Source organism: Lotus japonicus, chromosome 3, assembly GCF_012489685.1.
Source record: "Lotus japonicus ecotype B-129 chromosome 3, LjGifu_v1.2".
NCBI lineage: Eukaryota > Viridiplantae > Streptophyta > Magnoliopsida > Fabales > Fabaceae > Lotus > Lotus japonicus.
In genome coordinates, this window is record NC_080043.1 from 63,999,333 (window position 1) to 64,143,511 (window position 144,179).

At 40.1% G+C, this 144,179-nt stretch overlaps 3 protein-coding genes, 4 long non-coding RNA genes and 3 pseudogenes across 12 annotated transcripts; 4 read left to right on the forward strand and 6 right to left on the reverse strand.

The window, feature by feature from the left end:
• Positions 1-56,263: 56,263 nt before the first annotated feature.
• Positions 56,264-56,845, reverse strand: LOC130749018 (uncharacterized; the record flags this gene model as incomplete). Its single annotated transcript, XM_057602280.1, has 1 exon — positions 56,264-56,845. A coding segment is annotated over one exon (582 nt), but the record flags the coding sequence as incomplete, so codon positions are not given.
• A 1,838-nt stretch (positions 56,846-58,683) lies between these two features.
• On the forward strand, positions 58,684-59,739 carry LOC130745259 (uncharacterized). Its single transcript, XM_057597438.1, has one exon. It carries the CDS (start codon positions 58,808-58,810, stop codon positions 59,561-59,563), a length of 756 nt encoding a protein of 251 aa, XP_057453421.1. The 5' UTR covers positions 58,684-58,807; the 3' UTR covers positions 59,564-59,739.
• An 11,519-nt stretch (positions 59,740-71,258) lies between these two features.
• On the reverse strand, positions 71,259-71,933 carry LOC130744503 (secreted RxLR effector protein 161-like). The gene has a single exon (XM_057596682.1). The coding sequence runs from the start codon at positions 71,931-71,933 to the stop codon at positions 71,259-71,261; it is 675 nt and encodes a 224-aa protein (XP_057452665.1).
• Positions 71,934-87,000: 15,067 nt separating this feature from the next.
• Positions 87,001-91,223, forward strand: LOC130744504 (ABC transporter I family member 1-like; annotated as a pseudogene).
• A 900-nt stretch (positions 91,224-92,123) lies between these two features.
• On the reverse strand, positions 92,124-95,919 carry LOC130745260 (uncharacterized). 5 transcript variants are annotated; one of them, XR_009021624.1, is made up of 4 exons: positions 95,505-95,919; positions 94,557-94,684; positions 93,039-94,158; positions 92,124-92,506 (listed from the first exon to the last, which is right to left on the reverse strand). It is a non-coding gene; the product is annotated as an uncharacterized LOC130745260 (long non-coding RNA). The 5 variants fall into 5 exon arrangements; XR_009021626.1 differs by adding an exon at positions 94,389-94,445 and having other exon boundaries at positions 92,124-94,158; XR_009021625.1 differs by having other exon boundaries at positions 92,124-93,128; positions 93,304-94,158; positions 95,505-95,918.
• Positions 95,920-106,878: 10,959 nt separating this feature from the next.
• Positions 106,879-109,028, forward strand: LOC130745261 (uncharacterized). Of its 2 annotated transcripts, none has more exons than XR_009021627.1 (4): positions 106,879-107,239; positions 107,378-107,514; positions 107,606-108,417; positions 108,519-109,028. It is a non-coding gene; the product is annotated as an uncharacterized LOC130745261 (long non-coding RNA). The 2 variants fall into 2 exon arrangements; XR_009021628.1 differs by having other exon boundaries at positions 108,343-108,417.
• Positions 109,029-109,712: 684 nt separating this feature from the next.
• Positions 109,713-112,551, reverse strand: LOC130745262 (uncharacterized). The gene is made up of 2 exons (XR_009021629.1): positions 111,851-112,551; positions 109,713-110,221 (listed from the first exon to the last, which is right to left on the reverse strand). It is a non-coding gene; the product is annotated as an uncharacterized LOC130745262 (long non-coding RNA).
• A 3,053-nt stretch (positions 112,552-115,604) lies between these two features.
• LOC130749839 (uncharacterized) lies at positions 115,605-116,475 on the reverse strand. Its single transcript, XR_009023114.1, has 2 exons — positions 116,380-116,475; positions 115,605-115,877 (listed from the first exon to the last, which is right to left on the reverse strand). It is a non-coding gene; the product is annotated as an uncharacterized LOC130749839 (long non-coding RNA).
• A 2,263-nt stretch (positions 116,476-118,738) lies between these two features.
• LOC130745263 (ABC transporter F family member 4-like) lies at positions 118,739-124,839 on the reverse strand (annotated as a pseudogene).
• A 16,679-nt stretch (positions 124,840-141,518) lies between these two features.
• LOC130745264 (phosphoinositide phospholipase C 6-like) overlaps positions 141,519-144,179 on the forward strand; it is an 18,858-nt pseudogene continuing 16,197 nt past the window's right edge.

Here is a 144,179-nt window from a genome sequence, read left to right on the forward strand (position 1 = left end):
TTCATATGACGCCTTGGACGATTCCGAGCGAAGGATGACTTGAATGAGGCGTCGAAATCCGCGCTCACTGCCAGTAATCTCTGGTCATGACTTGATTGAGGCGTCGAAATCCGGCACCTTAGATCAATTTTTTAGTAAGTTTATAATCTTCGCACATAACTTGCTTTTCTTTTTATTCATGTGTCCTGTCTAACTGATACTTTCCCGTGTAGCTATAATGGGAAAAAGCAAGGTCGACGCTAGCCCGTTAAAGATGAAGGAATACCTCGCCCAATCTGCTGCGGCGGCCAGGAAAAGGGTTGTCGAGGCTGAACAGAAGAAGAAGAACTGAAAAGGGACATGACAATGACCCGCCACCCCACCAGGACACAAACATGATGATCAATCACCCGCCAACTCCATTTAGCCATGCTGGCACTAGCTCAGCCATTGGTGGCGAGGCTCCTCCCCCTTTGCTAAACTTGTCCGATCCCCACTTCAACGGGTTGGACTTCATGAATCGAACTTTTGACAACCGGATTCACAAGGATGTTTCCGGTCAAGGCCCCCCCAACATTGCTTCCCTGGCCATTTACCATGCGCTTTCTGCCGCCAGCACCGTGGCGGGTATGGCTCACTGTGTAAAGGAGTTGCAGGCGGCCAAGAATCGCTTTGAGAAGAAGGCGACTGACTATAAGGCTGCATATGAGCGAGCCAAAGTCGACGCTGAAACAACCAATAAACATATGAAGTATGCTGAGGAGAAATGCGCTAAGTTAACTGACGACTTGGCGTCTTCTCACATGCTCCTTCAGAAGACTAAGTCTCTGAAAGAAGCCATCAATGTCAAACACACTGTCGTTCAGGCTAAGTGCCAAAAGCTGGAGAAGAAGTATGAACGCCTGAATGCTTCCATTTTAGGGCGCGCATCCCTCCAATTTGCTCAAGGCTTTCTGGCGGCCAAAGAGCAAATAAGTGTTGTTGAACTGGGCTTTGATCTTTCCCATATCGGGTATCTGAAGGAGATCAAGGATGGTCAGGTGATTGGCGATGATGATGTTGACCTCGACCTTCTTCCTCAATTCGATTCTAAAAGTGAGTCTGAGGAAGGAAATGGCGAAGATGGGAATGACCAGAACAAGAATGAGGACCAAGGGAAGGAGGACCCTCAAACTGTCGCAAGCCAGGACAACAAAGCCAACAATGAGAACCTGGCTTGAATTTATTTTCTGTTTTTATTTTGTTTAAGTCAAGATTTGCTTTGGGCTTTGCCCTTTTGTTTGTTGTCGTTTTAAGTCATGTATGGGCTTTGTAACACCACGATTTCCGGGTGTCACTTTAGTAACACAAAAATAAACTTTACGCGGAAAACAGTAATTTTTTTTTCATTTGATTCCTTTTGAATAAAGCGATAGAAAGTAAAGAAATAACCCAACAACTAAACTAACTGATATACAAATATATACACACGTACAGCCTCAACTGCACTCCCATGTCACGCGCACTCGCAGTGACTCCAAAGTAGTGTGCCCGTAGGCAAATATATACAGATCCAGAAGTGTGGGTGAGAAAATTATAAGTACAATCCACTAGGAGAAAGTCGGCCTCAAAATGGCGTAAACAAAAACCCCTATGGTCCGACTGACTCACTGTGATCCCTCAGTAAGAGAACCACACAAAAATTCATGCGTCGGGAACCTACCCTGTCCCAAAAGCAAAACGAATCAGAGCTCTACACAAAATATGACGCCTGCCTAAACCTACCCTCCCAGAACCGAGTCCACAGCGAACTGAAGTTGGCAAGTTGAAGCTCAGCTCCATGCGTCGTAAAACTCCTTTCGTCAGACGTCCACGCTCGTCAGTCCGGTCCTCCATGACCCTTCCCCGGTACGTCGCTCGACATCTGGCAGCAGGCCGACCGCCCAAACAAAAACATGAAACCAAAGCCAAGGCGCTAGGGTCAACTCACGGAATAGAGTAGATATACAAACAACATGTGATAAGGGGGTATATATATATGTTTATAGAATTATATATATACATTCCTAGCATGTTATCGGCTCTAACAATAATTCAGTAATGCAAACAGCACACAATTCCAGTCAGGATGAATGTATGCGTGAAATGCAATCAATATGATCCGGATAATTGTGACGCGTTCCCGTTCGCCACTAGTGAAGCATTCCCGTTCTTCACTATGGATGAAGCATTCCCGTTCTTCATCCTTGACAAAGCATTCCCGTTCTTTGTCAAATGATGCACTGGTGACGCATTCCCGTTCCTCACCATCGATGAAGCATTCCCGTTCCTCATCGAATATGCATCGGTGAAGCATTCCCGTTCTTCACCAAATGATCCATGATGCAATATGGTTAGCCAAACATCGAATCGTCCTCACAACACAAGTGTTTAGCTCAAAACCCAATCTCAAAAACCCAAGAGTTAGTGTCGGTCAATACAACACAACTCGGAGTTAGTGTCGGTCAATACAACCCAACTCCAATAACAAAACCCAAAATCAAAGCCCAGAGTCAGTGTCGGTCAATACAACACGACTCGGAGTTAGTGTCGGTCAATACAATACAACTCTAATAACAAAACCCAAAATCAAAGCCCAGAGTCAGTGTCGGTCAATACAACACGACTCGGAGTTAGTGTCGGTCAATACAACACAACTCCAATAACAAAACCCAAAATCAAAGCCCAGAGTCAGTGTCGGTCAATACAACACGACTCGCACGACAAGAGTACTAAAGTACTCGGTGACTTTCAATCATCGTCGTGGCTCACCTCCCCCCTTTGGTGTCCAGCAATTCCCCAAAACCCACAACAAAAGTCGACTTTTCCCCGTCTTTCGCAATTATTTTCCCCTTTAGTTCTCCTATGATTATTCGTTAATAAAAATATTTCGAATTGAATTAGTCAAGTTATGAGTTTATTCCTCAAAGTCTAAGTGCCCCAAAGTCTCTAGTTTTCGAAATTCTATTCATTCTAAATTTTCCAAAAACCCACCAAAAGCAATTTCCCGGGGAAAGTCTAAGTATACAAACAAATGGCTAAGTCTCAAACCCCAAGGTTGAACTTGCCTAGGGTTGTTCATCCAACCCGAAATACCAAACAACACAAGTTCAATGAATCCCCACTCCGAAGTTGCGTCAAAACGCACCATCCAATAACATCTCAACATCATTAGTTATGGAAAATATCATAACATCAGTTCATCATCATAATCAATATCAAAGTAAAGCATAAGTCGAATTTATCGACGCCTATCATGCAGTCATAGCTAGTAGTAAGTTGCCCTAACCTCGAGCTGCTCCAGTCTCGTGGTTAAAATCCTCTTCACACAATTGCTCTGCAAAACCCAAAGTTCCTTCAACTGAACCTCGAAGAAGACAAAGCAGAAATCCAAACAAAATCAATTAGCTCGATCACAAATTTGACAGCAATGATCCTCACGACATTTGTAACAACTAATCCTAAAGGCACGAAGTCAAATTACGACTTTTCGACATTAAAGTTTCGAAATGTGCGACAAAACGGTTTTGAATCAGTTTTTCAGATCTTGGACAACTCGATCCATATCGGCGAATACCGACGAAGGTTCTAGGCGCTTGGGCATGTAGAGAAGATACCCCAACAGAGAAATCAGGAAAAACGGACAGTTTTACAAAAAGCTCAAAACTTTGAGCACAGAAATGGCTAAAGAAACGCAGTAGAAACAGTGATCAAAGGTAAGAATCAAGCTAGTTACCTCGATACCTTGAAGTAGGAACGAACTGCGCGAAGATCGGTCAAGTTTCGGCGAAAAATTTCCTCTCCTCTCCTCTCCTTGAACCGCGGCCCCAAATGGAAGAAAATGAAGATATTTTGGATTTTTTTTCTATTTATAGGAAGGTGAAATCGCGGAAAAATGAAAATTTCGCGATTCCGATTTTTGCAGCACGTTCACTGATGAATTCTAAGAGAGATTATGGCGACAGAATTCCAGAACTCAAAACAAATCTCTGACATTTGGGAAAAACGATATCTAAAATCTCAAAAGCGGTGTAAGTTAATCTGTCCCGAAAAACTACTTTTTGCTGTGAATGTCAGACGACAAAACTTCCTTTTGAAGAAAGATTGGAAACGTTGAAACAAATCTGGCTATGCGGACGGAAACTTCGTTAGAAGTCCCAAAAAGAAAAAGTCTTTATCCAGCGCTTCAATTTAGGGTTTCGAAGCAGAGAAATTAGCGTTGTCGGACTTCCGAAAAGTGAATACTATCGTGCGTACAGTCCAGGGTTCCGAAATGAAACGCTGGTCGAAGGAAAAATAAAGAGAACTTCTTATTTTCCCAAGGATTTGAAATCTCACTTCAAACGTTGTTTAAAAGCGAAATTAGTCTATTATGGACACTCTCGCCATAAGGCAGGTGTGCAGACGAATCGCACTAATTCCTAAAACGACTACGCAACATTCCTCAAGCAATTCCTGAACTTTCTTCTTCATTGATCTTTTTCAAATAGCAAACTCCTGTCACGCTTACACTGATTCTACGCGTGAGTCAGAAATTAACTTGCTCTGTAAATCCAGGTCTTACAATACTCCCCTCCAAAAAGAAAGTTTCGTCCTCGAAACTCAGAGTTATGTGAAAAGTCCGGGATACAGTTCCTTGATCTCGTCTTCCAATTCCCATGTAGTATTGCCCGTATCATTGTTCCTCATAACCTTTACTTAAGCAATCTGTTTTCCCCTTAACTGTTTCACTCTTCTATCCCCACTGCTAACTGTCGGCGTCTCAAAAGACAAACCATCATTCAACTTCATGTCGTCTGGCTCGATCACTTGCGTCGGATCTCTGCTTGAAATGATACCGGTTGGCACTCCGTGCAGTCGCACAATCTTAGCCACTTGCTTCTTTACTTTCGGTCGTCCGAAATTCTTTTTAAACTCGGTGCCTCTCTGTCATTTCAAAGTAAATACTCAACTTGTCCTCGTGATCTTCATCTACAGTACAAAAGTGCACTTGTCCGTTCGATAACTCCTAGACGAATCATCCCCTTGGAAACCGCTAGTCCATCAAAACACCTCCAACTTCGTAACTATCTTTACACACACCAAGAAATCAAACTTCTATTAGTCACTATTCGAATTAAAACTCGACTTATGTCCTTATTTCTTGTCCTTCACTAATCTTATCCCCTTCAAGATCAATTTATCAACAACTTATAAGATAATCCTCCTCTTAATATCTAACAATCCATTATTATCATCTTCTTCCCCAAAACTTCCCTCACTCAAACCTATTTACACTTACTTAAATCCCTAACACTTCGCACAAATCGAGGCTTATCCTCTAGAAGATTAAATCATAACTATACCTCAAGGGACTTAACTAGCCATTTTATCATCCGATCCTTCAACATTCTGAGATTTAACTGTATAAGAGTGTATAAGTAACAATAGATATAAACATATCGCATAGCTTATGTGTAGTTTCTGTTATGATCTGTGCCAGCTGGAATGCCAGCTGGATACAGTTGTTAGGTTGTTAGATACAGTTGTTAGGTTGTTAGAATTCAGTTAGAATTCAGTTAGGATGTAACTGCCTAGATAGCTTCCAATGCAAGTTGGTTAATCTCCTATATAAGGAGTCTTCACTCTCTGTAATCAGTAGCAATTATCAATGAAATGATTTCAGTTTCTTCATTTTCCCTTTCTTCAGATTCTCTTAACATGGTATCAAGAGCCTAAGATCCATGGCTATGGATTCTTCTTCTTCTCCCCTGTCTTCTTCTTCTGCGAATTCTGTTCAAACCTTCTCTCACAAATTGAGCATCAAACTTGATGCTTCCAATTTCTATTCATGGAAACAGCAAGTTGAAGGTGTCATCAGATCACACAAGCTTCAAAGATTCGTACAAGATCCACAAATTCCAGACAAATTTCTCACTGATGAAGATCGAGTAGCAGAGAATGTGAATCCTGCATATACAGCATGGGAACAACAGGATTCGAGTTTGTTTACGTGGCTTCTTTCTACTCTATCTGCTTCAATTCTTCTTAATGTCATTCAATGTGTTCATTCTTGGCAAGTTTGGGAAGAAATTCACAGCTTCTTCAATGCTCAATCTCGTGCTCAGTCTGCACAATTGAGGAGTGAGTTGAAGAACATCACCAAGGGTTCGAAAACTGCATCAGAATATCTTCAAAGGATCAAGACTATTGTCAACACACTTGCTTCGATTGGAGAACCAGTTCTTTTTCGTGATCATCTAGAAGCAATCTTTGATGGTCGCACAGATGAATACAGTGCTCTCATGACTGTGATTTACAGTCGCGATTCCTTCTTCACTATCTCAGAGGTGGAGGCAATGGTTATCGCACATGAAGCTCGATTTGAGCGCATGAAGAAGAAAAATCTTGCAGAAACCACTGCATCGGCATTCTTAGCTCATGCGACTCCTCAATCTGTCAATCCAACTCCCATCTCGCCGGCGATTCCAGTCACTGCTCCGGTTGCTGCAGTTGTTGTTGCTCCGCCACCACCAGCAGCAGTGTGGGCTCCTCCATCAGGTTCTTTATCGGAATCTGCTTCTGGAGATCAAGGTGGAGATCGCGACCATCACTCTGGAGATCGCAACTCCAGCGGCTATGGGAGAGGACGTGGTCGTGGCAGAGGAAGGAATGTTCAGTGTTCCTACTGTAGCAAGTGGGGACATGATGCTGCCTCATGCTGGTCTCGTCCTACAGGAGTCAATTCTGTGCCCAATTCTGGTAATTCTGCATCTAACAATGGTTTTGGTGCTCAATTTCAAGCTTCTGGAACAAATTTAGGGTTTTCCCCAAATCAATTTGGGGGTTTTCCCTCTTTTGCAAATCTAGGGTTTTCTCCCTATGGACAGATGTTCCCACCTTATGGACATGGTGTCTCTGCACCTGCTGGTTTTCCACAGTGGCCTCCTTGGTGTGTTCCATCACCATCACCATCATCATATGGTTCCTCTTCTAATCTCATGCAACCACCACAAGGATTTTGGAATTCACCTGTTCCAGCTTACAATCAGAACCCTATGCAGCTTACACCTGCAATTCAAAGGCCTCTACAACAACAATCTCAACAAGCTGCACGACCACAGGCATTGCTAGCTGCTGTTCCAGCACAGGCTCCATTTCATTCTACCTCTCCAGTGACCTGGTATCCAGATTCAGGAGCTACTCATCATGTCACAAATAGTCCAACAGTGTTCGTGGATAACTCACCAATGGCCACACAAGAGCAGATACACATGGGGAATGGTCAAGGTCTTCCAATTCAGTCCATAGGTACAGCCACTCTCTCTTCTATCTTTAATCCTCAAGCTGTTTTACTTCTTAAGAAACTTCTTCACGTTCCCTCCATAACCAAAAATCTTGTTAGTGTTAGTAGGTTTGCAAAAGATAATAATGTTTTCTTCTCTTTTCAAGCAAACTACTGTTGTGTTCGCCATCAGGACACCTCTGAGCTTCTTCTCACAGGGAGTGTAGGAGCTGATGGTTTGTACTACTTTGATGGTCCACTCTCCCAGGTCTCTTTGTCTTCACATCCAGCAGTTCAAGTCTCTCAGTTCCAGGCTTCTTCTTCACCTGGTTTATCTTCTCAGTCTAGCATAAATAAGGCAGTTTTAGCCACTACTTTGACCTCAGGATCTGCACCTGAAACTTGCAGTAGTAGTAGTTCTTTGTCTTCAGCTTCTGTACAATCTAGTAGTAATGGACAGGAATCATGTAATAGTAGTAGTACATCCATTTATGATTTGTGGCCTTATAGGATGGGTCATCCCCATCATGATGTTCTTAAGAACACTCTATCATTGTGTAATATTCCAATTCCAAGAAATAAAAGTGTCTTCTCTTTTTGCAAAGCTTGTTGTTTGGGAAAGTCTCATAGATTACCATCTTTTTCTTCTACTACCATATATACTCAACCTCTCGAGTTAATTTTTGCTGATTTGTGGGGACCAGCCTCCATAGAATCCTCATGTGGTTTTTCCTACTTTCTAACATGTGTAGATGCTTATTCCAAATTCACCTGGATTTTCCCCTTAAAGAAAAAATCAGAAACCTATGCTACCTTTGTAAATTTTCAGTCTATGGTGGAGTTGCAATTTCATCATAAAGTCAAGAGTGTGCAAACTGATGGGGGTGGGGAATTCAAACCTTTGATCTCACATTTTCAGTCTCTTGGAGTTGTGCATAGAGTCACTTGTCCTCACACACATCATCAAAATGGGAGTGTGGAGAGAAAGCATCGTCACATAGTGGAAACTGGTCTTACATTGTTAGCTCATGCCAATATGCCACTTCATTTTTGGGATCATGCTTTTCTAACTGCTACATATCTCATAAACAGGATGACCACTACTACTCTAGATGGTGAAAGTCCTTATTTTAGATTGTATAGAAAAATTCCTGATTTCAAGAGTCTTAAAATTTTTGGTTCAGCTTGCTTCCCTTTTCTTAGGCCTTATAATTCTACAAAGCTATCCTTGCACTCTAAAGAATGTGTTTTTCTTGGCTATTCTTCCAATCACAAGGGCTACAAGTGTCTAGATCAGTCAGGTAGGATCTTTGTTTCTAAAGATGTTCTATTTCATGAACATCGATTTCCATACTCTGAGTTGTTTTCCACACAATCTGCATCACCTATTTTCTCCTCAGATCTTCTATGTCCAACATCTCATATCCCTTTAGTCTCTTCACCACTATCTCAGTCACCTCCACAACATTCTGTCTCTTCTGGAAGTCTTGATCATGGCTCCACTGCATCTGCCATTGCACAACCTACTACTCAAGCAGTGTCACCTGCTGCTGCTGTTCCAGATTCTTCACCTACAGCTGCTGTCTCAGATCCTGCACCAGTACTCAGCTTACCTTCACAGCTTGCATCCTCATCAGATTCTGGTGTAGCTTCTCGTGGAGAGTCAGCTGCAACCACAATTCCAGTGGTTCATAACAGTCACCCTATGCAAACAAGGGCAAAGTCAGGGATAGTGAAGCCAAGGCTTCATCCAACATTGTTGCTCACACACATGGAGCCAACAACAGTCAAGCAAGCTATGAAAGATGAGAAATGGCTACAGGCCATGAAAGAGTAATATGATGCTCTTATGAGCAATGGAACTTGGTCACTAGTTCCACTGCCAGCTCACAGAAATGCAGTATGTAAGGCCCAAGTTTTTAAGCTTATGCTAAGTGAATAAACTTCCTATTCACGATTAGGGTTGATGTAATGTGAAGGGAAACCTGAACGAAAGTTTATTAAATGAAATATATTTATGAAGGAGAAAGTTCAGGAAAAGTTCAAGGATTGCATTATGATCGATAAAAGTTATAGCACGATCGTTTTACGCTTAAACCTAGGTCAGAAACCCTAGTATATAGCTAATTTTCACTTTTAGGCACGACGGAAGTTAATTCCAAAAATCTTCAGAGAAATGTTAGAACTTCTCTTTTTCCATATATCACAATCGTTTCGAGGCGAAACTCTATAATCTACGAACGTCCGATTCCAATCATCGGAAGTTTGCCGAAACCGAATCCCTGGTATTTCAAAACCCTAGAATTTCTCGACAATGAAGACTTTTTCTATTCAGAGCTTCAAATGAATATTCTACACGCGTACACCCATTTCTCTTGATGATTTCAATCTTTCTTCAGAAGGAAGTTTTCTATTCCGACATTCGATGCAAAAAGCAACTTATCGGGTAAAATAGTTTTATACCGACTATGCTTTAGTTGCCAAAAATACAAGGAGACCTCTTTATAGTTTTGGAATTATTTTGCCAAAACATATCTATTAATTCATGGAGAATGAAGCCGGAAAAATCAGATTCGCGAAACTTTCATTTTCCCGCGAATTTCCAACCTTTATATATAGCAAAGAAAGGAAGAAAAACACAAATTCTCCTCCATTTTCTCTCCCAAAACCGCGGCCAAGAACAAGGAAGAAGGAAGAAGAGTTTTTCTTCATCGTTTGCTTGATCGTTGATCCGTTAGTTGCTACTTCAAGGCTTCGAGGTATAGTCGCTAATCCTTACCTCTGATCGCTTTTTCCATAGCTTTTCTGTAGAGTTTTCTGAGCGGATAGTTTATGGGTTTTTGCAAAACTATCCTGAATCTTTAATTTATGATTCTAAACCTCTTCCTTATGTGCCCAAGATCACTTCTGTCGGGTTAGATTTTCCGTTATGTCGCCGGAATTCCGCCGGAATCAATTTGAACCTAAAATACCCATTTTTGGAGTTTTTGGTGTAAAGCTTCAACCTTTAGGCTGAAAACTATCGCCTTAGCTTAGTGCTAGTAGGATTAGTTGTCATAAACGTCGTTGGTGACGTCCCTGCAAAATTTTATTTTTGGGATTTCAGTTTTGAAAATTCTAAGTTAAAAATCATGACCAAAATACCCCTGCGACAGTTTTTGATCCGATAATTTTTCTGAGTTCAGAATACCCTTAGTTACGGCTTATAATAGCATAGGAACCAAGTTTGATCGAAGAAAAATCGAGCCCCATAATTGTGAAAAGTGGCCGAGCCCTATTAGGGGGGGAGGAGGAAATTTCCTTTTTCCGAAAACTTGTCTTTCGCGCTAGATTATCGTACCTTAGAGTATAGATTACTTCGAGTAACCTTAGTAAGTATCGATAACTTAGTTTTCGATAGATTCTGATAGTATTTCTGTGATTTTGTTTTAAAGGAACTTTTGAGGAATTTCCTGAGGAGCAACACTTTGAGTGTGAGGAAGCGTTTGACGCTCATACTGGAGAACTTTCAGGTGAGGGCTTCTCACTGAATCTCTAGTTAATGCTTAGGGTCGATGTTTCGACATTGTTTACTGTTTATGCACTGGAATTGTGTGTGATTGGAAAATGTTTTCTGAGGCTTCGGCTGACAATGTAGATGATTCATCTACTGAATGTTTTTGAGATTGACTTACATGCTATGTGTTATGTGGGTAATCTAGGATGTGTGGTGCATGCTTTATATGCTAAGTGCTAAGTGTTTATGATGCGATTTATCGATATATGACATGTTGTTGATTGTGATGAATTGAATATGCTCTGTACTGGAATCTGAGTTTCTGAACGGTGAGAAAAGTGGGCAGGTCATGCCGATTTTATTTTGAGAGTTTTGAGGAAGCTTGAAAGGACGAATGAGATTCGGGCCTTGTTATGATGTTTATGGATCGAGACATTCTCTGGAGTCATTTGGGGATTAGGAGATCCCGAGAACTTATAGGATTTGCGATAAGACTAAAAGGATAATTATTTTGTAAAGAAAACTCATAAGACATTAAACAACCTCTAAATCTTTAAGTAATGGTAATAATCTCGGAAGGAAGCTTTGGATGCAAATCATAGTTTTGGAAAACGAGAAGTGTCGTCGGATCCCAGCATTGAGAAAGTTGAGAGGCTTCGAGTATGTAGATGTTGTGGTGCTGTTGGAGCAGCGTTTGTTGTTGTGCTGTTGGAGAAGCTATTGTTGTTGTGCTGTTGGAGTAGCTATGTTGTTGGGTGTATCTTCGACTTTGCGGCGCGAATCCGTATGTCCAAACCCGACGGGTTGGGCCGATTCGGCAATAATTGTTGACACGCGCGAATCCGTATATTCAATCCGATGGATTGGATCGATTCGGCGGTAGTCACTCAGGCACGCGTGAGTCCGTATGTTCAATCAGAGGGATTGGATCGATTCAGCGATTGCCATTTTACCTCGCGTGAATCCGTATGTTCAATCCGAGGGATTGGATCGATTGAGCGACAACTTTTCTACACGCGCGGATCCGTATGTTCAATCCGATGGATTGGATCGATTCGGCGATAGTCATTGGACACGCGCAACGTCCGTATGTTCGACTCCTTTGAGTGAATCGACTTGGCGTTGTCATTTGTTGCGTGTGCGAGTCCGTATGTCCATCCCGATGGGTTGGATCGACTCGACATGCCTAATTGTGGGAGTTGCGTGTGCGAGTCCGTATGTTCAACCCAAGGGGTTGGATCGACTTGACATGCCTAATTGTTGGGCTATCCTGGGGATAAGCTCGGGAAACCGGTAGTTTCCGAGTATGTGATACTCTTTGCTTGTTGAGCAGTTGTGACCATCGGATTGAGATGAGTCGGATGATCCGGAGATCATCATGAGTTACTATGTTGATGTGAAGAAGTGACTTTTGTCGCAGAATCGACTTTACCTTAGGGTAAGCTTTTAGAGACTTTAATTTACCTAGAACACGTGGCGACGTGTCGAGTGAGAGTCGGAGACGTTGTTTGACTAATCATCCTGCATTCATGCATACTGATTTAGTTGTCGAGTGTGATTGTTATTTGTTAATCCTATTTGGAACATGTTAATTGTTATTATTGCTGTTAAGTTCATTATGGAATATGCAACCCTAGGATGTTATCCCTAGCTATAAGCCTAAGTGGCTATTCTCTTATCTATATCTATTGGTGCTATTATTTATGTAATTCTTTGGAGTTGACCCTCGCGTCTTCTGTGTGTGCTTTGGCGGACAAACGCCCTTTGTCAGATGTCTTTGGCGGACTGGTTCACGACGGTTCACCCTTCGGGGGAAACTAGAGTTGGGATGCTGGAACAGGAGCGCATCGCGATAGCGAGCGGAGGACGGATGGTGTACATAGACTAGGTCGTTCTGGATTTCGAATTCGGACGACGATCATGCTAGCATGTAGGTTTTAGTGTTGGTGTGAGCTCTTCGAGATGGGATTAGTGTAGGAGTAGAGTCTTAGCTCTGAACATTATTTGTTTTCTTTGGGGACAGGGTAGTTTCCCACCTATAGCTTTTTGTGTGGTTCCTTTACGGGAATCACAGAGAGTTGGTTGGACTTAAGAGGTCTTGTTTTAGGCCATCTGGGCTGACTTATTCTTATTTTGAGGGACAGTGTTGCAGACACCTGACCTTTCTTTTGGATTATACCTTTTGCCTACGGGCGTTCTTTTCTACTACTTTCCGAGAACTGAAGTTGGCAAGTTGAAGCTCAGCTCCATGCGTCGTAAAAATCCTTTCGTCAGATGTCCACGCTCGTCAGTACGGTCCTCCAACTCAAACCTGATCCCCCCCGAGGGAGAGACCGTCGAAACACAATCCACCGTCGACGTCTGGCAGCAGGCCGACCGCCCAAACACAATCATGAAACCAAAGACAAGGCGCTAGGTTCAACTCACGGAATAGAGTAGATATACAAACAACATGTGATATGGGGTATAGATATATATGTTGTTATATAAACATATAGATAATCCTAGCATGTTATGGCTCTAACAATGCCTCAATAAATCAAACAGCACACAATCTCAGTCAGAATGAATGTATGCGTGAAATGCAATCATGATCCGGATTTGTGACGCGTTCCCGTTCGGCACAAGTGAAGCATTCCCGTTCTTCACTATGGATGAACCATTCTCGTTATTCATCCTGGGTGAACCATTCCCGTTATTCACCCTTGGTGAACCATTCCCGTTATTCACCGAATGATGAACCATTCCCGTTATTCATCATTAATGCATTGGTGAACCATTCCCATTATTCACCATGAGATGCACAGGTGAACCATTCCCGTTATTCACCCGATTGAATGCAATATGGTTAGCCAAACATCGAATCGTCCTCACCACACAAGTGTTTAGCTCAAACCCAAACTCAAAACAAGCCCAAGAGTTAGTGTCGGTCAATACAACACAACTCGGAGTAGGTGTCGGTCATTACAACACAACTCCACCAACAAGGGTACACAAGGGTTTAGTGTCGGTCAATACAACACAGCTCCAACAACAAGAGAACCCAAGGGATTAGTGTCGGTCAATACAACACAACCCCAACAACAAGAGTACGTAAAGTACTCGGTGACTTTCAATCATCACCGTAGCTCACCTCAGTGGCTTTCCCCAATTCCAAAACCCACAACAAAGGTTGACTTTTCCCCGTCTTTCGTAAATATTTTCCCCTTCAGTTTTCCTATGCTTAAACGTTAATAAAAATGATTTCAATTCAGATTAGTCAAGTTATGAGTTTATTCCTCAAAGTCTAAGTTTCCCAAGTCTTTATTTTTCGAAAGTCTAATCATTCTAAGTTTTCAAAGATCAACCACCCAAAAGATGTTTCTCGGGGAAAGTCTAAGAATTCCAACGAATACCAAAAAGAGCTAAGTCTCAAACCCCACATTTGGACTTGCCTAGGGTTGTTCATCCAACCCGAAATATCAGAGATCACCAGATCAATGAATCTCCACTCCGAAGTCGCGTCAAAACGCACGATCCAACAATATCACAATGTCACAAGCTATGGAAATTTCATCATAACATCAGTACATCATCACAATCAACACCAAATAAAGCATAAGTCGAATTTATCGACGCCTATCATGCAATCATAGCTAATATGTAAGTTGCCCTAACCTCGAGCTGTTCCAGCCTCGCAATCAAAGTTTCCTTCAAACAAATGCTCTGAATATTCCAAAGTTCCGTCAACTGAACCTCGGAGAAAAACAAAGCAGAATCCAAACAAAATCGATTAGTTTGATCACAATACAACTCATAAACGATAGACAAAGTGTTAAAGCTTCAGAATACAACATTCGGATGCGAAAAGACAAGTTTTCGAAAACGAAACCCCCCCTTAGGAATAGCTCTCGGCCATAAAGGAATAAGGGCTCCGGCTCTTTTTCTTCGATCAAATCTGTTTACAAGGTAGTTTTAGGGTAAAACTAAGGCAAAGAAACCGTCGTAACAATTTTCGGACAATCCGATCAAAATACGGCCGTTCAGGGGCATTTTGGTCCAAAATAAAAGCTCAAACCTCAAAGTTATCAGTTCGAAAAACAAATTTGACAGCAATGTTCCTAACGACATCTGTGACAACAAATCCTAAAGGCACGAAGTCAGATTACGACTTTTCGACAATAAAGTTTCGAAATGTGCGACAAAAAGGGTTTTGAACTAGTTTTTCAGATCTTTGACAACTCGATCACAATCGGCGATTACTGACAAAGGTTTTAGACTCTTGGGCACGTAAGGAAGATAACCCAAGAGAGAAATCAGGAAAAACAGGAAGTTTTACAAAAAGCTCAAAACTACGAGCACAGAAACGACTACAGAAACGCAGTAGAAACAGTAATCAGAGGTAAGAATCATGTTAGTTACCTCGGTATCTCGAAGTAGGGACGAACTGTGCGAAGATCGGTCGAGTTTTGGCGAAAAATTCTTCTCCTCCTCTCCCCCTAGAACTCGCGGTCTTGAGTGATGAAAATGAATAGATATTTTGCTTTTTCGACTATTTATAGGCAGGTGAAATCGCGGGAAAATGAAAATTTCGCGATTCCGATTTTTCAGCATGTTCACTAATGAATTCTAAGAGAGATTCTGGCGTCAGAATTCCAGAACTCAAAACAAATCTCAGACATTTGGGAAAAACGATATCTAAAATCCCAAAAGCGGTGTAAGTTAATCTGTCCCGAAAAACTACTTTTTGCTGTGATGGTCAGACGACAAAATTTCCTTCTGAAGAAAGATTGGAAACGTCGAAACATATCTGATAACACAGATGGAAACTTCGTTAGATGTCCGGAATAGAAAAAGTCTTCATCCAGCGCTTTCGAAGCAAAGAAATTAGCGTCGTCGGACTTCCGAGAAGTGAATACTATCGTGCGTACAGTCCAGAGTTCCGAAATGAAACGCTGGTCGAAGGAAAAATAAAGAGAATCTTTAAATTTTCCAAGGATTCGAAATCTCACTAAAAACGTTGCTCTAAAGAGAAATTAGCCTATTCTGGACACGCTTGCCATAAGGCAGATGTGCAGACGACTCGCACTAATTCCTACAGCGACTACGCAACCTTCCTCAAGCAATTCCTGAACTTTCTTCTTCATTAATCTTTCTCAAACATCAAACTCCTGTCACGCTTACACTGATTCTACGCGTGAGTCGGAAATTAACTTGCTCTGAAAATCCAGGTCTTACAATACTCCCCTCCAAAAAGAAAGTTTCGTCCTCGAAACTCAGAGTTCTGCAAAAAGTTCGGGATACAGTTCCTTGATCTTATCTTCCAATTCCCATGTAGTATTGCCCGTGTCATTGTTCCTCATAACCTCTACTTAAGCAATCTGTTCTCCCCTTAACTGTTTCACTCTTCTATCCCCACTGCTAATTGTCGGCGTCTCAAAAGACAAACCATCATTCAACTTCATGTCGTCTGGCTCGATCACTTCCGTCGGATCTCTGCTTGAAATGATACTAGTTGGCACTCCGTGCAGTCGCACAATCTTAACCACTTGCTTCTTTACCTTCGGTCATCCGAAATTCTTCTTAAATCGGTACATCTCTGCCATTTCAAAGTAAATACTCAACTTGTCCTCGTGATCTTCATCTACAGTCCACAACTCCACTTGTCCGTTCGATAACTCCTCGACGAATCATCCCCTTGGAAACCGCTAGTCCGTTAAAACACCTCCAACTTCGTAACTATCTTTACACACACCAAGAAATCAAACTTCTACTTAGTCACTATTCGAATTAAAACTCGACTTATGTCCATATTTCTTGTCCTTCACTAATCTTATCCCCCTTCAACATCAATTTATCAACAAGTTATAAGATAATCCTCCTCTCAATACCTAACAATCCATTATTATCGTCTTCTTCCTCAAAACTTCCCTCACTCAAACCTATTTACACTTACTGAAATCCCTAACACTTCGCACAAATCGAGACTTATCCTCTAGAAGATTAAATCATAACTATACCTCAAGGGTCTTAACTAGTCATGTTATCATTCGCTCCTTCAACCTTCTGAGATTTAACTACTATCGTAACCTGCCAACAGCACTAAATCTCTTATGTGTACATGAATCTCAACTCACTAGGTCAACCTTAGCCCAAGGATTCTCATTCAACTTTAGTAAAATTCACTTGTTAACCGTAATATGCATCATCAAAATCCATAACAAAATTCCATCGACTCTTAAGCTCTACTAAACTCGTCCAAATATAACAACCTCAGGTATTCATCTTAATACTAACATTTTCCTTTCTGCAACTTAATCATCCTCCAATCAATCCAACACTTAGCCTCTCGATCAGAACCTGACAAGACTTCATGTCTCACGTGTTTGGGATAAAATCAATTGGCTTAAAATCTAAACCTTCACTAAGTTTGGACCACCAATATCCTTTAACTCTCCAACACTTCTTAAATGAATATTCATTTCTTAAAGCTACAACTCCTTCCCAAAGAAAATCAATTACTTAACACGAACTTTCCTCCCAAACCCGAGACTAATCCTCGATCGATTCAAATTCATCTTACACATCCTTCTATCAAAGTCCATGACCAGCTGTGATTCCGAATATCACCCCCTCAATATTAGGTTGATCAGGCCTAATACATCGAAGGTGGAAATTTAGAAAAACCCACTGGAACAGACAATGAGTTCCTATCCTCCAGTAGTCACAAATATCCTGATATTACATCCCAAGCCTTGATACGAAGCATCACAATAAACTTCATAAGGTTCCTCCGGTTGTGGCAAAATAAGCACAGGTGACGTCGTCAAACGTTCCTTCAGTGTCTGAAAACTTGATTCACACGCCTCAGTCCATGCAAAAGGTTGATCCTTCGTCGTAAGTTGAGTCAAAGGTCCAACAATCTTGGCAAATCCCTCAATGAAGCGTCTATAATATCCGGCTAAACCCACAAAACTTCTGATTTCAGTCACTGTCTTCGGTTGCTCCCAAGCCAAAACAGTCTCTACTTTCGCTGGATCCATGTTGGTAAATCCGCAAGTGTACGAATCCACCCGGTTTTAATTATCGAACCACAGGGATTGTGAGTGACTAAATTCAGTTCAAGTCTTGAGTATGAAGATTTGTTTTATTGAATCAAAGATATGTCGAAGTAGCAAAGATAAAATAAACAAAAACTCAGAAAAGAACATGCTTTGGGTTCTTGCTCAACTAGTCAATTCAAGCACATCATTCTAAGCACATGTTCTCATGGATCTCTCTTTGATGCTATAGCCTAATTACTCACTTATTGATTCCTCACATAAGCAATTCTCTCATACTAAAAGCTAAGCCCAATTCCTTGTGTACTTAGTCATTTATATGAGGTTTTAGATCATGCAATTTCAGGCCAACAAACCCCAACCCTTCCTCTATTCCTAGTAGCAAGCAAAGAAGGGGTAATCCCACAACAAGTCCCTAATCTATAACAAACTTCTGTTCTATTATAGAGAAGCATAAAGCTAGCACATGTTCTAACTTGAAACATAAAGCATGGATATAGGATTCAAGGAAAGAAGAAGAACATGTGGGAAAGAACTTAAGATTATAACTTAAAAGGAAAAGTCTTACAAGAAAACCAAAGTAAAAGAAGAGAGATTAGCCAAGCATGACAAGAGCCATGCTTGGCTAAGAACCTTGAACACAAGCTTGGAAGCCTTCTCTCACTCTCCTAGATGATCCTCTACCTCTGAATTTTACAAAGTATATAAAGATATCAAAGATTGCAAAAGAAAATGACTAAAATCCTATTTATAGGCAAAAATCACGAGTTTGGGCTATTCCGGGCGCTCAGGCGCCAATTCAGAGCGCCTGAGCGCCAATTCCATGCTGAAAAAGTGCCTCTGGAAGGTAATTGGCGCCTAGGCGCCAATACAGAGCGCCTGAGCGCAATTCAGAGCGCCTAGGCGCCAATTCCAATTTCTGGAACAGGGCAATTGGCGCCTAGGCGCCAATGGAGCATGCCTAGGCGCTCAAACTCGCTGGAAAGTCCCTTGATCTTCATTTTAACTCCTCTTTATGCCTCTTTAAGCCTTCCTTCAATTCACCAAGCTTCTTGACCTTCCTTCTTCTTCAGTTTCAGACCTGATTACTCTCATCAAAGCTCAAGGAAAAATATCAAGAATACCAACCATTTAATTGCACAAGAGACTCAAAACTAATGAGAATTAACAAAAGACTCAAAACTATACTAAAATGCAACTAAAGTCCTTATAAAACTACATAATTACTAAACTAATGCAAATGCACAAATAAAAGTAAAAATGCATGAGAATGCATGAAACACTACATGAGACACAAGAAAAAGGCTCAAAACCTACAAGGAAAAACCATAAAAACATCATATAAACCCGGGTCATCACACCACTATACTCAACGACAGCTCGCCCTCGAGCGTCACTAAGATTAGCTTGCCCTCAAGCACAAAGAATTGCTCCCAACACACATGCCAAAAGAGGGATACTGTTTTAGAAAACCGGGGGATCAAGTGAATGTAGTTAGTTCCAAGAGAAAGATTCAACAATCAACTTCATGCAACTCTTAGATAAAGAAGAATTAGAGTCCACTTTGAGAAGCATTTGGAACTAACATCCTAGCATGAGACAATAATTTAGTGCACTGAGCACACAAGCAAGTTCATAGGTTCTGAGAATCATTCACTTAAGAGCAACTAAAGTTGACAATGCATTATTCAATGAGACTTCAAAAGGGTTGAAATGTTGGCTAGGTAAAGCACAAGGTAGGTGGTCCCTAAGGAAGACTAAGGCTGCACAATATTTGAGTGTGGTCTTTCATGAAAACTGGAGCTTAAAGCAATTGATACTTAGCACACAAGTCTCTCAACCCCCTTTTGTTTCAGAATTTTTTTCTTTTTTTGGAACTCCACCCATTCCCTGGAGTTCATTTTTTTTCTTTTTCTCTTTTTTTAGAACTCCATCCGGCCATGGAGTTCATTTTCACTTTTGACTTTTTTCAATTTTTTCTTTGGGGCAAGAGACAATTGCACTTTTTATAAACTAGCTCCATCAAGAGTTAAGAACCACAACTCCCCATTGAATCCTCCAAACAACCAGCCCATTAAACATAGATACCAAGGAAATCTCCATAAGGCTCAAAAGGGTCAACTAGGGACAAATATGTTATAAAACAATTTCTGAAGTACAAGAAAACCTACCAGTCTCAAGAATGCAAGTCTCCTAAAGCTACACTCAAGGACGTATGAAATGAAACACAGAACCAAGAAGTGCAAGTGAGTCAGGATCCTCCAGGGAAATTATATACTGAAGGGTCAAAGATGGACCCTTGTGGACTCACATCAACTCTATCCTCAAGATAACACTTAGAAGACCGAAGTCTCTCCCTCTCTTTCCCAAACATACAATCACTCCCCAACAGAAAGCACAAAGTATCCACTTAAAAACATTTTCAAAACCAGCATCATGTGAGTGAGCAAGACTTGGGAACATGTCATTTGAGTATAAGGAATAAAGACCAAGGTATAAAAGACTCTATATAACAATGCATGATAAAATTGGATAAACAAAATCTATAAAAGAAAAATATGAAAAAATGCATGGACTAAAACTCAGGGTAAGAAAAGAACCTCCTTCCAAGTGATTGAGTGCTCCAAGTGTTCTTCACTTTAGCTTTTATTTCCTGAAAAACTAGAAGAAGAAACGTAAAACAGAAAAAGAAGATCCTATGTATCAACTTATCAAATCATGACCAATGAATCTAATTAAAATTAAATTCACTAGCTGATTCACTCTAGGTCAGGTTCATGGAATTCCAAACCTCAAATCATGTTATAATTGATCAGGTCACAACAAGCACTAGGAACAAGAACGAATCAGTTAAATTGATACATAGGAACAAAACAGAAAAAGAGCATGGGTTGTCTCCCATTCAGCCCTAAGTTAGAGTCTTAGGTAGACTATACTTCAAACTCGTAACATAAACCAAAAATCACAAACAATCCCCGGCAACGGCGCGAAAAACTTGTTGGTAAATCCGCAAGCGTACGAATCCACCCGGTTTTAATTATCGAACCACAGGGATTGTGAGTGACTAAATTCAGTTCAAGTCTTGAGTATGAAGGTTTGTTTTATTGAATCAAAGATATGTCAAAGTAGCAAAGATAAAATATACAAAAACTCAGAAAAGAACATGCTTTGGGTTCTTGCTCAACTAGTCAATTCAAGCACATCATTCTAAGCACATGTTCTCATGGATCTCTCTTTGATGCTATAGCCTAATTACTCACTTATTGATTCCTCACATAAGCAATTCTCTCATACTAAAAGCTAAGCTCAATTCCTTGTGTACTTAGTCATTTATATGAGGTTTTAGATCATGCAATTTCAGGCCAACAAACCCCAACCCTTCCTCTATTCCTAGTAGCAAGCAAAGAAGGGGTAATCCCACAACAAGTCCCTAATCTATAACAAACTTCCGTTCTATTATAGAGAAGCATAAAAGTAGCACATGTTCTAACTTGAAACATAAAGCATGGATATGGGATTCAAGGAAAGAAGAAGAACATGTGGGAAAGAACTTAAGATTATAACTTAAAAGGAAAAGTCTTACAAGAAAACCAAAGTAAAAGAAGAGAGATTAGTCAAGCTTGACAAGAGCCATGCTTGGCTAAGAACCTTGAACACAAGCTTGGAAGCCTTCTCTCACTCTCCTAGATGATCCTCTACCTCTGAATTTTAGAAAGTATATAAAGATATCAAATATTACAAAAGAAAATGACTAAAATCCTATTTATAGGACAAAATCACGAGTTTGGGCTGTTCCGGGCGCTCAGGCGCCAATTCAGAGCGCCTGAGCGCCAATTCCATGCTGAAAAAGTGCCTCTGGAAGGTAATTGGCGCCTAGGCGCCAATTCAGAGCGCCTGAGCGCCAATTCAGAGCTCCTATGCGCCAATTCCAATTTCTGGAATAGGGTAATTGGCGCCTAGGCGCCAATGGAGCATGCCTAGGCGCTCAAACTCGCTGGAAAGTCCCTTGATCTTCATTATAACTCCTCTTTATGCCTCTTTAAGCCTTCCTTCAATTCACCAAGCTTCTTGACCTTCCTTCATCTTCAGTTTCAAACCTGATTACTCTCACCAAAGCTCAAGGAAAAATATCAAGAATATCAACCATTTAATTGCACAAGGGACTCAAAACTAATGACAATTAACAAAAGACTCAAAACTATACTAAAATGCAACTAAAGTCCTTATAAAACTACATAATTACTAAACTAATGCAAATGCACAAATAAAAGTAAAAATGCATGAGAATGCATGAAACACTACATGAGACACAAGAAAAAGACTCAAAACCTACAAGGATAAACCATAAAAACATCATCTAAACCCGGGTCATCAATCCACAGCTATGCCTTCCTTTGAAATAACATGGCCTAAGAAATTGACTTCCTCCAACCAGAATTCACACTTGGAAGGGTTCGCATACAGTTTCTTCTCTCTCAACAATTGTAAAACTTGGCACAAATGTCCTTCATGTTCCTTCGCGTCCTTCGAATAGATCAGTATGTCATCAATAAACACCACCACAAACCGATCTAAGAATTCATGAAAGATGCGGTTCATGTAATCCATGAAAACAGCAGGTACATTCGTCACTCCAAACGGCATCACTAGGTACTCGTAGTGTCCTTAACGTGTTCTGAAAGCAGTCTTCGGTATCTCCTCAGTCTTCACTCTGATCTGATGATAGCTTGACTTCAAGTCTATCTTGGTAAATACAGCAGCCCCTCGTAATTGATCCATCAAATCATCTATCCTCGGCAACGGGTATCGGTTCTTGATCGTCGCCTTGTTCAGTTGTCGATAATCCATACATAATCTCGACCTTCCGTCTTTCTTCTTAACTAAAAGCACTGGCGCTCCCCATGGTGAAACACTTGGTCGAATGAATCCTTTTGCTGAAAGATCCTCCAACTGAGATTTCAACTTTACTAACTCTGCAGGTGCCATACCGTACGGTGCAATCGAAATCGATCCGGTTCCGGGTACAATGTCTATCACAAACTCTACATCGCGCACTGGCGGTAGTCCAGGTACGTCTTCAGAACAACATCAGCAAAAATCTCGAATCTTTGGAATACCATGCACATCTGAGCCTCTCCTACCCTCTAGATCCTTGACGACTCCGCTTCAGAACTAAACGCCCTAAAATCCTACGTTTCGTACCCATAAGGAATTTCCTTGAAATCCTAGCTTCCTTATCGACGCATCGGTAAAACAACTTCCTAGCTCAGCGTGCTATTCTAGACCTCGTGCAACCTCTATAGTTAAATCACGAGCATCTTCGAATAAGGTCCTACTAGGGATAATAATCATAAGATCATAGTCTAAATAGTAAATACAAGTTAGGCGCGTCACGCTCGTTTCGAAGATAAAGGAGTAAGTTATTCTAGAATAAGAGAACAATTAAAATATTCCCATCGTTCCCACGTCTTCCTCGTTCCTCTCCTCAGCTCTTGCACCCTCCTTGGTGTGAACCTCTTCCTCTGCAGCAAGGTGTTTCCCTTTCCCAGCATGCCCTGATGATTCGCCCTTGGGTGCCTTACAATCTATGAAGAAATGTCCCGGTTGGTTGCAATTGAAGCATAGACTTTCCTTGATCTTGCACCTACTGGTATAGTGCCCCACTTTCCTGCACCTGTAACACGTCACTGTTTTCCCCGAAGTCTTGTTTCCTGTCCCTCTGGTAGCATCATTCCCTTTCATCTTACCGTCAGACGTTCCCTCCTGAAGTGTCTTGCAGTTCACAGCTAGATGCCCCTCTCGGTCACACTTGAAGCATCTCCGTCCCATCAGTGAGCACTTGTTAATAAAATGCCCAAACTTTCCGCAACGAAAACAAGTCACACCTTTGTCACCAACTGGCTTCCCTCCAGTATCAACAGTTGTTGGTTTGTACACTCTTGAGATAAGATTTCTTCCCTCGGAACGCTGATATGGTCCCCACTGATGGTAGCTCTCCCTTTCGTTGTAGCCTTGGGAACCTGACCTCATTGGTCCCCCCAGCTCCAGTTCGGTTCATTCCTCTTTGTTGACACATTGCCGTCGCCATCAGTCGTTGGTGATGCTCACGTGCAGCCTCTTCATTGCGCATGTAAGCGTCTTCCGCAGCCTGATTCATCATTGCCTCGATCAGTGTAGCTATTGCCTCCGCCATCCGGTTAAGGTCCACCATCCTCTGTCTCATCAAACGTCCAATTAGTACTAACCCTACGGTAGCACTAAACAAACCATCCAATATGGTTAAGTAGTAACGCAAACAATTAGAGCGAAAGTCGCTCTGCAGACAATCAATTTTCACTCTTTGCAGAGTCACACAACCTAGCACAGAAGACATATTCCCCAAAGACTCCCAAAAGACTCGACTAAGCTCTGATACCACAATGTAACACCCTGATTTCCGAGTGTCACTTTAGTAACCAAAAATAAACTTTACGCGGAAAACAGGTAAATTTTTTTTTTCGTTTAATTCCTTTAAATAAAAGCGATAAAGAAATAAAAACAAAACCCAACAACTAAACTAACCGATATACAATATATACACCTGTACAGCCTCAGCTGCACTCCACGTCACGCGAACCCGCAGTGACTCAAAAGTAGTATGCCCGTAGGCAAGTATGTACAGTCCCAGAAGTTTGAGTAAGAAAGTTATAAGTACAATCCACTAGGAGAAAGTCGGCCTCAAAATGGCCTAAGCAAAGACCCCAACAGTCCGATTGACTCACTGTGATCCCTCAATAAGAGAACCACACCAAAAGCCATGCATCGGAAACCTACCCTGTCCCAAAAGTAAGACGAATCAGAGCTCTACACAAAATATGATGCCTGCCTAAACCTACCCTTCCAGTACCGAGTCCACAGCGAACTGAAGTTGGCAAGTTGAAGCTCAGCTCCATGCGTCGTAAAACTCCTTTCGTCAGACGTCCACGCTCGTCAGTACGGTCCTCCAACTCAAACCTGATCCCCCCCGAGGGAGAGACCGTCGAAATCCAATCCACCGTCGACGTCTGGCAGCAGGCCGACCGCCCAAACACAATCATGAAACCAAAGCCAAGGCGCTAGGGTCAAATCACGGAATAGAGTAGATATACAAACAACATGTGATATGGGGTATAGATATATATATGTTTTTATATAAACATATAGATAATCCTAGCATGTTATGGCTCTAACAATGCCTCAATAAATCAAACAGCACACAATCCCAGTCAGAATGAATGTATGCGTGAAATGCAATCATGATTCGGATTTGTGACGCGTTCCCGTTCGCCACAAGTGAAGCATTCCCATTCTTCACTATAGATGAACCATTCCTGTTATTCATCCTGGGTGAACCATTCCCGTTATTCACCCTTGGTGAACCATTCCCGTTATTCACCGATTGATGAACCATTCCCGTTATTCATCATTAATGCATTGGTGAACCATTCCCGTTATTCACCATGAGATGCACAGGTGAACCATTCCCGTTATTCACCCGATTGAATGCAATATGGTTAGCCAAACATCGAATCGTCCTCACCACACAAGTGTTTAGCTCAAACCCAAACTCAAAACAAGCCCAAGAGTTAGTGTCGGTCAATACAACACAACTCGGAGTAGGTGTCGGTCATTACAACACAACTCCACCAACAAGGGTACACAAGGGTTTAGTGTCGGTCAATACAACACAGCTCCAACAACAAGAGAACCCAAGGGATTAGTGTCGGTCAATACAACACAACCCCAACAACAAGAGTACGTAAAGTACTCGGTGACTTTCAATCATCACCGTAGCTCACCTCAGTGGCTTTCCCCAATTCCAAAACCCACAACAAAGGTCGACTTTTCCTCGTCTTTCATAAATATTTTCCCCTTCAGTTTTCCTATGCTTAAACGTTAATAAAAATGATTTCAATTCAGATTAGTCAAGTTATGAGTTTATTCCTCAAAGTCTAAGTTTCCCAAGTCTTTATTTTTCGAAAGTCTAATCATTCTAAGTTTTCAAAGATCAACCACCCAAAAGATGTTTCCCGAGGAAAGTCTAAGAATTCCAACGAATACCAAAAAGAGCTAAGTCTCAAACCCCACATTTGGACTTGCCTAGGGTTGTTCATCCAACCCGAAATATCAGAGATCACCAGATCAATGAATCTCCACTCCGAAGTCGCGTCAAAACGCACGATCCAACAATATCACAATGTCACAAGCTATGGAAAATCATCATAACATCAGTACATCATCATAATCAACATCAAATAAAGCATAAGTCGAATTTATCGACGCCTATCATGCAATCATAGCTAATATGTAAGTTTCCCTAACCTCGAGCTGTTCCAGCCTCGCAATCAAAGTTTCCTTCAAAAAAATGCTCTGAATATTCCAAAGTTCCGTCAACTAAACCTCGGAGAAAAACAAAGCAGAATCCAAACAAAATCGATTAGTTCGATCACAATACAACTCATAAACGATAGACAAAGCGTTAAAGCTTCAGAATACAACATTCGGATGCGAAAAGACAAGTTTTCGAAAACGAAAAACTCCCCCCCTAGGAATAGCTCTCGGCCATAAAGGAAAAAGGGCTTCGGCTCTTTTTCTTCGATCAAATCTGTTAACAAGGTAGTTTTAGGGTAAAACTAAGGCAAAGAAACTGTCGGAACAATTTTCGGACGATCGGATCAAAATACGGCTGTTCAGGGGCGTTTTGGTCCAAAATAAAAGCTCAAAACCTCAAAGTTATCAGTTCGGAAAACAAATTTGACAGCAATGATCCTAACGACATCCGTGACAACAAATCCTAAAGGCACGAAGTCAGATTACGACTTTTCGACAATAAAGTTTCGAAATGTGCGACAAAAAGGGTTTTGAACTAGTTTTTCAGATCTTTGACAACTTGATCACAATCGGCGATTACTGACAAAGGTTTTAGACTCTTGGGCACGTAAGGAAGATAACCCAAGCGAGAAATCAGGAAAAACAGACAGTTTTACAAAAAGCTCAAAACTGTGAGCACAGAAACGACTACAGAAACGCAGTAGAAACAGTAATCAGAGGTAAGAATCATGTTAGTTACCTCGGTATCTCGAAGTAGGGACGAACTGTGCGGAGATCGGTCGAGTTTTGGCGAAAAATTCTTCTCCTCCTCTCCCCCTAGAACTCGCGGCCTTGAGTGATGAAAATGAAGAGATATTTTGCTTTTTCGACTATTTATAGGCAGGTGAAATCGCAGGAAAATGAAAATTTCGCGATTCCGATTTTTGCAGCATGTTCACCGATGAATTCTAAGAGAGATTCTGGCGTCAGAATTCCAGAACTCAAAACAAATCTCAGACATTTGGGCAAAACGATATCTAAAATCCCAAAAGCGGTGTAAGTTAATTTGTCCCGAAAAACTACTTTTTGCTGTGATGGTCAGACGACAAAACTTCCTTCTGAAGAAAGATTGGAAACGTCGAAACAAATCTGATATCACGGACGGAAACTTCGTTAGATGTCTGGAATAGAAAAAGTCTTCATCCAGCGCTTGAATCTAGGGTTTCGAAGCAAAGAAATTAGCGTCGTCGGACTTCCGAGAAGTGAATACTATCGTGCGTACAGTCCAGAGTTCCGAAATGAAACGCTGGTCGATGGAAAAATAAAGAGAATCTTTAAATTTTCCAAGGATTCGAAATCTCACTAAAAACGTTGCTCTAAAGCGAAATTAGCCTATTCTGGACACGCTTGCCATAAGGCAGATGTGCAGACGACTCGCACTAATTCCTACAGCGACTACGCAACCTTCCTCAAGCAATTCCTGAACTTTCTTCTTCATTAATCTTTCTCAAACATCAAACTCCTGTCACGCTTACACCGATTCTACGCGTGAGTCGGAAATTAACTTGCTCTGAAAATCCAGGTCTTACAAATAGATTCTTCAATATTTTTAGCATCAGTATTATAAATTCTAAAACCTTTAGATCGTTCAGAGTAACCAAGTAATAGACATTTAGAAGATTTAGAATCAAACTTATGTAATCTATCCTTAGTATTCAGAGCATAGCAAACACAACCAAAAGGATGAAAATAAGAAATGTTGGGTTTTACTTTCTTCCACAATTCATAAGGAGTCTTATTTAGAATTGGTCTCACAGAGATTCTGTTCTGAATGTAACATGTTGTGTTTACTGCCTCTGCCCAAAAGTGCTTTGCCATGTCAGTTTCTTGAAGCATGGTTCTAGCATCTCTTGAAGAGTTCTGTTCTTCCTCTCAACTACCCCATTTTGTTGAGGAGTTCTAGGACAAGAGAAATCATGTGCATTTCCATAGGAATCAAACAGACTCTCAAACTTGTCATTTTCAAACTCTCCACCATGATCACTTCTGGCACGCACAATCCTACAAGCCTTCTCGTTTTGCACTTGGGCTATGAAGGTAGAGAACACAGAATGAGACTCATCCTTGCGGGATAGAAACTTTACCCATGTCCAGCGGCTATAGTCATCAACGATAACCATCCCATATCGTTTGCCACCTATAGACTCAGTTTTCACTAGTCCAAAAAGGTCGGCATGCAGAAGTTCCAACGGCCTTGAGGTGGAAACAACATTCTTAGCCTTAAACGGGACTTTGGTAAATTTGCCCTTCTGACATGCTTCACAAAGAGCGTCTGAAGCGAACTTCAGAGTGGGTAAGCCCCTGACAAGGTCAAGCTTACTCAGCTCCGAAATCTTTCTCATACTAGCATGCCCTAACCGTCTATGCCATACCCATTGCTCTTCGTTAACAGAAAGAAGACACTTCACCTTCTGAGTTTCCAACTCAGACAATATGATCTTATAAGTGTTGTTCCTCCTCTTGCTGTTAAACAGAACAGAGTCATCGATTTGACTTACAGCCCTGCAGGACTTTTGATTGAAGATAATATCATAACCCTTGTCAGATAATTGACTTATAGACAATAAGTTATGATTTAAGTCATCTACCAACAGAACATTATCAATGCATGGACTATCATCTGCACCAATAGTACCAGAACCAACAATTTTACCCTTCTCATTTCCCCCAAAGCCAACTTCGCCTCCAGGCTTAAGTTTTAGCTCTTGGAACATGCGCCTTTCTCCCGTCATGTGACGTGAGCATCCACTGTCCAGATACCATGATTGGTGTTTCAGTGGAGCGATCAAGGATATCAGCAACATAGATAATCTTACCCTTAAGTACCCATTTTCTGGGTCCTTTCTTGTTAGTTACCCCAGAGGTTCTGATGACCTTGGGTTTCTCGACATGATAGCGTGAAGGAATTTTAGCATGATATTTGTGCATGGAGAAGGTTCCCTTTTTCAGAGGGGGGTCAGCAAATTTAGCATGCAATGGTTCAGGCAATATAGTACCAGTGGGTACAAAATGTTCATACAGAGGTTTGGCCTTGGGCATAGGAGACTCATTTCTACTGGGTTTAGAATAGCCAATGTCACACATTCCATTTCTGCTTACGCCATAGATCATTGAAGCCATCAAGCTTCTATCTACGCTTTTAGCTAGGAATCATTGAAAGGATTTTTCATATTTGGATTCATTCTTCATATCAGAGGCATCACAAGCAATAACTTCTTCTAACTTAGTAATTTGGTTCTTAAGCACAGAGTTAGAGTTTACTAAAGCATGATTGTTTTCTTTAAGCTCAGAAATATTTTTATCATGTTCAGTAGAAGTTTTGGTGATAGTAGAGAATTCCTTTTTCAACCTTTTATGCTTAGTCAATAGAGAGTTATATCTATCCATGATATCAGACAAAGCACATTTAAGTTCAGAAGTTGAGCAGGAAGCAAATACCTCATTTTCATCATCAGAGTTTATGTCTTCCTCTGATACAGATTCAGAGTTAGTTGTTTCTTTTGACTCTTCTTGCTTGTGCTTGACAATGGCCATGAGTCCTTCCATAACTTCTCCATCAGAGTCAACATCTTCTGACTCTGATTCATCAAAGGTCACCATCAGACCTTACTTAGCCTTGAAATGCTTCTTTGGCTTCTTGTCCTTTTTCAGCTTTGGACAATCATTTTTGTTGTGCTCTGGTTCCTTGCATTCAAAGCATGTGACTTCCTTTGATGAAGACTTCTTCTGACCAGGTGAAGATTCATACTTACCTTGAGCCTTTCCAGAGCCTTTGAACTTGCTCTGCCTGTGCTTCCAGAGGCGGTTGAGCCTTCTGGAGATCAGAGTCAACTCATCCTCATCAGAATCTTCAGAAGCTTCTTCAGATTCTTCTGTTTCTGCTTGAAGAGCCTTAGCCTTTTCAGATTTGGATTTCAAGGCGATAGACTTCTTCTTCTGATCTTGATGTTCAGCACGCTTCAGTTCATGGCACTTTAGTATACTTATGAGTTCTTCCAGACTCATCTGATTAACATCTCTTGTAAGCTCCAAGGAAGTTATCAAAGGCATCCAGCTTTCAGGAAGACCTCTAAGAATCCTTATGACATGATCAGTAGTTGTGTAGCTCTTGTTGAGGGGTCTAATTCCAGCAATGAGTAACTGAAATCTAGAGAACATGTCCTCAATGGACTCACTGGCTTCCATTTGGTAGGATTCATACTTTCTGATTAAGGACAATGCCTTTGACTCCTTCACCTGCTTGTTTCCTTCATGGGTCATCTTCAAGGAATCAAAGATACCCTTTGCATACTCACGATCTGTAATCTTTTGATATTCTTCATAAGAAATGGCACTTAGAAGAATAGTTCTAGCTTTATGATGTAGTGAGTAAAGTCTTTTCTGCTCGGCGGACATCTCAGATCTGGAGATTTTCTTGCCATCAATATCAACAGGACGCTCGTAGCCATCCACAATGATATCCCAGAGATCTCCATCAAAGCCCAGAAAAAAAGCTTTCAATTCTGTCTTTCCAGTACTCAAATCTTTGACCATCAAACACAAGAGGCTTTGCACTGTAAACATCTTTTTGCAATTCGCTGGTGGTAGTCATCTCAGTTTTTCACAGCGGCCCGGATCACTGAACATTGTTAGGTGTGGCAATCAGAACTTGCGCCCTGATACCAATTGAAGGTATGAAAAACGATAGAAAGGGGGGGTTTGAATAGCGTTTTAAAACTTAAACTTAACCCGCTTGAGATTTAAACAGATCTCTTCGATCGCCAAGATAAATGTGCAGAGATAAGAGATAAGAAAAGCACACAAATGATTTTATCCTGGTTCACTTGATAAATCCCTCAAGCTAATCCAGTGCACCCGTTAAGGTGATTTCTTCCTTCTTAGAATGAAGGCAATCCACTAATCAGAGTTTGTTACAACTGCACTTGCTACCTGCAAAGTGACTAACAATACACTTGAAGGTATGAAAAACGGTAGAAAGGGGGGGGGTTTGAATAACGTTTTCAGTATAAAACTTCCACCTTAAAGATTTTGACAAATCTTTCGAGAACTTAAGTGCTAGAAATAAGAGATAGAAAAGCACACAAGGATTTTATCCTGGTTCACTTGATAAATCACTCAAGCTACTCCAGTCCACCCGTTAAGGTGATTTCTTCCTTCTTAGAATGAAGGCAATCCACTAATCAGGTAAGAGTTACAACTGCACTTGAAACCTACAAGTGACTAACAATTACACTGACTTAGCTCACACTAAGATTCACTCTCTTAGTCTTCTCTAGGATCCGATCAGCCTTGATCTCCTAAAGGAACTAAACAAACTGTTTATCAAAGAATTGTTTACAAGAGATTTGCTTCTAAAAAGCTAATAGTAAACTCAATGAATTTCAGATGAAAGAAAGCTTAGAAGAATTTAAGTTTGTCTTGCGCGTATGTGAATGCTTCTAGCCGTTTCTTTCAGTCTTCAGCCTCTTTATATACTCCAAGGATTAGGGTTGAGCGTTGCATGGGAAATGCTACCGTTGGAGTGCAGTTCTGGAAAATCCAGCTTCTGCTGTGTCTGAGACTGTTAGGTAGGTCGTCAGGAAGGTACAGTTGCTTTTGTACTTGGATAGCGACTTGACCTTTAAACCTAGGAGACTTCTGATCAGGGGATGCTTCATATTGGAACTTGTGAAGCCGGTTGATCAGAGTCAGAGGGAAAGCCCAGATCCTCTGACCATTGTTTCTTCTGATTCTGAACTCAGAGGGAAGAACATGGTCTTCAGAGTATCTTGCTTCTGGACAACAGAATTTCACTAATCAGCTTCTGGATCTTCAGAGTCTTCTACACCATCAGAATATCTGAGCCTTCAGTGTTTCTTGGTTATCAGACTTTCTGGATCTTCAGAGCTTTTAGTGACTGAGTCCACATCAGAGTTTGTATAACTTCAGAACTTCTGAAGCTTTTCCACTGTTCATACTGAACATGGTGAATGCGAAAGCATTGCTTGGGTTGCTCTTTATACACAGTGCTTCTGATTTGTGTGAGATTGAGTTGAGGTCAGAGCCTGTAAATAGCACACTCAGAAAAACACGTTAGAGTACCACAATTGTTCATATCAAAAGGTTAACTTGTAATCATCAAAACATAGAGTTGTACTACTAGATCAAAACTTGATCTTACAATCTCCCCCTTTTTGATGATGACAAAACTAAGATTTTTGATGAACAATTCTTAAACATTAAACTGAATTCACTCAGAGTTTAGAGATATAGAATAAGACTTATCCTGATGTGAATAGTTTATCTTGCTCATTCTGAATTCAAGTCACTGCTTGATTCTGAGCTTAGCTCCCCCTGAATCTAATACTTGATGAAAACGTTAGTAAAGTCTAGATTCTGAGCTAAATGATATAAGAGTTCAGAGTGAAAAACTTATGACATAGATGAAAATCGAGTAATCAGAGCGCATAAGTAATCAGAGTCACGGACAAGGTATCAGAGTCTTGGGTATCAGAGTCAACTAGAATCACTTCAGAAGAAGTGAAATGTATTCCTTGTATTTGCCCAGTGACACATCTATGGTCATGAAGGTGGAACTCTTAAATTCTCCAAAAGAAAAAATAAATCACACTAACACATCTTACACATCAAAAACTGGGTTTACTCCCCCTTTTTGTCATAAGCAAAAAGCTTGGGGTGTGAAAAACTTAGCTTGAAGTACAAGGTACTCCCCCTTAGAGAAGGTCTAAGTTTAAAGAAAATGAAAATGATGCAAGAATCAGAGTTAGGCGAAATAAAGAGAAGAGTTAATGCAAGAGAAGAACGTTTACCACCGGTCAAGGGAGTAAAGAGAAGGGTCAGTTACCAAGAACTTAACCTCGAGAAACTGTAGGAGCATTAACTTTCAGAGAGAAAGTGAAGCCTATATAAAGCGTTGGAGAGAAAGGTAAGCTTCACACCTCGAACAATTTTCAGTAAGGAAAAAATGGCATCATACATCGTAGCACTAGAAGAGCTGAGGAAGAAGGCCTTCGAGGAGGACTTGTTCCTGAACATCAGGCATCCAGAGGGTACAACGACCATCTCGGAGCTAACACGGACACTGCTGGAGGAGGACCTGCGTCCAGAGTTGAAGAGAGACCTGAGGGAATTTCTTGCCTTCGTGGAGGAGGTGCAAGAACTCAGCCGGCTTGAACTCAAGCTGCTGGAAGAAAAAGAGAGTTTGGAAGAGAAGCTCAAGACTGCATAAGAGATTCTGGAGAGGGATGAGCTAAAGGACAGGCTCAACAACATCCAGCATGCACTGGAGCGTCTGGAGAAGAATAGGTCAGAGCAGCGCCAGGAGTGCAGAAGAATGAGGAGGGATCCTCCATTCTAGACTTTAGGGAAAGAATGTATGATGTAAACATAAAGAGATTATGAATAAAAAGATTTTTGCAAACACATGTGACAAAAATATATATAGATATGCATAGATAATCACAAACGAACAAAGTAGAATAATTAAATGAAAAGAAACAGAAGTTAACAAAAATAAAACAACGTTAAAGAAAAAGAAAAACGAAGAGATCCTAAAACTAGGGTTTATCAGTTCGACGCAGAAGTTCCATCATCATGTGCTTCATTTCAATTAGCATGGATTCATGAGTGTCAAGACGTTGTTCCATGATGTCGAGTCTGGATGAGCTTGACTGAGTAGAACCGGAAGGAACATTCTGAGCAGCTTGAGGATCTGGAATGGAAGCAGAAGCAGCAGGAGTAAACACTACTGGTGCAAGTGCTTGGCATCTAAGAGCTTCAGCCTCAGCCTCAAGGCGTTCTGCCTCTAATCTGGCTTGTTCAGCTTGAGCTGCTGCTTGACGTGCAGCTTCTTCTGCCTGAGCTTTCTTTCTCTTAGCTTCTTCAATAGCTTCAAGAAGCTTATGTCTTTGTTCTTGTTCATGAAGAGCCACCCTTCGAGCAAACCTTTGCTTTGCAGCCTCAATCCTCTGACTTCCCTCTGCATGCAGGAGCTGCATCATAATTGGAACTTGAGCCACCAGCCAAGTGCCCAGATTGTTCCACTCATCAGCCATACGTTCAGCATTCTCACTTAGGTCAGTCTGACCGTGCACATTGCGTAGCATCAAGAAGGCTTCATGATAGAAAATATTGATGCACTCAGAGAGAGATGTGGGTCGGAGGTGAGTGTAAGGAATTATGGAGAGGTTGGTTTCAGGAGAGGCTGGGTGATTGCTGCTGTGAGCTTCAGAGGCACCTTGTGGAGAGCCAATGTTAAACATTGGAGCATTGGGTTCAGAGGTTCCAAGGTGAGGTTCTGAAGTTTCAACCAGAGGATGAGGTGATCTAACCGAGGATTGGTTAGACACAGATTGTTCTGGTTCAGGTTCTGGTTGAATAGGCTCTTGTTGGTCAGGGACAGGGTGAGCTTGTTGAGCCAAAGGGTCTGCCTCTTGTAAAGGATTGGCCAAGATAGGTTCATCTGGGTCAACTAGACGTTCAGGTCTAGGGCCAGGATATCTCCTAGGGCTTGGACAAGTGAGATAATACTCTTCTAAGGTAGACACCTTTTCTTTTCTGACCTCCATGAATTTTCTAATGGATTCAGAGTTATTGGAGGGAGAAGAGTCAGCAACATTGGTTGGGAAGGATACAGGGGTAAAGGCTGTGGAAGAGTCTGTATCCGTGGGTCTGAGAGCCAGTCGTTCTGATGCTCTTGGGACAGAGTGATCAGAGGTTCTGGGTCCAGGTTCTGTTTGGGTAGGCTCTGGTTGTTCATGAATGATGGGTTCAGAAGTTAATGGGTTGTATGGAATGGTGATGGGAGAGGTTGGTTCTTCTGACCTAGAGGGTTGGTTCTGGAGCAAATTCCAGAGAGGTGCTTCAGTAGGGGAAGGTTGAAAGAACGAAGACCTTGAAAGAACGAAGACTTCTCTGTGATGATGATCTTTCTTCCAAGAATGTGAGATACCACCTGAGTATCATCGCAGTCGGCGTGCTTCCAGAATTCCTTGATCAGTTTATCATACACCGGTCCTCGAAGTCTGTTGAAGTAATTTCCCCAACCTTGAACTTGGACTTCAGGACGAAGATCATACCCATTTGTAGCCAGGTTGTCGAGGTCGAATCTCCATTCTGCCAGGACTTGAAGTTCCTCAGGAGCATATACGCAGTGAACGGCACAGTCCCGTTCTGCAATTGGAATAATCTGCTCTTGAGCCTGACCTTGATCTTGTGTCGGATTCTCAGGGCCCCTTTGACCCGTTGCTAGACCAACTACCATGTGAGGGAACTGGGTTGCATCTGCAGTAGCTCTTCTGGTTTGACTCACCATTTTTGAAGCGGTTGAAGGTTTGAGGTAGAAGATGAAGGTTGAAAGATGAAGAGAGATCGAGAGAGAAATCGAGGATAAGCGGTTTTGAAAAGCAGAGAGAGAGAGTAAAAACCGGAAGTGAAAGAGATCGTGTGTGTATAGTGGGTTTTGACAAATAACCGTTGTTGATTCAAAAAGCACTTTAAGATCAACGGTTGAAAATTAAAGATAGATAGTAACAGTAAATACACAAATCACACACAGGAGAGAAGCACATCTACACGCAATCATAACAGACTGTCACACGGGCACAAGGAACTATGCATCAGAAATACTGACACACGTGTTGCTGTCTCAGCTTCAGAGTCAGTACCAGTGGGTACACACACTCTGATTGAGTTACCTTCTGGACTAGACATCTTCTGATCAAGAAGTATCATAGTCAGAGGTTCTGATCCATCTTCACTCTGGACAAAAGTCCATGTTCAGATTTTTCAAAATAAAATTAAATCTATCCTCTGCTAAGGGCTTTGTAAAGATATCTGCCCATTGATGGTCAGTATCAACAAACTTCAGAAGAAGTACGCCCTTTTGTACATAATCTCTAATAAAGTGATACTTTACCTCAATGTGCTTTGCCCTTGAATGCAAGATAGGATTCTTACTCAATGAGATTGCAGCAGTGTTATCACAATAGATTGGGATATTGCTCTCAAGGATCTGATAATCCTCCAGCTGATGTTTCATCCAAAGCATCTGAGTGCTGCATATTGCTGCTGAGATATATTCTGCGTCTGCAGTTGATAGTGCAATGGTTGATTGCCTCTTGCTTGCCCATGAGACTAGATTGCTTCCCAGAAATTGACAATTTCCAGAAGTACTTTTTCTCTCTGTTCTATCTCCAGCATAATCAGCATCACAGTAACCTGAAAGCTTATACTCTGATGTTTTCTTATACATCAAGCCAAGGTTAGTGGTGCCTTTCAGATACCTTAGGATCCTCTTAACAGCAGTTAAGTGGGTTTCCCTTGGATCTGATTGGAAACGAGCACATAAATGAACACTAAATAGTATGTCTGGCCTAGATGCAGTTAAGTATAGAAGTGAACCTATCATGCCACGATAGAGCTTCTGACATACTTTACCACTTTTATCTTCTTTCTCCAGAATGCATGTAGGATGCATTGGAGTCTTGGCCACTGTAGATTCCAGCATATTGAACTTCTTCAGAAGTTCTTTAGTGTACTTGCTCTGATGGATATATGTTCCTTCTGGTGTTTGATCAACTTGTATTCCCAGAAAGTACTTTAATTCTCCCATCATACTCATCTCAAATTCAGCCTGCATCATCTCAGAAAATTCTTTGCATAGAGATTGATTAGCAGAACCAAATATAATATCATCAACATAAATTTGCACAATTAAGATATCATCTTTATAAGTCTTGCAAAAAAGAGTTGTATCTACTTTACCCCTTACAAACTCATTCTCCAGAAGGAATGAGCTAAGTCTCTCATACCATGCTCTGGGAGCTTGCTTCAGACCGTAGAGTGATTTCTTCAATTTGAACACATGGTCTGGTTTCTTCTCATCTTCAAAACCTGGGGGTTGATGAACATAGACTTCCTCTGAGATATAACCATTTAGGAAGGCACTCTTCACGTCCATCTGATGTAGAACTATGTTGTGATTTACTGAGAAAGAGATCAACAGTCTGATTGCCTCCAGTCTTGCTACTGGAGCAAATGTTTCAGTGTAGTCTATTCCTTCCTGCTGGCTGTAGCCTTGAGCAACTAGCCTTGCCTTGTTTCTGACTACATCTCCTTTCTCATTCAGCTTGTTTCTGAATACCCATTTCGTTCCAATAACATGGACACTCTCAGGCTTCTTCACTAAGCTCCAAACATCGTTCTTGGAGAATTGATTCAATTCTTCTTCCATGGCCAGAATCCAACCCTTGTCCTGAAGAGCTTCATCTATGGACTTGGGTTCAATTAAGGACACCAATCCTTTCAGACTGAGCAAGGTCTCTTCAGAGGGTCTGAAGGCAGATCTGGTTCTGACTGGTTCGTCTTTGTTGCCCAAAATCAATTCCTTAGGGTGAGCTGCAGTTATTCTGCTCTTCTTCAGAGTTTGTGAGTTAGAGGGACCAGCTTCTTCCTCTGGTTCATCTTCCTCTGGCTCAACTTCCTCTGGAGCTTTGCCTTTGTCAGAAACATTAATGCTTAAATCTGCAAACTTTTCAACTAGCTTTGACTGGTCAGAGTCAAGCTTATCGTCAAATTTAACATGAATAGATTCTTCAATAGTCTTAGCATCAGTATTATAAAATCTAAAACCTTTAGATCTCTCAGAGTAACCGAGTAATAGACACTTAGAAGACTTAGCATCAAATTTATGCAATCTATCCTTAGTATTGAGAACATAACAAACACAGCCAAAAGGATGAAAATAAGAAATGTTGGGTTTTATGTTCTTCCACAATTCATAAGGAGTCTTATTCAGAATTGGTCTCACAGAGATTCTGTTCTGAATGTAACATGCTGTATTTACAGCCTCTGCCCAAAAGTGCTTAGCCATGCCAGTTTCTTGGAGCATGGTTCTAGCCATCTCCTGAAGAGTTCTGTTCTTCCTCTCAACAACACCATTTTGTTGAGGAGTTCTGGGACAAGAGAAATCATGTGCAATTCCATAGGAATCAAACAGACTCTCAAATTTGTCATTCTCAAACTCTCCACCATGGTCACTTCTGACACGCACAATCCTACAAGCCTTCTCGTTTTGCACTTGAGCAATGAAGGTAGAGAACACAGCATGAGACTCATCCTTGCGGGTTAGAAACTTTACCCATGTCCAGCGGCTATAGTCATCAACGATAACCATCCCATATCTCTTGCCACCTATAGACTCAGTTTTCACTGGTCCAAAAAGGTCGATATGCAGAAGTTCTAATGTCCTTGAGGTTGAGACAACATTCTTTGCCTTGAAAGGGACTTTTGTGAATTTGCCTTTCTGACATGCTTCACAAAGAGCGTCTGAAGCGAACTTCAGATTGGGTAAGCCCCTGACAAGGTTTAGCTTGCTCAGCTGAGAAATCTTTCTCATACTGGCATGCCCTAACCGTCTATGCCATACCCACTGCTCTTCATTAACAGACAGAAGGCACTTCACATTCTGAGCCTCCAACTCAGATAATCTGATCTTATAAATGTTGTTCTTCCTCTTGCTGATAAACAGAACAGAGCCATCGATTTGACTTACAGCCCGGCAGGACTTTTGATTGAATATAACATCATAACCCTTGTCAGCTAATTGACTTATAGACAATAAGTTATGTGTTAAGCCGTCTACCAATAACACATTATCAATGCATGGACTACTATCTACACAAATAGTACCAGTACCAACAATTTTACCCTTTTCATTTCCTCCAAAGCCAACTTCGCCTCCAGGCTTAAGTTTCAGCTCTCGGAACATACGCCTTTCTCCCGTCATGTGACGCGAGCATCCACTGTCCAGATACCATGATTGGTGTTTCAGTGGAGCTATCAAGGATATCTGCAACATAGATAATCTTGTCCTTAGGTACCCACTTTCTGGGTCCTCTCTTGTTAGTTACCCCAAAGGTTCTGATCAACTTGGGTGTCTCAACATGATATTTTAAAGGAATATTTGCATGATATTTAGTCATAGAGAAAGATCCCTTTTTAAGAGGGTTTTTAGCAACTTTAGCAGGTACAGGATCAGGCAACATGGTACCAAAGGGAACAAAGCATTCATACAAGGATTTAGCTTTAGACACAGAGGGCTCATTTCTAATTGGTTTAGAATAGCCAATGCCATGCATTCCATTTCTGCTTACGCCATAGATCATTGAAGCCATTAAGCTTCTATCCACGCTTTTAGCTAGGAATCTTTGAAAAGACTTTTCATACTTAGATTCATTTCTACAATCAGAGGCATCACAGGCAACAATTTCTTCTAACTTAGCAATCTGGTTCTTAAGCACAGAGTTAGAATTGATCAAGGCATGATTATCATTTTTCAAATCAGAAATAATTTTCTCATGTTCAGAAGGAGTCTTGGAAACAGCAGATAAGTTCTTTTTCAGCTTCTTATGCTTAGATAATAAGGAGTTATACTTATCCATAATATCAGACAATGCATGTTTCAGTTCAGAGGTAGAGAAAGAAGCGAATACCTCATTTTCATCGTCTGAGTTAGGATCTCCTTCTGATTCTGAGTCAGAGTCAACAACTCCCTTTGACTCTGCTTCCTTGTCTTTGACAATGGCCATGAGTCCTTGGACTTCACCATCAGAGTCAACATCCTCTGACTCTGATTCATCAAATGTCACCATCAGACTCTTCTTTGTCTTGAAGTGCTTCTTTGGCTTCTTGTCCTTCTTCAATTTTGGACAGTCACTTTTGTAGTGCCCTGATTCTTTGCACTCAAAGCATGTGACTTCCTTAAGTGAGGACTTCTTCTGACCTGAGGATTCAGACTTTCCTTTTGCCTTTCCAGAGCCTTTGTATTTGCTCTGCCTGTGCTTCCAGATGCGATTGAGTCTCTTGGAGATCAGAGTCAGCTCATCTTCATCAGAATCTTCTGACGCTTCTTCAGATTCCTCTTCTTCAGCTTGAAGAGCTTTTGACTTCTCAACCTTAGCCTTTTCAGATTTAGATTTCAAGGCTATGGACTTTTTCCTCAGATCTTGCATCTCTGAGCGCTTCAGCTCATGGCATTTCAAAATGCTGATGAGTTCTTCTAAACTCATATTCTCAACGTCTCTCGTGAGCTCTATTGAAGTCACTAAAGGCATCCAACTTATAGGAAGACACCTGATGACCCTTATGACATGATCTTTTGTTGTGTAGCTCTTGTTGAGAGGTCGTATGCCAGCTACAAGCAACTGAAATCTGGAGAACATTTCTTCAATGGACTCATTTGGCTCCATGATGAAGGATTCATACTTTTGGATCAAAGACAATGCCTTTGATTCTTTGACTTTCTTGTTTCCTTCATGAGACATCTTCAGAGATTCGAAAATGCCTTTCGCAAATTCACGATCTGTAATCTTCTGGTACTCTTCATAGGAAATAGCACTTAGAAGAATTGCTCTTGCTTTGTGATGTTGTGAGTACAGCTTCTTTTGATCTGCAGTCATCTCTGACCTTGGGATCTTCTTGCCATCTGCATCAACTGGACGCTCGTAGCCATCCACAATAATATCCCAGAGATCTGCATCGAAACCCAGAAAGAAACTTTCCAGTCTATCTTTCCAATATTCGAACCTTTGACCGTCGAACATAGGAGGCTTTGCATTGTAACCATCTCTTTGAGTTTCACTGGTGGTGGCAGCCATTGTTTTTCACACCGGCCCGGATCACTGAACACTGTTAGGTGTGGTAATCAGAACTTGCGCTTTGATACCAATTGAAGGTATGAAAAACGGTAGAAAGGGGGGGTTTGAATAACGTTTTCAGTATAAAACTTCCACCTTAAAGATTTTGACAAATCTTTCGAGAACTTAAGTGCTAGAAATAAGAGATAGAAAAGCACACAAGGATTTTATCCTGGTTCACTTGATAAATCACTCAAGCTACTCCAGTCCACCCGTTAAGGTGATTTCTTCCTTCTTAGAATGAAGGCAATCCACTAATCAGGTAAGAGTTACAACTGCACTTGAAACCTACAAGTGACTAACAATTACACTGACTTAGCTCACACTAAGATTCACTCTCTTAGTCTTCTCTAGGATCCGATCAGCCTTGATCTCCTAAAGGAACTAAACAAACTGTTTATCAAAGAATTGTTTACAAGAGATTTGCTTCTAAAAAGCTAATAGTAAACTCAATGAATTTCAGATGAAAGAAAGCTTAGAAGAATTTAAGTTTGTCTTGCGCGTATGTGAATGCTTCTAGCCGTTTCTTTCAGTCTTCAGCCTCTTTATATACTCCAAGGATTAGGGTTGAGCGTTGCATGGGAAATGCTACCGTTGGAGGGCAGTTCTGGAAAATCCAGCTTCTGCTGTGTCTGAGACTGTTAGGTAGGTCGTCAGGAAGGTACAGTTGCTTTTGTACTTGGATAGCGACTTGACCTTTAAACCTAGGAGACTTCTGATCAGGGGATGCTTCATATTGGAACTTGTGAAGCCGGTTGATCAGAGTCAGAGGGAAAGCCCAGATCCTCTGACCATTGTTTCTTCTGATTCTGAACTCAGAGGGAAGAACATGGTCTTCAGAGTATCTTGCTTCTGGACAACAGAATTTCACTAATCAGCTTCTGGATCTTCAGAGTCTTCTACACCATCAGAATATCTGAGCCTTCAGTGTTTCTTGGTTATCAGACTTTCTGGATCTTCAGAGCTTCTAGTGACTGAGTCCACATCAGAGTTTGTATAACTTTAGAACTTCTGAAGCTTTTCCACTGTTCATACTGAACATGGTGAATGCGAAAGCATTGCTTGGGTTGCTCTTTATACACAGTGCTTCTGATTTGTGTGAGATTGAGTTGAGGTCAGAGCCTGTAAATAGCACACTCAGAAAAACACGTTAGAGTACCACAATTGTTCATATCAAAAGGTTAACTTGTAATCATCAAAACATAGAGTTGTACTACTAGATCAAAACTTGATCTTACAACACTGACTTAGCTAACACTAAGATTCACTCTCTTAGTCTTCTCTAGGATCCGATCAACCTTGATCTCCTAAAGGTAAAACAAACAACAGTTTGAGAATATTTGGTTTACAAATGAATGCTTCTTGAAAAGCTAATGGTAAGAAGATTTGAATATTGCTTGTGCGTATATGTTTTTTTTTAGGCGAAATCTTTTAATCTTCAGCCTCTTTATATACTCCAAGGATTAGGGTTTGAACGTTGCATGGGAATGCTACCGTTGGACGGCAGATCTGGGTTTTCCAGCTTCTGCTGTGGCTGAGAACGTTAGGTTAGGTCGTCAGGATAGTACACTGCTTTTGTACTTTGGATAGTGACATGACCTTTAACCTTGTTGACTTCTGATCAGAGGGACGCTTGTTGATCAGAGTTAGAGGGAAGCATAGATCCTCTGACCGTTGTAACTTCTGATTCTGAACCCAGAGGAGAAGCACTTGGTCTTCAGAGCCAGCTTGCTTCTGGACTTCAGAGTCTTCACTTTTCAGCTTCTGGATCTTCAGAGCATCGAGACCATCAGAGCTTCTGGACCATCAGAGCTTCTGAACCTTCAGAGCTTCTGGACCATCAAAGCGTCTGGGTTTTTAGATGGTCTGGATCTTCATAACTTCAAGTGAGCTGAGTCCACATCAGAGCTTAACTATCTTCAGATTTTCTGAAGCTTTTCTACTGTTCAGATTGAACATAGAGATTGTGAAAGCGTTGCTAGGGTTACTCTTTAAGCAAAGTGCTTCTGATTTGTGTGAGATTATATCAAGGTCAGAGCCTGTCATGGACACACTCAGAAAACACGTTAGAGTACCATAATTGTTCATACTAAAACGCTAACTTGTAATCATCAAAACATAGAGTTGTACTACATGATCAAAACTTGATCTTACATTTATATGACAGGCTCTGACTCTGGTCTAACTACACACAAATCAGAAGCACAATGCTCAAAGAGTAACCTACGCAACGCTTTCGCACTTACTATGTTCAATCTGAACAATAGAATATGCTTCAGAAGATCTGAAGATAGTTAAGCTCTGATATGGATTCAGATCACTTGATGTTCTGAAGACCAGAAGTTCTGAAGGTCCAGAAGCTGAGAAGTGAAGACTCTGATGTCCAAGAGTAAGCTGGCTCTGAAGACCAAGCTATCCCTACTCTGAGGTCCAGATGCAGAGGATACGAAGGTCAGAGGATTCAAGCTTCCCTCTTACTCTGATCACCAAGCTTCACAAGTACCAACATGAAGCGTCACTCTGATCAGAAGTCTTCTAGGTTAAAGGTCAAGTCGCTATCCAAGTACAAAAGCAATTGTACTATTCCTGACAACCTTACCTACCAAGTTCAGCCACAGCAGAACCTGGAATTCCCAGATCTGCCCTCCAACGGTAGCATCCCATGCAAACCCTAATCCTTGGAGTATATAAAGAGGCTGAAGATGAAAGATGCCGCTAAGAAACTTTGTTGAAGCTCAAGCAATATTCAAACATTCTCTTAGCAATCTTTCTTCAACGAATTACATTGTGTTTACTTTAGCTTTCTGAGAAGCATTTCCTTGTAAACTCAAAACTCTAAAACAGTTATTTGTTTTCCTTAAGGAGACCAAGGTTGGTTAGATCCTTGAGAAGACTAAGAGAGTGAATCTTAGTGATAGCTAAGTCATTGTATTGTTAGTCACTTTCCAGGTTGCAAGTGCAGTTGTAACAAACTTTGATTAGTGGATTGCCTTCATTCTAAGAAGGAAGAAATCACCTTAACGGGTGGACTGGACTAGCTTGAGGGATTAATCAAGTGAACCAGGATAAAATCACTGTATGCTTTCCTCTTCTCTTATCTTGCACTTTACATTACAAGTTCGAGAGATTTGTCAAAATCTCAAGTGGGAAAGTTTTAATCTGAAAACGCTATTCAAACCCCCATTTCTATCGTTTTTCATACCTTCAAAGTGCCCCTAGGCGAGGGCCCCTGGGGTCTCGCCCAGTCCATTGTTGATTATATAATTATGTTATGATTCATTTTAAGTATGAGTGTTAATTTTTTCTCCATGAATCCCTTTCTCATCATTTTTTCTCCATGAATCTCTTTCTCATGCTTGTTTGCAGCCAAATACATGTGGGGCTACCTTTCTAGTTAATTTTCAATTTGAAAATTGGTTTGGATCAAGATTTTGGAAGATCACAGATCGTTAGTATGCTAAGGGTATCTTTGAGTCCTTGAAGATGACCCATGAAGGAAACAAGAAGGTGAAAGAATCAAAGGCCTTGTCTTTGATCAAGAAGTATGAATCCTTCCTAATGGAATCCAACGAGTCCATTGAGGATATGTTTTCCAGATTTCAGTTGATTATTGTTGGAATAAGACATCTCAACAAAAGCTACACAACTGCTGATCATATCATAAGGATCCTTAGAGGTCTTCCTGAAAGCTGGATGCCTTTGACAACTTCCTTGGAGCTCACAAGAGATGTTGAGCAAATGAATTTAGAAGAACTCATGAGCATACTGAAGTGTCATGAACTGAAGCGTGTAGAACATCTGGATTTGAGGAAGAAGTCTATAGCCTTGAAGTCCAAATCTGAAAAGTCAAAAGCTCTCTAAGCTGAAGCTGAAGAATCTAAAGAAACCTTTGAAGATTCTGATGAAGATGAGCTGACTCTGATCTCCAGATAGCTCAACCGCATCTGGAAGCACAGGCAGAGCAAGTACAGAGGCCCTGGAAAGGCCAAAGGAAAGCATGAATCTTCATCTAGTCAGAAGAATCCTTCATCAAAGGAAGTCACATGCTTTGAATGCAAAGAATCAGGGCACTACAAGAGTGACTGTCCAAAGCTGAAAAAGGACAAGAAGCCAAAGAAGCATTTCAAAGCTAAAAAGGGTCTGATGGTGACTTTTGATGAATCAGAGTCAGAGGATGTTGACTCTGATGGAGAAGTTGTTGAAGGACTCATGGCTATTGTCAAGGACAAAGGAGCAGTGTCAAAAGATGCAACTAACTCTGAATCTGCATCAGAGGAAGATCCTAACTCAGACGATGAAAATGAGGTATTCGCTTCTTTCTCACCCTCTGAACTTAAATGTGCTTTGTCTGAAATTATGGATAAGTATAACTCTCTATTGACTAAGCATAAAAAGTTGAAAAAGGATTTCTCTGCTGCTTCTAAGACTTCAATTGAATTTGAGAAAAGTATTTCTGAATTAAAAGAGAATAATCATGCTTTGGTGAACTCCAACTCTGTGCTTAAAAATCATATTGCTAAGTTAGAAGAAGTTGTTGCTTGTGATGCCTCTGATGTTAAGAATGAATCCAAATATGAAAAATCCTTTCAAAGATTCCTAGCTAAAAGTGTAGACAGAAGCTTAATGGCTTCAATGATCTATAGCGTAAGCAGAAATGGAATGTATGGCATTGGCTATTATAGACCTAGTAGAAATGAGCCTCCTATGCCTAAAGCTAAACCTCTGTATGGACATTTTGTACCCTCTGGTACTATATTGCTTGAACCTTTGCCTGATAAAGTTACTAACCCTCCTCTCAAAAAGGGAACTTTCTCTATGTCTAAATATCATGCTCAAATTCCTTTACACTATCATGTTGAGAAACCCAAGGTTGTCAGAACCTCTGAGGTAACTAACAAAAGAGGACCTAAAAAATGGGTACCTAAGGATAAGATTATCTATGTTGCAGATATCCTTGATCGCTCCAATGAAACACCAATCATGGTATCTGGATAGTGGATGCTCGCGTCACATGACGGGAGAAAGGCGTATGTTCAGGGAGCTAAAACTTAAGCATGGAGGCGAAGTTGACTTTGGTAGCAACGAGAAGGGTAAAATTGTTGGTTCTGGTACCATTGGTGTAGATAATAGTCCATGCTTTGATAATGTTCTGTTGGTAGATGGTTTAACTCACAACTTATTGTCAATAAGTCAATTAGCTGACAAAGGTTATGATGTTATTTTCAATCAAAAGTCTTGCAGGGCTGTAAGTCAGATCGATGGCTCTGTTCTGTTTAACAGCAAGAGGAGGAACAACACTTATAAGATCAGATTATCTGAGTTGGAAGCTCTGAGTGTAAAGTGCCTTCTTTCTGTTAATGAGGAGCAATGGGTATGGCATAGACGGTTAGGGCATGCCAGTATGAGAAAGATTTCTCAGCTGAGTATGTTTGACCTTGTCAGGGGCTTACCCTCTCTCAAGTTCTCTTCAGACGCTCTTTGTGAAGCATGTCAGAAAGGCAAATTTACAAAAGTCCCGTTTAAGGCAGACATGTTGTTTCCACCTAAAGGCCGTTGGAACTTCTGCATATCGACCTATTTGGACCAGTGAAAACTGAGTTTATAGGTGGCAAGAGATATGGGATGGTCATTGTTGACGACTATAGCCGCTGGACATGGGTAAAATTTCTATCCCGCAAGGATGAGGTGTTCTCTACCTTTATTGCCCAAGTGCAAAACGAGAAGGCTTGCAGGATTGTGCGTGTCAGAAGTGATCATGGTGGAGAGTTTGAGAATGACAAGTTTGAGAGTCTGTTTGATTCCTATGGAATTGCACATGATTTCTCTTGTCCTAGAACTCCTCAACAAAATGGTGTTGTTGAGAGGAAGAATAGAACTCTTCAGGAGATGGCTAGAACCATGCTTCAAGAAACTGACATGGCAAAGCACTTTTGGGCTGAGGCAGTAAACACAGCATGTCACATTCAGAACAGGATCTCTATCAGACCAATTCTGAATAAGACTCCTTATGAATTGTGGACGAATATAAAGCCCAACATTTCTTACTTTCATCCTTTTAGTTGTGTTAGCTATCTTCTGAATACTAAAGAAAAATTGCATAAGTTTGATTCTAAATCTTCTAAATGTCTATTACTTGGTTACTCTGATCGTTCTAAAGATTTTAGAATTTATAATACTGATGCTAAAACTATTGAGGAATCTATTCATGTTAGATTTGATGATAAGCTTGACTCTAATCAGTCAAAGCTAGTTGAAAAGTTTGCAGATATGAGTTTAAATGTTTCTGATAAAGGCAAAGCTCCAGAGGAAGCTGACCTAGAGGCAGACTCTCCAGAGGAAGCCGGTCCCTCTGATTCACAGCTTCAGAAGAAGAGTAGAATTATGGCCTCTCATCCTAAAGAGTTGATTCTGGGTAACAAAGATGAACCAGTCAGAACCAGATCAGCATTCAGACCCTCTGAAGAGACTCTGCTTAGTCTGAAAGGATTGGTATCCTTAATTGAACCAAAGTCAATTGATGAAGCTCTTCAAGACAAAGACTGGGTTCTGACAATGGAAGAAGAACTGAATCAATTCTCCAAGAATGATGTTTGGAATCTTGTCAAGAAACCACAAGATACTCACATCATTGGAACCAAATGGGTTTTCAGAAACAAGCTGAATGAAAAAAGAGATGTAGTCAGAAACAAAGCAAGGCTAGTTGCTCAAGGATACAGTCAGCAAAAAGGAATAGATTATACTGAAACTTTTGCTCCAGTAGCAAGATTGGAAGCTATCAGACAGCTGATCTCTTTCTCAGTGAATCACAACATAATTATTCACCAGATGGATGTTAAAAGTGTCATCCTGAAAGGATACATCTCAGAGGAAGTATATGTGCACCAACCTCCTGGTTTTGAAGATGAGAAAAACCCTGACCATGTTTTCAAATTGAAGAAATCTCTCTATGGTCTGAAGCAAGCTCCCAGAGCATGGTATGAGAGACTAAGCTCATTCCTTCTGGAAAATGAGTTTGTAAGGGGTAAAGTAGATACAACTCTCTTTTGCAAAACTTACAAAGATGATATCTTAATTGTGCAAATTTATGTTGATGATATTATATTTGGATCTGTTAATCCATCTCTTTGCAAGGAATTTTCTGAGATGATGTAGGCTGAATTTGAAATGAGTATGATGGGAGAACTTAGGTACTTTCTGGGCATACAAGTTGATCAAAAACCAGAAGCAACCTACATCCATCAGAGCAAGTACACAAAGGAACTTCTGAAAAAGTTCAATATGACAGAATCTACGATTGCTAAAACTCCTATGCATCCCACATGCATTCTGGAGAAAGAAGATGCCAGTAGCAAAGTATGTCAGAAGCTCTATCGTGGTATGATAGGTTCACTTCTATACTTAACTGCATCTAGGCCAGGTATTCTGTTCAGTATACATTTATGTGCTAGGTTCCAATCAGATCCGAGAGAAACTAACTTAACTGTTGTTAAGAGAATTCTCAGATATCTGAAAGGTACCACTAACCTTGGCTTGATGTATAAGAAAACATCAGAGTATAAGCTTTCAGGTTACTATGATGCTGATTATGCTGGAGATAGAACAGAAAGGAAAAGTACATCTGGAAATTGTCAATTTCTGGGAAGTAACTTAGTCTCATGGGCAAGCAAGAGGCAATCTACTATTGCATTATCCACTGCAGAGGCAGAATACATCTCAGCAGCTATTTGTAGTACTCAGATGCTCTGGATGAAACATCAATTAGAAGATTATCAAATCCTTGAGAGCAATATCCCAATCTACTGTGATAATACTGCTGCAACCTCACCCAGTAAGAATCCAATCTTACATTCAAGGGAAAAACACATTGAGGTAAAGTATCACTTTATTAGAGACTATGTTCAGAAGGGCGTACTTCTTCTGAAGTTTGTTGATACTGACCATCAATGGGCAGATATCTTTACAAAGCCCTTAGCAGAGGATAGATTTAATTTTATACTGAAAAATCTGAATATGGATTTTTGTCCAGTATGAAGATGGATCAGAACCTCTGACTATGATGCTTCCTTATCAGAAGGTGTCTAGTTCAGAAGGTAACTTTGTCAGATGCTGAGTACCCATTGGTACTTACTCTGAGACAAGACAGCAAACGTGTGTCAGTTTATTCTGATGCATAGTTCCTTGTGCCCCTCCAGACAATCTGTTGTAATGATTGTAGATGTGCTTATTCTCCACCGTGTGTTTTGTGTATTAACTGTTCATAATCATGTCTTTAATTTCTAGCCATTGATTTTACTTTTGCCTTTACAACCAACAACGGTTACTTTCTAAAACCACTACGCACACACGTTCTCCACCACTCTTGTTTTTCGCTTCTCTCCCCTGTTTACAAAACCCTCATCTTCTCTGTAAACTCTCTCTCTCTCTCTCCTGTTCATCCCTCTTCTACCCAAAACCTTCAACCTTCAACCTTCAATATGGTTAGATCTGGAAGTTCTGATTCTGCTGATGGAAGAGTGTTTCCACAGTTGGTAGTGGGTCTTCCAACAAGACAAGTTGGTCCAGTTCTCCGTTCCAGATCCACCGAGGCGACTCAAGCAGAAAATCAAGAAACTGGGAAAACGATTCCAATTACTCAACGAGACTGTGCAGTTACTTGTGTTTTTCCTCCAAAAGAACTTCAAGTTCTTGCTGAATGGCGTTTTGACCTCGACAACATTGCTGACAATGGAGTTGATCTTCGTCCTGAAGTTCAAGCTCAAGGCTGGGAAGGATACTTCCATAGACTACCTAATCATGTCTATGTCTAGTTGGTCAAAGAATTCTGGAAGCATGCTGATTGTGATGAGCATCATGTGGTTTCCTTTGTTCTGGGCAGGAAGATCATCATCATAGAGCAGTCTTTTGCTAAGCTTCTAGGTTTAGAAACCAGTAATGGTTCCAGGTTTCAGTTACAAGAATCAAAGATCAAGACAAAAACCAAAGAAACCGTCAACAAGGCCCTTTACTCTACATGGAAACCAGGTAAAACTGATTGCAAAACAAAGGAGCTTCGTCCTGATCTAAGGATTTGGCACAAGATTATGTTGAACTGCATTAATCAAAGGCCAAAGGGAAGTTCTCCTTATTATATCAACTTTACTCAGAAGGTGTTGCTTTTCTTCATCAAGGAACACACCAAAGTCTGTCTTCCTTACTTTCTGTTCTCCTATCTCAAGGATTGCATCAGGAAGTCAAGAACCACTGCTTCACCTAAGTCTACCATCAAATACATTCCTTTTGGCAGATTGTTATCTGATTTCTTCATTGAGAGAAAATTGATCAAGGATCTTACCACTGTTGGATGCACTGAAGATCTTTCAATCATTGTTGGAGATATCTTCACTCCTACATCAATGAAGAGGATGAGCCTGATTGATACAAAAGCTGAAGCTGTCATTGCTACCACAAAGGGTGATGTGAGTAAAAGAAGAGTCCCTCTGAAGGACTATCCTCTCTGGTCAAAGGCTGATGATCCAGAGGCCATCATGTACTATCTTGATGATCTGAAGAGGCAAGGCTATGAAATTGATGTGGATGAATTCTTCAAAGCTCAGACCCCCCGAATTTTGAATCTCCTAAGAAGAAGAAGACCAAGAGAAAGAAAGAAGACACCACTGAGACAAAGGATCCCTCTGATGGTGATGATGATGATGATGAACCACCACCTCCGAAGAAGAAGAAGACCGTCAGAATTGCAACCAGAGTCATTCATCTGGAACCAACTCCGGAGCCTACTAGGGCTGCAATTTCAACCAGAGTCACCAGATCTGCAGCAACTGCTTCAAGTAAGTTTGTTTCTCTTTCAGATGATGATGATTTAAGTTTGATTGATGCAATTCCTACTGAATCCAACCCTGATGCTACCACAGCCATACCTTATCCTCTTCATGAACCTACACCAAATGTTCAACCTTCATCCTCTCACATCCCACCACCAAGACCTTCATTCTTTCAACCTTCCATTCAAGAAGAACCCCTTTGGCAAATGCTTCAGAGTTCCAAACCCTCTGAAATATCTTCACCTATTATACTTCCATACCCTCCAACAGCCTCTGAAACACAAGCCCTTGAAACACAAACCTCTTAAAAGCCAGACTCTGAACCTCGACCCTCTGAAAAGTTTGACTCTGAGCCAACACCCTCTAATCACTCTCATCAAGAACACTCTGATAGAGAACATCTCTCTCCTGCTCCTTCTGTCTCTTTTCCTACCAATGTTTCTTTTTCCTCACCTTCAAATAAATCTGAGGCTACTAGGCAATTCTTTCAAATTGCTAGTCAAAGGATCTTTGAAATTCCTGAATATTACCTGAACGTTCCTAGCCCAAGGCAATATCTTGGACCCAGACCAGAACCTCTGGTTGCTCCTGATTTTCCTATCAGAACGGTCCCTCTGACTTCAGTGTCACCACCTCGTCCTCTTTCTCCTCCGCCTGAGCAAGAAAAATCTGTCTCAAACCACTCTTCAATCAAATCTCCAAATCCTGAGATTGAAACTGCTAATCCAAACCCTGAGACCAATGTCTCTGCAGCTCAGACTCTGGATATTGGCTCTCCTCATGGTGCCTCTGAAGCTGCTAGTAGTAATCACCCTCACTCACCTGAAACCAATCTCTCAATCATTCCCTATACCTATCTAGGACCAAACACCCTGCTTGATTGCATCAACTTATTTAATCAAGAAGCATCTATCAAGATTCGCAATGTGCATGGTCGCACTGATCTCAGTGAGAATCAAGTCATGGTTGTTGAAGACTGGGATCGTCTAAGCACTTGGATACATGACCAAGTTGAAGCAATGATGGGTTTCCTTACTGCTGAGAAGGGTAAAAGAGTTGAAGCTGCTGGGAAGAGCTTCAGAAGAAGAGAAGCACTAGCTGAATTGAAGTTAAGAGACCAACTCTTGGCCCCAATTGAAGAAGCTAAGAAGAAGAAAGAGCAAGAAGAAGAAGCAGCAAGGTTGGAAGCTGCCAGGTTGGAAGCTCTGGAACAAGCTGCTAGACTACAGGCTGAAGCTGATGCTCTTAGAAATCAAGCGCTTGTGATTATTCCAAATCCTGATATTGCCTCAACCTCTGCTCAAGTTCCTCACTCTGAACAAGGCTTTGCTATTCCATCCTCTGATCAAGCCACTTCGTCTACTTCTAATCAGCCAAGACTGTCCAGACTTGATAATATTGAACGACGTCTTGAATCTCAAGAAGCTCTGGTCAAGGGTATGGCAGAATCGCTTGCTGAGCTTCCCCGCAGGATACCCAAGCCTTAGTTTAGGAACTCTCCTCGTGTTTAATTTTCTTTACTCTGATTTTACTATCTTAGTAATTTATCTTTCTTTATTTGTGCTTATTTTATGACATTTTGCATTTTGTGTTATATGCTTACCTTTTCTATCTATGATATTTGCTTTATAACAACAACATATAACTGAAAATATTTTTATTCAAATTCAAACAAGCATAATCATTACATCATTTAGAAAGGAGGATCTCTCCTCAATCTCCTACTTTTCCTACGTATCTCTGTCCTATCTAGCTCCAGACGATACTGCCTATACTCTAAATGGACCATTCTTCGGCGCAGCTCCTGCCTCTCAGGACCCTCCGCCATAGTCTCCAGAGTCGCCTCCACTGCTCTGATTTCTTCATAAAGGTCCAGCTCCTTCTGGCAGTGCTCTTGGATCTCCTCCACGAAGCTGAGGAAATCTCTCAGGATGATGTCCATCGCTGGACTCAGCTCCATCCCCAACAGTTGATTGGTCAGCTGATATATGTTAGGATCCTCTGGATGCCTAACATTGATGAACAAGTCTTCATCAAATGCTTTCTTCCTGAGCTCCTCTAAGCGTGCTATGTATGATGCCATTGCTATTTGAATTCTGAAGCAGATGTGTTGTGAAGACTGATTATGGATTTAACCGCTATTTATAAGCTGAGTTACAACTCCAGAAGTTAATGCTGAAGCAGTTTCTCGAGATATCTTAATTGGAAACCGATGCAAGCATTTATCCGTTTGGCCGGTAGTAAACGTTCTTCTCTTTTTGCCGATGTTTCTGTCTTCATTTATTCTTTTCTACATCTGCATTAATTAACTATTTTCTTAATTAATTATATTATTATCCTTTTCTCCATTTTTTTAACTTAGACATTCTCTAAGGGGAAGTACCTTGTACTTCAAGCTAAGTTTTTCACATCTCATACTTTTTTCCTATGACAAAAAGGGGGGAGTACAACCAGTATTTGATTTGTAAGCTGTGTTAGTGTGATTTCTTTTTCTTTTGGAGAATTTAAGAGTTCCATTCTTTATGACCATAGATCTGTCGGTGGGCATTTCCAAGGAATACATTTTCACTTCTTCTGAAGTGATCGTATGCTAAATCGGTTAACTTTGTTGTTTTTATCTTGCCCTTGACTCTGAATAGTTATGCGCTCTGATATTCATATATTATCTATGTCATAAACTCTCACTATGAACTCTTTCATTATTTAGCTCAGAATCTAGACTTTACTAATGCTTTCATTAAGTCTTAGATTCAGGGGGAGCTAAGCTCAGAATCAAGCTGTGACTTGGATTCAGAATGAGCAACATAAACCATTCACCTCAGGATAAGTTTATCTCTATTCTCTAAACTCAGAGTGAATTCAGTTTATTGTTTAAGAATTGTTCATCAAAATACTTGGTTTTGTCATCATCAAAAAGGGGGAGATTGTAAGATCAAGTTTTGATCATGTAGTACAACTCTATATTTTGATGATTACAAGTTAACTATTGTGTATGGACAATTATGGTACTCTAGCGTTGTTTTCTGAGTGTTTATATGACAGACTCTGACTCTGGTCTAACTACACACAAATCAGAAGCACTATGCTCAAAGAGTAACCTACGCAACGCTTTCGCACTTACTATGTTCAATCTGAACAATAGAATATGCTTCAGAAGATCTGAAGATAGTTAAGCTCTGATATGGATTCAGATCACTTGAAGTTCTGAAGACCAGAAGTTCTGAAGGTCCAGACGTTCTGAAGGTCCAGACGCTCTGATAGTCCAGAAGTTCTGAAGGTCCAGAAGCTGAGAAGTGAAGACTCTGATGTCCAAGAGTAAGCTGGCTTTGAAGACCAAGCTATCCCTACTCTGAGGTCCCGATGCAAAGGATACGAAGGTCAAAGGATTCAAGCTTCCCTCTTACTCTGATCACCAAGCTTCACAAGTTCCAACATTAAGTGTCACTCTGATCAGAAGTCTTCTACGTTAAAGGTCAAGTCGCTATCCAAGTACAAAAGCAATTGTACTATTCCTAACGACCTTACCTACCAAGTTCAGCCATAGCAGAACCTGGAATTCCCAGATCTGCCCTCCAACGGTAGCATCCCATGCAAACCCTAATCCGTGGAGTATATTAAGAGGCTGAAGATGAAAGATGCCGCTAAGAAACTTTGTTGTAGCTCAAGCAATATTCAAACGTTCTCTTAGCAATCTTTCTTCAACGAACTACATTGTGTATACTTTAGCTTTCTGAGAAGCATTTCCTTGTAAACTCAAAACTCTTAAAAAGTTGTTTGTTTTCCTTAAGGAGACCAAGGTTGGTTAGATCCTTGAGAAGACTAAGAGAGTGAATCTTAGTGATAGCTAAGTCATTGTATTGTTAGTCACTTTGCAGGTTGCAAGTGCAGTTGTAACAAACTTTGATTAGTGGATTGCCTTCATTCTAAGAAGGAAGAAATCACCTTAACGGATGGACTGGACTAGCTTGAGGGATTAATCAAGTGAACCAGGATAAAATCACTGTGTGCTTTCCTCTTCTCTTATCTTGCACTTTACATTACAAGTTCGAGAGATTTGTCAAAATCTCAAGTGGGAAAGTTTTAATCTGAAAATGTTATTCAACCCCCCTTTCTATCGTTTTTCATACCTTCAAAGTGCCCCTAGGCGAGGGCCCCTGAGGTCTCGCCTAGTCCATTGTTGATTATATAATTATGTTATGATTCATTTTAAGTATGAGTGTTAATGTTTTCTCCATGAATCGCTTTCTCATCATTTTTTCTCCATGAATCTCTTTCTCATGCTTGTTTGCAGCCAAATACATGTGGGGCTACCTATCTAGTTCATTTTCAATTTGAAAATTGGTTTGGATCAAGATTTTGGAATAAGTCGATTCAAATTTTACTATAGTAATTTAATTTGTAGTTTCACATAGCTAAGGGATGGGTGGGGTGGGTAGCTCATGTTACATCCCGATTTGACGATTGGCCTCACAGTAACAACACGAGTCTTTTCAGCGCGCTTTGTCCTCACTTACACGCTTCCCGAGAAAACTTCCTAGGAAGTCACCTATCCCAATATTGCTCCAAGGCAAGCAACTTAACCATGGAGTTTTTATGAGTTGGGCTCCCGAAAAGAAGATGCATCTTGTTGTTATGAGTAGTACCAATCAAATCTTTTATATGCCCTCCTCAACTGTATAGTCTCATACATATACAGTCTCGGAATACCTCTCTGAATACCTCTTATAAGAACATATCTCATGGGCTTATAGAACAAAGGAGAGCACAGGAGAGAACAAATCCGATTATGGAATTCTCCCAACACACCAAAGCAATATATCAATGAGAATTTCCTTCACACTCTTACACTTACTTTAATTTTAACCAATGACAAAGTATTGAAAATATTATTGAAAAAGAGTGTTGGTAGTATTTTTCTTGTCTAATGACTTCGGGTCATGATTAATTATGTGATTTGAGGCTTGGGCTCAAATGGCTCAACCTTAACCCATAATAAAATCTAAATATAAACGAGCTTATGCCATACTCGGGCAATCTAATTATGTGGATTTTATCATTTTTCTCTCTAGTTTAGCTTTGGGCCCAGGCCCCTTGTACTCTCCCACTTTGGAGAACTTGTTTGGGATTTTAAGCCCATGATATCAATTAACAAACAACCTTCGACAAAAAACAAAAACATTCTTTTTGTAGAGCTATGTCGATTGGTTGTAAATCATTGTACGTGGGCCAAGATGGTTTCGCACACCATCACCATTAATGAAATTATTAACCTTCCCCAAAATTAATATATCATATCAATTCGAATTGATTCTTTATTCTTAGTAACCAAAAAAAAATAATCACCATTAGATGATAAGAGCTGATCCTCTTATGATGACTAGTGCTAAATATTACTATCGAAAACTCTCTAATAAGGTGTTGTTGATAAAATATGCTTTACAAAAAGAAAAAAAAGGTGTTGTTGATAAATAATAAACTCATGCATGTTAATACAAAACTGAAGATAGTCTAAACTGAATAACCAAATTCATATTACAGCGGGCCCAACTTGCAACCAAGTTCAATCACAAAAGTCCAGAGTCATTCAAGCCATTTGAAATGGTATACATGAACATGTTGCTGCCGTAAGTGTCTCTTTCATCTTCTTTGGTTCCTTTGACAAATATTGTGGAAGATGATGAATTCAAGGTACTAGGGCTAGAAGATGAAGACCTGGAAGATAAAAGTGAGCTTAAATTGAAGTTCAGAATTCCCTCGCTGTTACTGAAAAGCGAAGAGAAAGATTGTGTAGCTGATGATGGTTCAAGCTGTTTTCGATTCGATGTGAAACCTCCATTGTACCGCAACAAATTTTGCATTGGGTTTTGATAGTTAAAAGGACTAGCAATTGGAGAGATTTGATGCTCTAAGTTTATTTTCATGAGATGGGGTGGTTCCAATATATGCAATGGATTAGATGTAGTACAATGGTTTTCTTCATTGACCTGGTTTGGTTGGAAGGCATGGATAGAATTATCAAGCTGAATTGGTTGGGAGCATTGTGTTTGATGCTGCCATTGTGTGCTCCCACCAAGTTGATTTTGCTGGTAATTATTAGTATTCCAAACATCATGATTTCTATTTTGACATGATAGAAGAGTGGTGAGTAAATTTTAGTAGCTGAAGCTGGCTTGGTAAAAATTAATTTTACAAAGTATCCCACCATTTAGATATAGTAAAAATTTCAACCATTAAGAAAAATTGGATTCACAAATTTAAAAGTATTCATTTAGAAATTAATTTTAATACTTATAAAACATATTATTAATAATATGCACCAAATATCAGTAGCAAAAATATGATTTGTGGAGAAATCAATTTTCAACTTGAGCCATTAATGGTTATAGGAATTATCTGGTTTTCCAGAATAGGAGATTTATCCACCGTCAGAATCCTTGCCTTGCCACATTAAACCGTGAATTGTTCTAGTTTCCTCGTCCATGCATACGTAAGTACCCAAGCTACAAATCAACTTAGCAAAGAATTTCTCACCCTAGTAACCAATTGAGACTTTCCAGAGCTTTACCCAGATCAGGTACTCCTCTGGGAATGACATTGGATTTGCAGGGCATATTGAATCAAAAATAACATTTAAATCTGCATTTCCATCGGCCCTAAAATCCTTGCATTTCTCTTAAGAATTAAACTCCAGGACCTTCTCCTTAGCCCCGAATGGTTTAATCTTAATATCACTATACCCCTTGCTTTGAAGCCACCGAAGAATGTCTTCAAAGCTTAACACTTCTCTCATTTTAACCACCGCTAATCTGGATAGGCACGGATTTAAACCCACCTTTACCATATGAATTCAACTTTCTGTTTCTGATTGCGATTCATGATTCTGGCTGCCTCGTATCTTCTTGAGTCTCCATACCTTCTTGACCTTAGGGTGTCTCTTGACATTAGTCCTAGGCTGGACTTGTTGATCTTTTCTCTTCCATGCTTGCTTCCCTCTTCGTCTCCTGGTCTCTTGCACTTTCATCTGGGAGCCTTAAGCCTTTGTCACGGATTCTAGATCCCCTCGGGTATCTTGCTGGATTGATCAAAAGAAATGACCTATACCATCTCTTTCGATCTAATGCTATCATTGCCTCCAACCCTTCCTTCTTTCTACAGAAGTGAAAAAAACTGAACTTGGATGGTCTTCCCATTCTTCTAGTTCTCGATACGAAAACACTTCTCAGTTCACCATACCTCTCGAACAACCTGTTAAAAATCTTTATTCTCATAATGTGTAAGACCTCATCAATATTGAGACATATTATCATTTTATTATTGTAAAAAAAATTGCCAAATTTTAATTCTGAATGCTAAAATTTTCAGGCTTATCATCACCGATGAAGCACGAACTTGGACACGGACATGAGCTGGAACGACGACACGGTTATAATCCAAAAAGTAGGATACGAGGACACGACTTATATATTTTAAAAAAATTATATTTTTCTTCATAAAGCAAGAAGATAATAAGTTCATAAAATTAAGAGAACATGAGACAAGTTAGAGTTTAAATAAAAAAATTAAAATAAATAACACTATAAGTGTCCATTTACATGTGTCAAGGTAGAAAGGTGTGTCAACTCAATGTCCAAGCCGTATCCCAACTATATAAAAATAATTTTTTTATTCAGACACTTCTCACACGTGTTGGACACGCGTTGCACACTTATCGGTGTCGTGTCTGTATGTCGGGTTGGACACACGGACACGCCCCTATCCAGGTGTGTTCGTGCTTCATAAATCATCACATTCACCACAATGATCAACAGAATAATGAAAGAAAATATATTTAAGGTGCCATGCTTTATTATCTATTCGTTTTGCCATTTTCATGAAACCCGACATCTAGAAAGAAAGCTTCCTGAAATTTCTCAAAAATGCATATTCGAATAAAATGGGAATACAACACAAGCATATATAAACCAGTGACAATTAAGTAATTGGCACTATCTATCTATATATATATAATATATAAAATACATAGACAAATTCTCTTCTTATCTCCAAGCTTCCATATTATCTTTTATAGGATCCAATTTCAATTCAAGCCATTCACTGGTGACAAAGTAATGGCTGCAGAACAAGTTCTGGGGTTGCTAGATTCCTTCTGGTTTGAGACTACAATTCTTTCAATCAAAACCCCTTTAACGTTTCATCCAAAGGTGGATCCAATCTCTCAGACCAAGGTAGAGGAAGTGCTTCCTTTAGATAAAAAGCTTCTACCAGCTCCAACACTTGAAATCAGGTCCCATAGTGACCAAAACTTGGGCACCACATCATGCTTTCTCTGTGATTCCCCACCACAATATAAGCTGAGGACAATCCCTTCTGGGAGGGAAATCAGAGACTTCTCAAAAGGGAGTAGTTGTGAAAATTATGAAAAGGAAGGCATAAACACTAGGATAAAACAAAGGCATGGTCATGGAAGAAGAGGTAGCACTAGCAACAAAGGGAAAAACACCAGCAGGAGCTTGACAGAGCTTGAGTTCAAGGAGCTGAAAGGGTTTATGGATTTGGGCTTTGTGTTTTCTGAGGAGGACAAGAACTCAGGGTTGGTTTCTTTGATTCCTGGGTTGCATAGGCTGGGAAGCAGAGAAGATGCAGGGGAAGGTGATGATGATGATGAAGAACAAGAAGAAAACATTGATGAAACTGTGATTTCTGATCATAAGCCTTATCTATCTGAGGCTTGGGATGTTTTATACAGAAGACGAGGGAGAAGAAATCCATTACTGGATTGGAGGGTACCAGATAGTGGTAGTGAGATTGACATGAAACACAGTCTTAGGTTCTGGGCCCACTCAGTTGCATCCATTGTTAGATAACAATGAGCAAAAAAGTTTTTTTTTTTCCTTTTCTGGTGGAAGTTTTAATTGGATACTTGTTTACTGTCTTCAGCAAATAAGTGATGGTAGATATGAAATCAGATTCCAACTTGAATAACAACTGTACTTAATGATTTTCCAAGCATTCCTCATACAAAAAAAATTTCCATTCCCTCTCCCTCTCTCTCTCTCTTGTGCAATTTTGTTTTGTCAATCTCACCTAGCAAAATGTAGTGGATGATAGGGAAAGATGCTACAGGATTATGATATAAGCTTTGGTGAATGCTCTCTAGGCCTTATGGTATTGGTGGCGTTTACTATTTTCATATGATTATAATCTGTTTTTTCCTCGAAACAAAAGAATCTTTGTAAATTTATTCCAAGAAACTGCAATAGCATAAAGACACAGTACTATTCCTTCTTTTGTCTTCTCTGTTCTCAATAATTGAGCAAAACAATCCAATTGGCTGAGCTTCAAGACTCTCATTGAATTAGTTTTTTCTTTTCTTCATCCCTTTGAGAATAAGGCTAATTTATTTTGTTTGAAAAACTGAGAGAGTTCCTTTTAATAAATAATTTTTTTAAGTTTAAACTTGTATCATTTCTCATGACTTCGAGTCTAACTTACCATGACTAGACAAACACTTATTAGCGACGTAATTGACATTACGTTATACCAACCCAAATTACATAAATAATAATGTAATTTAGTGATTAACAAGAGGGCTCAAGTGAAAGAGACACAATGAAGGAAGAAGTAGTAGACACGTGATTTAAACCAAAAAGATATCCAAGCAAACCGTAGTAATGTTTGAAAATACTTCTAAAATTAATTTTAAAATTGAAATCAATTATAGAAACTTAGTAGCTTCTGGTAAGATAAGAGAATTGATTATGCTAAAAAATAAGTAGTCCACATTTTGTAATAGTGTATGATAGAGAAAGAAAATTCTGGATCATGGTCCAAGCTTTGGTGAATGCTCACTAGGGCTTATGGTATTGGGTGATTTTACCATTTTCGAATAATAATCTTTTTTGCTAATTATATGTGTATCATCAAATAGTGTTGACAACGTTTATATTATGGTAGTTTTTGACCGCCACTAGTGTAACATCCCGATCTGATGACTGGCCTCACAGTAACAACACGAGTCTTTTCAGCGCGCTTTGTCCTCACTCGCACGCTTCCCGGGAAAACTTCCCAGGAGGTCACCCATCATAATATTGATCCAAGGCTAGCACACTTAACCATGGAGTTCTTATGAGTTGGGCTCCCGAAAAGAAGTTGCAACTTGTTGTCATGAGTTGTAAGACCCAAGTTTTTAAGTTTAGAATAAGTGAATAAAATTCCTAGTCACGATTAGGTTTGATGTATCGTGAAGGAAAACCTGAACAAGAGTTTATCGAATGGAATAAATTTATGAAGGAGAAAGTTCAGGAAAAGGCTAAGGATTGTATCAAAGTCGATAAAAGTTATAGCACGATTAGTATTCGCTTAAAACTAGGGCAAGAGCGCTAGTAAATAGCTAATTTGCACTTAAAGACACGATGAAAACTAATTCCAAAAATCTTCAGAGAAATGTTAGAACTTCTCTTAAATCCTTCTATAACAAGCGTTTCGATACGAAACCCTAGAATATACGAACGTCCGATTCTAATCCTCGGAGGTTTGCCGAAACTAAAACCCTGATAGTTCAAGAAACCTAGAATGAACGGTTGATGAAGACTTTTTCTATTCGGAGCTTCAAACGAAGATTCCACACGCGTACACCCATTTCTCTTGATGTTTCCAATCTTTCTTCATAAGGAAGTTTTCTCTTCCGACATCCACTGCAAAAAGTAACTTTTCGGGTAAAATAGATTTACACCGACTTTGGATTGTTTGCCTTAATTCCAAGAAACCTCTTTTGAGTTTTGGAATTCTGTCGCCAAAACCTATCTTAGAATTCACGGAGGATGGCACAGGAAAAATCGAAATCGCGAAATTTTCATTTTCCCGCATTTTCCATCCCCTATAAATAGGAGAAAAAAATCAAAACTCTTCACCATTTCCATTGAAGAGGTCGCGAGTTTGAGAGGAGAGGGAGGAGAAAAGATTTTCGCCGTTTCTTGCTTGATCGTTGTTCTGACAATTGCTACTTGAAGGTATCGAGATATAGTTGTTAATCCTTGCTTCTGATCGTCAATTCCGTTGTTTTTCACTATGTCTTTCTGTACTCTAAATTTTGAGGTTTTTGCAAAACTGTCCAAATAACTTCATCTTTCTATCTAAACCTCTTCCCTACGTGCCCAAGAGCATGTTTAGCGGATTACATTTCGCCGATTCTCGCCGAACTATCGTCGAGTTTCAATTCTGCTTCAAATACCCTTTTTGGGCTAAAGTTTCGTCCTTTGGGCTGAAAACTATCGACTGAGCTTAGTGTCATTAGGATTAGTCGCCATAAACGTCGTTGGTGACGTCCCCATCCAATTTGTCTTTCAAATTTTCAATTTTGAAATTCTGAGCTAAAAATATTGACCAAAATACCCCCGCGACAATTTTCGATCTGATAATTTTTTCGAGTTTTGATTCGCCTTAGTTACGACTAATGATAGCCTAGGAACCAAGTTTGATCGAAGAAAAGTCGGCGCACACAATTAATGTGTGTGGCCGTGAGCTCTCTAAGGGAGGGAGAAAATTCTTTTTTCGAAAACTTGTCCTTTCGCGTTAGATTATCGTACCTCGGAGTATATGTTACTTCGTGTAACCTTAGTGAGAATTGATTTCTGAGTTTCTGACTGATTATGATGGAATTCTGTGGTTTTTGCTCTAAGGTTCATTTGAGGAATTTCAAGAAGAGGCAGGCGTAGAGTGTGAAGGAACGCTTGAGGATAACGCAAGAGGAGCTACAGGTGAGGGCTACTCACTGAACTATTAGTTAATGCTTTAGGTGTGATGAAAGGATATTTAATGAAGAGGTTTTCCTCCACTAACTACTATCAAATCCCTTTCAAGACTCAATCGTAGTATAGTATCGGGTCTTGTCGTCTCCACAGGGATTGTGTTGCTACGTATTAATCTCACTAGCTAGATGTTGGATGATCGATTTAACAAGTAAAATGTGATTTTATGTAAATAAAAGAAAAAATATATTTAAAGCGATAAAAGAAGTTTCACGGAGGCAAACAAAGAAGAAAGTGTATTTGGAAAATGAGTTCACTTGATTTACTACTTATTATCAACCAATATACTCTTATAAGATGAAATTAACATTTAAGATGCCGATAAGAGCTATTCACCCACTAATTTCTTAGCTAAGTGAATCTACCAATTAAGAACCTAGCCTTAATTCCTTAAGCCCTAGTGATCATAAAAGGAGCATTATAGCACATACCTACTCGATAAGACATTCCCAAGCTCTGTTCCTAACCTAAGAAGTTCATGTCCTAGCGGATAGAATCTCTGACTGTCACTCAAGAAATCCTAATAGTTCCTACTAGATAATCCTATCCTAGAGAGGTGAGTATCCCAACTTGTCACTCGGTTTAGACCTCTTTCCCAACTCATGATATTCATACCTAAGGGTTAATGTCTCCTATTGTCACCTAGAAAACCTCAACCCAACCTAAGACAATCAATTCTTAAGATGACTGATGCAAGGGTGGTTCCTCTCATTAACTAAATTCACACCAACTTTTCAATTGTCATGCAAATCCTAAAAAGCATCCTATTGGCAAAAGATATATGAACGCGCAAAGAGAATTAATAACCTAAGACATAGGAATTTTTCCCTTTTATATGAACTAAGTCTACATTAACCCATATCAATTTCCCAATATATTTACGAATTAATATAAACCCTTAAAATTATCAATTAGCCAATAAAAGCATTAAGCATAGAGAGAAACACCAAATAATGAAAATTCATACTTGTAATTGCATAAAGATGTATTGAATAAGAGTAAAATCAAACCACATCATCCCAAATACTAAAATAGAGTCAAAACACAAAAGTAAGTAAAGAGAAAAACAAAACCCAAAATAGAACGGAGCCAAGACGTCCGGAGAAGCTGTCACCTTCCTCCATGGCCCTGACACCGGCCCTCAAGGGCCTAGCCTTCCTCTCCACCAAGAATTTGGCTCCAAGTCTCCCAAAAGTGTTTATTAGGTTTAGGAGAAGAGAAAGGATGAAAAAAAGATCCCAAAAAATAGGTTTTAAACTGATTTTATAGTGATTTTCGTAATCTGGTACGTGCAGGACCTATCGCAGCGGTTTAATTTTCGCTACATTAAACAGCAGGTAAAATCTGGTGCTATTGCAGCGGTTTCGTCCGTTGGGAAAGATGCCAGGTACGAATTTCTCCTTATTTCTTGGATTTTTTCTATTTTTCTCCAAATCATCTCCTAAAATAAAGCAAATAAAAATATATAAGAGATAAAAATAAGATAACACCTTAAAATAAACTTATCTCATCCTAAATTAAAGTAAATAAATCCTAATAATAATTAAATAGAATATAAAGCTAATTTAAATCCTAATAAAATCTAGAAAAATAATATAAAATGTAGAAAAATACTAAAACTAAATAAAAATATTAAAATGCATGAAATAAGCCTAAAGTGTCCTATAATGACTGAAATATCCTAAAGAATATATTAAAATGTATGCAAATAAACTAGGAAAATAGCCTTAAATCCCGGGTCATCATACCCCTATACTCAACGACAGCTTGTCCTCAAGCGTAAACTTAAGGTTGCTTGTCCTCAAGCTCAAAAAAACAATTCAAAGTAAAATGCTAGTAACATATTTTCACAAAAGATACATGAGATGAATTCCACAAAATAGTTCATGCAAAGATTCAAGTTTTAAAAACTGAGTAACCTTTAGTCAGTGCAAATAAAAATTATAGAAAATACCAAGATGCGGGGTTTCACATTTTATTCCTATTTCCCCAACCCTATATTGAGAATCCACTAATGATGGCCAGCAGTTTTAGTTTATTATGAGCACACACATGTTTTCTTTCCTTTTCAATTTAGCTTTTTCCCAACCCTTCACAGTTATTACCAACTCAGGGCGAAATTCTTTTCTTTTATTTAACGAGGTCAGAATATGATTGGGGGTATGCTCAGTGATGCAAATACTTCACATTCCCTTACTCACATCCTTTCCCTATTTTTTTTCTTCATTTTTAGCTCTTTAGCTTTACTTTCACATGTGTGCCCCATTTTTAACCTCACAGTCAAAAAGAGTGTAGACTCAATATAAAGATTAAAAGGAAAACTACATATTTTATGCATTATCCCCACTAACCTGGAATCTTAATAACCTTACTGCACTTTCCCAAAACTCACTCAAGTCTCTATCACCTAACTCTCCACATGTTCCACAAGTTTAACTCACACCCATGCATCAAGCTCATTTTATTATAACTACTAGCATCAAACTCAGAACATATATTAAAAACAACAAGCATTATTCAAGCATAAAAGTGTGAATACCAAGAATCCAAGGCATGTGCATACTAGTATGTGCAATCTAAACAACTAATGCTAAATGCATGATCATGAAATTAAATGAGAGATGAGTGGTTCAGTAAAACTCCCTGTACTCAGATTAGGTGCAAACTTGAAAGCACCAGGACATGGTCAGTTGGGCCCTCTAACTCAGATTAATTCCTGTAAAATCACTTAGTCCTTGCAAAAACAAGCACACAAATCAAAATACCACAACATAACTCAACTAATTCAATGAGACACTATGACTCAAAATCGTATGCATCAAATCATCAATTCATGACCAGTGAACTAAATTCTCATTATATCTACTAGTTGATTCATTCTAAGTCAGGTTCACAGAATTTCAAACCTCATATCATGTTATAGTTGATCAGGCCACAACAAGCATTTAGCACAAGAACAAATCAATTGAATTGACATATAAGAGCATAACAGAAAAAAATGCATACTATAATAATGCTCTAAACAACATCCGGCTAGCTTAACTAATACAAGCGGAATCACAACCCCCGGCAACGGCGCCATTTTGATGAAAGGATATTTAATGAAGAGGTTTTCCTCCACTAACTACTATCAAATCCCTTTCAAGACTCAATCGTAGTATAGTATCGGGTTTTGTCGTCTCCACAGGGATTGTGTTGCTACGTATTAATCTCACTAGCTAGATGTTGGATGATCGATTTAACAAGTAAAATGTGATTTTATGTAAATAAAAGAAAAAATATATTTAAAGCGATAAAAGAAGTTTCACGGAGGCAAACAAAGAAGAAAGTGTATTTGGAAAATGAGTTCACTTGATTTACTACTTATTATCAACCAATATACTCTTATAAGATGAAATTAACATTTAAGATGCCGATAAGAGCTATTCACCCACTAATTTCTTAGCTAAGTGAATCTACCAATTAAGAACCTAGCCTTAATTCCTTAAGCCCTAGTGATCATAAAAGGAGCATTATAGCACATACCTACTCGATAAGACATTCCCAAGCTCTGTTCCTAACCTAAGAAGTTCATGTCCTAGCGGATAGAATCTCTGACTGTCACTCAAGAAATCCTAATAGTTCCTACTAGATAATCCTATCCTAGAGAGGTGAGTATCCCGACTTGTCACTCGGTTTAGACCTCTTTCCCAACTCATGATATTCATACCTAAGGGTTAATGTCTCCTATTGTCACCTAGAAAACCTCAACCCAACCTAAGACAATCAATTCTTAAGATGACTGATGCAAGGGTGGTTCCTCTCATTAACTAAATTCACACCAACTTTTCAATTGTCATGCAAATCCTAAAAAGCATCCTATTGTCAAAAGATATATGAACGCGCAAAGAGAATTAATAACCTAAGACATAGGAATTTTTCCCTTTTATATGAACTAAGTCTACATTAACCCATATCAATTTCCCAATATATTTACGAATTGATATAAACCCTTAAAATTATCAATTAACCAATAAAAGCATTAAGCATAGAGAGAAACACCAAATAATGAAAATTCACACTTGTAATTGCATAAAGATGTATTGAATAAGAGTAAAATCAAATCACATCATCCCAAATACTAAAATAGAGTCAAAACACAAAAGTAAGTAAAGAGAAAAACAAAACCCAAAATAGAACGGAGCCAAGACGTCCGGAGAAGCTGTCACCTTCCTCCATGGCCCTGACACCGGCCCTCAAGGGCCTAGCCTTCCTCTCCACCAAGAATTTGGCTCCAAGTCTCCCAAAAGTGTTTATTAGGTTTAGGAGAAGAGAAAGGATGAAAAAAAGATCCCAAAAAATAGGTTTTAAACTGATTTTATAGTGATTTTCGTAATCTGGTACGTGCAGGACCTATCGCAGCGGTTTAATTTTCGCTACATTAAACAGCAGGTAAAATCTGGTGCTATTGCAGCGGTTTCGTCCGTTGGGAAAGATGCCAGGTACGAATTTCTCCTTATTTCTTGGATTTTTTCTATTTTTCTCCAAATCATCTCCTAAAATAAAGCAAATAAAAATATATAAGAGATAAAAATAAGATAACACCTTAAAATAAACTTATCTCATCCTAAATTAAAGTAAATAAATCCTAATAATAATTAAATAGAATATAAAGCTAATTTAAATCCTAATAAAATCTAGAAAAATAATATAAAATGTAGAAAAATACTAAAACTAAATAAAAATATTAAAATGCATGAAATAAGCCTAAAGTGTCCTATAATGACTGAAATATCCTAAAGAATATATTATAATGTATGCAAATAAACTAGGAAAATAGCCTTAAATCCCGGGTCATCAAGGTGTCGACGAATTCGACTTGATTTACTGTTTATGCACTTGTTTGTGTTTGACCGGGAAATGTTTTCTGAGGCTTCGGCTGACAATGATGATTATTCATCTCTTGATTGTTTTCGAGATTGATCCACATGCTATGTGCTAAATGGTTAATCTAGGATGTGTGATATTTGCTTTATATGCTAAGTGCTACATGGTTAATCTAGGATGTGTTGATATATGTGCCATGACTGTTGGATTGTGCTAATTTGACTATGCAATTACACATATATCTGTTGTGCTTCAGAGTGAGGATAACGAGCATGTTATGCCAAATTTTTTATGAGATTTTGGGAGAGTTTGACAGGACGAACGAAGATTCGGGCCTTGTTATTGTTTTAGTCGATCGAGACATTCTCTAGGAGTTATTTGGGATTATGGGATCTTTGAAACTCATAAGATTTGCGATAAAACTAAATGGAAACTATTTTACAAGGAAAAAATTCATAAGACACTAAACGACCTCTAAACCTTAGAATAACGATAACAATCTCGGATGAAAGCCTAGGATTCGAATATTAGTTTTGGAAAATGAGAAGTGTCGTCGAATCCAAGTGTTGAGGAAACTAATAAGTTTTCGAGTATGTTGATACTCCTTCGCTCTTTGAGCAGTTTGTTTAGCCACCTAAAGGATGAGCCGAGAAGCTTCACTGAGGCGTGAGACCTCGTGAAAGCATGGAACTTCACTGAAGCGTGAGACTTCGTACAAGTGTGTAAATTCACTGAGGCGTGATACCTCGTGAAAGCATAAAACATCACTGAAGCGTGAGACTTCGTGAATGTGTGAGATTTCACTGAAGCGTGAGACTTCGTGAAAGTATAGATGACTCGAGAAGTTATCATGAGTGATTGCACTCTTTTTATAATTAATTGTCTTTTGTCGTAGAATCGACTTTTACCTTAGGGTATTCTTTTTAGAGACAATAAGTTAGCTAGAACACGTGGCGACGTGTCGAGTGAGGTCGGAGATGTTGTTTGGTTAATCACTTTGCATTCATGCACTCATTTTGAGGTTAATACACGGCGGGATACCGGACCTCGGTGGATTCCAAAATGGTCATAAGACCCGGATTTCTACATAAGAACACTGCGGTGATTCTTAGTAGCAGACGGAAATGGCAGACCTTCGGGTTCACTGCTGATCTGACTACCCTTTGTGTGGTATAAGAGACACGCGAGCAGAAATGGTCCCACCGTGGCTGGTGTTAGGGCTGACTCGTTGATGCCCATCCTTTCGGAATGCATCTTGTCAACCGGCATTGCATCTCATGCAACATGCATACTGACTTAGTTGCCGAGTGTGATTGATAATTGTTAATCTTATTTGATGCATGTTAATTGTTATTATTGTCGTTATATTCATTGTTAAATATACAACTCTAGGATGTTATCTCTAACTTATAAGCCTAAGTGGCTACCCCTTAACTTTACCTATTGGAATTATTACTTACATAATTCTTTGGAGTTGACCCTCGCGTCTTCTATGTGTGCTTTGGCGGACTACGCCCATTGTCAGATGTCTTTGGCGGACTGGTTCACGATGGTTCACCCTTCGGGGAGAACTAGGTTCGAGATGCTGGATCAGGATGACCCCGGCTCATGGGTGGTCGACCCCGCTGGCCACCGAGCGACGTACTCGAGGAGGATCGTGTCGATAGCTTGGGACACTTGACGGAAGGAGTGTTGAGGAGATGCACCGTCAGCTTCAACCTGCCACCCGGCATGCACTGCGGACCCGGTGTAGGAGCACCACCACCACCGTCGTCTTCGGATGATGAGGACCCCTCAGAGGAGGAGCTTGTGGGAGGGACTTCTTCAGAGTCTAGCTCACCCACTGTTGCTGTCATTGGTGATCTTGGTTCGGGCCCTAAGCCCAAGAGACCAGCACAGGAGCGCATCGCGGTAGCGAGAGGAGTGAGGATGGTGTACATTTACTTGGTCGTTTTGGATTCAGATTCGGACGACGATCACGCTAGCACGTAGTTTTGAGTGCTGGTGTGAGCTCCTCGAGACAGGATTAGTGTAGGAGTAGAGTCTTAGCTCTGACCGTCATGTTTCATTTGGGGACAGGGTAGTTCCCGACCGATAGCTTTTTGTGTGGTTTCTCTACGGAAATCACAAAGAGTTGGTTGGACTAGGGGGTCTTGTTTTAGGCCGTTTGGGCTGACTTATTCTCATTTTTGAGGGATTGTGTTGCGGACACTTGACCTTTCCTTTTGGATTGTACATATTGCCTACGGGTGTTACTTTCTGTTACATTCCGTCACTGGAGGTTACTCGTGACGTGGTTTGCTACTTACAGCGGGGGCTGTAATTATTTATTGTACATTAGTCATGTTACCTTTGTTGTTGAGTTTTATTTCATTAAGTCTTTAGTTTAATTGTTTAAACAAATCGGAAAAAAAATATTCACGTTTTTCCGCTTTAATTTCTTTTTGGTTACTAAAGTAACGCCACCGAAATCGGGGTGTTACATGAGTAGTACCAATCAAATCTTTTATGCCCTCCTCAACTGTATAGTTAATTGGAAGACCTTAGACAGAATGAAAAATATAGTGACTCTATAGTGGATAAGGTGCTTTGCATCTTACCCTATAACCTTGGTTGTAATGAAGGTTATCGTCACCAAGTTTCTCAACGTACAAATGGCCCTCTTATTTTATTATGAGAGGCCACATTAGTCCCCAAGAAAGAATTCCTCCAAAGAGCACTGATAGTGATATATTTATGAATATGGGAAAATCATTCCTACTCCAATAGATTGCAGCAAAATAAGAATAAAGTTGCAAATAGGTGAAGGTTAGATTAAAACTTCAAAGTAGAATGTAATTAATCTGAACCTTGAAGTATCTAGCTAGCAAATTAAGGCAAGTTTTTATCTTAGGTACATAAATTTGATTTAAAACTAAGTGGATGTGATGTGAGTGACAACATACCTGTTTTCATATGCTTTGAGCCTCAATGAGGGGAAGGCTTGAGATCAACATTGACCAGTGTAGAAGAACCATTGAAAGAAACCTTAGAGATAAGCTTAATACAAAGAATTTCCCCAACAGCTTCACTTGCTTCCTGGAAGAGTAGAAAAGAAAAGTATATTAGTATGAATGTCTAACTCCTCAAGCAGTCACATCTTGTAATATGGAGTCTGCTACAGTGCTTACTTTGCTAGTTTTTTCTCCTTGAGGAGTGTGGAAGCTATTGATGAGATAGTCAGTTGCAGTAGTACTACTTGGACATGTCAAATTGAAGTTTATGACCAATTATAAAAACAAATTAATCAAGATTGGGTGGCAAGAGATACTGATATATAATTGCTAGAGGTAAAGCAGTAAAGATAAAACATTTTATTACTTGAATCAGTTTGTACAGTGCATTTTCCAAGATTGAAAAAGTAAAGGTAAAAAGATTATTCATAGGTTGGAGAGACAATGAATGGTGAACCTGGATGGAGTAGTACGATGTGAAGTGTTTTCATGAAAAGAGTCAATATATATACACTCACTAAAGAGCAATTCCATATGCATAACCTTACTCACCACACAATTGTTGGAATTAATTATTCCAGAAAGCAAGAAAACAGAAGGAAAGAGAGAGAGAATCAAAGATTGGGGGAAAACTCAATTCTTATTATTTCTGTAATCAATAGAGTCAATGCAGTAAATGACTCTCTCACCTATTTATACTATTACAGCCAATCAAGGGTAATTAACCCCACTAACCATTTAGACAGTAGTTATTTCTAATCACACTTTAATTGCATTACATTTAATACTCCCCATAATGCAATTACCATGAGAAAACTATCAAAACCCAAATCGACCAAAAATAGAACATAGGAAACAAAAAACCACATTATAATTGTGTAAAAAAAAAACTCCTATGTCTTCAATTCAGTCAGGCTTGTAACTCCAATAAGTCTTCTCATTTCTTTGAACTTTTCAATCTTCAGTCCCTTGGTTAGTATATCAGCAAGTTGTGAATCAGTTGGACAGTACTCAATCTTGATCTTTCCAGAATCTACTTGCTGTCTCAAGTAATGAAATTTGGTTTCTATATGTTTGCTCCTGCCGTGTGACACAAGATTTTTAGCCAAATCTATTGCAGATTTGTTGTCTACCAGAAACTCAATCTTACTTCCAAAACCAGCCTTCAATTCTTCTAACAAGGATGATAACCAAACTGCTTGGCAAGCAGCAAAACAAGCTGAAATATATTCAGCTTCACATGTAGACAAGGCTACCACAGGCTGTTTCTTACTACACCAGGACACTGGTGCATCACCAAGAAGGAAAATGTTTCCCATTGTACTCTTTCTGTCCATGATGTCACCACACCAATCAGAATCTGAATAAGATACCAGCTTCAGATTGCAATTACTCTTCTGATGAGGAAATAGAATACCAAGGTCTAGAGTACCTCTCAAATACCTCATAATCTTCTTGATGGCTAACAGGTGTGACTGTCTAGGGTCACTCATGAACCTGCTAACCACACCTACACTGAATGAGATTTCAGGTCTTGTGTGACAAATGTATCTAAGGCTTCCCACCATTTTTCTGAACTAAGTACCATCAACTGCAAGTTCATCTTCACACTTGTCTAGCTTCAAATTAGATTCAGAAGGAGTTTCAGTAGCATTGCATCCCCACATGTTAAACCTTTTCAAAACTTCTGAGATATACTTCTTCTGTCTCATGAATAAACCTTTGTCAGTTTGGATTACTTCCAATCCAAGAAAATAGGATAAAGTGCCCAAGTCAGTCATTTCAAATTCACCTTTCAGCAGATTCTTCAGCTTCTCAATTTCACTTACATTACTTCCAGTTATGAGAAGATCATCTACATATAAGCATATGTAGAGTACACTATTGTCAGCAAGGAACTTCACATATACTCCATGTTCCACAGTACACCTTTTGAATCCAGAGCTAGCAAGGAAACCATCTATTCTCTTGTTCCATGCCCTTGGAGCTTGTTTAAGCCCATATAGAGCTTTCTTAAGTCTTAGAACTTTATCCTCTTGACCTTTGACTGCAAAACCAGGTGGTTGTGACACATAGACCTCCTCCTCAAGAGGTCCATTTAGGAAAGCAGATTTAACATCTAGTTGTGACACATTCCACTTATGCCAACTAGCAATAGCTATGATGATCCTCACAGTCTCAAGTCTGGCCACAGGAGCAAAGACTTCTGAGAAGTCTAAGCCGTCTTTCTGCATGAAACCTTTGGTAACAAGTCTAGCTTTGTGCTTGGCAATTGTTCCATCAGGTTTAAGCTTCACCTTAAACACCCATTTAACTGCAATGGGAATCTTTCCAGGTGGCAAAATAGCAATCTCCCAAGTCTTATTCTTTTCTATGGAGCTAAGTTCTTCCTTCATTGCAAGCTTCCATATGTCATTGGTAATTGCTTCATCAAAGCTAACAGGTTCACTCTCAGCTAGAAGAGCCATATGCTGAACAATATCACCATCTTCTCCAATTATGTCATCTGAGAACAGCTGATAATCTCTCAGTCTTGGAGGCAAATTTCTAAACCTTGAAGGCCTATTATTTGCTGACTGTGGTGTGTATACCACTGGTGACCTCTCCCCCAGAGTTCTGACTTGGTTTAGTTCGGTAGATGAGTCTTCAATTAACTATAGATGCACTGAGTTAGGCTTTGAGGCTTTATCTTTCATTTCATGCCAAGTGGAAGTCTCATCAAAGAAGACATCCCTACTGAATAAGACCTTCTTAGTTTGGGGATTGTACAACTTATATGAACCAGTAGGATTGTAGCCTATGAAGATCAACATCTCACTTTTGTCATCAAGTTTCTTCCTCTTCTGGTCAGGAATATGCCTATATGCAAGTGAACCAAAAATTCTGAAGTGCCTCACTGAAGGTTTATGCCCTGACCATACTTCTTCTGGAACTTTCTGGTGGAGTCTCTTTGTAGGACATCTGTTTAACACATAGACAGCAGTTGTGGCTGCCTCACCCCAGTAACAATGTGGTAGGTTCTTACTTTTGAGCATGCTTCGAACCATGTTAAGAATTGTCCTATTCATTCTTTCTGCCACTCCATTATGTTGTGGAGTGTAGGGCGCAGTCACTTCATGTATAATACCATGTTCAAGACAGTAGTTCTCAAACTCTGTGGAAGTAAACTCTCCTCCACCGTCAGTCCTTAATATCTTCATGAACTTTCCTGATTACTTCTCTGCCAAGTTCTTGAAGATCTTAAACCTTGTAAAAGCTTCATCCTTGGTTTGTATCACATCAAGCCAGATTTTTCTACTAAAATCATCTATAAAGGTGATGAAATACTTGCCTCCACCTAAGGAAGGTACTTCAAAAGGACCACACACATCTGAGTACACCATGTGAAGAATGTCCATTGCTTTGGAAGTTGTATAGGAACTGAAAGAGTTTCGAGGTTTCTTACTGACTAAGCAACTATCACAAATCTTCTGAGGAACAGAAATGGTTGGCAATCCTGTAACAAGACCTTTGGTCTTGAGCAGTGCAAGATCCTTGAAGTTCAAGTGGCCCATTATGAGATGCCAAAGCCAAGTGTCTTCAGTCAAAACAGAAGCTGATAAACACTGGGATTCAAGTGCTTTGACATCAACCTGGAAAGTCATGTTCCTTGATAAAGGAGATCTAATGATCTTCTTCATGTTCCTATCATACACATCTAGGTACTTGTCCTTTATGTCAATAGAAAAGCCATTTTCTACCAACTGTCCTAGACTTATCAGATTGTTCTCCATCATAGGAACATACAAGACTTCAGCTATGATTGCATTAGTACCATTTTTCCTTCTAACACATACATCACCAGTTCCTTCAGCATGTAATATTCTCCCATCAGCAAATCTCACTGAACTTTTTCTAGTGAAATCAAGATTAACAAGCCAATCCTTATTTCCAGTCATATGATTGCTACAGCCAGAATCTAAGTACCATCTTTTTATATTTCTATCACTATCATTGGTGAGCATCATGAGAGTAAGGGGTTGATCATCGCTACTTACCTCAGATCCTTCCTTCACCATGTGTGCTTCTTCATGTTTGTAACACCCCGATTTCGGTGGCGTCACTTTAGTAACCAAAAGTAAACTTAATGCGGAAAAACGTGAATATTTTTTTTTCGATAATAACTAAGACAAGACTGAATTAAATAAAACCCAAATGCGAAAAACAATAAAACTAATATACAATATATATAACAGCCCCCGCTGTAAGTAGCAACCTCGTCACGAGTAAACCTCCAGTGACGGGTAATAGAAGAGTAGCGCTCGTAGGCAATATGTACAAACCAAATGAAAAGGTAAAGTGTCCGCAACACCATCCCTCAAAATTGAGAATAAGCTGACCCAATGGTCTGAAAATAAGACCTCCTAAGTCCAACCAACTCTCTGTGATTCCTGTAAAGAAACCACACAAAAAGCTATAGGCGGAACTACCCTGTCCCCCAAAGAAACAAATGAAGCAAAAACTGTCAGAGCTAAGACTCTACTCCTACACTAATCCTAACTCGAGGAGCTCACACTAACACTCAAAACTATGTGTCAGCATGATCGTCGTCTGAATCAGAATCCAGAACAACTAAGTCTACCAGCCCTATCCGTCCTCCCCTCGCAACCGCAATGCACTCCGATGCTGGACTCACGGGCTTAGGGCCCGAACCCTGATCATCAATGATCGCAACGGTGGGTGAACTGGACTCCGCCGAAGGCACTCCCACTGGCTCCTCCTCTGAGGGATCCTCGTCCTCTGAAGATGACGGTGGCGGCGGTGCTCCTCCAAATCCTGGTCCACAGTGAACGCCCGGTGGCAAGTTGAAGCTGACAGAGCATCTCCTCAACACTCCTGACCTCAGGAGTCCTCCACTATCTACGTGGTCCTCCATGATACGCCCCGAATATGTCGCTCGATGGCTCGCGGGGTCAACCACCCACGACCCGGGGTCGCCCTGATCAATCATCTCATATCTAATCCCCCCCGAAGGGTGGACCATTGTGAACCAGTCCGCAATGGACATCTGACAAAAGGCGTTGTCCGCCAAAACACACACAGAAGACGCGAGGGTCAACTCCAAAGAACTATGTAGATAATAAACCCAATAGGTACAGATAATAGATAGCCTCTTAGGCTTATAACTAGAGATAACATCCTAGGGTTGCATATTCCACAAAAACATAACGACAATAATAACACTTAACATGTTCCAAATAAGATTATCAAATAGCAATCACACTCAGCTACTAAGTCAGTATGCATGTTGCATGAAATGATATGCAGGTTAACCCAGTCAACCAATATGCAATCCGGAACGGATGGACATCAACGGATCAGCCCTAGCACCAGCCACGATGGGACCATTTCGGCCCACCTGCCTCTTACTCCAACAACAGCGGTAGTCAGATCAGCCGTAACCCGTAGGTCTGCCATTTCGGTCTGCTACAAGAGACGTCTACAAACGCTCTTACACGGCATTCCGGGTCTTATGACCATTTTGGAAACCGACGAGGTCCAGAGTACGTCCTGTGTTAATACCTCATTAATGTTGCATGAATGCAGGATGATTAGTCAAACAACGTCTCCGAATCTCACTCGACACGTCGCCACGTGTTCTAGGTAAATTAAAGTCTTTAAAAGCTTACCCTAAGGTAAAGTCGATTCTGCGACAAAAGACACACTTCACAACAACTCGTAACTCATGATGATCTCCAAATCATCCGACTCATCTCAATCCGATGGTCAAAACTGCTCAACGAGCAAGAGTATCAACATACTCGGGAACTATCAATTCCCCGGACTTATCCCCAGGATAGCCCAACCACACACAGCTGCTCCAACAGCACAACAACAATAGCTGCTCCAACAGCACAACAACAATAGCTGCTCTAACAGCACAACAACATCTACATACTCAAAGCCTCTCAACTTTCTCCACACTGGGATCCGACGACACTTCTCGTTTTCCAAACTAAGATTTGCATCTGAAGCTTCCTTTCGAGTTTGTTATCATTATTTGAAGATTTAGAGGTTTTTTAATGTCTTATGAGTTTTCTTTTCAAAATAATATCCTTTTAGTCTTATCGCAAAATCTTATAAGTTCTCGGGATCTTCTAATCCCCAACTGACACCAGAGAATGTCTCGATCCATAAAACACCATGACAAGGCCCGAATCTCATTCGTCCTACCAAACTTTCTCAAAACTCTCAAAATAAAATCGGCATGACCTGCCCGCTATTCTCACTATTCAGAAACTCAGATTTCATTGCAAAAGCAGGATTAACTCAGCACAATCAGTCAACATGTCATATATCAACATATTAAGCAATAACCACATAGCACTTAGCATATAAGCATGCACCACACATCCTAAATTACCAATTAGCACTTAGCATGTAATTCACTCTCAAAAACATTCAGTAGATGGATCATCTACATTGTCAGCCGAAGCCTCAGAAAACATTTTTCCAATCAAACACAAACAAGTGCATAAACAGTAAACAATGTCGAAAGCATCGACCCTAAGCATTAACTAGAGATTCAGTGAGAAGCCCTCACCTGAAGATTCTCCAGGGTTATCTACTAAAGCTCCTTCACAATCAAAGCCTTGCTCCGCTGGAAATTCCCCAAAATCACCTTTAGAGCAAAACCATAGAAATACTATCAGAATCTATCGGAAACTAAGCTATCAATACATACTAAGGTTACACGAAGTAATACATACACCGAGGTACGATAATCTAGCGCGAAAGGACAAGTTTTCGAAAAAGGAATTTTCCTCCTCCTCCTCTAAAATGCTCGGCCACTCTGGTTAATTGTGGGGTTCGATTTTTCTTCGATCAAACTTGGTTCCTATGCTTTCATTAGCCGTAACTAAGGGTATTCTGAACTCGAAAAAATTATCGGATCAAAAACTGTCGCAGGGGTACTTTGGTCATGATTTTTAACTTAGAATTTCAAAACTGAAATCCCAAAAACCAAATTTGACAGGGATGTCACCAACGACGTTTATGACAACTAATCCTACTAGCACTAAGCTAAGGCGATAGTTTTCAGCCTAAAGGTTGAAGCTTTACTCCAAAAATGGGTATTTAAGGCTAAAATTGATTCCGACGGAATTCCGGCGACATAACGGAAAATCTAACCCGGCAGAAGTGATCTTGGGCACATAAGGAAGAGGTTTAGAATCAGAAATGAAATATTCAGGATAGTTTTGCAAAAACCTCAAAACTATCAGCTCAGAAAAGTCTATAGAAAAGCTATGGAAAAAGCGATCAAAGGTAAGGATTAGCGACTATACCTCGAAGCCTTGAAGCAGCAACTAACGGATCAACGATCAAGCAAGAAATGAACAAAAACTCTTCTTCCTTTTTCCTTGGTGAAGCTCGCGGGTTTGAGGAGAGAAAATGGTGGAGTATTGTGATTTCTTCTCACTTGCTTGCTATATATAGAAGATGGCAAATCGCGGGAAAATGAAAGTTTCGCGATTCTGATTTTTCCGGCGTCATTCTCCGTGAATTCTAAGATATGTTTTGGCAAAAGAATTCCAAAACTAAAAAGATGTCTCCTTGTATTTTTGGCAACTAATGCATAGTAGGTGTAAAACTATTTTACCCGATAAGTTGCTTTTTGCATCGAATGTCGGAATAAAAAACTTCCTTCTGAAGAAAGATTGAAATCATCAAGAGAAATGGGTGTACACGTGTGGAATATTCATTTGAAGCTGTGAATAGAAAAAGTCTTCATTGTCGAGAAATTCTAGGGTTTTGAAATACCAGGGTTTCGGTTTCGGCAAACTCCTGATGATTGCAATCGGACGTTCGTAGATCCTAGAGTTTCGCCTCGAAACGATTGTGATATATGGAAAAAGAGAAGTTCTAACATTTCTTTGAAGATTTTTGGAATTAACTTCCATCGTGCCTAAAAGTGAAAACTAGCTATATACTAGGGTTTCTGACCTAGGTTTACGCGTGTAACGATCGTGCTATAACTTTTATCGACTTCGATACAATCCTCAGACTTTTCCTGAACTTTCTCCTTCATATATTTATTTCATTTGGTAAACTCTAGTTCAGGTTTCCTTTCACGATACATCAACCTACTTGTGAATAAGAATTTATTCACTTGGTATAAACTTAAAAACTTGGGCCTTACATTACTACCCTCCAAAAAGAAAGTTTCGTCCTCGAAACTTAAGGGTCAGAAAAAGTTCTGAATATTGTCCCTTGGTCTTTTCCTCTAACTCTCCTATAGCACCGTCCGTGTCTTTGTTCCAATATCTTTGTTCCAATAACCACTTGTTCCTTTGCTTTCGTTCGTCCAAAATTCTGATTAGAAACTCGGTACATCTCCATGTTCCGGAGTGAATGCTCAACTTGTCCTCGAGATGTTCACCCATGATCCAAAATTCAACTCGATCGCTTGGTAACTCCTAGACGAACTATTCAATTGGAATCTACTAGTCCATTAACGCCACTTCCAACTTCGTAATCATCCTCATCCGCACCATGAAATCAATCTTCTGCTTAGTCTCTGTTCAAATTAAAACTCGACTTGAGTCTTAATACCTCGTGCATGACAAGACTCATTCCCTTAATCATAAATTCATCAACAACTCATAAGCTAATCATCCTCTTAATATCCAACAATCCATTGTTGTCGTCTTCGTCCTCAAGACCTTCCTTACTCAACCAATTTAGACTTACTGCAATCCTTAACACTTCACACAAGTAAGGTCTCATCCCCTAGAAGATCAAATCATAACTATACCTCAATGGACTTAACTAGCCATTTTATCATCCCATCCTTCAACTTTCTGAGGTTTAACTACAATCGTAAATATTAACACCGCTAAATCTCTTATTCGTACATGATTTTCAACACCCCAAGTCAATCTTAATCCTAGGATTCTCCTTCAACTTAGCAAAATTCACTTGCTAACTCTAGCATGCATCACCGAAATCCATAACAAAGTTCCATTCACTATTAGACTCTGAGTAGCTTGTCCAAATATGATAACTTCAAGTTTTCATCTTAATACTAACACTTTCCTTCTTGTAACTTGATTACCATCTCGTCGATAAACTTCTTAATCTCCCAATCAAATTATGACAAACTTCAAGTCCTACACACCTATGACAAGAATTAATAGGCTTAAAACCTAAACCTTTTCCAAGTTTGGATCTCTGATGCTCTGTAACTCTTCAACATTTCCTAAAAGAATATTCATCTCTTAAAACTACAACTCCTTCGCAAGGAAAACAAATACTTAATGAGAACTTTTTCCTCCCAAACTCAACTAATCTTCGATCAACTCAAGTTAATCTTACCAATCCTTCTATCAAAGTCCATATCCAGCTGTGATTCCGAATATCACCCCCTCAATATTAAGTTGATCAGGCCTAATACATCGAAGGTGGAAATCTAGAAAAACCTACTGGAACAGTCAATAAGTTCCTATCATCCAATAGTCACAAATATCCTGACATCACATCCTCAACGATTCCGCTACGGAACTACACGCCCTCGACATCATACGTATACTATCCATAAGAAATCTCTATGAGATTCATTCTTCAGCTTCTAGCTTCCTTTTAAACGCATCGGTAGAAGACTACTTTCTAGGCTTAGCGTGTCATTCTAAACCCTCGTATAACTTCTATAGCTAAAATACGAGCTACGGTCAAATAAGGTATTAATAGGCGTAATAACTATAAGGTCAAAGCTTAGACAGTATAAATAAGTTAGGTGTGTTTGCACACGCTGCGAGAGTAATGAAACATATTATACTAGAATGAGGAAGAATGGTTAGAAGGTTACCATCGTTCTTGCGCTCTCCTCTGACAAACCCCTCAGCTCTCTCACCGTCCATGGTGTAAACTCTTGCTTTAGCAGCAGGACGCTTTCCACGAGCAGTGTTCACGGTTGGCTCTGTCTTGGGTGCTCTGCACTGATCGGCAGTGTGCCCCATTTTGTTACAGTTGTAGCATTGAGGCCTCGGGTCGGGACAAGCATTAGCATAGTGCCCCGGCTTCCCACATCTGAAACATGACACTTGTTTCCTTGCCCCTCTAGCTATGGCGGAAAACTTGCCCTTCATCCTGTTATTAGACGGTCCCGCCTGGAACGTCCTACAGTTCACGGCCAAATGTCCACATTGTCTGCACTTGCAGCATTTTGGTCCAGCCACTGAGCACTGAAAGGCGTAGTGTCCAAGCTTTCCACAACGGTAGCATGACACAGCCTCCTGGCCAATAGTTGCGGTCGTCGACTTGCGTGATCCTGGAATAGGGTCTCTCCCCTCATGATGCTGGTATGGCTTCCACAGTCGGTATTCCTGAGAACCTGATCTCACTGGTCCTCCAGTTCCAACTCGGTCCAACCCATTATGATGGTACTTGGACACCTCGTTTAGCAGTTGAGGTTGCTTACGTGCAGCCTCCTCCGCGTGTCTGTAAGCGTCCTCAGTAGCCTGGTTCATCATTGCTTCAATCATTGAAGCTATCGCCTTTGCCATTCGATCAGGGCTTACCATCCTATGCTTAGTCAAACAAACAGTTAGTACTCATCACAAGATAGTCTCTGGCATAACTATACAATATGATTTAAGCAATAACTTCAATCAATTCTAAGCGAAAAATCGCTTGCAGACAATCAATTTTCACTCTTTGCAGAGTCACACAACCTAGCACAGAAGACCTATTCCCCAACAATTCCCGAAAGACTCGACCAGGCTCTGATACCACAATGTAACACCCCGATTTCGGTGGCGCCACTTTAGTAACCAAAAGTAAACTTAATGCGGAAAAACGTGAATATTTTTTTTTCCGATAATAACTAAGACAAGACTGAATTAAATAAAACCCAAATGCGAAAAACAATAAAACTAATATACAATATATATAACAACCCCCGCTGTAAGTAGCAACCTCGTCACGAGTAAACCTCCAGTGACGGGTAATAGAAGAGTAGCGCTCGTAGGCAATATGTACAAACCAAATGAAAAGGTAAAGTGTCCGCAACACCATCCCTCAAAATTGAGAATAAGCTGACCCAATGGTCTGAAAATAAGACCTCCTAAGTCCAACCAACTCTCTGTGATTCCTGTAAAGAAACCACACAAAAAGCTATAGGCGGAACTACCATGTCCCCCAAAGAAACAAATGAAGCAAAAACTGTCAGAGCTAAGACTCTACTCCTACACTAATCCTAACTCGAGGAGCTCACACTAACACTCAAAACTATGTGTCAGCATGATCGTCGTCTGAATCAGAATCCAGAACAACTAAGTCTACCAGCCCTATCCGTCCTCCCCTCGCAACCGCAATGCACTCCGATGCTGGACTCACGGGCTTAGGGCCCGAACCCTGATCATCAATGATCGCAACGGTGGGTGAACTGGACTCCGCCGAAGGCACTCCCACTGGCTCCTCCTCTAAGGGATCCTCGTCCTCTGAAGATAACGGTGGCGGCGGTGCTCCTCCAAATCCTGGTCCACAGTGAACGCTCGGTGGCAAGTTGAAGCTGACAGAGCATCTCCTCAACACTCCTGACCTCAGGAGTCCTCCACTATCTACGTGGTCCTCCATGATACGCCCCGAATACGTCGCTCGATGGCTCGCGGGGTCAACCACCCACGACCCGGGGTCGCCCTGATCAATCATCTCATATCTAATCCCCCCCGAAGGGTGGACCATTGTGAACCAGTCCGCAATGGACATCTGACAAAAGGCGTTGTCCGCCAAAACACACACAGAAGACGCGAGGGTCAACTCCAAAGAACTATGTAGATAATAAACCCAATAGGTACAGATAATAGATAGCCTCTTAGGCTTATAACTAGAGATAACATCCTAGGGTTGCATATTCCACAAAAACATAACGACAATAATAACACTTAACATGTTCCAAGTAAGATTATCAAATAGCAATCACACTCAGCTACTAAGTCAGTATGCATGTTGCATGAAATGATATGCAGGTTAACCCAGTCAACCAATATGCAATCCGGAACGGATGGACATCAACGGATCAGCCCTAGCACCAGCCACGATGGGACCATTTCGGCCCACCTGCCTCTTACTCCAACAACAGCGGTAGTCAGATCAGCCGTAACCCGTAGGTCTGCCATTTCGGTCTGCTACAAGAGACGTCTACAAACGCTCTTACACGGCATTCCGGGTCTTATGACCATTTTGGAAACCGACGAGGTCCAGAGTACGTCCTGTGTTAATACATCATTAATGTTGCATGAATGCAGGATGATTAGTCAAACAACGTCTCCGAATCTCACTCGACACGTCGCCACGTGTTCTAGGTAAATTAAAGTCTCTAAAAGCTTACCCTAAGGTAAAGTCGATTCTGCGACAAAAGACACACTTCACAACAACTCGTAACTCATGATGATCTCCAAATCATCCGACTCATCTCAATCCGATGGTCAAAAGTGCTCAACGAGCAAGAGTATCAACATACTCGGGAACTATCAATTCCCCGGACTTATCCCCAGGATAGCCCAACCACACACAGCTGCTCCAACAGCACAACAACAATAGCTGCTCCAACAGCACAACAACAATAGCTGCTCTAACAGCACAACAACATCTACATACTCAAAGCCTCTCAACTTTCTCCACACTGGGATCCGACGACACTTCTCGTTTTCCAAACTAAGATTTGCATCTGAAGCTTCCTTTCGAGTTTGTTATCATTATTTGAAGATTTAGAGGTTTTTTAATGTCTTATGAGTTTTCTTTTCAAAATAATATCCTTTTAGTCTTATCGCAAAATCTTATAAGTTCTCGGGATCTTCTAATCCCCAACTGACACCAGAGAATGTCTCGATCCATAAAACACCATGACAAGGCCCGAATCTCATTCGTCCTACCAAACTTTCTCAAAACTCTCAAAATAAAATCGGCATGACCTGCCCGCTATTCTCACTATTCAGAAACTCAGATTTCATTGCAAAAGCAGGATTAACTCAGCACAATCAGTCAACATGTCATATATCAACATATTAAGCAATAACCACATGGCACTTAGCATATAAGCATGCACCACACATCCTAAATTACCCAATTAGCACTTAGCATGTAATTCACTCTCAAAAACATTCAGTAGGTGGATCATCTACATTGTCAGCCGAAGCCTCTGAAAACATTTTTCCAATCAAACACAAACAAGTGCATAAACAGTAAACAATGTCGAAAGCATCGACCCTAAGTATTAACTAGAGATTCAGTGAGAAGCCCTCACCTGAAGATTCTCCAGGGTTATCTCCTAAAGCTCCTTCACAATCAAAGCCTTGCTCCGCTGGAAATTCCCCAAAATCACCTTTAGAGCAAAACCACAGAAATACTATCAGCATCTATCGGAAACTAAGCTATCAATACATCACTAAGGTTACACGAAGTAATGCATACTCCGAGGTACGATAATCTAGCGCGAAAGGACAAGTTTTCGAAAAAGGAATTTTCCTCCTCCTCCTCTAAAGTGCTCGGCCACTTTGGTTAATTGTGGGGTTCGATTTTTCTTCGATCAAACTTGGTTCCTATGCTTTCAGTAACTAAGGGTATTCTGAACTCGGAAAAATTATCGGATCAAAAACTGTCGCAGGGGTATTTTGGTCATGATTTTTAACTTAGAATTTCAAAACTGAAATCCCAAAAACCAAATTTGACAGGGACGTCACCAACGACGTTTATGACAACTAATCCTACTAGCACTAAGCTAAGGCTATAGTTTTCAGCCTAAAGGTTGAAGCTTTACTCCAAAAATGGGTATTTAAGGCTAAAATTGATTCCGGCGGAATTCCGGCGACATAACGGAAAATCTAACCCGGCAGAAGTGATCTTGGGCACATAAGGAAGAGGTTTAGAATCAGAAATGAAATATTCAGGATAGTTTTGCAAAAACCTCAAAACTATCAGCTCAGAAAAGTCTATAGAAAAGCTATGGAAAAAGCGATCAGAGGTAAGGATTAGCGACTATACCTCGAAGCCTTGAAGCAGCAACTAACGGATCAACGATCAAGCAAGAAATGAACAAAAATTCTTCTTCCTTCTTCCTTGGTGAAGCTCGCGGGTTTGAGGAGAGAAAATGGTGGAGTTTTGTGATTTCTTCTCACTTGCTTGCTATATATAGAAGATGGCAAATCGCGGGAAAATGAAAGTTTCGCGATTCTGATTTTTCCGGCGTCATTCTCCGTGAATTCTAAGATATGTTTTGGCAAAAGAATTCCAAAACCAAAAAGATGTCTCCTTGTATTTTTGGCAACTAATGCATAGTCGGTGTAAAACTATTTTACCCGATAAGTTGCTTTTTGCATCGAATGTCGGAATAGAAAACTTCCTTCTGAAGAAAGATTGAAATCATCAAGAGAAATGGGTGTACGCGTGTGGAATATTCATTTGAAGCTCTGAATAGAAAAAGTCTTCATTGTCGAGAAATTCTAGGGTTTTGAAATACCAGGGTTTCGGTTTCGGCAAACTCCCGATGATTGGAATCGGACGTTCGTAGATCCTAGAGTTTCGCCTCGAAACGATTGTGATATATGGAAAAAGAGAAGTTCTAACATTTCTCTGAAGATTTTTGGAATTAACTTCCATCGTGCCTAAAAGTGAAAACTAGCTATATACTAGGGTTTCTGACCTAGGTATACGCGTGTAACGATCGTGCTATAACTTTTATCGACTTCGATACAATCCTCAGACTTTTCCTGAACTTTCTCCTTCATATATTTATTTCATTTGGTAAACTCTAGTTCAGGTTTCCTTTCACGATACATCAACCTACTTGTGAATAAGAATTTATTCACTTGGTATAAACTGAAAAACTTGGGCCTTACAATGTTGACTACCTCTGTGATCAGCTTGCTGTGGTGGTGCTTTACACTCATTCGAAAAATGCCCAATTTTGTTACAATTGAAACATTTAAGCTTCTTCCTATCAATCTTCTTTCCTGTACCACGCCAGTTCTTGTTTCCACCTTTCTTAGTGTTGTCTTGATGATTTTGGTCAGATTTCTCACCACCATCTTGTTGATAATTGCTTTGAATCCCTTTTGAGCTTCCACCCTTGTAGAACTCCTTGCCCTTTCCTCGACCTTTGTAACCACTCTTTCCTCCATAGCCACCCTTCTTGAAGGTTTGTGCTTGTAATGCCTGGTCACCAGACTTCTCAGTGGTCCTCTCCATGAGCCTTTGCTCATGAGCTTCCAATGATCCTTGAAGATCATCTATTGTCAAGGTTTCAAGCTTCCTGGATTCCTAAATAGCAACTACAACATGATCGAATTTCTGTGTTAAGGTTCTCAAAACCTTCTCCATCTTAGATTGATCTGTGATAGTTTCACCACATGCCTTCATTGCATTTGTGTGGCTCACTACCCGATTGCAATAGTGTGCTATCTTCTCATTAGCCTCCATTTGCATCAACTCATATTGACGCCTCAGTGTCTGCAATCGAACTTTCTTTAATTGTTCCGCTCCCTCATTGCATTTTTCCAAGATTCCCCAGGCTTCTTTCGAGGATTTCGCACTTGAGATTTTCTCAAAGTGTGCATCATCCACTCCTTGATGAAGCAAGCAGATAGCCTTGAAATCTTTCCTCTTTTGCTCTTTGTACAATGTTTTCGCAGCTTCAGTAGCACCCTCTGCCGGCGCTGTGAACCCTTCTTCCACAATTTCCAGAACTTCTTGAAACCCCATTACAGCTTTCATCTTGACACTCCACTTGTTCCAATTCTTACCATCAAGAATTGGGATGTTCGCTGAGAACCCTGAACCTGAATTCCCTGTGGATGTCATCGCAAGAAGATGAGAAGTGAATGGCTTCAAGATCGAGAATCAGTGTTGGCGAATGATATCAACCACCGTGTGTGGTTTGCCGGAGAAGACGATATCGTCGTGAACTTGAATCGCACCGCCCTATCGCCACCGCGCAACCTTCTTCGCCGTCGCAACCCTCGCCGCCGTCGTCGTGACCCTTAGATCGAACAATAGCTCTCGATACCTGTTTGTTGGAATTAATTATTCCAGAAAGCAAGAAAACAGAAGGAAAGAGAGAGAGAATCAAAGATTGGGGGAAAACTCAATTCTTATTATTTCTGTAATCAATAGAGTCAATGCAGTAAATGACTCTCTCACCTATTTATACTATTACAACCAATCAAGGGTAATTAACCCCACTAACCATTTAGACAGTAGTTATTTCTAATCACACTTTAATTGCATTACATTTAATAACAATCAGTGAGGGGTCAGAGGACTGATACTCTGGATCAGGAATTGACATTCAAGAAGCAGCAATAGTGAATCCTCTTTCGTGCATAGGCAATAGGTGATCATGACGTCGAATCGCGCCAATTCACCAGCGAAGCTACCGGGGCTCCTAGAAGGTTCCGTGGGAGGAACGAAGAGCTTGTTGGAGTTCAACAATTCATGGCAGAGCGGTTTACTCTCTTTATGCATCATCAGAAATCAGCGTGAGCGAAACTGGTCTTCGGGGCGCGACGAATACGACAACCTCGAGCACTTCGTTGATGATTCCGATTTCCGACATTCGCAAAGTCGTTTTGGGTTCAGACGGCGCGTTGAGGAAGCGCTTAGATGGCTGGCAGGGTAATCCTCAAAGAGAGGCAGGCATCAAAGGCTCGTGTTTCCTATCTTCTTGAACGCTTGGTTTTTAGGGTAAGGATTCGTTAACTCGTTGTTTAGAGATCAGCAAGGATCGGGGGATCGGTTTGCGAAAGCTTGGAAAAACATCATAGCCTCGTGAACAAAGAATGAAAGCGACACGTTGAAGTTGAAATGTAGTGCTGAGGTGGCAGCGTTACATTGCGCGCTTCACAATTACTATATTATAAATGGCGAACACTTAGGTGCTACCCCCGTTTTAGGTTGCAGTGATGCCACCCGTATGTGGCACCATAGGAAACCGACATGTGTCATCTCATGCCTTGTCAGCTTTTGACCAGGGAAGATTTTCACTTCTCACACTTTAGTCCCTGTACTTTCCTTTATTTATAAAATTGTATTTAATTATTTACTGAAAATAATTATGAAATTCTAAAAACTAACTTAAATCTAATAAACGTAAAATCAATCTGAAATACATCTTTACGTTCCAAAAAAAAATCTGAAATACATCTTTTCTTTGTCCTTCATCTTCTTCCTTCATCCGCCGCACCCACACCGGTGGTGGTTCCAACACGGGGTCCTAAACCGCAAGGGGCTCTCTTCTTTCACCATTCACCTTTTTCCTCCGTCCTTCGCCCCCGCACCGGTGGTGGTTCCAGCGCCGTCCACCTCCGCAAGCGGTGTTGTTATATGCGTCGTCGTTCGTTTATTTTCGCCGCTGCAAGGCCTGTTATTTCTTCATCCCTCATAGTTTCAGCACTAATCGTTCATCGTTGTTATTGTTTATCCTGTCTTCCCTAAACCCCAATATGCCTCCATCCTCCAACTCACCCCTTCATTCCACCGCCGGAGCCTTTCTCTCCCGCCTCACCCTCTGCCTACTGCAAATGTGTCCTCCTCCTCTCTAGGTATCAGTGAGAACGAGGCTGGTGAATATGACTGTGAAAGTGAGGTATTGCTTCCTTCTCTTCACACTTTCTTTTCCCTTTTCTATGCATCTTTGTGAAACTGGTGGCCTAAAAAAAATTGTTACTTGGATTCTGGGTATGTTACTGGTTTGGATCTTTGTGAAATTGGTGCTAAAAAGGGAGGATTTTGTTGCTTTTTTTGGTGATTTGATTTGAAGTGGAAAGCTATGTTCATTTTTTAGGTACATTTGTTTGTTGATTTCTCTGAATGAAGGAGGGCATTGAAGCATTGGGTGAAGAGGTTAGGACAAAGTCTGTTCCTTCTTCTAGGAGCTCATCTAAAAGGACTAGAGCAGCAGAGGTTCATAATTTGTCTGAAAAGGTTTGTGATTTTTTCGTTGATGGTTGTTTGTTGAATTGTGTTTGGTTTTATTCATGCTTATGTGATTTTCCTTGTGTGCCTGGGCTTGTTTGGCATATGAGAAGGAGCAGGATCAACGAGAAAATGAAGACTTTGCAAAATCTAATTCCAAACTCTAACAAGGTACATGAGTTTCTTCAACCTTGGTGAGAATGGGTGTGTTTTGTGATTCATAGTTAGTCTTATTATGGTGTGTTGTGTTTGTGTGTGGCAGACTGATAAGGCTTCCATGCTTGATGAAGCTATTGATTACCTTAAACAGCTTCAGCTCCAAGTACAGGTTTGTATTTCTTTTCTGTGCTACATTTTTGTCTTGTTTGGGGGAGGCTGTGAGATTCATTTTCTCCTGTTTATCCCAAATTAAATTGAAATCTCCATGAAGTTGCAAGTTCATGAGTTTTGATGTTCTGACTTCTATTTGCTTGTATCCTTCTTGTCTCCTATTATTTTTCTGTGAGCAGTGTATGTATGGGAAACTAAACAATATAGGAAAATTTGAGAAAAAGCCTTTCTGGAACTGTTTGTCTTCAGGCAAGACATAACTGATAATTTTTTTGTATAATCTGCTACCATTTATGCTGAAGCCTGTAGCATAATAATCAATGTCGATTCTGCTCATAGCTGCAAGTTTTAGTTTCCAAAGCATTACAAACATTTGAAGTGCCATTGTTTATCTTTGCTGATTTACATACCCAAATAATTCTCTAGTAGTTTCTTTTTATTGCTATTTGCTTATATATGTAAGCCTCAAGTGCTGTTGGAATTGACTTGTATGTTGAATTTTGATGAAGAATCTTGAATGAACTATAAGTAGCAACGGACATGGAGAGTTTGTGCGATAAAAAACATGTGTGAAGATTAATTTTTGTTACTCAAAGTAAAAGGAAACCTTCACTGAAGGTAGCACTACAACTAATTAGTTCTCTGTTAAAGAATTAATATAAATCTTGTGATAAATATTTCAGATGCTGTCATTGAGAAATGGATTGAGTTTGCATCCTATGTGCCTCAAGTTCTTATAAATTTGATGGAAAGTACTTAAAAGATGTTTAGGAAAGGAATATACGTATTTAGTATTTACATTATCTTTTCTCTTCATATGAGTTCATTGCTATGGGATTTTCATCCACATTTGCTTTCAATTGTTTGTCTGCACCTGGGCTTCAACATTGATCATTGTTGTGCTTGGGTGTTGAATTTATATGGAAATTACTAAGGCTTTAAACCTGGAATATGATGAATATTTTAAAATATTAGAAGTGAAGATATGATTAGTCATGACTCACGTATTTAGGAACACTAACTTTACTAGGATAAACTATATGTAATGGAAATGGACCCTGAGAAAAATGTTGCACTGGCATTCACTATAAACTTGGTAGGCATTTTTATTTATTTTACCTCCAAAGTGCAGGGCAGGATTTATTTCCTTTATTTGGAAATTTCTGGTGCTTGTATATGTTCACCCATTATCCATTTACTTATATAGTGATTTTTTTAGCAATCTCACACATGGGTGTGTAATTTTAGCCCCTTGAAAATGATCTGCATCCATGAAGCAAATACATAATCACTTGGTTGCAAAACACAGTGCTACAATGCAAGGCATAACTGAGGTAAAGAAGGCAAAAGCAAAGGCTGGAAAAAAAGGTCATGTCTACTTTGCCAAATCTCCTCATTTCTTTATTTATTTTCTGGACTAGTGCTAATAAGTATGCTTAATTTATGCCAGTTATAGTTTGGGGAGATGTAAAGGTATCATGCTGGCAGCTACACTAGTGCAGTCAATAAGAGTACAATTGGTGGGCCATCAACTAGGGACATTGGAAGAACTGATCCATCATCCTTGCCAGCTAACTTTCCTATAAGTTCAAGGAGATAAAGTCCGTGCTTGTTAAAATCTCCTTTGGCTAGTTCCTCCTCCCCTACGCCACATCGCTAGGATGCTCATGAGTTGCACTAGTTGCATCATCAACAGTAAAGGATCAGAAAGCATTAATCTGAATTTGTGCATATTGACAGAAGGTTCCTGTTTTGAATTGTTAAACTAGATGTCTGCTTGAACAGCCCCCTTCCCTCGGCTCCTCCTAAACAATGTCTCTTGCATGAGAAACGCCCAGCAATTTCTGCGGCACGTGAATGTCTCTCTTCATGATGGAGGGGCGCTTGTGCTAACCGGTGCCATTGGCTCTAGAAAGTCAACTTTCTTGCCCATGTTAGCCGGGTTTTCCCATCCTTCTGCTGGTGAAATCCTTTGGAATGGCCACAACACTCCAGAATCTGGAATCTTCCAACAGTATAAGCTGCAGCTTGAGTTGATGGGACTGGGAAGATTGGCCAAGGAAAAGCCAAGGATGTTTGCCTATGGGACAAAGGAAAAGGCTGCAACTTGGGAGATTGCTCGCAATTGATCGCCTCATATGGTTGCTGGATGAACCTTTAGTGGCATTAGATGATGAAGGTGTGAAGTTACTAGAGTAAGTTATTGCTGAGCACAAGAAACAAGGAGGAATGTGATTGAGGCGACTCACTTACCTATTGAGATAGAAGATTCCATGGGCTTGAGGCTTCCACCAAGGTTTCCAAGGAGGATGACTTCAGTGGATCAAGACCGGATTAAGTTATGGAATCAGTTATGCAAAATTTCATTGCTGACATTTCAGTCATCACTCATTGTTTAGTTAGTTGTCTTTTATATTGTATGCATATTGATCATGCTTGTATACTTGCAGTTTGATGGGCTCATGTATCTTCTATGAAACATTTTAAGAGCCTTGAGAACCACATTTCAATTGGGGTTTCAGGCTTCAGTTAAGAATGAGACAGTAAAATTGTTCTAATCTCAAAAGAAAATTATTGCTTAAGTTTTTGTTGCTATGGCAATTTATACTTTCATAACATGGGAATTTCTATTTCACACTAATAGTTTATATTTGTATTCTTAATTTTACATTTCAAATACAGGAGAATTTTACAAAAGTAAAAAGATCAAAAGCTAAAAAAGAAAATAGAACAGCTCAAAAGAATACACAAGATAGATAGAGATGATTACCATTTGCAGCAAATTACTAAAGATTTTAAGACAAAGGGAAAATTTGTCAGTTGCACCACTAAGACCAGCGACTGGAGCTATTTGTATTCTTATAGTCATGTACTTATTTTTTTTACATTTTTTATACCATTGGGCATGGACATCAATGAATAATAGCACACTTTTAATATGGTACGCCTTTCTTGTAATTTGTAGTAAAACAACCATTGATGGACATGCTTTTAGTATGCAGATATGTAAAAAATGAAAATGTAAAACTATTTGAAGCATAGATCCATCAAAACCATGATCGGTTAGATTAGAAATTTTTTTTACAAGCCTCTTATTATAAATTGCATAAAACCTCAAATGGTTCAAAACTAATCAATTTCAATAATGATTCATGAACACAAAAAGGGAAGACATTAAAAAACACTCATTTTCCTTCGCAATTCTTGTGGATTTCACTGAGAATTTAGCGGCGGATTGAAACACCCGCAAAGCTATTTACTGCAAATTTTCATTGAAAATTTTTAAATCAAAACTTTCCTGCGGTTTTACTTACAAAATTTTCCTGCAAATATTTTTGAAGCCAAATCCGCACGTAATTTGAAGAAAAATCAGCAAGAAAATGGGTGTTTTTTTATGCATGTCCAGTTGATGTGTTCATGAATTATTATTGAATCAATTTGACTTCTTGCACATTTACAAAGATTAAACTTCTAGTAGTACATCATGTAAAATTAACAGGTCACCTCCTCCATCTTAGTCAACACAGAGTAGACAATATCTACATATGCATGTATTTAGATGACAAATAAAGACACGAAGAGTCTTTACAATTTTAGTTGGACGTAGCAGCTGCACAAATCTTCTTAAACGCCCATGTCCAAAATGAGAAAGGAATGAAATGTGACATGTAAACCATTGAATTAACCATCAAGCTTGACATACAAATCTGCAAGAGCACAGAAGAGAATGGCGGCAGCAGGTGGTCAAGCAGCAAGCAAAGAAGTATATATGTTGCAGTTATAGTCTGGCTGCCATAAATACAACAATTTTCTTGAGTGCGAGTAGTGACAGTACTTCCTTCAAGTGAGCATCCAACAAATGCACCTGCAATTGATGTAGAAAAAAAATGTGCTCGACTTTAAATATGCTATTAAATTTCTTCCTGGATTTATGCCCATATCAAAATCCATTATTTGAATGAAGGATTAGCATTCGAAACAGGTAAAAAAAATAGAACTGGAATACAAAGAAACATGCAGTAGTCAACAAATGCACCTGCAATTGATGTAGAAAAAAAATGTGCTCGACTTTAAATATGCTATTAAATTTCTTCCTGGATTTATGCCCATATCAAAATCCATTATTTGAATGAAGGATTAGCATTCGAAACAGGTAAAAAAAAATAGAACTGGAATACAAAGAAACATGCAGTAGTAGACATAGGCACAAAGCTCATCATAATGATTTCAAAACTAGAATTAACAGTAAAAAATATAGTAGGATAGGCTTTTGAGCTCCTAATTTTTAATATTGGTAAATCTATCAAACAAGAAGTATTTTAATGTTAAACTTTTAACAGGAGTTTATTAAACCTTTCAAAGCTCAAACAAACAATTATGAACTACAATCATATCACCTAATGTATGAGTTTGGTAAAAGCTATGCTGCCCATTAGTTCCTAGTCCATCGAAATCTATCTCACCAGCCTCAAATGGTAGAGGAACACCTTCAATTGAACATACGAACATAGAGGAAAATGAAGATCTCACAAACAAAAAAACAGGTTGCAAAAGCATGTCTTCTAAAGTCAGGCAGAATAGGTAGTTTAATATATATCAAATTGGATAGTGATACTACCGCAAAACGATTCATATATAGATTGAAGAGCTTAGAAGACATACTTGGGGGTGATTCTTGAGCTCTCAGTCACATTATGCAACTGAGGTAAATCACAAGCAATGGAAGCAAATCATATTCTATTGGTGTATTTTAAAATTGGGCATGCTCAAAAACTCTACACAGGAGAGGCTTTCATAAACTGTAACTTCAACTACTTGAACTGTTTAAAAATTGAAACATCACATCAGATAAAATGTACAGGGTCATAGCAGAAGAAACCAAACATAAAACCATATAAACCAAAGGGACAACTACATGTATATATAGAGTGCTTAGCAGGGCTTAAGCAAAGGAGCAGGTGGTATGTTAAGTTAGATTTATCTTTATTGATAAAACATTGAATGATCTCATCGCGTGGCCAAGCTGAAAAGTGAAAGGAGCAAAAGATAAGTGCTTTGTTGCATCCAACTATCATTCTTATCCCCACAAAAAATGTTGCAGATTATTCAACAAAGAATGAGACACTAAGATAAGTAATGAAGCTAACCTGCTTCAGGGACACAGGGAAAGTAAGCTTGCCAGAGAACTTCGGGTTCTTACCAATATCCTTTGCACATATTCCTCCAAGACTGGCAAACTGCAGCACATGCAACAACATGCTTTCGAGCAGGCCATGTATTCTTACTCTCCTCTAGCCGTCTAATGACATCAAATAGTAGTTCTGGGGGTAAGCTTGCCCAGCAACTAATTTGAATTACTAGAGGCTGGTCATGTAAATCCTGTACCGAACCATGAGATTTTCCTCTATGATGGCCAGTAAGTCTAACATCAAAACTACCGCCTAGATAAGCTCCCAAAACTGTCCCTCACATCACGAACTACGCTGCGGAATGACATTCTGCACTGTGAGCATATGGCTGCCATAAAAGAAGAGTTTCAGATCAACAATCACATCACCTTTCATTATTATTGTTTGAATACAGTTATTACTCCTCATCTATCCAACTAAGATACTATATATGTTACTATTATGACCCATAATAGACACCATCCTATATTCCAATCAACGTTTTCAGACTCTCTAATTAAAGCATCCATATATCCATCCATAGTCATGAATCAAATGCAAGAGCCAAGAGGTGTTCACCACAATGAAGACCCAAATGAAATGAGCGAGTGAAAACACCAGATGTTTGATCATCACCTACCATTAGAAAGGATAACTTGAAATGGCATAATCATGATGAGGTGATGGGAGTAGCAGAAGTGAAAACATCCACAATTTCATAAGGATACATTAAAACATGCAACCTACCAGAGCTATACATTTGTCTTCATCACCTCCAGTCCTCCACCTTGGTTAGCAAAGAGAATAAACACCTGTGAGCTTGGCCCAAGCCTCCTGAGGTAGGTAGCAGAATACTAGCAGCTGCAAGCCATGATCTGCAAAAGAGGACACATCTATATTAAATGAAAAATAAATCTAGTTCGTGATAAGTGAGATGCCTATCATGTTGATGGTCTTGGAATTTTTGAAGTGTTTCCTTTAATCTGAACACAAGACAATGGTATTGGGCTGAAAGAAGGGAAATGACCACCAATTAACAAAGGCATAGTTTCAAAGTCTAACTAGACTAAAACCGGTGTGTTGCGCGGTCAGATGCAATTGAGGCTATAGCAGAGAAGTCATTTACATTTGAATCCAAGTCAACTGCATCTCTTCCAAGTTTTCCAAGGAAAGAGATCAACCACAACAACTAAAAACATTCAAATGTCACTTGCAATATTTCTCATGTAATGATTATTGTTAAGAGACTTTTATATCTCCCAAAATGATTATATATCAGCCAAGAACAGACACATAGAAGATGATAGTAAAGACACAACCTGAAACTTAAGCTTAAAAATCCTTCATTTTCCAAATCATCCAATCAAATATGCAAGACGAAGAATTTTAGTTTACATGAAGAATGAAATAATGAGTACAAATTCATGGTAACAAATCTAGTTGGTTGAGAAAAAAGAGAATGAGTTGCTTGCTTTATCAAAAGGTGCCCAGTGCCAATGTTGAGATCATGTGGTGAGGTTATTCAACCAAACACAAAGTAAGTCCTACTCGAGTAATTTTCACAAGAATGCATCTCCAGCAACAACTAACCCTAAATAATTTCCCACTTCACATCGAACAAAAAGAACCAAGAGAATGATTAGACAACTAATATGTTCTAATATATCAAAAAACATGATGAGGAGAGAAATTTACCGTGGTAACGTTGATTTGAGGGGAGAAAACCTTGAAGCTGAATCGCACCTTGCGCTGCGAGTGTTCGCTGCCATGCTTTAGATACGACGATTCCACGGCAGAGCAATACTGCGTGAGGGCGACCAGGTTCAGAGGAGAGGGAAGAACACTATCCTCCGATGAGTTTGTAGCGGTTGCCGCTCTTCTTCTAAGCACTGCCGAGGTATCATCGCCACCGTCGCCGTTCACTGTCGTCATCGCAAGGGTGTCGATATGCAATGCAATGGTGGATGTTGTGATAGATGAACAATGAATGGTAGAGATTTTGAGTTTTAATTTGGGGGCTGGACCATTGAGTGAGATTTGATTAGGGATTTAGGCAGTGACGTGACGGATTCAGGAATTTCAAGTAGTGGGGGCAATATTTCATACATGGAGAAAGATCCTTTTATTTTAGGGTTTTATTTTATCACTAAAATAATATAACAAAATTCTCAGTCCTGAACCACTGTGCTGAAGTAGAAAGGTGGCATGCTATTTTTTCATCTTTATAATTTTAATTAATTGTAAATAAACACGCTTTGTAATTAAAAAAGATTCAGACAAATTTTATTAATATGAGAAAGTGGTGATAAAAAATGACAAAATTATACTCCCTCTCTGTTCTAATAAATTAGAATGAACCAACAAATTATCGTAATTGGGAATGAAAACAAAAGTGTAATACAAGATTAAAAAGTTACTTTAGGGAGAGCTGTCATCATATGGGGCATTTAGTATCCTCCTGGGGGCATATAATATTCTCGTGGGGGCATATAGTATTAATCCAATTACCATACTATATTGCTGCTGTATTATAGAAAATTCCATGGGGGCATATGACCCCTTGGCACACAACGTGCGTCCGTCCCTGGATTTAGGGGTGAGACGGTGAGTGGAGTTGAAGAAATAAATTGGGAGAGAGAATGAACTATGAAGATGCATTAAAAGAATACAAAATCGAAACAACTTGTAAACATTCGAATTTGGATTTTCAGTTTTGGAAAAATAGAGGGAAATTTGAAATTCTACCGGGAAGAGAAAAAATTGATAAAGTTTTTGGAGGATGGATTTTGACCACCTCAATAAGATAAAAATAATTAAGCGGGACAATAAATCTTATGACAACAAATTTGGAGGAAGTTGAAATTTAATAAAGATGGGTTTAGAGAAAAATTGAAGGGTTAATATTTTTAGCTGAAAAATGTTTAAATTCTAAACTATACATTTTAAAGTGTAATAATACTTTGAAAATGATATGAAATGTTAAAATGATTTTCTTTACCTTATAAAATGAATATTAAATTAAATTTATAGTGCAGTAATTAGAATAACAACATATCGGGTCAGGTAGTTCCAAGAAAATGTTCGCACCATACTTTAAACCCTAACAACAAGGGTTTTAATGTCGATGACCTGAACGTCTTTTCATTACGTTTGCACTTCAACTAAACACTAACATTAACATTAACTATTGGGTTAGGAAATTCCGCGAAAATGACTATACCTAAATATGAACCCTAATACTCAAGATCCACATATTGACAGCGTAAATGCACTTCAATTAAACACTAGCCCTAACCTTAAATGTTGAGACAAGATCGCAAGAAGCTTAACAAAAACGTATGATTCATACATTGAAAAATAACATTAAGGGTCCTCATGTTGACAATCAAAAGGTTTTTCCTCTATGTATGCACTTGAACTAAACACAAACCCTAGCCTGAGGGTCAGTAGTTCCACGGAAATGATTGAATTATACTTTGATCCCTAATACAAAGGTCTTCATGTCGATGACCTAAGTATCTTTCCTTTATGCTGCATTTCACCTAACACTAACCCTAACTATCACCCTTGTGTCACGAAGTTACGAGGAGGACATAACATAACACTTATTAAAAATTTACATAGACACAAATACCTATAGATTACATTCAAAACCTTTTCATTATACTATAATAATTGCGTATAAGTCAACCCTAACTAAAATCTTCACTCATTCCCCGCATCCACTCTAAGTACTCCAACTCAACCCTATCTAAAAGCTCCACTCATTGCTTGTAGACACCCTGAGTAATCTAAGTCAACCGTACCTAAGAGCTCTAATTATTCTTTGTTGACTCTATATGCACTCCATGTCAACCCTGCCTAAGAGCTCAACTCGTTCCCTAACGACACTGTAAGTGTTCGAGGTGAACCTTATCTAAAGCTCCACTCACTCACTGCCAACGCTCTATGTCAACCTTATCTAAGAGCTCAACTCATTTCCCATTGACACCCTAAGTACTCTAAGTCAACCCTAACAAAGATATCAACTCCTCTCTCGCTGACACTTTAAGTATTCCATGTCAACCTTAACTAAGAGCTCAACTCATCCCACCGACACTCTAAGTGCTTCATGTCAACCCTAATTAAGCTAAGGTGGTTCATAAGAAACCCATGTTCACTAGTCAGAACAGGATCAACAATTTATGTGTGAGAGATCGGAGCTGGTGACAGTGAAGGAGAAGTTTCGAGGTGGTGGAGGCTCTTGCACTCGCGGTGATCTATGGCTTCGTGGCGGTTTCGCACTGGTGGAAAAGGAGTGTCCGAGTGCGGACGACGACAAAGATCGATGGCCTTTGCTGCAGTCAAGGCTTAGAGATCAAAATTTAATGATTTATGAAAATATAATTTATTTATTTTGTTACAAGTGGAAAACAAATTATGAAAATATAATTAATTGTCGATTTTTTTTTTGCTTAATCGCACTTTTGGTTCCCCACGAATACCATATGTGTCATCGGAGTCCCTAAACTTCAAAAATTCCATTTTACATCCCCGACGACGTTAATCTCCGTTAACAACTTTGGTCCCTCCTTACTTTTCCATCAAAAAACTAACTTTTTTTTGCAGATGTGGCTTTTTAAATAATATTTTAATTGATATAAAAATTAATTGAAAACTAAAAAAACAAACCAGAAGTCTTCATAAGCTCTTCATCTTTTTCAACATACAAACCCAGAAACCGTGATAAGAAAATAGAAATCCAAAAAAATTCATCCAAGAATCTTAAACCATTGAACCCAAATCCAAAATTATTTCAGTAATAATTCCCTCAGATCCCTAATCTGTTGTCCCTCCCTCTAATCCCTAAATCTCTCATCTTATACCCCTACCTCAAATCCCAAAACAAACAGCAATAATGAAAAAAAGAAAAAAAAAACCCAGATCTCACAACCAAGCAAAAGCCAAAGGGGAGAAGGAAGAATATGAAGAAATCAATCATATAATCAAAGAGGTTTTACAAAAAAATTCAAGGCCTGCGTCTTTTAAACCAAAGTTGATTTTGTCAATCAACACCACCATACCCACTAGGATTTCCTTCAAAAATTTAAGCCTCTGCAGATATGAAACCCCAAAACCCACACACGTTATGGGAATTATTGGAGAAAATGTTGGGGTTTTGCAAATTATTGATTTGATAATGCTTGTTGGAACCTGGTAATGGAATTTGAATCACGTTGTCTTTTTGGGGGCAATTCTTTACTGTTGTTTTTTCTTCACATTACTATTCATGACTTGGGTAAAATTTCTGGGTTCTGATGAAGAAAAGATGAAGATGGTGAAGAACATGGTTCCAGGAGGAGGATGAATTAATTAAAATATTAATAAAAAATCCACGTCAGCAAAAAACGTTAGTTGTTGGATGGAAAAGTAAGGAGGGACTAAAATTGTTAACGGAGATTAACGTCGGGGATGTAAAATGCGATTTTTGAAGTTTAGGGACTCCGATGGCACATATGGTATTCGTGGGGGGCCAAAAGTGCGATTAAGTCTTTTTTTTCTATATTAACAAATTAAATCATATTTAATATGTGTGGAGATATAATTTTACAAATTTATTTTTTAATGAAATAAAATTTAATATATTACAAAAAATTAAAAATATTTTAGTGATGAAAATTTTCCCTCTCCCTCCATTTTGTTTCATTCCCGCTTGTGATCATTTTACTTCTTTCCTCTCCACCCCCAATTTCCCCTTTTTCTTTATATTTTGGGATGAAATCCTCCCTCGCTCATTTACCCATCTCCCTCCCTTCATCTTCAATTTCTGATCTTCACTTTCAGCACCCAGTTTCCGTTGTGGTATATGATCTGCAAGATTTTCCTTCAGTTTTTGATAGAATCAAACATGAGGGCAGAGTGTATGTGAGCGATTTTCCTTCACTTTCAACACCCAGTTTATTTGTGTGAATTTGTTGAATCTTGCGTTAAACTGAGTAATTAGCAGAACCTGCAAGAGTCTATGTGAGCGATGTGGGACCAAACACGAGGGTAGAGACTAAGAAGTTTATATGGTCATCGATGATGGGCCAAACAAATTAAGGATATTATCCATCATTACAAATTAAAATCGAAGTTGCAAGCTACTGCGAGAGTTTGAGAAGAGAAAAAGATGTGCAGCTTGGTTTATTAAAATGAATGCCATATTCTGTTTGTTTGTGTGTGGAAGGAGAAAAAAAGAAAATTGTGGTGAGTGTAAATTATTATGTAACTAAAAGGTTTCGAATGTGAACTATAGGTATTTTTGTTTTTATAAATTTGTAATAAGTAATTTAATTATACAATCTCTCCCCTCCCTTATGAACCAACAATAAAATAACATCTTATTATTTGGTTAATGAAGGGACGTGAGACAATAGCCTAATTATAAGCAACTTGGAATTCTTATATTTGTGTAGGGATATCTTTGTTAGCAAAATTACTTCCCTCCCAATTCACCCACATTGGAGGGAAGTAAACATTGAGTGAGGAGGGGATCCCTCCAAAATTTTGAAATTTATTTTAAAAAATTACTCCGTTCCCTCCAAAAGCATATTTTTAAGTAGGGAAGACTTCAAAATTCTAGAAAATTAAAGAGAGGCAAAGCATTTTTGTTGAATATAAAATTGAGGATATCAATGTCATTAATTAGTGTTCAATCTTTTGCTTTTATCAATGTTCTAAATTTATCATATTATCCACTTAACACCTAACCGCATCATTGCATAGTATGTATTTTCTCCGTTCTTTTTTATAAGAATCAAACTAATATTTCATGCTCCTTAAGAAACTAGTTTGAATTTTGAAGTATTAAATTTGTTCACATTTATATTAACTTTCCAAAGTTACCCCAATATTTTTTTTATTTCTATTTACCATTAATGAGTTGCATTATGGAAAGAAAGATAAACATCGATTAAATGAGAGTATTGTTATCAAAAAATAATTAACGTTCCTAGAAATTTGAATTGTTTTTATAAAAAAGAATCAAGCTATACACCTCACTTGATTCTCGTAAAAAGGAACGGAGGGATTTTCATTCAAGATTTTAAAGTTTAATTTTCTTCATCTGACGTGATTCAAGCTTTCCATTATTTTAATGAAAATTTGGTTTTTTTCTGAAAATGGAATAGATGTTTTATCGTGTGATAGTTATTAAAACTAGGGGTGTACAAGGGACGGGTTGGGACGGGTTTTGGTTAACCCTAACCCGACCCTAAATATTTAACGGGTCAATTCATAAACCCTAACTCGTCCCTATGTAGGACATTATGCGGGTCAATTTAGGACGGGTCTATGTAGGACGGGATCGGGTTGACCCGATGGACAATAAGTCTAAGATTATTTGATACTAATTGTAAAATTTAAAGATAATAACATATTAAAAGAGTTATAAGTTGGAACTATTTTTTGGAAGAAAAAACTTGAAAGGATCAAATTCTTTCATAATCTATTGCACTTGTGAGGTTTACATTTTGTTTGATCTATATACACGTGTCACTAATTTTGTTTGATCATTCTTCACTTGTCTCACATGTGCATTAGGGGTGTACAAGGGACGGGTTGGGACGGGTTTTGGTTAACCCTAACCCGGCCCTAAATATTGATCGGGTCAATTCATAGACCCTAACTCGTCCCTAGACCCGAAGCAACCCGACATTACGCGGGTCCAATTTAGGACGGGTCTATGTAGGACGGGTCTGAGTTGGCCCGAGGGACAATAAGTTTAAGACTATTTGATACTAATTGTAAAATTTAAAGATAATAACATAATAAAAGAGTTATAAGTTGGAACTATTTTTTAGAAGAAATAACTTGAAAGAATCCAATTCTTTCATAATCTATTGCACTTGAGAGGTTTACATTTTGTTTGATCATTTCTTCACTTGTCTCACATATGCATAATACACATACATGATTTTCTCTTGTTAGAGCATGAAAGTGTCAATAGTTTGACCAACGTTTATTTAATTCATAAGGTAAATGTTAAACATTTTAATTTCATCTACATGGTAAGATAAATTTGAGCACCATGTATCACATTTTAATCATTATAACAAATTAAAATTTTATAAAATATATATGTGGGACGGGTCGGGTGACCCGAGTGTCAACCCGAACCCGACCCTACCCGTAGTCGGGTAACTCAAAGATCAACCCGAACCCGGTCTCTTTTAATGATCGGGTCGGGCAGGGACGGGTTGGCGGGTAGGGCCGGGTCTTGTACACCCCTAATTAAAACGACTCTATAATTATTTCTAATATTAACGTACTCCATATTACCAATGAATATAATATTATAATGACTAAAAAATATTTTTGGTCCCTCACAAATGTGTTTTGTGCAAAATGAATCCCTAAACTAAAAAAATCACACTTTTAATTCCCAACTTTGTTAAACGGCAGCACTTTTGGTTTTCCATCCATAGATGTTAAAAACTAATGGCATTAGCATTAAAACTACAAAAATTAAAAACCCACAAACTTCACGATTTTCACACTTTCTTCAACATTCTTCATCATCTTCTTCATCTACCCAGAAACCTCGAAAATGTTCATCTTCTCCAACCCAGAAAAACCAAATCCAGCAAAAAAAAAGAACCCACCCTGATTATTGGTAACTGCCTCACTGATTAAATAGAGAAAGAAAAAAAAAACTTGTGTCAGCTGAATGAATGGAACGAATCCAAACCACTTCCCCGTCAACCAGAACTGAGCTCTTTGTCCCTGTCATCCCCGTCAACGACTCACTCCTCTGTTAGAAACCGCCACCCCCAACAGTCACACCCATATCTAGCCACGACCAACCCAACCACATCCAGATCGAGCCGACGATTAAAACCCCAATCGAAAAAACAAAATTGATCTGGTTCATTTGTTAGCGTTCAGATCTGGAGAGTGAGAAAAACTGATTTATCCTCCGGTGAGAGTGGTTTTGGTGAGCCAAGGAGCGGCGGGTTGGGTTTTGGGGAGGGATTGTGCTGGCTGGGCAGTGAATTAGTGATAACGAAGGTTTGAAGAAAGAGAAGGTGGTGGGTGAGGAGAGAGGCGACGGAAGGGATGAGTGAGTGAAGAAGAAGAATCACTTGTGTAAACCTGAATTGTATTGCACATGAAAGAAGTTGATGTAATGCTACTAACATGTCAAACAATCTGTATAGAAACCAAATGGGTTTGGTCAGTAAATGTAAAATTTGATTTGCAGCTAGCTTGTGTATATTTCATCAAAAGATGAAGAATTTATTTGGGCGTGAATTGAGGGAAAGGATTTTGTTTTTCTAAATAATGATTTATGAAGATATGGATTTTCTAATTTTTTGGGTTTTTATTTTTGTTAATGATGTAGAATTGTAGATATGAAGGAAGAAGATGAAGGTTCATGAGTTTTTAATCTTTAATTAATTCCATTGATTAAAAAATTATTACAAAATGTCACATAGGTAGTAAACGTTAGCTTTTTAAGAGAAGACTAAAAGTGATGTCGTTTTATAAAGTCGGGGACCAAAATTAAAGTGCGATTTTTTTAGTTTACAGATTCATTTTGCACAAAATGTAATTGTGGGGATCAAAAATGCTTTTAAGCCTATTATAATAATATTATTTTCTTTCTCGAGACTAGCGTTACCGCTACTACCCACCACTATTGTTACTATCGTCACCGCCACCGCTACCACCTCTAACCATCATTGTCACCACTAAATTAGTAATACTAAACATGTTTTTTTTGCCTTAATTTTATTTTAAAAAATGGAAATAGAAAATGGGCAAACGAATAAGTAGAAATCTTAGTTAGGGTTAATCTGAAATATAGAGTGCTTAGGGTGTCAATGAGTAGAACTCGTAGTTAGAGTTGACATGGAGCACTAAGAGGGTCAACAGTGAATGAATGGAGCTCTTAGATAATGTTGACCTGGAGCACTTAGTGTATCAACGGAGAATGAGTGAAATTTTTAAATAGGGTTGACATGGCTTACTTAGAGAGTCGGCAAAGAATAAGTAGAGTTAAGATTGGCTTAAAATCCTTAGGATGTTAGTGGGAAACTACTGAGTGGACCCACTAATTCCCAACTAATACCCTAAGTATTCCAGTTAAACCCTACCTAAGAGCTATACTTATTCTTTGTTGATTCTCTATGCACTTTTTGTCAACCTTAACTAAGAGCACCATTCATTTCCAACCAACACATTAACTGCTCGAGGTCAATCCCATCTAAGAGCTCCACTCCTTCATTATCGACACTCTAAATACTTCATGCCAGCCTAATATAAGAGCTTAACTCATTCCCCACTAACACCCTAAGTACTCCCATCAACCCTAACTAAGAGCTCAACTCATTTTCCCCTGACACTCTAATTACACAATGTCAACCTTAACTAAAAGCTCAACTCATCCCTCACTAGCACTCTAAGGGCTTCTTGTCAACTCTAACAATACATGAGTTATACTTATTCTCGGACGACTCTCTAAGTACTCCAAGTAAATCATGTACAAGAGTTTCACTCGTTCCCTGCCGACATTCTAAGTGTTCAAAGTCAACCATATCAAAGAGCTTAATTCATTCTCAGCGAACCCTCTAAGTGCACAATTTCAAACCTAGCTAAGAGCTCAACTCATTCCCCACTAACACCCACTTCAAATCAACCTTAACTACGAGCTCTACTTATTCTCAGACAATTCTCTAAGTACTTTAACTAAAACTTATCTAAAAGCTTCACCCATTCCATGCCGACACTTTAATTGTTCCAAGTCAACACTATCAAAGAGCTCCGCTCATTTCGTACTGACACTCTAAATGCTCTATGTCAACCCCAAATAAGGGCTCCAATCATGTAGGAGTGATGTGACCTTTGCTACGCTTTTTATAGGCTTGTCCCTCTCTCACTCTTTCTCTTCCTCACTCCCAATCTCTCCTCACCCCAACACACATAGTGGCGGAACCATGACACAGAAATTGAGGGGGACAAAATAAATAAGATCTCAATACATGTATACACACACATAAAAGTTGTTGTTATCTTAAAATTATTTTGTTTTTTACTTTCATTTTTCTATGAAAAAAAAATGTCAATGTGGTTCACTTGGAACTTATGTGGTAGGTGTACTAGTAATAATTAATTATATAAAAGTTACTATCAAGATATATGAAAAATTAAAAAAATGTAGATAAGCAGTGTTATAAAACTCAAACCATTCATCGACTTAGTTTGGGTACTAGGTCAATGAGTCAATAGTTCAACCAGGTTGAATCGGGTTCAACCAAATTTAAATTGATTAATTATAAGGGTTCCCCTAATATGCACAACTTTTAGAGTAGTGTAATTTTACACCACTTACTTGATCGGTTATAGCAGGTTAACACATTATTATTTTTAAAAAAAAGTATCTTTAAAAATTTGTTATATATTAAATTTGTTTAAAAAAGATGTGTTAACCTGTTATAGCAAGTTAAAAAAAGTGGTGTAAAATTACACCACTTTAAAAGTGGTGCACATTAGGGGTCACCTTATTATGAAAGTAAGAAATATTTTGAATGCTAAAATTAAAAATTATTTCCCTCTCAATTCACCTACATTTGGAGGGAAGTAAAAATTGAGTGAGGAGGGATTTTAATCCCCTTCCTCCAAAATTTTGAAATTTGTTTCCCTTCCAATATGGTTTTAGGCGCTCAAATTTTCAACTTTCCCTCTCATGTTTTTCAGATTCAGGCACTGATTTTACTATCGTTTTTGGCTGTGGGTAAAAATACTCTTTTCAACTTGTTCCAACCTACAAATGCACTGTCAGAGGCATAGCAACTAGAAACCCTAGTTCTCACTCCCTCTCCTAACATCGTCAATTTCGTCCATTCGGCCATCTCCCAAAACAGCCGCCAGCCTTACGCCGTCTACCGCCGCGCCGGCCACCAGTCATCCGCCGAGTCTTGAGGAACTGGTCGTGCTGTCTCCCTTATCGCTCGTGTCCCCGGTGGTGGTACCCATGACATTGCATATCGACACCCTTGCGGCGACGGCAGTGAACGGCGGTGACGATGATACCTCGGTGATGGGAATTAGATTTCCCACCCCCTGTTTTAGAATTGCCACCCTAGCCTTTTTAAAAAAATGTCGGGACTACCCTCCGGGACTTAAACCTCCATACCAGTCCAGAGGTTGATGTTCTGGACTAGTCCGAGAGTTAAAAGTTCGGATTCTTTAGTTACAGTTAAAATAACATGATCGGTGTCGTGGCCGTCTTGGAGGACTTGCCTAACGAATTGTTGGGTTGAAATGTTTGGTTTGTAATTGTGGTGGTGGTTGAGATTGTAATTGATGAATATGCCTTTTGATTTGGTTTTAACTTACTGCATTCTGCTGCTTGGTAAGAGTTATCCAGGACTTTAAGTTTCGAATCTATCCAGGACTTTAAGTTTCGGATCAATCCAGGACTTTAAGTTTCGGATCAATCCAGGACTATAAGTTTCGGACTGCTTCATAATTAAATTTACCACCCCCCTTTTTTAGACGTCCGAGAGTTGAAAAACCGGATTAATATGAAACTTCAAGATTCGGATCTTTCAAACCAGATACTGTCACAAAGACAGAAACGTGAAAATGCAGTGACAATAATATGGGACAAACAGACCTCGTTACAATACTGAAGGAAAATATTCTTGCTAATAATATGGTTACAGACATGGTTACAACATTACAAACATGAATCATATTATCAATCTTCTGTTATGTCTGTTAAATCAAAGTTGGTAATAACACGAGGACCCATCCAAACAGTGTGTTCAGCCATAAATGGGGGGTGGTTGGGTGGTTGAGGAGTTTATGCAGGTCATAATGGTGGTGAGGTAGGTGAAGCTATGGAGTAATGGTGCTGAAAAAGGTGGTAGAATCTGTCAGAGGTGTCCAGAAGTTGAAGTTTCATACTAATCCGAAGGATGAAGTTTCGTACTGATCCGAAGGTTGAAGTTTCGGACTAAAACACGGAGGGACAATATTGGTTTTTCCCCACTTTTAAATGGGGTGGGAAATCTAAAACAGGGGGTGGGAAATCTAATTCTCCTCGGTGATGCTTAGAAGAACCGCGGCAACCGCCGCGAACTCATCGGAGGATAGTGTTCTTCCCTCTCCTCTGAACATGCGCGCCTTCATGCCGAATTGCTCCGCCGTGGAATCGTCGTATCTAAAGCAGGGCAGCGAGCACATAGTTATGTTATCATGTAGTTGTAGACTTTATTATTTACTGCAATGGAGATTTGATCTACTTGTATTTTTGTACAGATTGAAAATGATTAAGGATCTATGGAGTCTGAAATTGGTGTTCCTGGTTAAACCTTTCCCAAGTGGGCAACAGATATAGCTCTACGACTTGGGGTTGGGGTTCCATTCAATTGTGCAAGCAAGATGATACTCCTGATACTGTTGTAAGTTCAGCTGAAGTGTATTTTTTATGGAAGCACTTTACCTTTTGTGCATGTCTGTGTACTTCTTCGTTGTCCACTAATCCTTTGAATTGGTCCTGCTGAAAGAGACATTGAGCACCTTTATTTTGCACAATCCAGCGCTGGAGGAGGAGGGATCGTGGGAGGTGGTGATTCCACGGCATATATGAGCGCACATGGAAGGGGTAGAGGAGGGGAGATTGAGAGAGATGTGTCTTCCATTCCATGGCAGCATCTTTGGAGTCTTGAGGTCCAAGGTTTGTGGTTTAAGTTAATGTCTTGGCTGCCTGAGTAATTTATTCCCTTGGATTTGAGCCTAATTGTTCTTCTTGCTTTTGGGTGGTGTAGGATTTTGTTCTTGTCATTTTCTATTTTCCTTTCATGTATGTACTCAAGTTGAAAGCTCCTGGGTCATTTTCACTCGCTTGGCCCAATTTTCTTATGTGTATTTGATTTTTATTATATGAAAACTCAGTTCAATTAGTTCTGGTTTTGTGAGAAACGACTATAATGACTTATATCTATCTTATCCCTGCATTGGCTGGTTGCTTGGGTTTGTATATATTAGTTTGCTTTCTGAAGGGTAATCCTTTAACATAAATGGAAAGACAAACTGTGTGAACTTCGTCAAAGAGTTAAGTGGGATATGAACTTCAAAATTAAGATGTAACATATTTCCTTTACACCACATACTCTATTATTCATACTCCATTCAATTATTTCTTTTGTGATTAATCTCAAGTAGTAATTGACCTATGAAGAAATTAAAATTCATTCAGGGATTTTATCTTACAACAATTTTACGAAGTCTTCTGCATCTAGCTTCTAGCTCTTGGATCTGTATGGTTCTCTTTGTCTAGCATTATTTAAGCATTTCACATATGTCGATAGTTACTTACTCTACTAAACTGAGCATGAATTTGGCTTCAAGCCATTCTTCTTCAATGGTTACTCCACCTTCGTAAGTTCTTTGCTTATTTTTCTATTGTCTTATCAATCTTGACTCGTATGCTGAAACTCCTTATTGTTCATCTTATAAAACTTTTTGTTTGAAGATAAACTTACCTTCTGTTGTAAAACCCCAGTACGTATGATTGTTGATATTTAGAAAGTTGAAGCTGATTCAAGATAGTGAAGGAGATTTTTGGCCAGTATACAAGGTAACTGTGGATAGATTATAGTTTGTCTGACTTAGCAGTATAAGTTTTCAATATACTGGGGCATGCCACTTATCCTACTAATCTTTTGTTTTCATGCCTAGCTTCCATTAGCATAAATGGTGTTTATTCCAAGTCACTCATGTATCACAAGTGGAGAGAACATTGGATCCTTTATTTATTTTCTTCTAAGAGAGAAAAATGTTTGATAGTATTTTCAGGAAAACTAGTAGAGTATGATGAGCCAATGAACCTGATGAAGAGAGAATGTTTGTTGCTTGGGAAGCTTGTCAAAGAATACTGGTCTCATTTTCAGTCTGCAGAATCTCATTGAAGCTGAATGCCTTTCTAGCTCTTCTGTCTTTTTCTGTGGGATTGGTAAGAAGCCAAGAAATTGTAAATAAAAGTAGGGTGTAAGATGTATTATATTTGGACAAATTCCAAGGCCAGGTAGGAAAAGGATTAGAGGGACTTAGATGTGAATGGTGCAGATGGATTCAAAAGAAACATTTCTAGGAAAACTCATTATCTCATTCTGGACGAGGTGTATAAACAGTTTCAGTTTGGAAAACAACATTATTTAGAAATGTACTTGAGATACATGATTTTGTTGAGGAATGCAGATAAAGTTGGTTCGAAGACACTGATGTTCTAAAGTGCAACATGTGTTATGTTCATGAGAGCAACATGTGTTATGTTCATGAGAGGAAGTGCATGCCAACTCTTCGGCAAGTCTTTGTTGCTGCAAGTTATTAATTTACTGTTTTTGCTTACTGTTTGGAATTCTCCAGACTCGTAACAAAAAATCCAGAAAATTACAAGGGTTGATTTATTTGTACATATTGCAATGAGAATTACATGCAGTTATTTTTAACCTTTAGATAGATAACAGATGTTGTTTTACAAGTTGCAAAATTTAATGAACTGAATTTTATTATTATTATTTTTTCTTTTTCTGATAAGCGAATTTTAAAATTTGTTTAAAATTTGTGGATGGAAGGTGAGAAAACCATGAAGAAAATGTTTGGTCTTATGATTCACAATGAAAGAAGCTAACCACATTGTGCACAATTGTAGATTTTGTTTCTGCTCTCCGGCAAAGCCACATACTCATGCCTTATGAATGAGAAAATATAATCTAAAGAAGAATTTCTCAAGAGACCACTAAACATCCTTTCTTAACACACTTATTTAAAAAAAGTAATAAAATTTTCAGAAGTTTATTGTTTAATCCAAATAAGTGCTTTGGATTTCAACTTTACTCAATGGTTATATCAGTCAACCATAATTGATATGTATTTTCATATGCAAACCCAAGATTTCATATCAGTTGAATATGTGAGCCAAGAGTGGTTCATAATAGTTTTAAGTTATAGATAGCTCGATCAAACCACTCATTTACAAATATTGAACCAAACGTATGCCATAAGCACTAGTTGACAAGCTATGACTATTCTTAACTTCTTCCCAAGACAAATATTTTCATTCTTACTTGCTTCCCTCCAAGGTCAACACGTGCATTTTTTGCTACCACTTCTTCACATGTTTTATGTTCTTCAATAAATCAATGTTTTATGTTCTTCAATAAATCAATGTGAAACTTCATTGATCTTGGACTTGTGTCATCACACCAAAAAAGGAAATCACAATGTGTGGAAGACCCACCATGTCTTCTACAACCCAAAAACTTCCTCCCGGGGTTCCTTCAATTTTACAATCTCGAACCTTACATGGAGCACCACAATAGCATAGTTGGTTGTTGTCCCCCCAATTGATGATGAGAAACTTCTTGAACCAAAATCAGACCCTGTTAACAAATATCTTACGTTTAGCGTTAGAATTTAATTTAGCATTAGAACTCAATGCTAGCCACAATAATATTTTCAACCAGATTTCTTCTGTTTAGCATTATGTTAGACCATCAAAATTCATTGGCAGCCACGCTTTGCACTAGCTTTGCAAGAATAGTATAAACAAATTCTACAATCTAATACATGTGCAGAAATCAAAACTCATGTAAGACCATAAACTTCAATGGTATTTACTTCATGGCAAATAATAGAACAAGTAATAGAATACAATATTGTGAAAACTGAAAATTTATAACAAACTTCATTAGTAAACTTCAAAAACTGCATGATAGCAAAAGTTGTTAATGGCGGATAGCGTAGCGTAGCGGCAAGGCCAAAAAAGGCTATAGCGCTATAGCGTGTAGCGCTACGGGGGCTACGCTGATTTTTTTTACATATATTCCATCTAATTATACTGTATAATATATATATGGTTGCTCAAAAATGATAGAACTGAAATTATATCTCACTCACACATAATTGATAAATAGCACTGAAATGAGATGAAGAAGGAGAACAAAACATTAACAGAAAAGAACAGAAAATATAGCATGGAAAACAGAGCATGAACAGAGCGTGGAAGAAGTAGAATAGAGATGGAGAGCAAAAGACCAAAGAAAAATGAGAACAGAGATGGATAATAGAGAAAAATATGGAGAACAATGAAATATGAGATTGAGAATATAGAAAATCAGAAAAATGAGAGAATAACAGAGAAAAAGGAGGAAGAAGAAACATAGGATGAAATAACCTCAAACAACAGCACTTTCTCGCAGGTGTGGGGAAGAAGGAGCTTAGGAATATCACAAACCTGAAGTCGCCGGAAAATTCGCCAGAGGTGGTGTGGGTGTGAAGGAGAAGAAGCAACGTGAAGAGGAAGAAGAAACAGAGGTAGGAAGTGAATGTCGAGAACTCTGTACAATGAAGAAACAGAAGAGGAAGAAGAAACAGTGTGTAAGCTTCATTAACCGAGGGGAAACGACCATTCTGCCCTCAGTTTTTTAAAAAGCTTCATTAACCAAATGAGAAAGACCATTCTACCCTCAATTTTTAAACCTAAGTCGGGGTAAAAACGAGATTTCGCCCATCATCACTTTCCCTTTCCTCCATCGCGCCGCTATTGCGCTGCACCAAGCGCGATTTTCGCCGCGATCGCGGCCGCTACCACCGCGACGCGAAATCCGCGCCGCTACAGCCTCCGGCGTCGCGCCCATCCGCCGCTCCGCCACGTACCGCCGCGATAGCGGCGCTATAGCCCGCTATTGACAACACTGAGCAAAACAACTAAAAACCATATATAGTGAAAGTGAAAACATAAAGGCAAAGATGCTTCCATCTTTATCAGGGAGTAAACTTCAATCAATGTAAAATAGGACACAAATCTCATTTTCCCCCCTTTCTATTTAACCGCAAAAGGTGAGCATGATTTTAACTCAACGGTTCTCAAGATTAACCAAACCTCAATCTAATCAACCATACCATCATCAAGCAAACACATAAATTGAAGCAAAGTCCAAGGTGCATGCATCAACAACCCCATCATATCATCTAAATTAAATAAAGCAAACAATGCAAAGGCAGTGCACCTGTTTATCTTCTCTAAGAACCAGAGGTCTTCCAGGTGAAAGCAAATCTATCACAGTTTCATTATAAACCTCAAGATAGGACAGATGAACGACATGGTTTCCATCACAACTTCTCTGACTGATTTTACTGAAAAGGTCCTTATTTGCCAACACCATCACCCCTGTGCTCTAAATTGTACCAAGCATTGCGTAAGTTTTCCCAACTCCAGTGGAACCATAACAGAAAACTGACCCATTTCTCCCTTGCAGAACCACTTCCACAAGTTCCGAAGTTCTGAAAATGCAAAGAAGTTTTCACTCCTCCATAAGGCAACATTTCCCTCTCCCTGCCCTAATACTCATATTATACCTCAAGTATTTGGATAACAAAACATTTGTCTTTTAAGCCAGCAATCATTCCTTCTAAACTTTCATTAAGCAAGCAATGAGACAGGGTATTCAACAATTGTAAAAACAAGCCTTCACCCGAATCACATGGGGGCCAAAAACAAGCAGAATTGAAATTCAAGAAAAAGACCTAACTCATCAGTAACAACAATATCATTTATTTACACTAACTTGAACACATAAATTCTAATCGTACTAGTGAAGTTTAAGGTGCATACATTGTCAACCACATCATCAAGCATGTTATGGTGGCAAGGAGTGAACTCCTACAACTAAAACAATACAAAAACATAACATGAAAAAGAAACTCAAGAAAAATAATAGTATAAACCTGGAGTTGTATACTTTGATTTGTCCCAGAAAAAGCTGGCTTAATGGAAGGGGTGGGAAACAGAGAAACAAAGAAACCCCAAACTCGTTCTCGGGCAAATGCCACGATTATTGAGACTTAGCAGAAAGACCCTCGAAGAACACCAGCATACACACAACGAGGATCGCCTCATACGTTGACCCCCGAGTGGAAGTGCCCCTAGTCTGCAAGCAGAAACTCGCTTGCGACATGGGTCTCATGAACCTTTTAGGGCCATGCTCGCAAACACCATTGGAGCCATCAACGACATCACAGAGTTTGTCGTACCTGTACGCCGTATTCCCGGTGCCGTTGTGGCACTCGATCCTTATGGTGCTGCGGATGTTAGGCGTGGCAGAGAATCCCGCCATCGGCGAATAGGGCGAGGGCATCGCGATTGGAGCGGCGGGCGCGTTGGATTCGGGAATATAAGAGGGCGAGATTGGGAGGGTGAAAGCATTTAGGTTGTAGAATTGGGGCGTAGGAAATAATCAAAGCTGAAGGGGTGGCGTTGCTCAAGGATGCGCAGCGGCGGAGGGTGGAGGTGATGATTGAAATGAACACAACAGATGGGGAGGGATTAGGGTTTTTGATTTGATTTTCAGTTATAATTTAATTGTTTTACAGTAAATACTTAATTACCTAATGATAATTACATGAAACTATAGGGACTGAAATTGGGATTTTAGAAAACTTGTTGGTTTGACTCATGGCACACGCTTAAACGGATTTCTATTGGGCCACGTAGCAGTGGCATCACTGCCTCCTATTTTGGGGTGGCTCCTTAGAATTTGCCATTATAAATAGATAGATTCTAAACTTAATAACTGTTATTGACGTAGTTGACACGTGGTTATACCAACCCAAATTACTTAAATAATAATGTTGTTTAGTGAATAACAAGAATGGTTGGGCTCAAGTGAAAGAGACACAATGGAGGAAAGAAATGGATCCACTAATAATTATTTTCACTCTAGCGGATGCTATCTATTTTTGTATCGTGTTGTATTAGACAAAGTTTAAGTCCAATGTGAATCAAACCTTAAATAAAAGAAAAAGAATAAAGGGAATTTGATATCACTCCACTTGCCATCCACTCATGATGTATTGCAATACTCAAGTGAAACCAAAACATCCACCTCGGCATATTAACTTTTTTTTTATTTTAAATATACAATACAATATACAATAGTAACATATATATTCGAACTTATAACATGGAAAGTAAATAAGTCCTTCAACATTAGACTAGTTGTCACTAACTGAATTATCATTTACAACACTCTCCATCCCCATTCACATAAGTCATATTGGAATAGCAATTTGGCATTTTAATGTGATTGAATTTGCCAATGGATTCGTTCAAAATTTTTTTTTTTGCCAATAGATGGAAAACCAAACATAATTTTATATTGTGTTTGTGAATTGAGATTTGGAGGAGATGGGAGGAATAAGTTAGGAGGAGATTTTAAAAAGGAGGGGGGGAGGGGAGGGATTTAGGGTAGTTTTAAAAGCCCCTCCAAAACCTTCTTCTAGTTATGTTTTTAAGTTCCCTCAAATTGGGGATTTTAAAGAATTTGAAACTCTCAAACAATGGAATGGCACACCCCCTTCTCCCTCAATAATTATCTTACTAGTTGATTGTATCATTGAATCATGTACATAAAATAATTAATTGTTGAATTAATATATTCTATCTTCGTTGCGCGTTTCATGTCTCACTAATAAAATTATGTCATGTTAATTGATAAAATATGAATATAACAATTATAATCTTATACAAGTGACTTCTAAATGTTATAATTATTGGTGGACAAGACATGGACACCAATTGGAGATTGAAATTTTCGATCCTTAACTGTCATGCTCTCACAAGATGATCCCTTTTTTGTTTTTCATTACTGGTATAACTTGGTCTCCAACTTGTGTTTTAGAAACTTATTGCATGACTTATGTTATGTGATATTTATTATATACAGAGTATCAAAACACAATTGCTACTATTGGATATAGATAACGAGTAGGCATCTAATTGTCACAAAATATTTTACCTCCATGACTCAAGATACTCTTATGCATATGTCTTGAAAAGAAAGATGCTTTGGTTGCTTAGAAACATTACTTATCCCTTTAGAGCTTTGCTACTAGCTTGAAAATCCTCGATTTCACACTAGTGTGTCTAAACAATCAAACTATAGTGTTGAATGATGAATCAACAGTGAATTGCACGTATTGTTCAAATTTGTAGTGCAGAATTAGAAATTCAAGTACAAACAGCTGAAACACAGCGATTCCAACACAGCTTCGACTTGAATGCTATGTACAACAAATACAATAATATACCCTCAAAATAAAGCACTTGAGCTACCTATTATAACTATTCCTTGTATATATTATAAATCATCTGTGTTATATTTACCCAAATTAGATTTTTTTATATACAATTATGAGATCAAATGATGGATCGGATGAGTACTCCCTCTATCTTCTAGCAGTAGCAGCAGCTGTTAATGCTCTTTCTTTGATATTTCAAGCAAGAAATTTTGGCGTGTACTAGCTTTTCCACCAAAAGTATTTTCCATGCACAATGTGAAACTTTACTTAAGGAAAACCAAACATGTATCATTAAAATCTTAGTACAGGTAAAATGTTTTGATTACCCAGAACAATCTGGATTGCCTTTTAACAGAAAATTCCCCCTACTTCACCCAAGTTTGTATCTTCAAATAAATAATGAAATCATAGTGTTAGTGCATAATTTATTTGCATCATTTTAGGCATAATGAAAATTAGCTGCCTCCTATTTCAAAAAAAAAAAAATTAGCTGCCTCCATTCCATTGCTGTAGCTTGAAGATACGGTGAATCATCAGTTCATTGCATGGGTTGTTTAAATTTGTTCTGCTGAATCAGTGATTCAAACGCCTAACAACTTAAACGTAGGAATTCCACCACTTCTTTGACTTTGTAGTCTATGTAAAACAAAACAAAGCACATTGAACTACCTTTCTATGATAGTATGATTAATCCCTGTATAGATTATAAAATTTATAAATCATGTGTTATATTTACCCAAATTAGAATTTTGCATATACAATTATGGAATGTGACAAACTATGGATGAATTAATTACATGGGACCAGATGTGTAGGCAAATAGGGGTCACTTGTCCTTGCTTGAGGCTGCCTCTGGAAGTTTAAATGTGGGAGGCTTGTCAACACCCTTCCTTGAGTACTCCCTCCATCTTCTAGCAGCAGCAACAACTCTTTTTGCTCTTTCTTTCACTTCATCTTCTGCAAAATGGTTATCATTTGAAACACTATTAGTCGTATAACAAAACCAACCAGACCAAACCTAGACACAATTCAATAGATGTCGCTATTACTGTCAATTTATAACATGACACGTGCGTTGGAAAAGAATAAATTGAGGAAGTTATCACATTAACAAAATGAATAAAATATTAAGAAAGTGAGTGTTGTGTTTTCTTATTGGACCACAAACGGTACGTATAGTATTGTATGTAAGTTTCGTTCTAACCAATATAAACTTCATATATATGACAGTATTTGCCGCAACCAAATAATCAGAATTCAGGCCTACTAAAGCATATTTATAATTTAGATTCAAAATTTGTTAATAACTACTAAGAGGTTTGAAATTGCAAATATGAAAACTGCTCAAATAAAGTTCTGAAACTATACAATGAAAAAGGAAAAAGCCTTGGCTAACTAATATTATAGTAATTTCCAATAATTAAAACTATAAACCTTTTCACATATGCAAATCTCATACCTGAACGATGGAAGTCTCTCGGTTTTCCCCAAAGATTGTCCCAGTATGAATCTGTTTCATCAGAGCCTTTCTGCTTCATCATTCTCTGTCTTGCTTGATCCTGGAAGATACACATCAATGTTTAATTGTGCAAATAATATGTATTATGCTGTGAAGCTAATGAATAATATTTTAAGGTTCCACAGATTTTAAAACATCCTCATTAATGTGAATTGAGTAGTTTCTTTGTCTGTGTTCAAGCAGTTTGGTCCAAACCTCAGAACCAAGATTTTTCAAAAAGTGTTCTGTTTTATTAGGCATGCATTATCGTAAACTATAAAGCCTGTTTTTTTCTTGAAGGAATAAGCATTCTAGATGTAAAACTTTCAGTTACTTGTGCTCAAGAATGGATTGGAGTCTCTATATTATTCTCCATTTATAAAATCTAGGGTTAATAGTCAAATTGGTCCCTGTGTTTGTAGTAAATTTTGATTTTAGTCCCTCCTCGGAAAAAACTTGTCGATATCTCCCTGCAGTTGCAAGAATTTTGGTATTAGTCCTCGCCGGAGGGCGGAGGTCCGGCGATAGTGCCCAATGACAGCCCAGAGCTGACGTGGCTTTATCCACATCATTTTTAATTAAATTTTAATTTCCTTATATTTATTTTCTAATTAAAATAACAAATAGAAGCTGAAAAAAATACAAAAACTGAAATTAGTTTCACTAGAAAGAAAGATAAAAAAGAACCTAAAAACCCCAAAAAATGATAAAAAAATGATGTGGATAAAGCCACGTCAGCTCTGGCATGCCACTGAGCACTCTCGCCGGAGCTCCGTCCTCCGGCGAGGACTAATTCCAAAATGCTTGCAACTGCAGGGAGATATCGGCAAGTTTTTTCCGGGGAGGGACTAAAATCAAAATTGACTCCAATCTGAAAACATCTAGAATATAATAAAATATTAGGTTACAATTTTCTTTATTTATTTACCTATGTAATTACGCATGTAATCAGGTTTAGATTTGTATAGATTTTATTGTAATGTAGCGCTGAGGTGGCACATTAGGGAAGAAGGAATAATATATTCTAGATAAGAGAAGAAGAATATTGAAGTTGTCTTTGATGAGAGAAAAGGAAAGAATAATAGAACAATTGGAACACTAATTAGCCAATGGAATCAAGAAAATTGCTAAAGCTTTTCAAAAGAAGTTCTATTCTTAACCAAAGACGCGTGAATATATGCTTCAACGAATTCAAATTCTCTGCAGCCAATGCATGATGATATGCTTCAACGAATTTAGATTCTCTGCAGCCAATTTAGTCTTTGTATTGAAGGCATTGCATTAAGGGGAAGCGCAGAAGAAATGCTCATCATGCACATGTTTACACAAATGCCACCAATATGGTTTGTGGCATCTACCACAAAGTGATTCTCTATCCTATTATGATAGTTATAATTATCCTGAATCGTGTGGAAACGCGTGGTATCTCTATCATAAAGTTGTTCTATACGCTCTTAGCGCTTTCTCTTGCCCATCTTTGCAGAATATGCTTGAAGCCATTTCAACAAACTATTTGGGGTCACGACAGTAGCCTCACGTATATAACCATTTGGGGTCATCACAAGTTCATGGTATATGATTCAATCTGGCGGTTTCTGGAACAAAACTAAACTTGTTACAAGCTGGTTCTCAACTAGGATTCTGTAACCCAAATGAAAAAACTAACATACATACAAGTAGTAGAAGCCTACAGTTTTGAGGAAACTAAAGTCTAAATATATAGAACTAAAAGAAGACAAAAGTAGAGCACAGAAGTGGGGTAGGGGGATGTTGAATTGTTGGAGAGGAAATCTTAGAGGGAAAGAGGTGAAGATGAATAGTGAAATGTAAGAGTGAGATGAAAGCGAAGAGAGACTTATGGAGAAAGTCACACACAAAAGCATGATTGCAGTTGCATATGTAATTAGATTTGCTACAAGCTCACATAAAATGGGTTCACACCATTGAGTTTTTCTATCATCTCTAACATAACCAAAATACCGAAAGACTGTTCTAAAGTGTTTGGTTGAAGCTCTCCTGTAAGCATCAATCAATATGAGAAGCTCCATAAATTGCTATCTATTTGCTCAGTAAAATAAATTGAGGGACAATCCAACAACACATGAATGATGAGACCAGGAACTCAAACATGGGAGAAAAAGAAGAAAAAACATCTAGAAAACTTCTACTAGATCTGACAGTTCAATATTTCAAATTTTGAATCCTTACAATAAGACTTTTGGAGCTAGTGATCTGCAACACCATAAGATGTAATGGCAAAGAGTATGCAAACAATTAATTTCAACTTCTGACTGAAGTTATAATAGCTCCAATTCCCCTGAACACGTTAGTGATAAAAACAAACAACGAAACAGAGGAAAAACATCATCACACATAACTAAAACTTTCTTCAAAGATCTTTATAGCAAAAAGTACACAGGTAATTCTATAATTTTATAGATCTCACTCTATTGATGACCTTCCAAAATTTGAATCAATACATAATCTGATTCAATGTGACAAAATAAAAACAGCATCAGCAATTTTTCCAATAATCAAAAGTTTATTCAGACCTTTAACAATTGAACCACACGTTCCTAACATATAATCTTGGTACACCAGAAATTGAGTCTCACTAAACGCATTGGTAGCATTTCCCGCATTATAATTTCACTCTGTAGTAAAATAGAAGACCAAAAAACAGGGAAATGGGAGGCAAAAATGTGGTATCCGCCAGAGGGAAGTCTCTTTATCAGAAAAATACATGAGAGGCAAGTGCATAGATAAAGATATATATTGGGAAATTGTCACCAATCGCCATAAATGAATTGTTTGCATCAAAGGAGGCTTAATCATCAACTTCAGCTTTAATCTCTTTCAGCAAATCATCCTTGTAATCCTCAAATGTTCCAGGGAAATTTCTGACAGTGCCATCCTCAACAATCCATATTTGACTCCTTTCTTCATCGTCACAAACACATGATATCAATCTTGAATCATGACTAACAAGAACAACTCCTCCAGTGAATTCATCCAATGCATCAATACTTTGCATATCAGATGATTTGTGGGTTCATCTAACAATAAAATGTGAGGTTTTGACATGGATATCGACGTGAAGACCACCCGAGCTTTTTGCCCTCCTGATAGTTTCACAATAGGGGTAAGATGGTTATGACTAGGTGTGACACCCCGATTTCGGTGGCGTCACTTTAGTAACCAAAATAAACTTAATGCGGAAAAACGTGAATATTTTTTTTTCGATAATAACTAAGACAAGACTGAATTAAATAAAACCCAAAGGCGAAAAGCAATAAAGCTAATATACAATATATAAACAGCCCCCGTTGTAAGTAACAACCTCGTCACGAGTAACCTCCAGTGACGGAAAGTAGTAGGAAAGAACGCCCGTAGGCAAAAGGTATAATCCAAAAGAAAGGTTAGGTGTCTGCAACACTGTCCCTCAAAATAAGAATAAGTCAGCCCAGATGGCCTAAAACAAGACCTCTTAAGTCCAACCAACTCTCTGTGATTCCCGTAAAGGAACCACACAAAAAGCTATAGGTGGGCAACTACCCTGTCCCCAAAGAAAACAAATGATGTTCAGAGCTAAGACTCTACTCCTACACTAATCCCATCTCGAGGAGCTCACACCAGCACTAAAACCTACATGCTAGCATGATCGTCGTCCGAATTCGAAATCCAGAACGACCTAGTCTATGTACACCATCCGTCCTCCGCTCGCTATCGCGATGCGCTCCTGTTCCAGCATCCCAACTCTAGTTTCCCCCGAAGGGTGAACCGTCGTGAACCAGTCCGCCAAAGACATCTGACAGAGGGCGTTTGTCCGCCAAAGCACACACAGAAGACGCGAGGGTCAACTCCAAAGAATTACATAAATAATAGCACCAATAGATATAGATAAGAGAATAGCCACTTAGGCTTATAGCTAGGGATAACATCCTAGGGTTGCATATTCCATAATGAACTTAACAGCAATAATAACAATTAACATGTTCCAAATAGGATTAACAAATAACAATCACACTCGACAACTAAATCAGTATGCATGAATGCAGGATGATTAGTCAAACAACGTCTCCGACTCTCACTCGACACGTCGCCACGTGTTCTAGGTAAATTAAAGTCTCTAAAAGCTTACCCTAAGGTAAAGTCGATTCTGCGACAAAAGACACTTCTTCACATCAACATATTAACTCATGATGATCTCCGGATCATCCGACTCATCTCAATCCGATGGTCACAACTGCTCAACAAGCAAAGAGCATCAACATGCTCGGAAACTACCCGTTTCCCGGCTTATCTCTCAGATAGCCCAACAACACAACTGCTCCCAGAGCACAAGAGTATCAACATACTCAAAACCTCTCAATATCTCAACACTTGGATCCGACGACACTTCTCGTTTTCCAAAACTAAGATTCGACTCCTAAGCTTCCTTCGAGATTATTATCATTACTTAAAGATTTAGGGGTTGTTTAAGGTCTTATGAGTTTTCTTCACAAAATAATATCCTTTTAGCCTTATCGCAATTCTTATAAGTTCTCGGGATCTCCAAATCCCCAAATGACTCCAGAGAATGTCTCGATCCATAAAACACCATAACAAGGCCCGAATCTCATTCGTCCTATCAAACTTTCCCCAAAACTCTCAAAATAAAATCGGCATGACCTGCCCGCTATTCTCACTATTCAGAAACTCAGATTTCATTGCTAAAGCATAAATAACTCAGCACCATCAATCAACATGTCATATATCAACATAATAAGCAATAACCACATAGCACTTAGCATATAAGGCATGCACCACACATCCTAGATTACCCACATAGCACATAGCATATAATTCAATCTCAAAAACAGTCAGTAGATGAATCATCTACATTGTCAGCCGAAGCCTCAGAAAACATTTTCCCAATCATACACAAACAAGTGCATAAACAGTAAATCAAGTCGAATGCGTCGACACCTAAAGCATTAGCTAGTAAGGTAAGTTGCCCTTACCTCTAGTTATTCCAGCGTTCTCCTCAAACGTTCCTTCACAATGAGCTCCTTGATCTTCAGGAAATTCTTCAAAAGAACCTTTAAAGTAAAACCACAGTATTCTATCAAAATCTATCGGAAACTAAGCTATCAATGCTCACTAAGGTTACACGAAGTAGTTCATACTCCGAGGTACGATAATCTAGCGCGAAAGGACAAGTTTTCGGAAAAGGAATTTTCCTCCTCCTCCCCTATAGGGCTCGGCCACTTTTCACAATTGTGGGGCTCGATTTCTCTTCGATCAAACTTGGTTCCTATGCTTTCATTAGCCGTAACTAAGGGTATTCTGAACTCGGAAAAATTATCGGATCAAAAACTGTCGCAGGGGTATTTTGGTCATGATTTTTAACTTAGAAATTTCAAAACTGAAATCCCAAAAACCAAATTTTGCAGGGACGTTACTAACGACGTTTATGACAACTAATCCTACTAACACTAAGCTAAGGCGATAGTTTTTAGCCTAAAGGTTGAAGCTTTACCTCAAAAACTCCAAAAATGGGTATTTAAGGCTAAAATTGATTCCGGCGGAATTCCGGCGACATAACGGAAAATCTAATCCGGCAGAAGTGATCTTGGGCACATATAGAAGAGGTTTAGAATCAGAAATGAAAGATTCAGGATAGTTTTGCAAAAACCCATAAACTATCCGCTCAGAAAACTCTACAAAAAAGCTATGGAAAAAGCGATCAGAGGTAAGGATTAGCGACTATACCTCGAAACCTTGAAGCAGCAACTGATTAATCAACGATCAAGCAAGGATTGAACAAAATCTTCTTCTCCTTCTTCCTTGGTGAACTCGCGGCTTTGAGAGAGAAAATGGAGGAAAATTTGAGTTTTTCTTCCTTTCTTTGCTATATATAAAGGTTGGAAATTCGCGGGAAAATGAAAGTTTCGCGAATCTGATTTTTCCGGCGTCATACTCCGTGAATTTTAAGATAGGTTTTGGCGAAAGAATTCCAAAACTAAAATGAGGTCTCCTTATATTTTTGGCAACTAAAGCATAGTCGGTGTAAAACTATTTTACCCGATAAGTTGCTTTTTGCATCGAATGTCGGAATGGAAAACTTCCTTCTGAAGAAAGATTGAAATCATCAAGAGAAATGGGTGTAAGCGTGTAGAATATTCATTTGAAGCTCTGAATAGAAAAAGTCTTCATTGTCGAGAAATTCTAGGGTTTTGAAAAACCAGGGTTTCGTTTTCGGCAAACTTCCGATGATTGGAATCGGACGTTCGTAGATCCTAGAGTTTCGCCTCGAAACGATTTTGATATATGGAAAAAGAGAAGTTCTAACATTTCTCTGAAGATTTTTGGAATTAACTTCCGTCGTGCCTAAAAGTGAAAACTAGCTATATACTAGGGTTTCTGACCTAGTTTTAAGCGTAAAACGATCGTGCTATAACTTTTATCGATCATAATGCAATCCTTGAACTTTTCCTGAACTTTCTCCTTCATAAATATATTTCATTTAATAAACTTTCGTTCAGGTTTCCCTTCACATTACATCAACCCTAATCGTGAATAGGAAGTTTATTCACTTAGCATAAGCTTAAAAACTTGGGCCTTACACTAGGCAGCCCAAACTTACCAAGCTTTGCACGAACAACCTCTTGCTTGCTAAGTCCCTCCTGGTCTGGGTGGAGACGGAGAAGGTACTGCACAGGAGTTTCATCCATTGTCAGAAAGTCCACAAAGTGTTGGGAATATCTTCCTATCCTCAACTTCTGACTCCTTCGAACTTCACCTTCAGATGGAACCAAATCACCAGCCAGAAGATTTAGCAATGTAGATTTTCCAGCTCCGTTAGGCCCAACAATGGCAACACGAGTCCCCATATCAATGCCAACATCAACATTTGAGAGTCTGAAATCCTCTCGGTTTGGGTAGCTGAAGCTCACTTCAATAAGCTGCATAAGTGGAGGTGTGAGCTCAGTAGGTTCAGGAAAGTTGAACTCAACACTTTAATCCCTCAATTTCTGTGGTGCCTTTAGTGCGATCTCATCCTCATCAACCTTGCCCTTGCCCTTACCCTTGTTTTTAGATGCTTCCTTAGCTGCGACAAACTTAGCTCGATCCTTCACCTTTTCTTGTTGAGCCCGGTTTCCACTCCTTTTAGCCGCTTTCATTTGCTTGTCATAAATCTCATACTTCTTATTAATCTCTTAACGACGCTGTTCATACCCACTCTCAAAATCATCAAAGTTTCCACGATAGAGATGAAGCTTCAAATCATGGAGATGAATAATCTCAATGCATACTGTATTCAGGAAATCCCTATCATGAGAGACAACCACCAAAGTGTTTTTCCAACGGCACAAGTACTCTTCCAACCAGAGAACAGCCCTCAGGTGAAGATGATTTGTGGGTTCATCAAGCTGTAATAGAGTTGGCTGCACAAAAAGTGCTCGAGCTAAAGAAATTCTCATCCTCCAGCCACCGCTAAAGGATTTTGTAGGACGGCCCTGCATATCCTTTGTAAAACCCAAACCAGCTAATATCTTTGATGCCTGAGATTCAGCAGCATCAGACCCCATCAGCTGTAATTTTTCATACAGCTCTGCTAACTTTTCTCCTGCTTCATCTTCCTCCAAATTATTATCTTTATCTACACTTTCCTCAACAGAAGCTGCATTTGTGAGAGCAGCAACTTCTTGTCGAACATTAACAAGTTCAACATTAGCTGAAACAACAGCTTCAAGTGCTATTTTATCATCCCCAACTATCTCCTGCTCAACCAGAAGGACATCGATATTTTTAGGTACTGGTATCTTCCTCCAAGCAAGAAGCTTCAATAGTGTGGACTTGCCCATTCCATTAGGCCCAACCAAACCATATCGCTTCCCATGAGATATCTTCACCGATGTATTTTTCAAAAGTTCCTTACCTCGAGCAGACACAGAAAATTTTTCCACCGTTATATCTTTAACATTAGCATCAACATCATTCTCCATCAAGCACTGAAGCCCGGCTTCCAATGACAACAGTAAAAGCATCATGATCATCCCTAAGAGCTTCCTTCTTTGCCTGCTCAACAGCATGGGAAGCCAAAATATCTTTCTTCTCACGTTTTGTCAACTCTTTGTCATTAACAGACACTTCAAGTGGCTTGAAATCAGGTCTGGACTGTTTGGACTCATCTTCAGATAGATCGTCATCATCATCATCAGAGGGAGGAAGATCAATACCATTAGTGTAAGTAGAAGCTTTCGGTTTTGGCTTGGGCTTATTGGAGGAAGAAGCTACTTTTTTGGCTTTATTAGGCTTTTCATCCATACTGGCCAGCATGGCAGCGACATAAATTTTTTCTTTCTTAGGAGCATCTTTGCTACTAGCTTTGGCCTTCGTAGACTGGCCTGCATCGTCCGTCTTTTTCTTTCCCATCGAAGAAATCTGAAACGATCGAAAACCATATTAACACCAGCCAATCAAACATCAAACCTATCCACACCATTACTTCTATGTCCTTTTTTCTGATAAAATTCAATTAGACCTATTCAAGCATAAACAAATAACCCAATCACAAGAGTGTGGATCTAGGATAAGTGACTAAGCTAGAAGTTCAATTGGTTTGATCAGATTTTCTTTCCTCAGAATCAATTCTAAAACCTAGAAGCTACCCAAAAATTGATTAATAATAGGGCTTTGCACATAAAGTTCAAAACTTTTAAATGATATATCAACATTCCCTAATCCCTATTCACTGTGATTCGCTCATAATTTCATATCATATCAAATTAATAAAAAAAATGTTTTAATTGATGAGAGTATGATCAATTTTCATTCCAGAACTCATTATCAAATTACCCACCAATTTCTCTCCCCTCCAAATCATCTCTCCCTAGAAGAATTGAACCAAAGAAAGTAAATGTTCTATCCTGAGAACATTGAAGGGGGTAGAGTACCAAAAGCGTGAAGGAAATGGTATGAATGTTCTAGAGAGAGAAGCTCTAACCGCTAGAGAGAGAGAATAACTGAATTTCAATTTGAATATTTCTCAAATGAGCTAAGAGTCCCTTACAATTGGTGTTCCCCTTCCATTTATAGGGGCTGAGTTGGGCTTTCGCGCCTTCAATCTATCTAAATGGGCCGGTTGGGCCTCAGGGGGAGAGGCCCAAGTCCTTGGCGCGCTCCCTGTATGAGGTTAGTGCTCCTGGGCGAGGGACCCTGGGGTCTCGCCCAGTCCACAAGTCCACAAGACACCTAGCTCGAAGCATGAGAGCTAAGTGTGTCTTTAAGCAAAAACACTAAGGCGAGCGCCGCAAGAAAATAATCAACGTTAGAATCTAAAGTTTTTAATAGAATGAAGAGCAGCAGCCAACATGGCTTTGAGAATAAGGCATTTAAAATTTACATTTCAAACTTTTGCTGCGCCCCCCTTCTTCGGGCGGTCCGAGTCCACAGGCAGGCTTGTGGCGACGGTATCTGACTTGCTCGCCTCGCCATAGTTATGCACGTGCTCTGAGTCATGATACTTTAACACGTGTTTGGCCTTCACCACGCGTCATGCCTTGCAGTAATCGCTAAGATCTGCGAATCCACTAAATCCCAACTACTATCTCCGAAACGTCCTTTCAAGTTGCGGTAAAGTCTGACAATTTAAATTCAAAAACGGTAGGCATCAACTGTTGTAACCTTTCTTTAATGCGTTGTCCTCGCTTCCTGAGATCCACGTCACACCCCCTTGAACAATCACCCTATCTTTGCCATGATGGAGCACGGTCTCCCAACGGTCATCACCCCCATCCTTTAAATTCTCCTTCTCCTCTTCATTCGACGTTTTTCATCAATTGACTCCGTACTCTCTTCCGACTCTCATTCCCGTTTCCTCTGTTGACCTTGCGACCTCAACATCCCGGATCTTCCCGCTCTACTTCCTTCTGCTTTCCATGGTTAGTTTCCCTATTTCCTTTCTCCTTCTACTTTTACAATGTCTTCAGCAGGGCCTCTTTCCTCCTTTGAGGAGATCAAATCTCATCGCTTGGCGACCTTTGCCACTCTCCCTTCTCCTATCTCGGAACCTCCTGACCTGGAGGTTCTTGATCAACCCTCAAAACTGTCAACCAGCGGATCCGTTTCCGATCTCGCTCGTAGGGCTGGTGGGCTTTGTTATTCTTCGTCACTAGAGAACCTTCTTTGCACTACCGGATGCCAGGAGTTGGACCGCCCTTGGCAACATCGTGAACTTAACAACCCCAAGTATTCTCACATCTTCTTTGTGTATGAATTTCTGTTTCTCGATTTGGGCATTAAACTCTCCTTTTCGCATTTTCTCACCCAAATGCTATTTGACATCAACGTTTCTCCGTGCCAACTTCATCCTTGTTCCTGGACCTATTTGCGGTGCTTTGAGTTCCTTTGTCATAGTTTTGATGGGTCGCCTTCCCCCGCCCTTTTTTCCTTCTTCTTTGGAATAGATTCTCAATCTCGGGGGACCCACGACTGGGTCACTCTGGTTCCCCGGCTAGGCCGAGAGCGGTTTATTCCTCATCAGGTCAGTTCTGAATCTTATTTGGCTCGCCGATACTTTCGGGTTGTTGTCCACCCTGCTTATCCCTCGTTGTTTATAGAGAGAAAAGGAAAAGCTCTCTTTCCGTTTTACTGGACACTGCGCCCCAAACCCTTATTTGATTCCCCCAAAATGTCTTCTTCTTCAAGAGAAAGTTTCTCTCTTAGGATCTTATCCAAACTTCCCCTTTTTAGTTGCGCCGAACTGCTTGGCGTTTCTCCTGGATCTAAGTTGTTTCCTCGAATAGGTTTCCATCTTTTTCCCTCCATTGCCCTCTTCTCTCGTTTCTTTTGAGTTTTTTATTTCTAATGACTGTTCTTTGTCTTTTTGTCAGGTAAGATGAAATTCTCTACTGCTGAACTGTTGGAGGCCTTTCTTTATGGGAACGTCAAAGCTCCTACACCAGTTCGCACCGGAGAGAAAAGGCAAGACTCACCGGCAGACGATGGCTCCTCAAAAAGAAGAAACTAAGTGAGCCAGACTCTCAAGCTTCTCAGCAGGATACCGCGGGCGGAGGGAAGGTTACACCCGCCCTCTCTGCTTCAGCCGGTGCACGCGACTCCTCCCTTCTTGACCAAGGCGACGAAGCGAACACTTCCTCGGTCGAGGACTTACCTCGCCCACTGGCTCAGGCGGAGGCCCAACCGTCGCCATCCTCTGTTTTCCCCTCTTCTCCCGCCCGTGTGACTCCTAATTCATCTAACACCACTTCCTCAAAGGTTGGAGACGGAGAAGGGGGGCCTTCCTCAAGCTGTCCAAAAGAGCCTTCCCGCGATTCCACTTCCGACCCCTTTTCCTTCTTCCTCTCCCACCCCTATGTTGAGAAGCTGAGGGAGGTTCCCAGCCAGAACCCGCAGGACGTCGCCCAGGAGACTGTGTCAAACCTTCTCTGCGCCGGCTGTTTGTTCGCCTAGGTGGCCTAGCAGGCACGACCCCTCACCGGGATCGCGGGGCTTCGTCAGGAGGTGGAGAAACTTCGTGCTGCCAATCTCCAGGCCAATGAGACCTGTTCCAAGTTGTCCAACCAGCTGGCTTGTGAGGTGGACAAAAACAAGAAGATACAGAAAGCCCTCACAGAGGTGAAATTTGCCCAAGCTGCAGCGGATGAAAAAAAAAATGACTTGAGGACCAGGTTGAAGGGCTCCGCAAAGACCTCAGCTCCAAGGAAGCCATTGTTGCTTCCCAGGAGAAGGACCTTTCCTTTAAGGGCGAGGAAGTTGCTGATTTGCGCAGAAGATTGGCAGACATGAGCAAGACGGTCGCCGACGCCCAGTTGGAACTGGAGTCCAAGTGCAAGCTCTTGGTGGAGAAGGATGCTCAGGCCCTCGCCTTGGAGGAGAAAATAAGGAAGGAAGCTGCCCACGCAGTCACCAATGAACGTATCCGCGACTTCCTGATCGCCAAAGCTCAAGTCAAGCACCTCCATCCTAACATCAACCTTGACCCTATGGGAGTTTTCAAGAAGATTACCCCCGCCGGGCTGGAGGGCCTTGATGATCCGCCAGAGGTCGCCTGTGTTGACCTTGGAGATGCTGTGGAACAAAGGGAAAAAGACAAATAGATATGAAACTTCCTTAATTTGGATTATTGTAATGTCAGTACTTCTTTGTTTGATTTTCCTTTTACTTCAAGTTAGTTAATTCGATTTTAATTCCCTTATATTTTTATGCATGCTTTAGCGCTTTCTAATTTTCTTCTCTCGGGCCCTTACGACTTCCTTATTTCTGAATTACGTCTGACGACATTGATGGTGTGCTGGGTTCAACTAGGACTTTTTGCTCAGTTTTTGAACCGAGGCTTTTGTTTTGCACACACGCATTTCCCGTAAGATCAGGTGTGACCCAACCAGCCTTATTAGGCGGGGTCTTACAATTGCTCAGGGCCCAATGGCCATATGGGTTTACTCGAGACTTTTAAGTCTAGTTGAAGAATGCTCGCCCATATTTCGGGGAGATTATTGGGATAAGAAGCTTATCCGCACACATCGCCGACGAGTGACGGCGAGTTGCGTCGGCTTTTCCGGAGCAATCCCCAGACATCAAGGTCGTGTTGGGATTGCCACATTCAGGAATTTTTCCCACCGAGCTCTCGCCGCAATTCAATGTGATTGAAATTGCTGGATACAATTTTTGTATTTTCAATCAGACGTGATAGTCAACAAACTCCCGAGATGGAGAACAAGAACGTGTCTTTGTTTTTACCATTTAGGCACTTTGGCCAATAACTCCTTGAAATGGAGTACAAAAGTATACTTCTTCATTTTTATTTTTAACTCTTCAGCCTACGTGAGGCGCGCTCCTTGCCCTTGCATCAAATCCAGCTTTCTATCGATTCATTAGCTGTAGTAGTACTTTAAGCTTGTTGCGTTCCAGGATCGTGGCAATCGTTTCCCGTCCAAGCTTTCCAAGTGATAAGCTCCCTTTCCCAAAACTCTCAAGATTCTGTAATGTCCTTCCCAGATTGGGCTTAGCTTGTTTCCGGTGATCCCTGTCCGCTTCTTATGCACCAGGGCCCCCTTCTGCATTTCCCTCGGCCGTACTTTCGAGTCATATTTGGCCGCACCTCACTGCTTCATTGCATCCGCCCCGAGGCGGGCCTCATCATGCGTTTCTGATAGCAAATCTAGCTCTACCGCCATGTTTACCACGAACTGTTGTCTATTTCCACGGGAAGCATGGTGTCCGCCCCCATAAGTCATCCTGAATGGAGTTTCCCCCATAGTTGAGTGCTGCGTAGTGTTGTACGACAAGATTACAATCGGGAGCTCATCCAACCAGGCCCCCTTTGCCTTTGAGAGCCGGCGCTTCAAACCTCACAAAATGACTTTGTTCGTCAACTCCGCTTGCCCGTTAGTTTGTGGATGTTCCACCGAAGAGAACCTCCTCTGAATACCCATCTCCTCACATAACTCTCTGGTTTGATTACTCGCAAACCGCGTTCCATTGTCTGAAACGATCGCCCTCGGCACCCCGAACCGGCACACGATCCTTTTCCAGTAAAAACTTATGATTTTGGCTGCTTTAATGCTCGCAAGGGGCTCAGCCTCCACGCACTTGGTAAAGTAATCCACCGCCACGAGGATGAACTTCATTTGTGACCTGGCGGTAGGGAAAGGTCCGACAAGGTCAACTCCCCACATGGCAAAGGGCCAAGGGGAGCTGATTGTGGCCAATTGCTCTGGCGGGGCTCTGGCCAAGTCCGCAAATACTTGACACTTTTCACATTTCTTTACGAATACCGCACAGTCTTTCCTTATTGTGGGCCAGTAAAAACCCGCTCTGAGGACTTTGCTCGCGAGTGACCTTCCTCTGATGTGGCTAGCGTAGACTCCTTCGTGAACTTCTGTCATAACAGCCTCGTATTTCGCCGGCGGGAGACACCTTAAGAGAGGTTAACTAAATCCCCGTCGGAAGAGGATCCCATCGAGTAATGTGTAGTGCCCCGCTTTTTTCCTTTGTGCCTTTGAGTATTTCACTACATCACTTGGTTCCCCCGCCAGGATGTCAACGATGGGATCCATCCAAGTCTCCTGGTGACCAACCGACGCCACCAACTCTCCCTCTATGCTGGGGTTGGCGAGCGTCTCCTGAATCACGCTTCGATTGTTTCCAGGTTTTCGAGTGCTCGCTAATTTTGCGAGGGCGTCCGCCCTTTGATTTTGCGCTCATGGAACAAACTCAACTACAACCTCCTGCAAACGACCCATGAGCAGTCGTACGCGCTCCAGATACTTAATCAAGGCCGGCTCCTTTACCAGAAACTCCCCGTTGACTTGGTTTGCCACTAACAATGAGTCTGGTCTGACTAGCAAACTGTTGATTTGCACTTCGATCGCCAGCTTTAGCCCTGCAATCAGAGCCTCATATTCCGCCTGGTTATTACTAGCCTTGAACTGGAATCTGAGGGATTGCTCTAACACTAGCTCCCCTGGTCCTTGCAGTGTGAACCCAGCCCCACTTCCGCTGTCATTCGACGACCCATCGACAAACAAAATCCATTGCGTGCTCACCCTTTCGCCTTCTTCTGACGTTAATTCAACCACAAAATCAGCCAAAGTCTGTGCACCGACCTTCCCTCATTTATCATACTGTAAACCATACTCTAACAATTCCACCGACCACACGACAAGTCTTCCTGACAGATCTGGCTTCTGCAACACCTGTCTCAAAGGAAGATCAGTTCTTATTTTTACCTGGAAGCTTTGGAAATACGGTCTTAGGCGCCTGGCGGTGACGAGGACGGCGAGTGCCGCTTTCTCTATCTTCTGATACCTGATTTCTGCGCCTTGGAGTGTATGACTTACAAAGTAGACGATTTTCTGCTCTCCGTCTACCTCTTGGAGGATCACCGAGCTGATGGCGTGATCGCTGACGGAGAAGTATAAGTGCAAAGGAAGGCCTTGGACTAGCTTTGACAGAACAGGTGGTGCTGACAACATCTCCTTAAGGCGGGCGAAGGCTTCTTCGCACTCCGAGCTCCACTCAAACGCTGCATTCTTATTAAGACATTTGAAGAACGGGGCTGACTTATCGCTCGAGTGAGGGAGAAAACGGGATAGGGCCGCAATCCGCCCCGTCAATCGCTGCACTTCCTTTACGCTGCTGGGGTTTTTCATCTCCTGGATCGCCTTACACTTATCTGGATTGATCTCAATTCCCGTTGACGTAATCATGAAACTTAAGAACTTTCCCCCCTGTATACCGAAAGAACACTTCTCCGAATTAAGTCTCATGTTGTACTTTCAGATTCTACCAAAAGCCTTTGTCAAATCCTCATGATGGTTCACCCGCAAAACTGATTTGACGATCATATCGTCAACATACACCTCCATGTTTCTTCCCACTTGGCCTTCGAACACTCTATCCATCAATCGCTGGTACGTCGCCCCCGCATTCTTCAATCCAAAAGGCATGGTTTGATAACAGTAATTTACTCTGGCGGTCATGAAGGCTGTTTTGTCTTCGTCAGCAGGATGCATTTTAATCTGGTGATATCCTGAATAAGCGTCCATCAAGCTCAGGAGTTCATTCCCCGAAGCTCCGTCTACCAGCTTGTCTATGCTTGACAGTGGGTAAGAATCTTTTAGGCATGCCTTGTTTAGGTCTGTATAGTCCACGCACATTCGCCACTTCCCGTTCGCTTTTTTGACCATTACTATATTTGCCAGCCAGGTAGGATACTTGATTTCTCGAATAAAGTCTGCAGCTAGTAATTGTTCACCTCTTGTTGGATTGCTTTTTCCTTTTCATCACCCATTCTCCGGCGAGTCTGGGTTACTGACATTATTCCTGGGTTTAATGCCAACCTGTGGCAAATGAAGTTCGGGTCTATTTCGGGCATGTCTTTATGACTCCAGGCGAAGAGATCTAGGTTGTCACCTAATAATCTTGATAACCTCTGCTCCTGGTCCTCACTCAGCCTGGTCCATATTTTGAGCACCTTCTCGCCAAATTTCAACTCCTTTGTTTCCTCTATTGGCGTGGGCCTATTAACGCGGCCCTCGCCCCTTGGGTCCAAATTTTCTTCTGGCACTCCCACCTCGTTGCATCGATTCCCTATCGAAGCATTCTTCTTCCAGTACCGATCCACAACATTACAGTAGCATTCCCTCGCGATCTGTTGGTCCACAACAACTCGTCCAATACGCGCGCTCGATAACGAATATTTTACCGCTAGGTGGGCTGTTGAGATTACGGCACATAGACGATTTAAGGTGTTTCTTCCAATTATCATGTTGTAGGATCCCTCCGCCTCCAGGATTAAGTATTTCACCTTCAGCGTCCTCGCGTTCTCTCGCTCGCCAAATGTGGTGTCAAGGTCGAGCACGCCTTCTTACCCACACTTGCTCGCCCGCAAAACCCACCAAAGTCCCGGCGTATGGAATGAGGTCTCCTTCGCTCAAACCAAGCCGATCAAATGCTCCACCGTAAATGATGTCCGCTGAACTCCCTTGGTCAAGGAGAACCCGTTGCACATTGAGTTTATTAACACGAAGGGAGATCACGATCGGGTCATCTAAATTTGGCTTTATTCCAAAGAAATCACCAGATGTAAACGTGATGTTCGGGTGCGAGAAACCGAAAGGAACCTCTGTGACTGCGTTCACCGCCCTAGCGAAGCGCTTCCGTGCCACGCTAGTGACTCCTCCTCCACCGAACCCTCCGACGATCGTGCCTACTTCCTTAGGCGCTAAAGACATATTGTCCCATGCTTTGGCAATTTTTCCTGTTGTTATCAACTTCCCCACCGCGCGTTGTAAAGCGTGGCATTCTTCGGTAGTGTGGCTGGAGGCTCGGTGATAAGCACACCATTCCGCCCTCAATCTCCCCTTTAAGGAAGGAAACTTTGGCTGTCGCAAAGATGCTCGGTAACTCCTTTCATATGAATCTCCAGGCGTTGGTGTTGCATCTGGTGCTCGTTTCTCTATATCTTGTCGCTCGAAATGGTTAACGACATCGAAAATCAGCCCTTGCCAACGGCTACCAACATTCGGTGCCTGAGGCGGAGGTTGCGCGCCGCTTGAGACGCTTGACTAGAAAACTGAAGACCTCACCTTTTTCTTGTGCTTTCTCATGTTCGCGTGGTGCCGCAGCGGAATTCTTGTATTCTTCACACTTCCTTTTTGTGATCGTCCATGTTCCTCCATCGAGCTTCGCCAATGTATTGAAGAAACGCAATCGGAAAACCTAGAAAATTGGAGAAAAATCGCACAGAAAATCAAGTTTCACGTAACTGAATCGCGATCCACGTAGTCCGGGAATCGAAATCTACCGGTCCCCACAGACGGCGCCAATTGTTCTATCCTGAGAACATTGAAGGGGGTAGAGTACCCAAAGTGTAAGGGAAATGGTATGAATGTTCTAGAGAGAGAAGCTCTAACCGCTAGAGAGAGAGAATAACTGAATTTCAATCTGAATATTTCTCAAATGAGCTAAGAGTCCCTTACAATTGGTGTTCCCCTCCCATTTATAGGGGCTGAGTTGGGCTTTCGCGCCTTCAATCTATCTAAATGGGTCGGTTGGGCCTCAGGGGGAGAGGCCCAAGTCCTTGGCGCGCTCTCTGTATGAGGTTAGCGCTCCTGGGCGAGGGACCCTGGGATCTCGCCCAGTCCAATAAATTTAATAGAATTTCTCAATTTCTATCATCTTCCCCCAAATTTATGAAGAAAAATATAATTTTTTTAAAATATATAAGTCGTGTCCAAGTATCCTAATTTTTGGATTATAACCGTGTCGTCGTTCCTGCTCATGTCCGTGTCCAAGTTCGTGCTTCATCGATGATGATAAGCCTGAAATTTTTTGCATTAAGAATTAAAATTTGGCAATTTTTTTTACAAAAATAAAATGATAATATGTCTCAATATTGACGAGGTCTTACACATTATGAGAATAAATATTTTTAACAGGTTGTTCGAGAGGTATGGTGAACTGAGAAGTGTTTTCGTATCGAGAACTAGAAGAATGGGAAGACCATCCAAGTTCAGTTTTGTTCACTTCTGTATAAAGAAGGAAGGGTTGGAGGCAATGAGGGCATTAGATCGAAAGAGATGGTATAGGTCATTTCTTTTGATCAATCCAGCAAGATACCCGAGGGGATCTAGAATCCGTGACAAAGGCTTAAGGCTCCCAGATTAAAGTGCAAGAGACCAGGAGACGAAGAGGGAAGCAGGCATGGAAGAGTTAAGATCAACAAGTCCAGCCTAGGACTAATGTCAAGAGGCACCCTAAGGTCAAGAAGGTATGGAGACTCAAGAAGATACGAGGCAGCCAGAATCATGAATCGCAATCAGAAACAGAAAAGGAAGCAATTTTAATGAGAAGCGCGCATTATGACGTTGACACCTCAGCCTTATTTCCACTGTTAAAATATGCCAGATCAGAATTTAGTCCTACGTGTCAATAATGTGCTTCTTCTAAGCAAGTAAGCATCTTTCAATCGGTATTCTTCCTGATGCACATGATCATTTGTACTCGCCCATTCCACTCTATTTCTTTCGGTTACTCTTCGTTCCCTCACAAGTATGAAAACACGACCTTTCATCTTTTTCTTTCGCACATTTTTTTTTTCATTCTGACACATGCTTGATGATGCACATGCCAGTGACAGAGGAAGAGAGATTGATGGAGGCACGCCGAGAACAGAGGTGGGGAGCTTGAGAAAGATGGGTCTTCCATGGAAGACATGCCACCAATGGAGGAGCACTCGCTCTAATCTCGATCATCTCTTCCTTTATAACTAAAACCCCTCATGTATGGTTAAAATTCCCTCTAATTCTTACACCATCTCTTTATCCTCTCCACGATTTCACATTTATTACTTCCTAAGGTTCATGGTATTTTCAATTTCACCATATTTTTATTACTTCCTTTCTCAAATTAGGGTTCCGCAACCACATTCCAGGCAGCGGCATCCTTGAGACGTGAGAGCAAGACATGTACCTCCCCATTGCCAAAACCAGCCGCATCATGAAGAAGGCTCACCCTATTAGGTTTAAGTCTCCTTCCTCACTGTTAGGTTTCCTTCTTAGTGAAATTTTATTTTGAGTCTCCCTTATAAGTAGATAGATTTTCATTTTGATCCTTTTGATTCTTCTCTTCATAGTAAACTGATGGGGGGATGAGGAGCAATAGGTCGAATTACTATATAAAGAAGAGTTGTAAATTGAAATCAGGGTCAAAGTCAAGCTGCTTGATGAACTTGAGATGTAGGGGGCTAACAGAGATTCTCCAGTGCAAACAGAGGAAAATAAGACTTTTTTATTGAAGCAGCAAATTCAGGGAAGGTTCTAATTAAGATAAGAACATTCTATACATGGTGACTACTCACTAAATTTCAGCTTATACTATTTTTCTTGCTAGCATTTCTCTGCATATTGGAACCTTGAATCCAAAGAACTTTGTATCCATTTCATATATTCACGATCACCACTAAGGTTATTGTGCTTTTATCCATTGGTCAATTATCTTCAAAATCTATTACATTTGGACTGGGCGAGCCCCTAGGGTCCCTCGCCCAGGATGCTCACACTTAAGCACGAGATAGACCCAGGTCTTTTGGGTCTCGCACCCCAAGGCCCAATCGGCCCATTTAGACAGATTAAAGGCACGAAGGCTCAACCCCAAATCTATAAATAGGGGACGATTACCAATTGTAAGAGACTCTTAGCTCATTTTGCAATAACAACATTGAAATTCAGTTATATTTTCTTTCTCTAAACAGTTAGGAGTCCATCTCTCTAAGATTTCCGATCACACTCCACATACTCTAGGCCCCATGCCTTGATTCTATGTTCTAGACCGGAACATTGGCGCCGTCTGTGGGGATCGGTATATTTCAATTCCCGGACAACGTGGATCACGATTTCAAGGAAGGTGCAAAATCTCTTGTGGAATTTTCTTGAGTTGATAGGAGCCACCATTGGAATCGGTCTGATGGGAGGGTATCATCGATGGCGTGGAAGACAGTCAAAGCGTGTGCGCGATCAACCAAAACAAGACGTAAGCCCGCAGGAACAAGAGGAGCAGGATAAGCAAATGCCAGCAAGCATGAGTACGCAGTTTCCAGAATTGGAGGCTGATGGAGGTTGGCAAAAATTGATCGGTGAAGTCGTTGGCCGTTTGGAACAACAAGATGAGGCAGTTACCATAGTGGACGCAGCGTTATAACCTAGCGGATTATACAGGAAAAGCTACCGAGGTTCCGTGAGGAAGTTAGAGTCTTCTTCGACGAGGGATAGGATGATGGAGGAGTGGTGTGCTTATCACCAAGTTTCTGGTCATGATACCGGAAAATGCAGAGCTTTACAGCATGCAGTTGCGAAATTGATAACAACAGGGAAGACTATTAAGGCGCAGCGCAACAAACCGTCTACAATCGGCGAGGTAGGCACAATCGTCGGCGGCTTTAGCGGAGGAGGAATCACTAGTGCAGTGCGCAAGCGATACCTCAGAACGGTAAATGTGGTCACGGAAGCGCCTTTCGGTTTCCAGCATCCAGACATCACGTTTTCACCTGCTGATTTTTTCGGTTTAAAGCCACATCTGGATGACCCGATCGTGATCTCCCTTCGGGTTAACAACTTCGACGTACAACGAACGCTCCTGGACCAGGGGAGCTCAGTAGATATCATCTATGGCGGAGCGTTTACGCAGCTCGGAATAGGAGAATGAGACCTTATCCCGTATGAAGGGACCTTGGTAGGATTCGCAGGTGAACGAGTGTGGGTAAAAGGAGTTATAGATCTTGATACCACATTCGGTGAGGGCGAGGATGCCAAAAAACTAACAGTAAAATACTTGGTCTTAGAGGCCGAAGGCTCATACAACGTGATCATTGGAAGGAACACTTTGAACCGACTGTGCGTCGTGATATCAACAACTCAACTAGCATTGAAGTACCCGTTGGCGAGCGACGAATAGGACGGATTGTGGTGGACCAAAGGGCTGCGAGGGAGTGTTACTGTAACGCTGTGGATCGGTATGGTAAGAAAAACGCCTCAACAGGACATCGTTGTAACGAAGAAGAGGCTCAGGAGGACAGCTTGGATCCAAGGGGCGAGAGGCGAGTCAATAGACCCACCCCGATAGAAGAAACTAAAGAGTTGAAGTTTGGGGAGAAGGTACTCAAAATAGGGACCAGGCTAAGTGAAAGCCAGGAGCAGAGGTTGTCAAAGTTGTTGGGAGAGAACCTGGACCTTTTCGCCTAGAGTCACAAGGATATGCCTGGCATAGACCCGAACTTCATTTGTCATAGATTAGCACTGAATCCAGGGGAGAAGCCGGTAACCCAGTCTTGACGACGCATGGGCGATGAAAAGGAGAAGGCGACCCAGCAAGAGGTGAACAAGCTACTCGCAACGGTTTTTTTTCGCGAAATAAATACCCTACCTGGTTGGACGAACTTCCGATCGTGATTTGGTCATATAACACGATGCGGCATTCGTCTACGGGAGAAACACCGTTCAGGATGACATACGGAGCAGATGCTATGCTCCCCGTGGAAATCGACAACAGCTCATGGTGAACAACGCCAAAGTTTGAGGGCTAGAATGCATCGAATATGGCGATGGAGCTGGACCTGCTGTCAGAGACACGCGACGAAGCTCGCCTAAGGGAAGCGGCGATGAAACAGCGAGCAGCGGCTAAGTATGACACGAAGGTGCGACCCAGAGAGATGCAAGCAGGGGATTTGGTGCTTAAGAAACGAACAGGGATCACGGGAAACAAGTTGAGCCCAATCTGGGAGGGACCATACAGAATCTTGAAGGTCCTGGGGAAGGGAGCTTATCACCTGGAAAGCTTGGATGGGAAGCGGATGCCAAGATCGTGGAACGCTGCCAGTCTAAAATACTACTACAGCTAACGAGGTCAATAAAAAACGCTGAAACCGATGCAAAGATCGGCAGCAGACTTGGCGAGGGAAAATCCTTTTGTACTTTGTTCAAAGAAATTTTCGGCCGAAAGTGCCTGAATGGTAAAAACAAAGACACGTTCTTGTTCTCCATCTCGGGAGTTTGTTGACTATCGCGTCTGATTGAAAATACAAAAATTGTATCCAGCAGTTTCAATCACATTGAATTGCGGCGAGGGCTCGGTGGGAAAAATTCCCTGAAGGTGGCAATCCCAACACGACCTTGGTGTCTGGGGATTGCTCCGGAAAGTCCGACGCAGCTCGCCGTCACTCGTCGGCGATGTGTGCGGATAAGCTTCTTATCCCAATAATCTCCCTGAAATATGGGCGAGCATTGTTCAAACTAGGCTCAAAAGACTCGGGTAAACCCATATGACCATTGGGCCCTGAGCAATTATAAGTCCTCGCCTAATAAGGCTGGCGAGGCCACCCTTGATCTTACGGGAAATATGCGTGTGAAAGAAAGCCTCAGTTCAGAAACTGAGCCAAGAGCCCTAGTCGAACCCAGCATACCATCAATGTCGTCAGACGTAATTCAGAAATTAATAAACAAAACGGGGGGGACAAGAGAATAAAAATCGGAAAACATTAAACCATGCGTAAAACGCAGAGACAAGTAGGACCTGAAATAAAGCAATTCAAAGTTAAATTACAATAATCCAAATAAGTAAAGAAGCATTGTTTTTATCTATGTTCTCATTCCTGTTTGAACAGCATCCCCTAGGTCAACACCAGCAACCCCCGGAGGATCTTCAGCACCTTCCATCCCAGCAGGTGTAATCTTCTTAAAAACTCCCAAAGAGTCAAGGTTAACATCAGGATGAAGATGTTTGACTTGAGCCTTCGCGATCAAGAAGCCCTGGATGCGTTCAACAACTGCTGTCTGGGCTGCGTCGTTCTTCATTTGCTCCTCCCAAATTTTGGTTTGAGCATCGTTATCGGCCAGAAGTTTGCACTTGGACTCTAGATCAGAACGAGCGTCGGCGAGAGCCTTGCGTATGTTCGATAAATCCTTGCGCAGTTGGGCAATTTCTTCTTCCTTGCTGATAAGATTTTTCTCTTGAGCAGCGAGGGCGGCATCCTTAGTTTCAAGGGTCTGCTTGAGTTCGTCAATCTTGGCTTCCAGATGCTCTTCTTTCTCCTCCGCCGCGGCCCGCGCCTATTTTGCCTCAGCAAGTTGCTTTTGCATCTTTGACGTTTTCTCCGCCTCAGAAGCTAGCTGGTGGCATAGGTTGGAGCAAGTTTCATCGAATCGAAAATTGGCGGCGTGCAGAGTCTCCACTTCCTGGCGAAGCTCAGCAGCGCTAGATAAGGAGCGAGCCTTCCAAGCTACTCGGGCAAACATGCAACCCACGCGAAGAAGGTTCGACACAGCTTCCTGAGCCACCTCTTGCGGGTTCTGGCTGGGAACTTCCCTCAACTTCTCAAGGTATGGATGAGAGAGAAGGAAGGAAAATGGATCGGAGTTGGAGTCGCCAGAGGGGCCCTTTGGGCGATCGGGCGAGGTTTCCCTCCCCCCATCGACATTCTTTGGAGAAGGAGGAGTTGGTAAAACATTAGTGGGAGAGTTCGGGCGATCACCAGACGGCGAGGGGTGAGCTGTAGCAGAAGCGTTCGCTTGGCCCTGGTGATCGACTACAGGAAACTTGCCCGCATCCGAGGAGGAACAAAGGATGAGAGGATAGAAAGTGAAGGCAACGTGTCAGGCGAAAAGTTGTAACCGTTGATGCTGATTGGTTCGAATTCAAAAATGTCAGAATTAGACGTAACACATTAAAAGGAAGGTACGGTAACGGAAGGTTATCGGTCGAAATTTGGGTTAGCAGGGTTCGTTGAGATTTGAAAAGACATTTCCAAAGTGACATTTGAGATTCAGTAGATTTGCTGACTTAGGCATCACTTCAGGGCACAACGCGTGGCGAACGCATGACACTTGGCGAGATATCATGATTCAAGGCACGTGCGCAGGGCTGGCGAGGCGAGCGGGTCGGATGCCATCGCCGAGAGACTGCTTGTGGACTCAATTTGCTTGAGGAAGGGATGGTGCAGCGAAAAGTTTGAAATACGTAGATTTTTTACTTAGATTTTTTACTTAGATCCGACGCAAGTGATCGAGCCAGACGACATGAAGTTGAATGATGATTTGTCTTTTGAGACGTCGACAGTTAGCAGTGGGGATAGAAGAGTGAAACAGTTAAGGGAAGAACAGATTGCTTAAGTAAAGGTTATGAGGAACAATGACACGGGAAATACTACATGGGAATTGGAAGACAAGATCAAGGAACTGTACCCCGGACTTTTCTCAGAACTCTGAGTTTCGAGGACGAAACTTTCTTTTTGGAGGGGAGTATTGTAAGACCTGGATTTTCAGAACCTGTTAAGTTCCGACTCACGCGTAGAATCAGTGTGAGCGTGACAGGAGTTTGGTATTTGAGAAAGATTAATGAAGAAGAAAGTTCAGGAATTCCTTGAGGAATGTTGAGTAGTTGCTTTCGCAGTTAGTACGAGTCGTCTGCACACCTGCTTTATGGCGAGCGTGTCCAGAATCGGCTATTTCGCTTTTAGAGCAACGTTTTAAGTGAGATTTCGAATCCTTGGAAAATTTAAAGATTCTCTTTATTTTTCCTTCGACCAGCGTTTCATTTCGGAACTCTGGACTGTACGCACGATAGTATTCACTTTTCGGAAGTCCGCCGACGCTAATTTCTTTGCTTCGAAACCCTAGATTCGAGCGATGGATGAAGACTTTTTCTATTCGAGACTTCTAACGAAGTTTCCGTCCGCGATGCCAGATTTGTTTCGACGTTTCCAATCTTTCTTCAAAAGGAAGTTTTCTCATCCGACATCAATTGCAAAAAGTAGTTTTGCGGTATATTTTGAAGCATACTGCGTTCAAGCCATTTTCTCACTTAAATGAACCCGATGCAAGTATCATCCTTTCTTGGATCGATACTTAGATTAATTGCATAATATGACAACGTCATATTTGTTCTAATTGTCTAACAATTATTATTTAGCTCTGTTTCTACTCATTTCTTGGTTCATGAATCATCTTATTTTGCTCAAAGTGATTCAAATTTATATTTTATCATTTCATAGAGTTCCTCATAATTTTTGGGATAATAATATATCACCCTTATATTTTTATCTTAACTCTATGAGTTAAATCATTCAGCGTCTAAATCAATCTGTAACGATTAATAAATATCTCATCCTTTTTACTTGGCCTTTCTTGCTCCACGTCTTTCATTTTGGCCAATCCATTCATTTTACAACATGTTTCTACTTTATTCATTCCAAATTTCTTTCCCTGGCAGAATGCGCACACCGTAGTCCCTCTGTTTCTCTTATTCACGTCTTCTTTCCCTCACCACTCTCTTTACTCTCATTTTCAATTGGTTTCTGCAGCAATTTATAATCCTTGTTCCTTTCATCTTGTTCTCATCACCAACCTCATCTCGTTCATTTTCTTTGTGGCAGCGCCCACACACAACTGTGCCTTCTTCCTTCATGATCGAGCCACCACCTTGGTTCTCTCTTCACCCACGCAAGGCAAAAACCACCACCACCTCTAAGGCATTTTCATGGTAAAACCTCTTCTCCTTTCTATCATGTTTTTAATGGGTAAAGATTGAGTTTTGATTTGTTATGCTTTTTCAAAAATGACTTTCATCCAAAGTGCTTTTACAATTGTTGTTCCCAATCACCGGATCTATAGATTTCACTGATTAGTTTTCTAAAAAGTTGTTTTTTTAGTTAAGTGATTTTGGGATTTTAATTATTTTAATTTAAGCCTTGATTAGTTATTTTTAAATGTTAAAAATGGTTTTGGAAGTGATTTGGGGAAAAAGGAAAATTTATACATATTTATGTAGTCGTGGCCGAGCCTATGACATGTGTTTTGGGTTTGGGAAAATCAATTCTGAAACTTGTTTTTATTTAGTGAAAATCATAAGTTAAGTTTATGGTGACAAAACTTTGGGCTTAAACACAAGAGGCTGAGAAGTTTTGGATTAAACTGGAGTTTTAAAAGTATTGGGGTCTGTTTGATAAATATATTAAAGATTGAGGGTTGAAAAAGAACTTACTTTTATGTGAGGACCTTTTCGTGATTATGTGCTTATCAAGGGACTAGGGTTGAATTATTTAAAAGTTGAGGAGTTGTTTGCGAAATGTATTTTTTAAGGACCTTTCTTTAAAACTCACAAATATTTTATCTTTGGACTTTAGTCCTTGAAACATAAAGTTTGTGCATTTAGCCTAAGTGAGCTAGAAAGATTGGCTAAGTTTGTTCTGGAACTTTAGATGTGACTTTAGAGGCTAAGGTTTAGTATGTGAACTTGTGAAGGGTACGAAGGACGGAAGCGTTTGACGACGAAGCCAAAGAACAAACGTAAGTGAGCCAACACGGGAAAGCAAAGATATGACTGGATTTGATTTGAGTCGCAACTTAGTAAGGAAAGCGCCTAAGGTTAGGGCAACTTGCTATTTAGCTATGATTGCATGATAGGTGTCGATAAATTCGGCTTATGTTTTATCTGATGCTGTTTATGATGTTGAGTTGATGTTATGATGCTTTTCCATAACTTGTGATGTTGTGCTTTTGTTGGATTGTGCGTTTTGACGCGACTTCGGAGTGGAGATTCATTGGTCTGGTGATCTTTGATATTTCGGGTTGGATGAACAACCCTAGGCAAGTCCAAACGAGGGGTTTGAGGCTTAGCCATTCGTTGGGATTCGTTTGAATACTTAGACTTTCCCCGAGAAACTTCTTTTGGAGGGTTTTTTGGAAACTTAGAAAGATTAGAATTTCAAAAATTAGAGACTTTGGGAAACTTAGACTTTGAGAAATAAACTCATAACCTGACTAATCCAATTCGAAACGTTTTTACTAAACGAATAATTATAGGGAACCTAAAGGAGAAAATGATTGCGAAAGACGGGGAAAAGTCGACTTTGGTTGTGGGTTTGGAGAGTTTTGGAATTGGGGAAAGCCACTAAGGTGAGCTATGGTGATGATTGAAAGTCACCGAGTACTCTAGTACTCCGGGTAGTGTTGTTCGAGTCGTGTTGTATTGACGGCACAGACTCTGGGCTTTGTTTGTGGGTTTTGTGGTGGGAGTTGTGTTGTATTGATCGACACTAACTCCGAGTCGTGTTTGTAACACCCCGTGCTGCCCCCACCGCTTGGGTGATCTATCTTGTGGGTCATCGGGCGACGTGCAGGGGAAGGGTCATGGAGGACCGGACTGACGAGCGTGGACGTCTGACGAAAGGAGTTCTACGACGCATGAAGCTGAGCTTCAACTTGCCGACTTCAGATCGCTGTGGGCTTGGTACTTTGAGGTTAAGTTTAGGCAGGCGTCATATCTTGTGTAGAGCTCTGATTCGTTTTACTTTTGGGACAGGGTAGGTTCCCGACGCATGACTTTTTGTGTGGTTCTCTTACTGAGGGATCACAGTGAGTCAGTCGGACCATAGGGGTCTTTGCTTAGGCCATTTTGAGGCAGACTTTCTCCTAGTAGGTTGTAATTATAAACTTTCTTACTCACACTTCTGGTTCTGTAAATATTTGCCTGCGGGCACACTACTTTGGAGTCACTCCGAGTGCGCGTGACGTGGGAGTGTAGCAGAGGCTGTACATGTGTATATATTTGTATATTGGTTGGTTTAGTGGTTGGGCTATGCCTTTACTTCTTATTGCTTTATTTAAAGGAATCAAACGAAAAAAAATTACCTGTTTTCCGCGTAGAGTTTATTTTTGGTTATTAAAGTGACACCTGGAAATCGGGGTGTTACATTGTTG

What these genes read in the sequence shown, in the direction of transcription:
- LOC130745259 (XM_057597438.1), top strand. Translation starts at nt 58,808, where the DNA reads ATGGCTGCAGAACAAGTTCTGGGGTTGCTAGATTCCTTCTGGTTTGAG.
- LOC130744503 (XM_057596682.1), bottom strand. Translation starts at nt 71,933, where the DNA reads ATGGTGGGAAGCCTTAGATACATTTGTCACACAAGACCTGAAATCTCA.